Consider the following 114,732-nt stretch of genomic DNA (forward strand, 5'->3'; position numbering starts at 1 on the left):
TACACTCTAAAGTGAAACACTTACAGCTGAGACGGCTTTGGCAATGTAAACCAAACCATAATAATCAGGTTTGCCTTTGGGTGAATTATGTAGCTCATATGGTGAACACGTATAAGCAATTGAAGTTGGAAGGGCCTTGGTGTTACTAAGCTTTGTTGTTAGTCTTTGTTTAGTGTTTCCCAGTAGAAACACTAAACAAAGACCACTACGTGTTAATCAACTGTCTTTGTAAACAAGGTTTTCTTCATGAGCGATCATGTGGACTCTCCCATAAAAAGGAGGCGTTCTACCACACTAAAAGAACCAATCGCGTGCCAATCAAGAGGGTTGGGTCGTCAAAATTGAGAGCTGTGGGGAATTTAAGAAAACTATGACAGCAAACACTACACTGATGCTGCAAACAAGGCAAGAGGCAGAATATGCTGCAAGTTCATTTATATTTTACTACTTGATGCACTCTCAATCCCTTCCGGTTATTTTTAACGTGACAGACGCACATTCTGCAACCCTTACACTTTAAACCTGACGCTTTTAATCTACATGCTTTAATATTACATTTAGCTCTGAACGTGGAAATCACTTTAGTTCCTGGTCAAATATTGATCGATTATTATCAATGATGAGACAGACAGGAAGGGGGAGGGAAAATAAATAGTTTGAGAGCAGTGCAGAAGCTATAGTGACAAGAAAATTGTTCTGAGTGAATGCTCCAGATAAAACTGAGTGAATGCTCCAGATAAAACATAATCCTAAACACGTCGACAATGTTTGTACAATTCAAATTAAGAATCGAATCAAATCTATTCTTAATTACTCTCATCTCCAGCCTTGGGAGACAAAACTTTGCACTCTAGCTTTAATCTTTAGTCTCCCAGCTTTCAGATAATGTATACATCTTCTCTGTGGGTCTCTAAGGGTTAAAGAGTATAAGGGGATGTTCAATGCTGGAAAATCCAGAACAACCTGTGCTACGTTACTGCCCACATGTCCGGTTATGAACTGGCATTCAGAAGCCACGCGGTATGGACTGACCCTTTCCGCAGCATGGCGTTCCAGAACATCTGTTCAGACGGGTAAACCCAGTTCTTTTCCGTGTTGTGACGGGGAATGGTGGATTCCTCTCTTGCCAGGTGGAGGGAGAAGGGCTGGTCTGGAGCTGGTACTTGGTTAGGAGGAGGCATCTGCACACACAGGCAGGAGAGAGAGCTCAACGACAAAATACACACTCAGTCGTTTACCATCACAAATGTTATCCATAGCTTAGATCTCCATGTGGTTGCATCTTGTTTGCTTCTTGTTTTGTAAATTGCAGTACTGTCCAGATGATGCTTAAGTCAAAAGACAGTACCTTCCAGATCACACATTGATCCATTTCCGCTTGGCTTTTAATACCATCACTCCCTTCTTCATAAACTTAGCACCCACTTACCATGTTCGCTGGGTCAATGTCACTCTTCATGCCTTCTGCAGCTTTCATGGGACACTCCACAAAGTCGTAGGCCCGGTCCTGGTGAACTGGACCTGCTGCCGCTTGGTGCATCGGACACCCCGGAGGAGGAGACGCTACAGGAAACAAGAGCATGTGATTGAGGCATAACGGGTAAAAAATACCTGGCCAGCCATAGCCGAAAACCATCAACAATATGAACATTGAAATGTGACACAGTGCAGTCAAGAAAATAAAATGTAAACTTGCAAATACGCAAGTAAACGCGTGCAGCGTTGTTTGGTTCTGGTTCTGATCTTGACCACTATACTTAAATATCACTAATGCAACGAATATTTTAAAATGATTGATTTCAACATGCACATTTTGCTATCCCTACTTTTTATGTTTAAAGTGGTTGCAATCAGTGGAAACCAATGGCCAAGAATCGGTTGGCAATTTCTCAAACTGGTAAAATAAGCTAAAATAAGAGAATCCTATATTAGTCCCACAGTGGGGAAATTTGCAGGATTGCAGCAGCAGAGAGGATAGTGCAAACAAGAGACATAGTAAAAACAAGATCAAAACAGGTATTTTAAATAAGTAAATAAGTAATAACACAGTAAAGAATATTAAATAAGTAACCAATGGCAACCGTTACCGCTGAGCCCTGATTTGTATAATTTTTTACGAGGCAACATCAGGGAGCTGTGGCACCAGCTAATAAAACTGTGTGTAGGCCAACAAAATAAAATAATCTGCAATTTATCAGTGTTTCCAGTAAATGTATTTACCGATACAGGCAAGTCACAAATAATTCAGTAGGCCAGCATGGACTTTGAAATTGATACCTTGGACAGGCTGAGCTTGATGCATGGGACACTCCACAGGTGGAGACACTAAGAGAGGCAGATACAAAAAAAATGAAACATGTTAACACAACTTTATTGTTAAAAACGAAAACAAAACAACCATTGTTAAAAACAAAAAAACTAAACAAAACAACTATAGTTAGCACCTTTGACAGGCTGGGCTTCTTGGTGCATGGGACACTCCACAGGTGGAGACACTAAGAGAGGCAGATACAAAAAAATTGAACATGTTAACACAACTTTATTGTTAAAAACGAAAACAAAACAACCATTGTTAAAAACAAAAAACTAAACCAAACAACTATAGTTAGCACCTTTGACAGGCTGGGCTTCTTGGTGCATGGGGCAGCCCTGAGGAGGGGCGGCCATCATGGCCTCTGCCCGGACTGTAGGAGCAGCAGGTGTGGACAAGGAGGCTCCCATCCTGCCCTGTCACATGAGGAAAACACAACACATTAAGATCAACACACTTAGTGGTATGCTAATCCCAGGAGCTGGGTTACTGGATCTAGTCTGGGGCATCATGAATCAGAACCTGTTGCTGGCCTGGTTGCTATGACATCCTCCCAATGTCAAGCACTCACAACCTGTATTAAAACACATCGATGGAGGCAGATATGTAGCTACATAAGTATTTCACTTTACACACAGAACTTCCCTGACAGACAATAAGAGCCAAGTTATGTCTTTATTTACCAGGCCAGTTATCGGAATAAAGTTATGTTGAAGTGTATTTGCAAATAAGCTTATCATACATTATGAGAAACGTGACGTAATTCAGTCGAAGGGAATATTTTTGTAAGTGAATTCCACATAAAACATCCATGTTGACAGTCATAAGGGCTGAGTAGCCTTACATTTGATCCAACGAGAAGTTATCCTTGATTAACCTCTCTGTGAAACGTTAGCATCAAAAGCTAATGTAGGACCGCTAACGCTAGCTGACAGCCTGGTCCCAGGCCCCTGGGTCCTCCCCAACATCTCCAATGTATTCAAATACAGTGAAAACAATATGATGCGAGACGAAATAGCAAATCACGTTAACGGTTCTAGTACCAGCTAGCTTAGCTACTGTCATGGACCGTTAGCTACCTTGCAGCTATGCTAACGTTAGCCGACATGTCTTCTTGTTGTTTTTACTTTAACGTCCTTTAAACAAAGCACATTAACAATTCATAAGGGTTGCCTCTTTTACTCTCTGTTTATAAGCATTTACAGTATAGTGTGAACATAATACGAGCGAAGATAAATCTCTAACTTACCTGTTAGAGAAGTCAGCAGTGTGTTCTCCTGTAGGTTTGCTATCCCAATGTCAACGAGCAGGACACACTGCTGTAAGTTATGTGTGCGCTACGTAAAACACATACGTCATCACGCTGTATTCGACAACATGACGTCAACGTTTGGTAACATGTGGGTGATATAACTTGAGTTGCGTTATCAAACAGCTATACAGTTACAATGCAATCGTCTTCTTACTCAAATGTTATGAGCCCATAGTTGTTGATTTCAATATTGTGTTTGGGACTGTGGTGTGTCCGATATGTTGTCCATGTATTGGCCGACTTAATGGACCTGAAAATGAAATGATCTGGTGCATATCATACATACGGTTCAGTGGCTGCTGCAGGCCACCAGTCCCAGCTATTTAGACATTATAGTTGTCTTTTTGTAGGACACTGATTTGTATTTTATTTACACCATTATGTGTTATTGTGCTTTTGTCTCTAAATTATTCTATGTTATGTCTTGTCTTTTATCTCCCCCGCTGAGTCTGTTATAAAGTTTTGATTGATTACATTAATGTTGGAACAAAATACAAGACACTCTTTTGACTATACACCAGCCATAATAGGCCCAAAATGGTGATTTCTTTAGAGTCTAACAACCTGCTGGTATTATACAGTTATAATTATATAGCCTAATTTCTGGATTCAAATGTACAGTTATTTTAACTTCCCAGACCAAATCCATGTATAGTTCTATGACGTAACTCCTTGAGTTACAAAATGCGGTTCATCCTGTAGTAGCGATGGTTGTCCACTGGATGGCGCCAAAACACCGCCTTATTTTTACATTTAGTCATCCATCCACCCATCTTCCGTAACCTGCTTATCCAGTTAAGGGTCGCGGGGGTGCTGGAGCCGATCTCAGCTGTCAATGGGCGAAGGCAGGGTACACCCTGGACAGGTCGCCAGCCTATCACAGGGCAGACATATAGAGACAGACAACCATTCACACTCACATCCACACCTAAGGGCAATTTCAGAGTCATCAATGAACCTAACCTGCATGTCTTTGGACTGTGGGAGGAAGCCGGAGAACCCGGAGAGAACCCACGCTGACACGGGGAGAACATGCAAACTCCACACAGAAGGTTGTCCAGCCCGGGAATTGAACCCGGGCCCCTCTTGCTGTGAGGCTACACCACCGTGCAGCCATACATGCTGAGTCTGTTATAAAGTTTTGATTGATTACATTAATGTTGGAACAAAATATAAGACACTCTTTTGACTATACACCAGCCATAATAGGCCCAAAATGGTGATTTCTTTAGAGTCTAACAACCTGCTGGTATTATACAGTTATAATTATATAGCCTAATTACTCACTCTTGCTGTGAGGCTACACCACCGTGCAGCCATACATTTAGTCATGAATTACGGTATATTAAGATAGAATAACATAAGATAACCCTTTATAAACCTACAAATTGCAGTATGACAGCAGCAAAGGAGAGATTGTAACAACAAGATGCATCAGTAAAAAGCAGAAGGCACCAGTAAAAAACAAAAAAAGTATAAATAGAAATAAAAAGATATAAAATATAATCGTAGACTGACTGCATGGTTGAGTTTGCAATATTGCACATATTAAGACATAATAGTTGATATTGAATATACATTTTTTTATATTGCAGAGTGGTATACATTGATATTTATATTGCACATGAGTGAATTAATGAATAACTAGTCTGTTTTTGGTGAGGCCACCACACTGGGGGTGAAGCAGGTTGTCATTAAAGGAGCTGCACAGAGCTGTCAGAGGGTCCTGCATGGGGTGGGACTTGTTCCCCATCAGGGATGAAAGCTTAGCCATCATTCCCATTTGTCCCATCACTTCCACTGGTTCAGGGACCCAGCAGATCACTTCACAAAAGTGGGTTGATGCCACCACAGAGTCAAAAAAAAGGGTCCTCAGGAGGTTTCCCTGGTACAGGGGGGGAATGTTTTCACCTGCAGAAAATCCACCCATAGCTCTTTTATTTTCCTTGCATCTATCTGGCACCAGCCCACAAAGTCCTTGGTCAGTTCTCTGTATTCCCTCTCATCCTTTTCCTTGATGAAGCAGCAAATTGAACCATTGTTTACAGTTTACAGTACATTTTAGAGCTCAGTCTGTAACACAGTGGCAAAAAGGCATATCATGCGCAACGGTCACCATCTTCATTCCCATGCTCCTTTTCTTCTGCCTCTTAGATAGCCTAGTTCAATTCTATTCCCCAAGATGAGGCAACTTAATTAAAATAGAGAAAAAATTTGAAAAGATAGAAGACAATTTGACAATTGAAACAGAAGTAGTAATGCATTTTTTAAATACTTTTTCATACTAAACCTTATTTGATAATCCTGATAATCATTCCACATGATTGTTTTTCTTTCTTTTGTTGTTGTTGTTTGTGCAAAGCATTACAGTATTATTAAAATGAACAATATTTTTTTTTTTTACTTGATAAAACTATTAAAGGGTTGAAGGTCCCTATAGTTGGATTGAGCTCTATAGAGATGCACAATCCTAAACAAATTTACAATGAATCAATCAGGTGACCACAACTGATCATCACATTCCATGTCTTTTATCCCAGAGTTTACCACCTTGTTAAACCTTAATTGTTAGTTTTTGTACTTTTATGAGAACTTTCCACAAAGTTCAAAATGCTTGCGATTCATAGCTCTATTGTGCTTTTGTACCTTTGTTGTTGAGAACACCCACACCGACAACAGACTTCACATTGAGACATCACTTAGACGCCAGTGGACATTGCTTTGGGTTTGGCTCTCTTAGTTGTTTGTATGTGTATTTAATCTGAGTTACTGGTGCGCCTGGAATGCAACTCCAAACACAGCAACAGTCGCCTCCAAGGGTTTGGGTGGAAAGTGGTAAGGCGGTTTGATGCAGAGTTTTAATATTCAAGATAAATGTAACATTTAATATACGACGAGTTTTGATCAAACGTCAACTTTTTTCAATACTTAAGGACTGACTGAACATTTCAATCACAGACCAAATCCCTAAAAAACGCCCAGTCTGCAATTAATTAAAAGCATGTGAAACGTGATGGCATGCTCACTGATTAAAACCTGGCTTTTCACACAGGTCGCTTCATTCATGTTGAACATATTGAGTTTCCTAATTGATTCCGGAACCCCGACACATACACAAGACACACACAGCAGGACAGTGCCAGGAAAGAGACTAGTATCTAATGTTGCCACTTTGTCTAAGAGACCCCTCTCGAGATCTGAAGGAAAATCTACTAAACGTGTGTGTCCGGTGGTTGTAAAAGTGGAGGTGCCGCCCATTAAAATCTATTTGTGAATGTATATCCTCATGGTTCCATGTCTGATTGCAATTTCCCCACAGCTGTGATACATATTGCTGTGATGTTATTGTAGTCAAAGTTTTATAATTACCCTCAACCCACACACACTGTGTTCACTCGCACATACAGCCGCCATCTGCTTATGGGTCTCTCCATATGCTTTCATTCAGAGTGTTATGAAGCATTCTTTACCGGTCTTTAGACTAGCGCAACCCGAAGGAACATCAATGCACCTGTTACAGTACAGAACAATGTAAAGCAAGTCATGAGTGTGGTGACTATAAGTATCAGCTTTAATGATCATGAACATACATACATACATACATACATACATACATACATACATACATACATACATACATACATACATACATACATACATACATACATACATACATATACATGAAATTTCCCTTCAGCATTTAACCCATCCCTGAGGAGCAGTGGGCTGCTAAGAAATATCCGGGGAGCAACTTGGGATACACACTGTGTTGACTTAGGACTTGTTAGTCTTCACTTGGTACTTATCTTTGGTGACTTATGACTTGTTGGTCTTCACTTTGGACTTATCTTTGTTGACTTCGGACTTGTAAATCTTCACTTGGGACTTACCCATGTTGACTTAGGACTTGTTGCCTTCACTTGGGACATACTCATGATGACTTAGGACTTGTTGGTCTTCACTTGGGACTTTGACTTAGGACTTGACTTAGGACTTGTTGGTCTTCACTTGGGACTTAGGACTTGTTGGTCTTCACTTAGGACTTACCTGTGTTGACTAAGGACTTGTTAGTCTTCACTTGGGACTTACCTGTGTTGACTTAGGACTTGTAAGTCTTCACTTGGGACTTATCTTTGGTGATTTAGGACTTGTTGGTCTTCACTTGGGACTTACCCAGGTTTACTTAGGACTAGTTGGTCTTCACCTGTGACTTACTCATGTTGACTTAGGACTTGTTGGTCTTCACTCGGGAAGTACCCATGTTTACGTAGGACTTGTTGATCTTCACTTGGGACTTTCTCATGTTGACTTAGGACTTGTTGGCCTTTACTTGGGACTTACCCGTGTTGACTTAAGAGTGCATTGACACTGAACTTTGGCACTGAATATAAATCTTGTATTTTTTCGAATATGAACATAATTCCATGGGATAACTGGCTGGCAAGGTGCAATAAAGCACATTTACCGTATATCAGGATTTAATGTAAGGACAACAGCAGTTGTGATTAAACAACAAAAAACACTTGTGGAAAACTTTGCCCACTAATTCAAAGAGGTTGAAATGATCTTAGATCAACAATTCAGTAACATCCTCAAGTGTTGCAATGTTTTCAGTTTCGCAAAGTGGAAATACTTACGGAAAACACTCAAGTTTAATTGTTTAGGTACACACACACAAAGGGCATTCTTCGTTATCTCACATGTTGATGAGTGTATCTCCGTCATAGGCCATAAGTGTTCAAGTAATGAAGATGAAAAGAAAACAAATACAACAATTGTTTTACAAAATACATGGGAGCTACTAGCTGCCTACTGTAGGCTGCATAATGTCACCATATAGGTGTATATGGGAATATACATTATTTACCTGCATGGCAGACTTTGTTTCTGCATAGTTTTGTACTCCAGATTAATTCCAGTGAATCCACAGCTGGGACTGAAATGTAGACGAATGTGTTATTTTCAGCTCGCTGTTTTTGAGATGTTTCTTCACTCAGTTTGTATTTTCATCTGTTTTTGTTTCCCCACACTCTGGCTATGATCAGACACATGAGGGAACAAGCTTGTCTGTTTCTCCTGGAGAAAACTCAACTGGAGTCTGTATTTACACAAGGGCTCTTTAATACTGAAAGAGCACAATAGTGCGAGTAGATGAGTATTGGCCTGCATTATACTGTATGTACATTTTTTGGTAGAGTGAATGCCAGAAAGGCAAAACATATATAAGCTTACTGGCATGGGGAGCAAGTCCAAACAGTGCAAACAACCAGTAGTGTGGTGTTGGTGTTGGCTCCCAGCAGGGACCAGAGGAGCAGCGAGGAGAAGCTCTACTCCTGGAGGAGGAGACGCTGCTGCCGGGCGCTGAGCTTGCCTCCACCCACCTGATATACGACTGCAGGTCAAAGGCGGGAACAAAGCCGGCACCTGGTTAATCGGAACCAGGCGTTGCCATGTTTCTTTTTGTCGAGCTTGTCCGGCCTAGCAACAGTAACTGAGGGGGATTGAAGAATGGGTGAGCAGGTGAATGAAGGAGTGACTGGTACCTGTTGAAAAATCTGAGGGCATCTGGGAGATGGATGGAGAAGTGCCTAAGAAATGCATGGAGACAAGGACGGAGGAGCAGACCGACAGATGTGACATTAGTAAAGATACACAAGAAACATTATATAAAGTTGCAGGTTTCTTTTTTGTTTGCTGTTGTTTGACAATGGTTAGAATGGAAAGCACAACAACCATAAAGTGCCAATTGCTCAGTTTTTTTTTTTTTGTGGGGACAACCAGAGTGCACAAACCAGAGAAAGATAATTGCAGAAACAACAGCAAAGGACAAGACAAAGCAGATTGTGGAAGCACAAAGACGAGCTTCCTTGCTAGGGAGGCTCTGCAGCTGCCTGTTAGCTCAGCCTCAGAGGAGCAGCTGTTTGAGAGCGGACAGCTTGTCATGATGAGTGACAGATGATGAGATGGGAGGATGGCTCGAAGGACACCTCCTGCCACTGCCCAAATCACTTTCCCAGTTTGAGTTGATTTCCAGCTGTTAGCTTATTATTTATTTAGCAATTTATACAATTAAAATACAGTGTTGTCCTGTCCCCTGTGCTGATTCTAGCTGCTCCCCAATTTTGGTTATAGTTTATCAAAGTTTGTTGTTCTTATTTGCAAAATATAACTGTATAAATGCGTTTGCTGCATCATTAAATCCAGTGAACTGGGCTAAATGCTGAATTACAAAACGTTGGGTTTATGTGGCTATCTGATGTGACTGAAAAGACATTCCTGTTCATGTTGACAGCATGCTATTGATTTACCTCAAGTCCTACTCCCACCTCCCTTTTCCTAATCCACATGAACAAAAACATGGAAATATCAAAGCACAGTTTTCTATTGAAATACAAATGAAGCTCAGAATACATTTCACTGGAAAATGACGAGTTAAAGGTTGATGAAAGTCTCTCTGCTCATCCAAACTATGCATACCTCCCACTGACCTCCACTAAAACAAACAAATAAAAAAAAAACATTTGTCTATATCAAGTCTCTGGGTTATTTCAGGGTTAAGCTGTTCTGGCAAGGGCTTCACGCCACAAACTGAGAGTTTTTTTTGGATCATCCCAGTTTTAGCTGGAAATTACAGTTTCCGTGCTGTCCGTGGAGGGCAGCCCTGAGGACCGGGGTTTGGCGGAGGAGGAATGGTGCCGCATCACAGCAACTGTTGCAATGCAATGACAATATGGGTACAGCTGTTTACCATAATTATTGTTGATTTTAGAGAAAACCAAAAAGAAAAGAAGATGCCCACAAACCAAGAGAACAGTAGAAGACGCATCGGCTGATGCAAGTTAGCCTCTGGGGGAAACAAACAATATTTCTGGTATTCCGGTGTAGCCAGCGGATATCAAGATCAAGAGTTCCTTTTTAATGCACCGCCCATTGAGCCAATCCCTATGTCCAAGGGGGAAGCGGTTTGAAGCGAATTCGCGACAATAGTCTACAAGGGGTTAGAAAAACGGTAAGAACATGGGTGTTCAGCCTGTTGTATTAAATATACTCAGAAGGATTTAAGATGGTACATAGAAAAAAAAAGATAACAAGTTTCGGCTTTATTACACACCTGCTTTATTCATTAATCCTTTCTTTTAAGTTTGCTTCATCATGTTGTTTTGAGTAAATTGAATATTTGACAGTAAGGCCTACCTTTCATCTCATAAGACAAGAACCTGGAAGACTTCCAAATCAGGCATTTAAAGATGGAAATAAGAAACTACAGCTGTACATAAAAATATTTTTGGCCATGCCAAGATAACCTGATATGTTACCACAAAGTGCTAGTCTTATTTATACTGTACCATTTCAAGCCCTTACAGCCTCTCATACTCAACATTTGCAACACTTGGATTGGGTCATTGTTTACAGTGCGATTACATAATTGAGACATGAGAGAGAATGGAGTTGGGGTTGAGAGACATCTCCAACGTATAAACTCACAAGAAGCCGGTCTACACTTAGTAAACTACAATTTTGTTGCAAATAAAAAGCTTAATCATCTTTCGGTGGGTTCCCAGAATGCATTTGAGCCAATGCGTTCCACTTCTCTTGCTCTCCACACAGACTATTTACCTGTGTGCAACCAAAGCCTGCTCAAACCTGATTGGTGTCCAGCAGCAGTAGTTAGCTGCTTTCATCAAACAAGCTATGATAAAGCTCCTGCACACTACTGTACACTACACACAGACAGACAAAGCTAAGTTAATGAACATTAGTTTACGTTTGGCAGCTGAAGAGCCACGTATATTTTCCTCAGACCAAGACCAAGACCGCGATAAGTGAGAGTGAATGTTGGACTCACTCTGTTAGGTGAACACAAACACGACTCCAAATGAATGGCGATGTTACTCCGAGGCTTAAAGATGTACAAACAGACAAAATGTTACAAATGACTCTAAATGGCACAAAAAAATAAGTGGATTTTTTTGCAACAGGAGTTAGGACAGTCAAGTCGCAGTCGAAAGTGATCATGAAAGTCATCTCCTAAATTAGGCAACCATTCCAGAAGCAAGAAATAAATACTACGGATATTCATCTTGTACCATCTGCAATCTACACACTGCATTATTAGGTTAGATTGTTTTCCACTGAGACATGTAGCCAGCTGTGTCCACCATATTTATGCAGTAGCAGTGTAAATATAGCCACATCCAGAGCAGAGAACGGGTAATTGTGGCCTCAAAAGTGTCTTTTTATAGATGTTTTTCAAACAGAGGGTAACGACTCTGTGGCAAGATGTACTATTTGCTACACTGAATATGTCTAACAGACAGGCTGCTGATGTCATCTGCTATGGTAAAGCTGAACCCGTATTGTAGGTTGAGGGCTGCCACAAATCCATTTTAGACAGCTATCCGGAAAACACGTTACTTCTTATAAGCAATATCTAAAATATATCATATGTGGTTGTGGTAAATAATATGGAAATATAATATAAAAGTAACTGTTATTGTCTGTTTGTCAATGGTTGCAAAAAGAAGTCTGGTTGTATAGAAGTCTATAAGATGATTTATTCCCTCAGTATACATTGTAAATATGAGTTTTATGGTCTCAATCTCTAGTTTCAAGTCTTCTTCAATACAGCATGATGTTACTTTAATAAATGATGGTCCATTTAGAGTCAAATAGACCATAAAGCAGGGTATGCTTTAGGATGGGCTTACTGTGATTGACAGGTCACTACCAGGACAGTTGCCCGTGTTTTTGTCTTAAAACTTTAACCCTTTCACAGTGAGTTTTCAGTTCATCAAAGTTCATTGTAACGTTTTGGTCGCCTTAAAATGTTGAACCTAGCTCCACCATCTCTTATTACCTCTGTTTGCAAAAAAACAAGATCGGGCTGGCCTAAAACCAAGATGGCTCGTCAAGCTATGAAAGGGCATTAACCACCAAAAGATGGCGAATGTAACCTAAACAAATTGACTTCCCAGGTCTGTGTGCTGTTAATAGAGTGTAAAATACATTAGGTAGTGGCCAGATATATACATGTATTTGGTAGAGAAACCTAGTGTGTAACGTTACACCAGAGAGAAAACAAGAGCTTTAAGTCACTAGAGGATCCAACTCCGTTATCTGTGGTCATGTACAGAACGTCAAACACCATGAAACAGACTCAGAGGTTTGACTTTAAGTTTTGAAGTGGGCGCTAGAAATACAAGCTGTTTTGATCAGTCCAGTAGTAGTTAACTTGTATTATAGCATGCAGCTATAGAGGTGCTTCGGTTTAATGACTGACCGTGTTACCTGGTGACTCTCAGCCACATAAATCCATACTTTTACTTTTGGTACTTTAAGTATTTTTTGATGCTAATACTTTTTACTTGAGTTTGAATGCAGGACTTTCACTTGTAACAGAGTATTTTTAAACTGTAGTATTTTTACTTTTCCTGAGTACTTCTTCCACCACTGCTAGTTGCTAATGGTTTGAAACATGCATGTGCAAGATGCTGGTGCCAAAAAAAACCTCAGACTGCATTGAATTGAAAGGGGAAAACCACAACTTTACTTCAGAAAAAACAATGTGAAATACAATTTCACAAGACGTTAGTCGGCCAAAAGTCAGCGACATGGTCCACATCAGCTCTCTGCATACATGCATCAACTTATTGAATGAACGGGTTAACCACTTCCTCCAGATTTTGAAGCCATTGCTGCTGTATTGAGTAACAGTTGATAAGTACTTGCAGTTTGCTCTCTGAAAATAGAAGAAAAAGCAATGGACGGCCTCTGATCCCAGCAGTCTCCCCGGTACGAATGAAGGCCATGTGTATGTACATATGTGCAGCCCACATTGCTGTTTTGGAATGCTGCACGCACATGTAAGGAGGTATTTATTAAGCGTGCATACCACACACACACACTAGCAGATGTGGGCCTCAGAACGTTTAGTCCTTCCACATGATGGTCAGTATGTTAGGAGACTCTAGATGCTTTGAACCTGCAGTTTTTTTATTTGTTTGGCTTTGGGTTCGAAAACATCCATTAAACCCATTCTTTGAAACTATAAGCTGGGTCTTTGTTTGGTTGCATCATGGAGGCTATAAGTTTATCTTAACTAGTAGACCCTAAAGAGATGTTACAAGGGATAAACAAATGGGCCAACCCATTGGGATTACAGAGGTGACCTAAAAAGGAAAGAGTTCCAGCAGGGGGAGCCAAACCAAAGAAATTAATACAACAAACAAAACATCCTTTCAATTTAGAATTTGAACAAATGCATCGCTGGCTTTCCAAGCATAGTGATGTTAAAAACATAACCTGGGCTGCCTGGCTGCTGAGCTAAAACAATACACAAGGGAGGCAACCACCCCTGTAAAGTATATTATGCCTCTATAAATCACTCCCCAACCTACTGTACAAGTGTCAAAACTAACAACAAAATAACCAAAGGCACAAAGGCAGAGACTCTATTCCAGCAGTCTTTTTAGAGTTAATATAGAAATTATTTGGCATTTCTTTTTGATTTAAAAAGTCAATGTGTCAGGTTAATAATTGACCTAATATCAATGTCTTGATTTATTGACATCTTTGTTATTACAAAGTTAAAAGATTACTATCATGAATGCCTGGATTTACTGTGAAGAAAGACCATTTGTTATACTTACTTTCAAGTGTCATTATTGCTTTTAGATGTAATTTTACTCTGTACTGAATGCAATGTAAACACATATGTGTGAATACGCTTCACTCAGAGCGAGTGATGTAGTTTAAAAAGTGAGAAAGACTTCTTTATCTGGAGGGAGGTGAGTTAAACGGATCAAACAAACACAAGACTTTAACCAGGAGACCAGTGTTCGTGTCCCAAAGTGCTGTTGAGTTTTTTTAAAGATACGTTAGTGATGTTTGTGACGTGTTTTCTGTACTTATTTTACATTGTTTACGTTTTACTTTAGTATACATACTTTTCTAAGCCCAACCACTTAATCTTTCCCAAAACTAAGTGGTTTTGTTTCCTAAATATAACTGCGGTGATTTTACAGTAACAACGTGGCCAAAATGACACATGAAAAGCCTAAAATGCACGACAATGGTCACCATTGTCGTGCTATTTATATGCCTTCCTATGAGAACAGGTCAACCCGTGAGATGCTGTGTTTATTGTCTGCAGTGACCACTCACCAGTACAACCAGCAGTAATATGTGATATGATGTTCTATAACATTCTCTTTACAGTATAATATAGACATTCTCCTGCCACTGCCCCGACCAGAGTGTTGTCTCTTAACCTTTCATAGTTTCATCCTTTATGGAACACAGAGGCTGTGGTCAACATGAATTCATGTCAGTTACAATAGATTCTGCAGTGACCAGCTTTCATTGTGGAATAAAAGAACCAACACCAAACAACACTTGAACCACTGCTACAACACAATCCACATTTCACTCATTGTCATTGTTTTGCCAGAATATGGCTGAATAAATAGTTTTGGAAATATGGGTTTGAAAGGGTTTAATCTTGAACCATCCCTAGGAATACGACTCTTTTGGAAGACAGTTGCAAGATTAATGTATTGTGGAATCATCAGGCTGCTTTACACACAGACGAACACACACACACACACAGACACACACACACAAAAATAAATAAAGACAAAAACAAGTTGGCAAATTGAGCCAGACCCGTTTGTTTTTCTCTGGGATCAGCTAAATGTCAACTGACAGGGCCCACAAAGAGGAGAGGCCAGTTGAGTTTCTGTTCTCAGTTAATATAAAATGTGGTTTGAATTTTTTTTCATGGCTTTCATGAGGCTGTGGTGTTTTCAACCGAGCCTGGTAAAAACAGGAAGTGAAGAAAGAAAGACCTTTGACAGGCTTGATATTATAGTTGGGTACATAACAACCTAGTCAGGCATCCTGGTGTTAGATTAAGGTGTGAGCTCACCTCCAGTGATGTCACAGCAGGTGTTCAGCTAATGGAAACCACCTGCTGTGACATCGCTGATTGGCCTGTTGCCAAAAATGCAGCATGCTGGTTTTCCAGTGCCAGTGTTGTGCTCTTACTAATTCAGCTGTGATCAAAGTTAAACTGTCATTTGGGATCTGAGGGACTTTAAAAGTGATGTAATATGGTATTTGTTAGCAACATGTACTTTATTAATGTTTGATCAGATTGTTCCTTTGTTGAAAGTCTGATGCTAATGTGTGTTGAGATTCCAAGTACCATGAGCTGCAGTTCCTCTAATGACCACTAGATGCATACTCTCAGGTCCCTTTCACACATGCTCTGCAACCCTGAACTAATCTAGATGGATCGAGGATCTGTATGTGTAAACGGAAATGTCCCAATCATTTGGACTGAACAATTAAAGGAAATGCAAATCCATTGTGTCAATGCAGAAGCACGGAAGGCGCGCTTAAATCCAAGAGAAACATTTTTCAGGGCTCGATTGCTGCGCCCCCAAGTAAAAATAGTTAAACTTTTGGAACTCTGCAGCGGGGCCTGCATGTCATGTGAGGATGTCAGCCAAACTGACAGAAATAAATCGAACGGTAAAGCTTCTGTGAGGGATTTACGGTGCTGGAAATTAATTTATTTTTGTTTTGATTTGTATAGTATACTCTGAGGCCTTCTTCTAACCTACTGCAACTTGATCATTATCTTTATCGCAGCGTGCAGTTTTTGGTTGCTTGGTAACAGTAGGTGTACCAGGCCTAAAAAACTATAAAAGTGGCACGGCTGGTGTTTTCCACACGTTTTATACAAAACATGTGAACAGCTTAAAATGATTTATTTTTCCCCAAGAAACTTATTTTCTCTCTGTACTTTTTTGAAAATTATGGTTTCTTTAAAAAGGTATTGAGATGAAGTAAAAGTATGTAATGGGGTGCATCCTTTACCTTTACTTACAGGTGCCCCAGCCTTCACACACTGTAGTGATCGAAGACTCTATAGCTGACAAATGTGTTCCTTTGCCATGAGCCAAGTGAAAAAAAGATTGCCAGATATTATTCTGCCAGGAGAGACCTCCCAGACATCAAACTTTACATCAGGGAATGTAAAGACCTTCATCAGCAGCCAACAGCCTGTGGCAGAGCTTCTTAACCATGGGGATGGAATGCCATGCTGAGCTGCTTCAGATGAAGGTGAGCCAGCGGGAAGTTTACATATCAAAATTATTTCATACGTTTCTATATAAAAATGGATGAACAATTTGAAGATATCATCCATACTACGTAATCCATTTGGAGCCCCCTTAAGACAGACCTTCTGCCTTGAAGGGCTGAAGTTAATTTAAGAATGTAGGGCTTTAAGCAATGTGGGGGGAGTTTACATTGTCCAATTAACTAGTGGATAGTCTTCAGAAGAGGTCTCCAACCATTTTTTAAGTAAAGTAAAGGCCGTAGATTCAAATAAGCCAACGATGACTTTTGGTTACACACGGGACACAAACAGCTGTCTCCTGAGTGAGAACCCTGTGTTGTCCCTTCCGTTGGACATTGATTTCACATCTGTCAGGAAAAAAAATAAATGAGTCCAATTGCAGAATAAAATTGCTGCTTGTCTGCTGGATGTGCACATCCCAAAAAACACATTAGTCATGTGATTAGCCATCATCTGCCAACAGTTGCCGGCAATCACCACCTTATAAAGTTGTCTTAAATTAACTGTATATGTAATACAGATACATCAATTGAAATACCCCGGTGTGGGATCATTAAAATACTTATCTCATCTCTTGTCTTATTGCAGATAACAGATGTATCTGTAATAGAAAAGATAAGTTTAGAAATGCCGCCGTGTTTGTGTGGGGGTAGTAAGCAGAATGAAGAGCAACACACAATCAAAGTAGCGCATCAAGATGATACGGCCTTTGAAACGTGTCCTTATACATCTATGCCCACAGACTCATTGGGGTTTTCAATTCCAAAATGGCGGCAGTACCATTGTTGCGCCATTTAGTGGCGAGTCACAGAAAAGCATAAGAGTTTTGTCTTTTTGCTACAATATTCTGAGTGACTGCAACTATCTAGAAATGGCGAGTCCAATATTTACCCTCCAGCAAAAGTTTCACATTGCTGCAAAATTGGTTGATAATCCTCTGTGGGTTCGTAGTTAGGAGTGATACCTTTCACAATACACATTTGATTGATTGTTAACATGAAATATTAATTGAACTACATTCATTTTCTTCCATTTTGTAGCTTTCACTTGAGAATTTACCCATGTTTCTGTCTTTATGAAGACATTTGCTCTTCTTTAGAACACACACACACACAAACACACACACACACACACACACACACACACACACACACACACACACACACACACACACACACAGTGCTCCCAGCTCACAATCTTATTTTCATTCACCCTACATTCAGTGGCACTGTGAGTCAAACCCAGCGCCTGGAAACCAAGCAAACAACTCAATAGTAAAGGGGGATTTACTGGCTAACAATAGCAAACCATATGTTCCTGTTTCCCATCAATCATGGCCGACACCGAAACACTGACGGAGCCTCCTCCTTCTCTCCCTCTCTGTCACTCACACTTTCAAATGCACCCTGTAGATTTGACTGAGTGTCTATGTGTGTGTGCCACTTCAACCATGAAGCTAGTATGAACACATGCTGTACCTGAACAGCTAGTGCGAACTCGACAGGTGTTGTTTGCTTTGGTTTCCATTCAGACCTTCACTGTAACCCAGGCCTGAGTCTTTGTGGGTGTATGTGTGTGTCCACACATTGGCAGGTGGTGAAAGACCATGCAATGCTGCCTGTGGGACATACACGAAATCTTAGCGCTGAGGTTGTCTGCACACACACCTTGGATACTGCATAGGTGGGAATGGAAACCTCCCACACCAACACGTCACATGGGGTCCCTCTGTTCGAGAGGCAGAGAATATAAGTCCAACAAGCCTTTACTAGTCAGAATACAGTATGCAGTAGCATTGAAGTGTTGTAACCCATAACAATAAGTGCTAATAGAGGGCTTTCAGCTGGTGAACACACCCTTCTGGGCCGACGTAATGCGTCAGCTGGAGGTAAAACAAGCTGGAGGCTAACACAAGTCCCATCAGAGGGTCTTAAGTTACACATCAAAAATCAAATCTTGCTTTTGTTGGGTGCCAGAACATCAAATTTAATTTGAAACTTTTCTAACTACAATATAAGCAAAGTGTTCCAAAGATGGTGAGAAAATGTTGATGATTGTTTGGCTTAGCCCTCAGCCTTCACAGTTGCGGCACCTGCAGACACAGATGTGGCTAATAGTCTAAACTATTAGATAGATGGTGAGAAAATGTTGTTTATAGGCTAAACTATGCAAGAGATGGGTAGAAAAGTTTGCTAACAGTCTAAACTATTAGAGATAACAAGAGAAAATGTGGCTAATAGTCTAAAATATTAGATAGATGGAGAGAAAATGTTGTTTATAGGCTAAACTTTGCAAAGATGGGGAGAAAAGTTTGCTAACGGAAATAACAGGGTTTAATAATCCTAGAGGAACGATCGCCCCACACAAAACCAAATTGTGATTTTTTTTACGTCTTAACTGCTCCCTCAGCATCATAGATAGGGGTGGTGTGAGTGAGCAGATCCAGTCGACATCTTAAACTAGATTAACCTCCTCCATGTAATATATCATATTCCTCATTTCAACACTGGATCTACACGTTAATAAAAGGGTGATATTGGCTGTATACACACACACACACACAAACTCCTAGGCGGACATCTGTAAATCTGTGTAATGACTGAAATTAAACATCTGCTTGGCGGAGACATAGACGGACCTAATGGCAAACAACAACACTGAATTCATCATGGTGCATAACTACATCTGCCATGACAATGGAGCTTTATGCTGAAGCTGGAGCCATTTGGCCAATCTGTGACGGATGCAGCCTCAGGGTTTGCACTGTAGCTCTGACTGCAAACAAGAGACTCTCTCTTCAACAGACACTTTATTCTCACAGACTGCTGGTCAATGAGCTGCTGCCGTGGGCAGATGTAAGAGTGTAGGTGCTCGCATTTTGTTTCTAGTGATTTTTCAAATCAGATATTGGCAGATAAATACAGTGCTCCAGAATACAAATAATGTACTAAAGACTCCAATGCAAAGGAATTGAAATGTACTCTTCAAAGCAAAAACCAGTGGTGTGAAGTGGTGGTGGTGGTGGTGGCACAGCATCAACGGAGGGGAATCCCTGTTCGAATGACTTTCAAAACCCAAACGGTGTTGTGGTAGAATAGTCAAAAGATTACTGCAGACTTAAATGAGTCTCCACCCGACCTTAAAACCATCATGGACTTGAAGCTTTCATTGGAAACGGATTCAAAGGAGAGTGGAGTCTCCTCTAGGCCACTACGATACCACCATCAAGAACAAGACACTCCAGACAGGACTAGGAAGTTGAACCAAGGGCAGGCGGAAGTATAAAGTTGTTTAAATGTCTCATTTTACCAGTTGAATGGGGTGTCAAAACAGATCCAAATGGCCTGCTATCATTTAGAGGGCAAGACGCAATGAATCATACATATAGAGTTAAGGGAGCACAATTTTGCCCTCCTCCCTGGCACACAACATATTCTGATCCAACGATTCCTTTGATATTTTATGAAAAGTTATTCCTCATTTTCGTGCGATTTCCTACAGAAGTCTGGGGACACAATTTCCGCTCTTGCGTGCATACAGTCTTTTCAAAATAAACTTCTGTCTTCACAGGAAACAACCTGGCTAGGTTTAGGCAACAAGATCATGGTTGAAGTTGTAAAAAAATATATAGAATTGGCCATACTTAAGTACAGAAGTTACTTGACAACAAAGACTTCTGGGAAAGTAATTTGATTAATTTGTTTAATTTTTTAAATGACATCACCTCTATGTAAGAGAAAATACACATGGACATTATGCACTTACATAACTTTGGAATCAGAACTATTAACTCAGTATTTAATTAAGTTATTTGTTTTTATTAAAGATGTATTTAAAATAACTGAAAGGTCAAATTTGTCCTACAGTGAAACTGGACGACGACTTCGTTACAAGTGTTACAATGTCAAGTGGTGCATCACATCTACTTTACCAAGGCTTCACATGTCTCCCCGTCCTGTGACAGATGTCTTCAAGCCACTGCCAACCTCATACACATGCTGTGGCTCTGTCCATCCCTGTTTGACTTCTGGACAATGATTTTTAATACTTAGCCTGAAATACTCACCCACTCTTTTTGGGGTGTCCGCCTCTTTACCGTCTCTCTCGTTATCCCAAAATAATGTAATTGCGTTCACCACTTTACTGGCTAGGAGACACACGTATTAGGTTTGGGATGTTACTACATTTTCTTAGGTTGTAGAAAGATAGGAAGGTCCATTTTAAAGAATTGTGTATATTCCAACCAAATAAATGAATTGTGGAGCGGTAAGGTGGGGCAATTCGAGTCATTTCTTTTTTCTTTTTTTTCCTATTTATTTAGTTACATTTTTTATTTTATGTTTTGCTTTGAAGAGTAGCGGTACAACATTGATGTGCTGTTGAACAACCTCATGATATTATATAGGTTGTTTCTTTGTTGGTGTGTGCGTGTTTTATTTTTTCGGGGTCTAGAGAGGTCGGCACCAACTACTTTATAAAAATATGTCTTTGTTCCTTAATGACACATTATAAAAGGCAATTGTACTTGATTAAAAAAATAAAGCACTTGCTATATGTCTCATTACAATAGGTAAAGGAATATCATGTTATATTACAATGGCTAATGGAATAATACATTACATATGACAGTATATAAGATGTTAGGGGAAAGTAGATAATGTAATACTCCAGTGGGTAATATAATACTACCTTGTCATACACAGAGTACCATGTCATATGTTTTTAGCTCAAAGGACCCAGATGACCTCAGTACATCTGTATGAATACATGATTCATTCTCCTCTCTGCTGCCAGGGGGCCCCTCACTATTCATGCCTGTCGACGGCATGATGTAGCCACATGGGGGACAAAGCGCTGACTCCAGCCCCTGACATCCTCCTCACTCACGACCTTTGACCCGTTACAAAAGAGGATTGTCTCCCTGGACAGAGATTTCCCTGCTGTTTGACGGCCGGGTGGCACAAAAAGCCGCCTTGCGCTGTTGACATGGCATTGAGAGGGACAATGAGTGGGCAGACTGGGAGGCCCCCCCCCCCCCCCCCCCCTCCGGAAAAAACACTTCCTGTCACTGGATGGGTATATTGGCAAACCGCCATATCTGTCTTACCTGAATGGTTATCTCATTTCAACTCAAGGTCCACTTACCAACTTTTGTTTTCAGAGGATTCAACCACACCTCATGGTCCTCACCGGTGGATAGGGTGTGTTCAGTTGTCATGAGTGTTCCAGGATGGTTTTGTGGTAGGATGTGAATGGCTGTTATCAAGTTCCATACTCAGGTGTACTTATGTACTTAGTCGATGGCAGCTCCATCCAGGGATGAAGACTGTGAGATGCAGTCAAAAGCTCATGAACAAAGATAATACGTGGACCATGACAAACTATCAAGACATTACCTTGACAGTTAATTTTACTATATGATATTGAAGTTTAGGATTGAACTAGGGATGCACCGATCTGTCTTTTTCAGTCCTGATACCAATTGCCATAACTGGGCTTTCTGAAGTAGATGTGACTGGGATCATTCTTCTTTGTGTAAGGTAACATCAGGTTACATCATTACTTTCCGAACTTTGTAATACTAAATTTAACAAATATATTCATATTGATAAATATACTGAATTGTTCTTTGTTAAAGTAAAAGAATAATCACTCTATAGTTGACCTGGTCATAACTTAAGCCCCTATGCCATGCAACATAAAACATAAAAAAAGTTCACAGACTGCATTCATTCCCTCTAAAAATTACACTACAGTAGTCACAGGTATCAATCGGCTCCAGCTCTGGCCGGCAGTGATGGAAACATAACGCCCTGGGGGACAAGCTAATGTATGCCCCTTTTTTCAGTTGTGATGCTATGTGATGCATGTTGAATACTATACAACAGGGATTTGGATTTGTACAATTTACTAATGTACAAAACATAAAATGAATATGCTCTCCTCAAAGTCGCCAGACTCCGGTCAGACAAGTCATTTTACCTCGCTAATTGTTGTAAAACACACTTCATTCAAACTCGAAAGGAACAAAATAAAACTCATCAACACCGCCTTTGTTGCTCTTTCCACTGTTCCAACTATCACCCACTCTGGTTTGAGAGTTTGAAACAGAGACTGAAAAAGTAACAAATATAAAAAAATAAAAAGAAGAGGTAACCATCAGTGTAAAGTAACCCTGTTTCCAGTGTAGGTGACATTGAACCTGTGGGGGAAAAAACACAGAAAGGCAAAGGAGCCCATCGCCTATTGTTCCCGTGTTTAAGAAACCAACATATATATGTGCTCATGTTGGTGGGAAATTTCAATGTTTCATTTGTTTGGTGATTTAACTATTATTCATAATTACATATCATAAAACAATATAGATCTAATGTATAAAGATTTGAAAGATATTTTTTCATGTATTTGAAGTCTAGCAATCTTTATGGCTGCATACGTCCAGCCGGGCTGCAACCTCCAATACAGAAAAGTGAAGCCGATGCTGAAGCACCTTAAACCTATATTCTCTCTTCTGGTCAGCAGAGGGCGACTCCTCTGTTTGGAAAAAGAACGATGATTGTATAGACGTATATGAGAAAATGACTCTACTTCTCTCTTGATTTATTCCCTCAGTAAACATTGTAAACATGAGTTTATGGTCTCAATCTCTAGTTTCAAGTCTTCTTCAATACAGCATGATGTTCATTTAGTAAATTATGGTCCATTTAGAGTTAAATGGACCATAAAGCAGGGAATGCTTTAGGGCGGGGCTACTTTGTGATGACAAGTCACTACCATGCAGTTGTCCGGTATGGAAGTCGTCGGTGTTTTATAACTTTAACCCTTTTTACAGATTTTTTTCAATTCATAAAAGTTAATTGTATGCCCCCTCCTGTCACTTCTGGTTGTAAAAAAAACCAAGAAGGTCAAAAACCAAGAGAGCGACAGCCCAAAAAGTTAAACTCAAGGCTTCAAAACCGCAATCTTCAAACCAAGGGATGAAGTCATGGTGACCACTTCTTTATTCACGACGTGCACGTGTTAAGTGCTCTGTGTCTTATAGAAGCTCAGTGGACTAGCAACGTTGAACTTGACACTTTATTTGAAAAGTCACAACATTACATCCATGAAACCTGAATTCGACCCATCCTTAGCATTAGGAGCAGTGAGCTGCTGTGAAGTGGCCAGCTTTCAGTGTCTTAATCAAGGACACTTCATGCGGACAGGAGGAGCCGGGGTTCAATCAGCCATAACCGCTGAGCCACAACCACATTTCATCCACTGAATTCTGGGATAGATTCCAGCTACTGTGACTGTAGATGGGATTTATCGCATATGGAAAAATGAACGAATCACCGCTTAGGTTTTTTTTTTGTTGAATGCTCAAAATATTACGCGATGTCTATGAAACAAAGCTTTTTCTTAATTAATAAATCAATTAATAAGAATAACACTTTTTCTTTGTTTCTGAAAAAATAATTAAATAAACTTTCTTGCAAACCTTTTTTGGGGGTTTTATTAATTTATTTTTAAAATATTTTCACAGTCCTGATTTTAGTTCAGTCTGTTAAGAAAAACTCTCCTCCTCCTAAAACTTACAGGATGTGTTCTCTAAGTATTCATGGCCAGAATTTTATTCTTATTTATTTATATGTGTATTATTGGTTTGATATTTGGTCTGACTAAGCGCATGCTCTAATGATCCAAGAACGTGTATACTACTACTTTGTTTTGCCAAAGAGATTTTTAGGGAAGCATAATTACGGCCTTGGATTATGTCGAGTGGGAAGCATGTTTTGAGTGTTGGGGTGGATGGTGGATGTACAAATGCAGATATTTTTAAAAAATATCTATCCAAGACCATCATTTACAGAAACACAAAAAAGATTCATTATGGTTTTAGTTGCCCCGAGCGCAAGAGCAGATATTGCAGAAAAAAAATATATTAATATGCTTTTTAAAGTTGTTTGCGCCTTATCTTGGTGTGAGCTACAGAGACATTTTAAACTGGATTATTGTTTATAAGCAAGTTTTTAGAAACTGAATGCACTGGTGCAGACATTGGATGACAATTCTTTGGTTCTCCATTCTTCTAAGGTGCAATTTGCCGGTTTGTTTCACGTTTCCTGTCTCTTTTTTATGTTATTTTTTAACTATGTTTAGGTTGTTGTTTTTTTTAAGTTTGTTGAGTGTGTTTTCATGTGGTGAAACTTTTTTACCCTGCCATCTTGGACAGGACATTTTATAAAAAAGTAGTCTATTTATGGTGTTCTTATATTCTTCCATCTGTTTGAATGAGTAAAAAAAGAACAGTGTGGATCGGTATCATAAAGCCTGAAGGGTGGTGGTCACCGTTAACCGGTCTCCTTCCCCGTTCTGCGCATGTCCTCTGCGCTCCACACACTAAACTGGAAGCTGTGGGCAGAGATAGAGAGACAGACAGAGAGAGAGGGAGAGAGAGAGAGAGAGAGAGAGAGAGAGAGAGAGAGAGAGAGTTAGCAGGGGATTCATGGAGCATGTCACAGCACCAGTGTTTTCTATGTCTTCTTGTCCACGATGCACTTTAGGATTTCAATAAGATGCGTGTGTGTTTCCAGATAATCAGTGTTTTCCTCTCCGTCAACTTTTACTGCCAGCCGCTCCAAGCTCAGGGTGAGTCTGTCCGTGCGTTTGATTTCAACCGTATGTCATGTGTCCATTATAACGTCTGCATCTTTAATGCATCTGGTTAACTTGCTGAAAAATGACAGAACGATGTTTAATTCAAGCCTTAAGCCATCTGTTAGTTGCACACTGCAGGTCGGGACTAACTTGTTGATTCACTGACAGCTGCCATCCTGTGAGCCACGAGATTTTTTGCTCTTAATGTAGTAGTGAGAACTTCAAGCCAAACTCCATTCACAGATCTTACAATGCCATATTCCCTTGCTTATTACTGCAGTTGACCACTACGCAGACTTGTCGCTACTATGTATTCTGAATCCTAAAAGTCCTCTGGTAAATTCGGGCATATGTATTTTCCAGAAACCTGCACTTTTTTTCCCCAATTAAACCTTTACATTTTATCTGGAAGTACACAGCGGTAGCTACCGCCCACCACGGAGAGTCTAGGTGTGAATTGACTGTGGGAATAACAGGGGGAAAACAATTGTAAAAGTTGCAATTTTTTTATCATGTACAGTGTATTTATTGCACGCCGAATTAAAAAAGGTGCGTCTTTGGTAATATCTCAAAGGTTTTAGTTGTGAATTTCACCTTTGTACCTTTGCCGAAAAGCAAAGGGACGATATCTTGAATTATTCCGTTATTGTAATGAACGCAACGTATCGCCTTAGCATCCTGTGTAGCGTTTCTGAGAACAGGAACATCTATCGGACGAGCCTTTGAAGTTTTAGTACAACTATAGCGTAGTTATTACACGCTTTTCCCGATCTTAACAATTGTGTCTGCTGGTAGTTTGTACTAGTTCTGAAAGTACATTTACTCGGTTCCTTGTGTGGAAAATAGCCGGGGATAGGAAAGAAACAGAGCTGACATAGCGGCTCGGGGGGGGAAAGGGAAAAAGGGGACCGTTACCGCGATGGCAAACGCCATGAACAATTCGTCCCGTTTATTCCTTCCTGGTTATTAGCCGATGCACACAGCTTCTAGGGTTAAATGCTAAGACATTACGAATCAGAAGGACCCGTTCTTCTATTCGGCATCCATCACATACCCTCAAAACGCATTTACTTCCATAAAATACCTAATGTTTTAACTCTTTGGCGAGTTATTCTCATATCATTCTCACTCCCCCCAAAAAAACCCGTTACTTTCGTAAGCACTGGCACAATTGCAGCAGAAAGTTATTTTTTAATTAAAACCATGTATTGATATGATATGAAGCCAAGGATTTAGTTCTAAACTATGTTTTAGTAGTTTTCTAAAGGTGAGAAAGACAGGAGACTTCGACGAAAAACTGCCTGCAGCTTTAAGTGCGAGTCTGGCTGCTAAAAGTTGCAAAATGTGTCTCTGTTAGCTTCTCAAGGTGCTAATTAATTATCTGCGACTTGTTTATTAGCTAGTCGGGCAAACACAGAGGTGTGTGTCGGTGTTGTAGGACAACTGCCATTGAAAGTGCTTTCACTTGTTAATTGGCCGAGTCAACATGGAGCTGCCCCTTTGCACTTTGTTGCTACATTTCTTTTTTGTTGAGCCATTTGGCGAGACGTCTTCTCAAGAGACCTTCAGCTGTTGCCACTCTTTAATATCAGTTCGGCTAATGTGTATCTTAGACTCCGTTAGCGGGTGTTTTTCACGGGCAGGGTTATAAATTGGTCTAACATGCTGGTGGGTAGGTCTTTGATGTTTCAGTCCACATGGGTGCAGGATGTGGATTTGCTCTGGATAAATATCACTTTGTATCATTTTTTTTTTGGTTTCTTCTGACACATCTGCCAGGAACTTGAAAGCAACATAGCTCTTTAGATCCTCATTTGGGATGCACATTGTCTCCCAAAGGCTTGTGACAGAAATAAAGGTCTCCGAAAATCCCCCCCCCAAAAAAAGGGGTCTGCCCTTTGGAAAATAATGGCTTTTTTTTTCCCCCAAGGTCTTCCCCGCACTTATTTTTGTGTGTAAAAATGCCATACATTCCATACTTCTCTACCGAGTTTTGTGAAAACTTTGTTTCTTTCATGTTGTGATTCGGTTATGGAGGCTAGCCGTGAGAGAATGCATCTGGAACCAATTTTGCCTCCTCAAGAGCAGAAGGGGAAGAGAAGGGGAGGGAGGGAAGTGAAAGGCAACCCCCTTTTCGTTCCATGTCCACTGTGAGCAGGCACGGCCCTGAGTCCCCAAACCTAATTATAGTTATGTGAACGCAAGATTAAAGTGCAGCATACAGAGTTCAATTTCTTTGCCATCCTTTGGTATAAGCAATTCGAATTGAATATGAAATATAAGGGTTTTTTTCCCACTGGCAATCCATTGCTGGTGTTTTGTCAAGGCTAAATATAAATTAAGAGAACTAAAACCCAGTAAACATGTGACATAGGAGGAATTTCATGGGATATTTAATTGTCTCAAAGAAGAAAAAAAAAAGTATTCTTCATATATTCTTTCTTAAGAAATACATATAACATGGTAGCCAAACCAGAAGATATCTCCATGAATTATAAAAGAGGTTATTGGTTTGTCAGGCCCAATAACAAGTTGGTAGTCCATATAAATAGTATAGCCCATAATTAAGAAAACATTTAGCTCCTTGCATTTCGTTACGTATATGTATATTGTATTTTCTTTTCTTTTTTTGAGTGAATAAGGGTCTAAGTAAGAAATCAAATTCCATGATTTACTCCGCTTCAAATGCTAATCCACAAATCTCACACAGTAGTATGGTTGTCATCACAAGTAATATTTCATCCACATCTGCACAAACATGCATACTAATCAAACGCACCTGCCAACTCACAACAAAGTATTGATGATACAAAGTTGAGATGGAATAATGTAGGATTATATTGTGGATCGTGATAAAAGACACTCAAGTTTTAAGATAGTGCTTAGTTTCCGTTATTAGGATAATCGTGAATATCGTCAATTGGGGGACTTGTAATAAGCTGTCAAGCTTAGTCTGGTTCAAAAATACATGTAAGAAAAGAAAAGACTCAATGGTGTCCTTTTTAAAAAAAACAACTATTCTTATTTATACAGAGGGACCTTAATATTTCTGTTTACCTTATATAAGATTGATTGTTTTTCACTAAAAAAGGATATGCACAAAAAAATTTGTTTTAAGAAAATGTGATAAAAAAGTTATTCCAGCAGTTAGTGGCATTTAAGGAGTTTTAAGCATTTTGATTATTATTTGGATAATGTCATGAATTTCAATTTCTTTGGGTAGAATTGGCCATAATGTTCCTTAAATTGTATTGATGCTGGGTGATTTTGCAGCTCCAGTCAATCTAAAAAGCTTCATTAATTGAGCTCCATATTCTGTAAAATATTAATTCTTTGTTGCTGTCTTCCGACATTGTCCTTTCAATATTCAAGTAATATTTCATTAATGTTTTCCATTTTTGGAGAGTAGGTGATTCCTTGTTTTTGCAATTTGAGCTTCTTATAAAGTAATGATTAAAAAAATTGCCATCTACTTGGGTACCTTATTTTCCAGTCATTTTGAAAGAGTGAAGTCGTTGGTTAAGATTCTACTTTACGATTGCATTTTAAATCCACCTTTCAACATTCCCTTTTAAACTTTATCACAGTACCGAAAGGAACATATTAGTGAATGACATATCAAACATTTATCCAAGGAGCTGGTGTCAAACTTTTGAATCTTTTATTTACTATAGTATGTTCTTGTCATTCATTTCTACTTAATTAACATCCCTCTGGCATTTTGTTCAATAAAAATATTCAAGAGGGAAAATAAAGTTAGCAAAGTCGTTAGCTTAGCCTGGTTGCTAAAATAAACAAGTTCCCACAGTTTATTCAAAAGAACGTACCTCAAAGGAACAACTAACTTAATCAGACACTTATTATATTTTAATTAATTCCCATGTATGCTGCTCAGAGTAATCGCAGTGACCGGTTCTTCTGCCAGCAGCACCGAGCTAAACGGGTAACGTTAACAGAGGTTACATTGACTCCCTTTTGACGATTTCAAACTCTATTCAGTGAAAATTAATATTGGGCGAAGATGAATTATAACGCTATCATGTGTTTGAATGTCACTGAGACAGTTGAATTTAATTACAGTTGTTTGAGGGAGATGTTTTCACATCAATGTAAAAACAAATGTTTCACTTAGCATACAATATTTTATTTCATAATCATTTGAAATGTGTGTTGAATGCGAAAAAAACAATATTGATGACAATAAAAAAGTAAAAGGATAACATTTAGACATCTGGTGTTGTGCTATCAATTATAGTTCAAAGAAAATCGGAATTAGCAGGTCAGACTTTTGAAATATTGCATTTCGGAAAAAGCCAAGAAAATTACAGTCTGTATGTCTCTTGTCAATATGTTTAATGTTCTCTGAATTCTTGGCTCTAGAGCTATTTTTTGTATGAGAAATAAGTAGAGGGCTATCGCGGGATAATCACATTTTCTGCTCATTTCCGGAAAGTCTTCTTCCATTGTCTATCATGCTACGCATACTGTATTTGGGATATTTATCTCTTTGTTTTCCCCCAAAATGAATAACTCTGTAAACAAATGCTTTACCCGAAGCACTCCAGGAGGAAATGCAATTAAGCTGTAATTGCTAGCAGGAAAACTTTATTTTCCATTTAATTTTGTATGGGCTATAGTTGGCTTGACCGGGTTGTGACCACATAGGTATCATGGATATTAAACAAAACAAGATTTAATTAATTCTATATTGATTTAGTTGTACAGCTTTTCCCATAATGCCAAAAATAGAACTGTGTTTGCTCTAGTTATTGTGCACAGGTAAAATACCAGACCAGGTACCCACGTAGGTAGCCTGTCCAATCATTACAAACAGGCAAAATGATATTATTAAATTGGCTTATTACAGTCCTGCAACAGATACAGTATTTGTTTTAAGGATATAATTCATTGAGTGCTTTCAGGATGTGATTTGGAATTTCAGTGAATTTAAAAAAAATATATATCAAAAAAGTTTTTGAAGATTACCAATCCACCTTTAAAATCTGTGCTCTATTCCAATACACAGTAAGTAGACTGTTGCTCGTAATGCTTAACCAAATTTTCTAGGAGTCAGCTCCACCAAGTGAACTTTTAGCTGCACTTTGTTAACAACGTAGCAAACATTCATAATATAGAGAGGTTAAAACCCTCCGTTTCCGGTGGACCTCCATGGGACCTCATTCCGAAAAAATTCTGTACAGTAGTTAGCGGTGAGAGACGGCATATTTTTCTGATTCTGTTTGAATTGCGCAATGAAATACACATATGATGTTTGTCAGTTTAAAAGATAATTCTGCACATCAATGATGTTCTTTCTGGTAGAGACAGCAACCTGTCAATCACAGTAAGCCCACCCTAAAGCATACCCTGCTTTATGGTCTATTTGACTCTAAATGGACCATAATTTACTAAATGAACATCATGCAAGACTTGAAACTAGAGATTGAGACCATAAACACATGTTTGCAATGTTTACTGAGGGAATAAATCAAGAGAGAAGTAGAGTCATTTGGTCATAGAATTCTATACAACCAGAGGAGTCGCCCCCTGATGGACATTAGAGAGAATGCAAGTTGTAAGACCCATTGGCTTCATTTTGAAGAACCGGAGGTTGCTCCCCGATTAAAACACCTGACTGATTGTAGCTGAAAAACAGTTTCCCCTCTTTGCCTCTCTCTCCGTGGCCATATGCCCCTCATTATGTCATTTCCTATTACACACACAGGATACATTTGATCAGGTCTGCGTCCTCCTTTGATTCTGATAATTGAATATGAAATGAGGGGGCAGGATAGACTCTACCATCTGGAGGGGTGTGTGTGTGTGTGTGTTTGACATCTGCTCTCTCTGATAGGATTCAGGCTTTCCGGAGGTTTCCTGGATGTGTGGCTGTTGTGTGTATGTTACCTAGTTTGCATCTGGTCAGCATGTGATAGGCCACTCAGGCTCCTTACATAACCATATACACACACCAGAAAGTGGAAAAACTTAACTTATAAATATAAATGAATAAGTCTTCTTATTTTTTTATGGATGCGATAATCCATTTACATTTATGCTGCAGTCCACAGTGGAGCAAAAGCCAAATTCTGATGAAAATCACAGATTAAAAGACATTTACTAGGAATGTAAATACAATGACCAACATAAACATCATTTCAGACACACACACTTATTCAGATCCTCTGACAAGAGTAAAAGCCGAATTTAAGGCCATCACAGGTAGTATTGAAACCAAGCAGTGTTGCTCCTCTTCCTTAAGTCTGCTCACGTCTCCCTCACAGATGTCAGTCCGAGGCGTCTTGCGGACCATATTAGTGCTGTACAGACAGCAACCTCCAGGTCTGAAAGTGAAGCCAACGCTGAAGTGCATTCAACTTGCATTTTCTCTAATGGCCTATTAGGGGACGACTCTACTTCTCTCTTGATTTATTCCCTCAGTAAACATTGTAAACACGAGTTTCTGGTCTCAATCTCTGGTTTCCGTATACGGCTCTGGTAGTCGTGACGAATACGTCCACTTCTTATACACTTATATGATTCTGTATCAGGAACAAGTTAGTGTTCCACTCATCAGTGTCTCCCAGTGAACACTGTCAGAAAGGCTGAGTGATGTTTCTTTTAATGACTCACGTCACCAAAGGTTAGTTCACTCAAAGATTTTACACAAATGACGAACTTGTGTGAAAAGGCCCAGAAATATTAAAAGGATACCCTGGGTGGAGAAAAACAATGATGTAGTTTATCTTATTATCTTTTTACATGATAAATAAAAGTGCATAGAGAGGGGGAAAAGACAGTTTTTCACCAAATATGCCCCGTTGATCCATTAATGCTCAGCTCCTTATGGCAAATCTCAACGAATCAATGCACAGGAAGTGACCTTTGACCTCCATCCCTTAAACTCTCCCCCCACAGAGTCTGTAGCGGCTCCGAGGAATGCAGGAAGGAGGGCAGTAGCATACGAGGGGCTCCTCTGCTCTCAGTAGTGTGGCTGTGAGCTCGGTTTAAAGTGGCAGGTGGGGGAACCCTAGTGGCCAAATCCACATGGACGTGATTGACGACCGTCATTACATTACATTACATTACATTACAGTCATTTAGCAGACGCTTTTATCCAAAGCGACTTACAATCAGTAGTATATTACATATCATTCACCCATTCACACACTGATGACAGGCTACCATGCAAGGTGCCACCATCAGACTCTAACTAACATTCATGCAACATCCAGTCCACACCGATGGCAAGCCTTCGGGAGCAACTTCCTATCGCTTAAGCAGGACCCTAAATTCTGCTGCTGACATTGTTAAAATACTTTCCTTTATGGTTCTCCGAAACCAAGACTTCCAACATAGGACATATGGGGCAGGACGCCTATAATTTGGGTGTTAATTATGCTAATTTCGAGACTTCAGTAATCTGAAATCAGCAGTGTTTGCTCAATCTGAAGTGGCACATACTCTTACAAGCCCACTGTATGCAACACATTTTCTGTGTTTTGAAGTTTATTTCATCCACTGCCACACCCTCCAGCCCATTTATTCATTAACACCTCTGCTCTTCAAAAAGTTGAATGCACTGAATGAATGAATCGATAGAAAAGCCGTTTTCTTTTAGAAAAGCCTTAATTCAGGGCTTTCCAAAACCTGCAAATGCCCAGAAAAAAAGTGCCAAGCCACACCGGTATGTCCACTCCTTCCTTCCACTGAAACATGCACACACATACAGGAAACTGGCTGGCAGGAAACCCAGAGTAAAGTTACAGTTAAATAGAAGTGGGGGTGCAGTGAAATTCCTCTCCTCAGCTGGCTCACGGTATTTCCAGGTTGTTTGTCGTAGCTGAAACAGTGATTTTTTTTATCCAGGCAGCTATTTTTAAAAGTCTGCATGCTGTGATAAGTCTGACTGGTAACAACAGAAAAACAGACACTTTCCAAGATTTACCATATCCTCACTTGTTTGTGTTATTCTGCTCTGTTCTATTACAGTGGGAATCAACAGACAGGGAACGCCAAACTCCTCTTTTTTGGAATGTCAACGATGGGCCGTTCTGTATTCAGTTGACTAAATCAATTAGACTGCGGTTGACTATGAATGCGTGCCGTAAATCACAGTTGGCTGTCAAGTAGCAGTCATGTTTAATTTGTTCATGATGTGACTGAGTTTAAATTGTGTACAGCTTCTTTTGGATTTAACATGTCCATCAGTAAACTAATAATAATGGAACATGTTGGGAAACGGGTTCATCATGTCCATCAATGTTCCCTCTAGGCATTTAGAAGAATGTGTCTGTAGCCATGGACGACCCGTGGGAAAGAGTTTGTCATTTGTTAATCGCAGTTAAAATTAGTGTTATTTTTTAATTACAAGAGCCGTGGTTTAAAACTTATTATTAATGTCCTAACAGTTATTTAGTCAGTGACCTTTACCCGGAATTGTTGCTTCAAACTCAGCTAATTAACATTAATTCTTTAGGAATAAAACTAAGCAAGTAATCTGTGTAAATTTGTACAACTATTTGTGATTCTATATAATCTGTGAATGTGCGAGTCCTTCACATATCTCGAAAAGCTTTTTGTTGCATTTTGGAGATGAGACACATTCAATAGTAATAGACTTTGATTGGAGAAATGAACAGCGCTCTTTGTATTAACAGGGGCGGAGCTTCAGGGCTCAGCGGGCTGAGGCGAGCAGGTTTTCACTGACTGCAGTTCACTTTTGCTGCTGAACGGAATTATAATTATCTGTAAACTCATATCTCATATTCCTGGACTACTTTATTGCCTTTTTATTATTACATTTATTACAATTATTACATGCATAATAAATTGTAAACTATTTGATTTTGCTGCAAATTATTTACTCAAATGTAGATTTTTAAGACTTCCTGTTTTTAAAGCTTCTTATCACAAATTGGCCTTCTTTGTATAATCCCTCGACATGTAAACAGTGATTTTATCAGTGAACTATTTCTGACAGTGACGTGATGGCCTGTGCCAACTTACTAAATCCAGAGGTGTACGACCGAGTGGCGCGACCACTTCCACAAGCCTACACGCAGGAATCACATGCTGTGATTCTGTCATTTTCTGGTGCGCACGCATCCCGCCGGCTTCACTACGGCGAGTTTAAACTAAGCTTCAAAGAGCGAAGGGCGGTTCTTTAGCAGCGCTTCCTGGGAGTCGAGCAATCGGCCCGCTCTGAAGGGGACACTCGTTACAAACAGCCGCTGTGCTAGTATTTTTCAAAATGTGAGCTAAATTGGTACATTTTTGAAAACTAGCTACGGGTACTTAGAAGTAGCTCAAACCAGAAGTAGCTTATCATGGTAGCCAACTAGCCTGGAGTTCACTCGGTAGAAAGAGAGGCAATTTAATTCATAAATTGGGGAAAAACCAGAACAAGCATATTTTCCATATATTGTATAGTAATCTCATTATAACTTCAGCTCTAATTTCATTGTAGTTCACAGCGAGACCAAAAAAATAAACTGATACTGATACAATATGAAACAGTTATTATTGCCTGTAGAAGTTGCACAACGTTGCATTCCCAGCTTCTCTGATTGGTCCACTCCACATAAACCACAGTGGTTTCCACCACAGAGCAGATATTCCTCTAGACCCGCACACATCTAGTTCGGCTCATTGATGGCTGCCAGCTGGCTGCCATTGGTTGACCAATTTTTTACACCACATCCATGTCGCCACTGAGATTCCGATTTTGGAGATAATGTGGAATTCTCATGCACTGCTTTGATTGTTATTGCCGGTTTAAAAGATGGCTCTTCTTGCTGCTTGTTTTTCTCTCTTCTGTTGAATAGTTGGTTATGATTCACACACTAAGATCAGCCACGGATAACGGCGAGAATGCCACTGATGTTTGTGGTTTGACACAAACTCAATTTGGCGCTGAAAGAAAAACAGTGCTAATGTGATTTGCAGGTGGGACTTTGAACACAGGCACAAAAGACTCAATTTACCTCCTCAGTGTTTTGAGTAACCCCCCACCCCATGTTCCCCCTAGAGAGATCTCAGACCTCATGCTGACACCTCCCTTATCAGTGGGAATAAGGAGTGTGTGTGTGTGTGTGTGTGTGTGTGTGTGTGTGTGTGTGTGTGTGTGTGTGTGTGTGTGTGTGTGTGTGTGTGTGTGTGTGTTGTCATAGGTATGAGAGGTTTATTAAATCTTAGCAGTGTTGTTAATGGCTTTAGGTCTAAATCTTGACATTTTAGAGCAAAGTATTTGAAATCCACACAGGATACAAAATAACAATAAGAAAATTACAATCATTTAGTTCCTAATGATTTGAATTGTGTGTTTTCTGTAAATAACCACCATAGATCACAATAACAAAGTAAAAAGATGTTGGTTTACATTGACTTTGGGATGGTTGAATTTTTGCCATGCAGTTTCCATGCCAGGTCTCTACCCCTTCAGAAGCATTTGTATTGACATTTTAAAAAAAAAAGACAAATACACCATGATTTACACCGTTATGGCAAATGTCTCAATATTATACCTTGATAGATTTTAGGCCATACCAGCCCTATTGAACAGAATTTCCAGAAAAACTGACAAAAGAAAATGCAAATGAATGAGCTTTGATCTACTACTGTTATGTGATTATTTAAGATAAACCGTTGGTGGCACTTAAACCTTTTGAAGAAGAATATGAAAAATTCATTTTTATTTCATGTATTGATGTGAGGAGGTTTGCAGTCACGTTAAAGTCCCATGCCTCATGTTTCCTCATGTCAGTTTCCATTGCACTTTTGTCTTTATCAACAGACCAACCAAAGTGTAAAAACTTTTTTTTGTGGTTAAACAAGTGATTTATGAAGGATCAAGGTGTTGGATGCTATGAAACTGTAGGTGCTAACCTAAACTACCTGTTAACGTGAACAAAAGGATTAACTAAACAATCAAACCATACAAAACTTAACATCTTGTTTTTTTCCATAGGTTTGTCCATTTTTTCAATTAGTTTTTTCACCATAATAATTGCTGAACTCTAGGAGCATGGCCCAACCATAGACTGTATATAATAAGTGGACATAGTCATGGTGACGTCACCCATTGGTTTGTAGGCTGATGTTTTGAGGCATCTTTGAATTACTGCCGTTGCCATGTTGTTGTTTTTCACACCAATGAACGGAAGTCACCATTTTTGGAATGCAGAGGAGTGACGTAGAGACGGCGTATACGTCTCTGGTAAGCTACCTGTCAATCACAGTAGGACCGCCCTAAAGCATACCCTGCTTTATGGTCTAATTGCTTTAATGGACCATCATTTCCTAAATGAACATCATGCTGTATTGAAGAAGACTTGAAACTAGAGATTGAGACCATAAACCCATGTTTACAATGTTTACTGAGGTAATAAATCAAGAGAGAAGTAGAGTCATTTTGTTATAGACTTTTATACAATCAAACTTCTTTTTGTAACCAGAGGAGTTGCCCCCTGCTGGTCAGTAGAGAGATTGCAAGTTTTAAGACACTTTCGCCTTGGCTTCACTCGTCACAAGTGAAGGTTGCTGCCTGATTGCACCTCTGAACTGAAAGTGCTCCTGAAATGCAGGTTAACTACGGCAAGTACCGTAGCTCAAACCTGATTGTGCAGTAGGTATGTAACTTACGATGAAGGTCTACAACACGCCTTTTTTGTAGCTTTACTATTCGCCTTTAATTCCTCTTCCTTTGTTGTCCCACATTTTACAACACAAATTAATCCTGCATGTCCTCAGTGATGAGTAACACCCCGTGCTCTTAGTATCCACATGGCTCTTTGTATAGCAGTCTACAAGAAACTGTAAAGTGTAATTTGGATGTCTGAATGAAGTTCAACAATGTAGCAGAGGGGGTGACTCCACTGTGCTTCATTCCACAGATCACAGTGTAACAATGTAACTGGGGGGGGGATGAGATGGAATGGGGCCAGCACTCATTAGCAGCCAACCCGGGGGCCTCATACTGTACACGAGTGAATGGCCTCCATCATCCCTCCCCCCGTGCCTCCCTCAAATTATTATGTCACCTGCCATTGTTTGGGAAAGCGGTTTCTGTGAGTGTGAGTGTGTGTGTGTGTGTGTGTGTGTGTGTGAGAGAGATAGAAAGAGAGAGGGGTAGCGAGGGGGAGGAGGGAGAGTTCATTTGTTCTCTGTTCATTTAGGCCAGAAAAGTACACAGGGAGATGAACGAAATCTGCATAATCAGGTCAAGAAAACCACCAGACTTTAACTCCAGAGCCACCAGCAGGTTGACACCAACTATTTTGTGGGTTGTCATGACATTTTGCAAACATGCTCTGTCACACACGCACACATATACACACATATGCACACGCACACACACACTTGTGGAAGCCTTCTCCTCTTTCAAGCATCAAAGCTGAGTGCAACCCCAGTGATGGAATCCAGATCCTCCTGTGTCAGGCAGCTGAAGACACACCACCGGAGGGGTTACTCACACACACACACACACACACACACACACACACACACACACACACACACACAAACGTACTGATAAGCGGGTGCAATGTGCAGCAGCGACTAGAAGAGAGAGAGTTCCAAATAAGGACAAAGAGGATTTAAGGCCCCCACTCATTATTCTCTCGGCTGGATCATTTCAGACACAGTTTTTCCACTGGTGGATTAAAAAGCCACACATAGATATATAGTATATACGTATTTTTTATTTTAATTCCATTATTTTTGTCTCAGTGTTTTAGGGAGCTGATGTCATTTTACCTCAGACTGTATTTCAGTATTTTTGGAAATGTGCTTTTTTTGCTTTCTGTCCAAGGGTGATGTAGAGCATTTGTGCATATGGATGTGCTTCAGGTAAGAGATCACGCACAGCAAGTGGGTCATTATTGCAGTGACCTCACACTGAGCAGGAGTACATTCCACTCTAATGAATGGCTCGCTGTACATTTTCCAACTCATTACACGGCTACTAAGTAGAGAAATCAATAATTTGCCAAAAGAATATTGATTTAAAAAAAAATGACTATTGCCCCTGCTTAAACAAAGTAGTTTGCAAGCTGTGTACACATGTCAGAACTGCATCCACAGCAAAGATCTGTTATTAATTTACCAATTGGAATCCAGTAATCAAAAATGCGGTGTAATAATGATTGTTACGCTGTCGAAATGTGTGCGCTTGATGTATATAGCACGTTACAAAATCGAGAGCCAAACAGAATGTGACACAATAATGGTTTTATCTCGACTTTTGCTGGAAGCCAAAAATCGTTACTGAAATTAAAGTTTGATTAATGGTCCAGCCACAAAAAAAAAAATCTTTCCTTGTTTGTGCTTTCTCTGTCTGGTCAGAAGGTGACACGGTGAGTGAACGGTTTGGCAAACGGTATTGAATCCACACCAATGACATCAAGAGTCTGAATCACATCTTGAGATTCCCAAACATTCCCACCCTGGTTAACCATGTCCTGACTCATGTTTGAGAGCCGGTTTGTAATATTTGAGGTGAATAGCTTCTAAATAAATAAAAGACAGGAGGAGAGACAGAGATGGTGGGTGATGAAGAGCATCCTCTGTCCCACAGACTGTATCATTACTGAAAGAGTGCAGCTCTGCATCACCGTGGTTAAGTGTCACGTGAAGTCCACATTCTAAACCCTTACTTCAATCGTGGGCTGGTCTTTGGTCTGGAGCCCTGCTGCCAGCCAGCATCCCTGCCTGAGTGTGTTTGTTACTTCTGTTTAGCTGGGAGACGAGTGGATATTAACTATGTCTACACATCTTTGCCACGTCACCGAATCCTCCCACAGTTGGATGCAGTCAATGTCTGCAGGATGACTACAACTGTAAAAAGTGAATCTTCCCTTCCTGGTGTTCATCTCCCCAGAGGATGAACCCATATTGGACCTTTGCTTTAGCGCCATCCTCAGGACATAACATGTATCTCCAGCGATGATAACGCTCTAAACTAGAATGACCTAACAGCAGCATCACAACTAACTTAACTTATCTGTCTGCAGATCCCTCCTGTTGCCAACATGCTGCCGAGTTATCACCTTGCAAAGAAGCTTGTGACCAGGTATAAACACACACACACACACACACACACACACACACACACACACACACACACACACACACACACACACACAGCCCACTCCTCGGCCCATTATTGTCAGCCTATGAATAGAGGTTTTTGAAGGGGAGTGGGGGGCTCTTTGAAGTGAAGAAAAAAAGTCTCACCCTGTTTCAATTGGGAGCAGGTGACGCTCTTTCTCCTTCTCTCTCTCTCTCTCTCTCTCTCCCTCCCTCTTCACGTTCTTCTTTATGGTCGTTAAAGAAGCTTTTCTCTACGAGCAACAAACAGGCAGAGAGTTCAAACAAAACTCCTGCTTTTGAAGTGAAGAGGGAGGCCGAACAGAACTTGCTGCGCTCTTATTGGCTGGCATCACTGCTTTGCCAGCCAAGGAAAGAGAGAAATCTGAAGACATTAAATGAAAAGATGAAGATGGACGAAAAGTAGTGGAGAACCAGGAGGGACGTCACAAAAGAGAGGGAAAAGTGTGTGTGCGGGGTGGGGGGATAGGAAGAGTGATAAAGATGAAAGAGATGGAGAAGGAAAGATAATGGACTTTTAGAAGTGTAATGGCCTCAGAATCCCCCTCCGAGGTTGTGCTTAAGGAGTGTGTGGGTGTGTTTGGTGGTGGGGGTGGGTGTCGTTGTAACCACCAAGACCCATTTTTAACTCTAATGGAAGCTGCCTTGTGCCTGGTTACACCCAGAAAACGAGCGGTTCTTCAAAAGGTGCGGGTGGTTATATATAGAACCAGATGGGTTTTTAAGAAATAAAGATGTGGATCCAAGCTCTTTTGATACTGCTGGTTTGGTACATTATAAATAAAAGAAGGTAAACCTGAGTGTCTCAAATGTCAGCACCTGGCCAGCGAAATATTATTTGGAATATGATTTTAAAATGATCAAAGTGTTTTCAATATCTGGATGGTCCTTGTGCAAGTTCCAAGTGACCTAGATCAAGATCAATTTCTTCCTCAAATATACCTTAAGTAAAATAAATCCAACAAGTGAAATTACAATGTCAGACATCTCTGATTGACACTTCCTTTCCTTGGTGTGCTTGGCATTACCCACGATGCAACTCCAGAGTTGGCAGTTTAATCAGAGATTTGGCATGTGTTATGCTAGGAGCAGCTAACGTAGCCAGGAGGCTCTAGCCTGCAGCGGAGGTGCAGCACTGGGCTCTGGAGGTCTAGTAAGATCACTTCTTTATGACGGTCACACAGAACAGTAAGCGAACTTTCACCTTGCGTTGGTGCTTACGGTAGACCATTCACGTCACTCATGCGAAATGCACCTGAGAGGAGCAGGGTGTTACCTCCATCTAGATACTAACAACCGATGGACACAGCGTAACTCCACACCTCCAGATTTTTTCACCGTCAATCTTGTAACCAACCGACGCCACCTCAACCCTTTAAGGCTTTCATCATGGCATCCTCCTGCATCCCACTGCCTCCCCATAACTCCCATAACAATTAAAAGCCACTAATTGTACAAATGGGGATAATGACTCACATTCAGAAGGTTCTGCCTTGATGCTCGCTTGACATGGCAAAGTCTTAAAGGAGATTCAACATTTTGTTGGAATAAGAAAAAAACGCCAACACTTAGGCCTTGTTGACACATGATTGGAAACCGCTGCTTTTTTTCTTAGGCGCCCACCGCTCGATGAGAAAGAGCCCATCAGTCTGCCAGCCAGCACTTACTCACCTTTCATTCACGCTGAGGGAGACTTCCAATTGGCCTGCTCAGCCCTTCGCTTTTCAGAGTTGGTCTTTTTGTTGCATCAGAGAGAGAGTTCTTCTTTGATTATTTGCCAACAAATCACTGTCGCTCGGCTTGGCGTTGTGTTTCTCTGTCAGTTCAGCAGGGATGTGAAGGCTTTTGGAAAAGCAGTGGATGAAGTTACTGTTGGTCTGGATTTCTTTCCTCTGATTCAGTTTGTTCCAACAAAGACCAGTCCAAGAACACCTGATTACAAACACATTACAAGCACCTGGAGCCTGGCATGAAGGAACCGCTCCCATAAATGAATAAAATGAGCATTGCCGTACAAAGAGGGAACTCTGTGTTACAGCTGCTGGAATTAAACAGTTAAACTTCTTTTCACCCAAGTTAAAGATATGAAGGCACTTTAGTAATCCTGTGGGGACACAAATTTTAACAATTAACAGAAATACAGCAAATTGGGAATGTTAAACACATACCGCAACCAACACTTCCAATCTTCATAAAGATGATTTGTATAACTGGTCTCCACCAAATATCCGTCTCTTTAGCTGATAAAAGTACAGTGTTGCATCCCAGAAATGAGTCAGCATTTTAAAACTTCCAAATCCCTCTTTTGGAAGTCAATGGGTTCTTTAAATGTTTTTTAGTTTTATGCTTAAAATGAGGTCTGTGGTTCACACAAAGTTTTGAAGGTTTTGTTCTACAACATGGAACACTAGATGAGACTACGTTGGTCGTCGGGGACATTAAATGTCATCACGTCGAACGCATCAAGCTTAGGTTACATCCACGCTTCTGCGGTTTGATTTTAAATTGCACAACTTTGACAGCGTTTCTGCCTAGCGTCCAGACTACTGCAACATTTTCAAACCCCTTAAAACGGAGATGTTTGAAACCGCTGCTGACTCCTTTTTGTTTGAGAACGCTAGGGTTGCGTTTTAGTGTGGACAGGCAAAAACGGAGACCTTCGAAAACCAGGACGGACACCTGCGTTTGCTCCTTGATTAGGTCTCATCACTCGTCATGCCCCGATTACGTGATCATTTTCCAGAAGAAAACAAACAACTTCAGCCTCGACTACCGGTGGTAAATTTCAACATGGATAATGAATTAACGGTGTTGCTGACCTTTTGTTCATGCTAACAGCCGTTGTGCAGGTGAATTCTGCATTTTACAATGCTACTAATGCCCACATGTGCCAGAGGCAAGCTATTATTACAATTTGCGACCGGCACGCCCATGCCCAGTGTACGTTGATGGTCAAGTGATATGCGTTTTTATGCGTGCATGGACAGAGAATATCTTCTGAAAGGCTCATCTGGATGGAGATTGGCTTTGTTGTGACTGCAGACCATCAAGCATCTTTTGGCATTCTTTGCCTCTCAAATTTCCCACTCTTTGTTTGGAATCACTGTGATATCTCATAGCAGTGCAATGGGAAGAGACCTCCAGTCCTCCCAGCGGTCTGAGTGTGTGAAGCTGTAAATCTCACCCACTTGGTTTCATGACTTCACACTTCAGCCAGAGACTGCTGGCAGCGGCCGCGTTCTCCCAGGCTCTCGCCCTTGTATGTTCACACAATACTTGGATGTGTTATGACTGTGTGTGTGTGTGTGTGTATGTGTGGAGACAAACACCACAAACTTGGATGCTATATTGCTGTCTAAGAGTGTATATCTCAGAAGTGTTGCAACTGACTTCATAATTCAACACTTTCCCATGGCCCGGACACATTCCTGTGTCAGGAAACATATACATGGCCAAAGGTGCAACAAAGTACATTTTCACTGTCTCCTGGATCAAAGTGAGCATAATATACTGTGTGTCGGGATCTTGATCACTTCCAAGAACTCAGTCACAGAGTTGTGGAGTGTTCCAGTGGCGTGATTCACAAGTCCTCTTTAAGTAAAGGGACAGTGTGAAGCTTTTAGGGGATCTATTGGCAGAAATGGAATGTAATATGAATGAGTACATTATCTTGAGTGTATAATCACCTGAAAATAAGAATTGTTGTGTTTATGTTAGCTTAGAAGGAGCCATTTAAATCTACATATAAGGAGCGGGTCCTCTTTACAGAGCTAACGCTATGTTTTTAGAGTAGCCCAGAACGGACAAAACGTTAAACCAAACACTCGTTCCGGCCATACATGCTTTTGCGTTTTCGTGTTTTTGCATGCGCCACTCTATTTCTCCTTAAACGCATGTGACAAGGTAAAAGTTTCAGTCGGTTGCAATCTGCAAATTCACCACCAGATGGTGCCAGATCCAACACTCTCTCCGTGTGTAATTAACCAGGTTAGATGTAAAAATATTCCGTCTCTACACGCTGGTTGTTCCCTGCTGTGCCAGCTGCCCGCTGTGTTGCTGAGTTCATTTATTTATCTAAATAAATGACAAAAAACAGCTGGCGATTTCCTCAGCCAACTGCCGTGAGCCGATACTTCTCTCCAACCGCCCAGCCCGAGTTTGGGGGTTTTAGCACTTTGTGTATGTGAAAATAAATAGGCATGAAAAAACAAAATTTTAAATAAATCAAATATCTTCAGCTATATATGTTTGCTAAAAGAATAACCAAACTTACAGTACTTAACTTAACTTTTTGCTTTATGTCAGAATTTTGCAAACTTTTACTATACCAACTCAAAATATAACAGTATTGTTCAGGGGTTAAGACTGCTTAATCCTCAAAAGGAACAAATGCATGCGTATGTGTGTGTGCCATTACTTGTCCGGGGCACGGAATTCTGGAGCCGGGCATTAGTAGAGCCTTTTGAACCACATCTTCTGCTGCTTTTTTGTGATCTGGCTCTTGAGATGTTTTTTTCGGGACCTCATGGAGCTCTCAGTCATCTCCCTCTCCTGCTACTTGTCCTGCAGAGTCTGCTTGAGGCTTTCTATGGCCTGAAAGAGGGATGGCTTGTCCTCCTGCCAATGGAGATGTCCGATCTTTAGCGCAGAGCAGCCATGAGCTTAGTGTTGTTGCCCTTCTGTTTGTCCACCTGAGACAGGAAGCATGTTTCCTCTGTCTCTTCCTGGATGGTGTTTTTCTCCAGCTGAAAGCCGAGACACTCCAGCAGATCTTCTTCCTGATTTGGGGGAGCCCCCTCCAATTTGCTTGATTCATTCTGTAGCTTCTGAGCTCAATTTCCATCTCCAACTCCACATTGGTTTTAGCCGCTGCAAGCAACTTCCTTTCAGCACGGAGCTCTGTCCATTTACTTTCACTATGTTTTAGCAACAAGCATCATCTGTAAACACAGTCTGCCTCCTCTCGAACCCACCTGACTCCTGAGTCCAGCAGGCTGTGTAGGCTCTACAAGTGGTCGCCGCGCTTGGTCGGAACCTTTGAATCTTTGTAACTTGGAGCGCACGAGCACATGACTGTCACTGATATTAAACTGTCTAGGGATTACACAAAGAAGGCAGATTGTTTTTGAAATGCTTTAGAAACAGGAAGTCTTATAAAACTTAAACTGAGTCAAGATTTTTCAGCTGAATCAAATTGTTAACAGGATATTTAACCTTCCTTTTATTTTTGAATGTATGTAATACTTTTTTCTTTACAGGACTTGTACAAAGGCAATAAAGTATTCCATGAATATGAGAAATTAGTTTACAGATTATTACCAACCCTCCTCTGCAATGGGTTAGGGTTGCAGAGGTTGGTTTATGGCGTTTTGCCAGTTACACCTACAGTCTATGGGCATATCTTTGGGTTACACTCGTTTTTTTGAGTCTTCAAAGTTCATTTTGTTTGTAAGATCTCTGGCGTTTTAGAGAATGATGAGGAGGCTTGGGCTATGGCCCAAAGCACAAGTATAAACAAAGCTTTAGATAAGCCTCGACTCCGCCTTAAGTGTCAGTCGGGGTGGTGATCGTCTCAGTTCTACTCCCTACGAATTAATCCAATCCTCAAGCCTCCTTCTCCAATGTTGATGTGTGTATTCTGTTTTTAGGCCATAAGTGATCCAGTAATAAAGACGAAAAGACGACAAATTAAGACAAACACTAGTGAAATTCATGGGAGCTACCGGCCGCAGCGAGTACATGTAATGTAGTTGCATCGCAGACATTGACATTTTTTACTTACGTACAATTTGTCCAGAACCTTACTACTACTGTAGAGCTGTAGAGCGATAGCTTAACTAAAACACTGTTCACTTTCCCAACAGGACGAATTGTAATAACTTTGGCCATCCATACAACTTTTTTAACAAAAAAGACCAAATATTTGCATTCTTGAAAACAATACAATGATTGCCATATCATACCATTCTGCCTTGTTTTTGCGATATACTCTTTGTTGTGGTCTTCTAATGCATTTCTTGCCATAAAAACCTTGAATTGCTGTTGTGTTTGAAAGGTGCTGTGACACTTAATTAACCTGCCTCACCTTAAATTATTAAGCCACTTTTGAGTAAACCTGCAAAATGTCTTTGATGGACCAACAGGTAACTTCAGACAAGAAACACTACCAACATGTAAAATAAGCTGAATATTTCCAGGACTGTATACGATGTCAGTGTGTGTTGAGCTTTGACTCTCTGAGAAAACGGAGTGCTCATTTAGATGCAAATTGGTTTAACTAGTGAATGTTTGCTTTGGTCTCTACAAAGAACATGTACATGGATTTAGAAGGTGATTTATTAATTCTGTATTTTCTCCCATGTCGCAGCTCGCCACTATAAAGAGTGAGTCTCGTCTAAAGCATCTGCTCCAGAGGTTACCCAGTTACTGTCCGGAGTTGATGGTGAGTACACTTCCTCTACTACAACAACACTAACTGTATTTATGGATTAGCTTAGTTTATTGGTTGGGGTTGGATGTAATCATTCAGCCCTTATTCCAGCTCAGGGCTCAAGACTTCACTGGAATAAAACGTCTTACTTTTAAGTTTTGATGCAATGATGATAATGTTTACTAATTATTAGCAATGTTATAAGACAGAAAATCATATTCTGATTACAATAGTAAACTGTTAATACAAGTTTACTTTTGCACATATTATTACAATAAGTATTTTTTATGATTACCAAATAATTTGAGAAATTATCTCTGGGAAGTGAGATCCAAAACACACCTGCAATGACCGTTGATTGCCATAGTCCAAAGAGAGCTCAACAGAAGTCTTCTAGACCGTAACTTTAAACAGGAAGTGGGTTGGTGGTTGCGGTTACTAGACTACTAGAGCACCTGGTTAAGCCATGCAATCTCTCAGAAACACACACACACACTCACACACAGGTTCAAAGCTTCCTCCCGTCTTGGCTAATTACAAAGCAGAGAGGCTGGTTTGCTGCTAGTCCCCTCTCTCTCAATGGGCCTGTCAGAACCACACCAGTAATTAGGCCGAGGCAGTCTCAAATGAACATGTGTCCAGTTCTCATTTAGCCGAACCGATGCAAAAACAGTTATTGACAGAACAAACACGATGCACATGAAGGTGTTATTACAGCCGCTGCTACAGCTGTATTGGGATTGAAATGTTACTGCTAAACATGTAACTGATAACGTAAAGATTAAGGTCTTAATGATGTCATAGTACCAGAGATGTTGGTTTTCTTTGAGCCTGATTTAAACGTAGATTGAGACCCTAAAAATAGCTATTGACAAGCTCAGTTGCCATGGAGATGGTTCAGTTGTCATCATGTGACCTAATTCTGGGCTAACCAGGGAGAACATCATGTTCTGCCGAGTGAAGTCCATGCGGAAGTGTATTAAAACTTGCATTCTCTCTACTGACAACAGGTCGCAACTTCTCTGGTTGCAAAAAAATGTCTGATAGTATAGAAGTCTATGAGAAAATGACTCTACTTCTGTCTTGATTTATTCCCTCAGTAAACATTGTAAACATGAGTTTATGGTCTCAATCTCTAGTTTCAAGTCTTCTTCAATACAGCATGATGATATGTCCAAATATGTTGACTTCTGTTCATTAGCTGCAAAAAAACCAACATGGCGTCAGCTAAATCCAAGATGGCAATGGTGAAATCGCCAGCTCAAGGCTTCAAAACATCAGTTCACAAACCAATGGGTGACGTCACGATGACGAGGTTCACTTCTTATAAACAGTCTATGTAAAGTGTTTTGGGCTGAGCTGAAGATGGAGACTGTGAGAGAAACATTTCTTAGTTGGTCTAATGTGGGTCACATTAGACTGTATGAAAACAAACTTTTATTGGACACGTACACACAAAGGCTCTCCGGGTAGACTAGAGCGATCTCTGCTTTGGCTCATGTAAACTGCAGCATTATTCTTCCTGTCATGTTGTTGCCTCATTGGCCCCTGCTACATCACAAATCATGTTTATGCCTCATGTAAAGACCCCGTTACTCCCTGCACCGCCTCATATAAATGATGCTGACGCCCGCCGACGGGAACCTTTGTTCCCTGGCCAAGAGACACACGGAGAGAGTGTTAACGGTGACGTGGTAACTTCACACAAAATGACTGTCCTATGAAAGCGTAAGAGCATGAAAGAGCTTTTCTTTTTTTTTTCTCTACCACATTTCATTTTCCAAGTTTTGTCCGTGCTGCTGTCCCTATCTGTGTCTCTCTCTATGTCCCAGACGAGCTTGTTTGTGAGGATAAATCCCACAACATCTCACCACAAACCCAACGGATGGTTCATATGATTCATATGTTTTCCTGTTGTTCTACATTGTTTTGATCAAGGGGATTTAACGGTTGTTTCTCTGTGAAATCATAGAGAAACAAACCTTTCTTCGTCATCTTGGTCGATCGTTCTCTATTGGATTATGTTGTACATTAGACATCTATTTAACAGACTGTATATGAGAAGTGGACGTAGTCATTGTGACGTCACCCATTTGTTTGTGGACTGCTGTTTTGAAGCCTTCAGTTATGGGATTTTGATTGTGTGTTTTTTTTGCAACCAATGAACAGATTTTACCATATTTGGAATGCGGAGGAGTGTTGTAGAGACGCAGTATAAAGCTCTAGTTGCGGCAGTGACCTGTCAGTCACAGTAGAGCATACCTTGCTTTATGGTCTATTTGACTCTAATTGGACCATCATTTACTAAATGAACATCATGCTGTATTGAAGAAGACTTGAAACTAGAGATTGAGACCATAAACTCATGTTTACAATATTTACTGAGGGAATAAATCAAGAGAGAAGTAGAGTCATTTTCTCATAGACTTCTATACAATCAGAGGAGTCGCCCCCTGATGGACAGTAGAGAGAATGCAAGTTTAAAGACACTTCTGCATCGGTTTCACTCGACAGGTTGCCGCCTGGTTTTGTTAGAAGTCCTTCATATGGTGAAGCATTCATGTGACACCTGCATGATGAGGCTGAAGCCAAGGACCAGTACCAATCGGGGCCAATGCCGTTGCACTCCTGCAGTGTTGTCTGTGTTGTCTGTGCTGACAGTCTGTGTTGGTGTTGTTCAAACGCAGCGCTCAAACCGCTGTTGGCATCCTTCTCTGTGTATCAGTTCATTAAAGGGCCAGTGTGTCAAGTTACGTTGTATTCAGACATGTCTTATTAAACTTCAAGTCATCTGAAATTAACCTTTTCTTCTTTCTTTTTTTCTTTGTTTCTTAGAATGAACTTTGGACGTGCATCAACTCTTCACTCCCAGGTAAGAGGAGAGTGTTGATATTAAACCCTGTATGTGTGAGTTTTAAAAATGTTTCACTGGCCTGTCAGGGTAAACCCACGGAGATTTATCATCCACTGTGCACACACAGCTTCATGTCCCATGAGGGTACCACTACCCTTAAAGTTGTACTGGTATTGTAGTTTTTAAACCATACACAGCCCTAGTCACGTGTCACAACGTGTGAGTGATGTTCAGCTCGTTATAGGCTTCTGCTAAGTGGCAGGGAAAAGAAGATGAATGCTGCTTTAAAATACGTGACAATCAGATCATGATTCTACTCATACGTATTTAATTGTTTCAATATTGTAAGATATATTTTAGTTGTGTTTTTTATTTTGTGGTCATGGGAAAAAAAGACTTTCTTGAGTGTCCCAGATCACTCAAGAAATTTTGATATTTTGGTAAGGGGCTGGTTGAAAACCAATCCCAATGTCCACAAAAACTTACTCATGGACTTTGAGGCGTGTTCTCTCTCAGTCAGTGATGGGTTTAGGGCTGTCCCAATGTCAAACCCTTGAGCGTCTGACGGCTTTCCTGCAGACTTTTTGTGCCCTTTGTGCACACTTTCTCAAAGGTCGCATTTTTCATGCTTTGCCAGAGGGAATTACCCACATTCATAGTGTTAGGACAAAACGAGAGGAATGCAGGCCTAGGCTATATTACACATCTGGGATTATTCATCAACCATCTCTTTTGATTCTGCTTAATGATGCTGTTTTGAAAAAAACAAACAGGAGTTAATAGATTGCGTCTTGGAGCCAAAAACTTTCGCATCACTTCAGAGTGCCGTGTTATCGTGAAAATGTTTGTGTGATCCTATTGATCAGATGAGATGAAGATGAGCCTTCTACGTGTGGCCTCTTGACTTTTCTCCTTTGCTCCATTTTCCTCAATTCCATTTCATCTCTCATGCACCGCTTCTCTTAAACTGAAGAGCCAATCCGAGGGAATCGGCCCGAAAAGCCTCCGACAAGGGCCGACTAGTGCCAAAGGTGCGATACAAGCTGCAAAAAACTAGGGCCAAGTTGTTCGTTCTTTAGTTGGGACAAGGGAGTCTAAGACTGGAATCATTCCTGACTGAGTGCTAATCATATCTATGTGCCTAATCCGAACATGCTTGAAATAAATCAAAAGGAGCCACCTTTACTCTAGAATAACACAAAACCATATCATTTAAGCCGAGCTTTATCTACTGTGTGTATCTGGTTGCATGAGAAGTAATGGCAGCGGGTGAAGCTGTTACAGCTGTGAGTGGAGCTGGATCTGACCAGAGCAGAAAGCAGGCTGTGGATCAAAGGCCTAAATCCTGCTGCCTGTGCTCTGAAACAAATGTACCTGTCAGAAGCCTAATAGCCTCCAGATTGGGAGGTATTGTTATCCTTTTCTTTTTTTTGCACCAATTAAATTCTGGCGTCCAGACAGCCTCAGGGCTCTGTGAAGAAGGAGCCACCTCAGATCCTGTCAGATCCTCTGATGTGCACCGCATCCCTTCATTTCCCAGAATGCCTTGCTAAATGTGGTGGAACTTGCTGGATCGCAACTACTAACACGATAAATAGTAGGGGGTAAAACGTTGCCAGCGTATACTTTTGTTGCACCAGGGAAAACATTTTGAGACAAAACCATTATTATAATGTATCATTGCTGTTTCTCGTAACTTTTACGTTTCAAGACGCCAGTAAAGAATGTACATTTAGCATTTTGTAAAGTGCTAATGTGTCTTTTAAGTGCAATGTATTGGCACATCTTCAAGTGACGTTTCGAGCTTGATGAGTAGACTGATGTCTTTGTCGCTGTGTCTACTGAATGTATTCAGATGGTCCAGCACAAATACTGTGCATGATGCTGGGAGGAAATGCTTGTGAACAATATTCCATCACCCTAGTTTTTACATATTCATTATGTGCTGCCTCTTCTTTGCTGTTCATCTCCTCTAAAGTCTTTTGTTCATAGTCCTGTTTCTCATCAGTAAAATTGTGTGTCACGATTTATTTAAAAATCTTTTTTTTAATTCAAATAAAAAACAATAAATCTATTAATTTACATGGGTATATGTGGTCACTGTAGCAGCAGTTGACCAACCTAATCACTGTTATTGTTGCTGTGCTGTCAACTTTCGGTCACCAAGCGCAGTCTGAAATTACTAAACCTGCCTGACTAACTACAGGCAGGCTGAAGTGTAGAGGAGTGCTATATGGGTGCAATATATAGTAAATGTAAACCGACAGCAGTTTCACAAGAAGAAGCCATCTTTTAAACATCTTTTGATAATGCTAGTACTTTGAACACTAGCTATGGTGCTGATGCTGAGCTCACTGACAGAACTTCCCATTGACATTGAACTGAAAGACTTTTGGAATTGAGAGAGAAAACAACTCATCATTCAAACGCCTTTGTTGCTAAGAGCAGAAACGTAGGCATAAGGGAAGAAAGAACAATGAGACAATGGTTCGAGTGCAAAAGTGTTTAGTTTATACTTTTTGTTCAGTGTATATCAAGCTTTTGATAAAGGTCAGTGTTGACTGATGAATACAGCAGTCTTGACAAACCGAACAAGCTCCATAAAACAGATACACATGACATACGGTTGATTCCTCGGCGTTTGCTTTGTCTTCAGGAGTATCCAGGAAGTCGGACGGCTGGGTGGGACTGGGCTGCTGCGAGCTGTCCATCTCAGCAGAGTGTCGCAGGGAATGCAGACAGGTGAGATATCTAGAATACAGGGTGGCCAACTTTCTTTTTAAGAACAAGCGCCTGGACATTCTTCTTGTTCAGACCTGTAGCTCCACTTTACTGTGTTTTAATGATTCCATTTATTTTTCCCTTATAGGCATCATCTAAAAATGACATAACTAAAGTATGCAAAAAAGTCACAGAGGTGAGTCCAATGAAATTAATTGTGTATTCTTATCATGAATGAAAAAACAGATGGATGTATAAACTCAAGTTCCCAGAATTAATTAGGAATACTACCACTATTACTACTCTACTTGTACTGTACATTCCACCAGAGTATAACTGCTAAAACTGTACAACTGTATATCATACTAATAGTCACTTATAAGGTTTAAGTACTATTTTGAGTATTTGTTTTAAGTGAAAACTAAATTAACACCATTGTTTAAAAGAAAGTTGCATAGATTGGAGAAAAAAAGCATAAAAAAGGGATAAAGAAAATAAAAAATACAAAAATAAATTTCATTAAGATAAGAATATAGTCATCTAAATTAAAAGATAGAATCCCAAGATAGAGGAATCAGAGAGGATTTTGCAGTTGTTTACTGTATGGACAATATATTTTCACATCTTCAGCCCTCTTGGAATCTGAGGTAAAGAAACCACTCTTTGGTTTAACTGCTCGTGATTCACATCCATTCTGAGGTCTTTGATTTAGTGATTGTAAACAGTCATTCTGCCAAATCAGTTGGAAAGCACTGAGACCAGGCTTTAGAATGTTTGTTTTTGTTTTATACTATGTTGGGATGAATGACCACCAGCTTGCTTCTCTCTTCTCCTTTTAGAACTCCCTCTACAGCTGCATCACCAAAAATGAAAGTAAGTTGTCACTCACACAAATTTCCCCGCTGCGGGACTAATAAAGGATTATCTTATCTTATCTTATCTTACACACACGTAACCGAGATAAACAGTGAAGACGCCAACGGGTGCAAACCCTGATCTCACATCTCCCTCCAGCCAATAAACAAACAAACCCATCAAGACCACCGCTATCTTCTCACAACCAATAGAGGGCCTTGTTTGTGTTCTCTCTCTGTAGATACACAACATGCACAGACGCTCTCACACACACACACACACACACACACACACACACACACACACACACACACACACACAAAGAGCTTAGCTATGTTATTTGCCTCGCAGGATGTGAGGTCACTAACTTCCTGTTGATAGGTCTAATGTTTTTTTGTTTGTTTGTTAATGTCAGCTTTAGTCATTATAATCAAATTGTCCAGTTAGACTCAATGAAACAATATTAAAGGGACAAAAAAGTCAGTCAATAATTTATTACACATGCATAATGAGATGAAAAGTGAAGAAGCTTTGGCAATTTCCATCGTGACATAGTATAATAATAGGGGGTAGTGATGCTGTTGATAGATCAGGGATGTTCCCCCTAGGAGTGATAATGATGGGAGTCCCTAAAGATCCTATGATGGGATGAGGAGCCGGATTGGGCACTGAATGTGATGGAGACTGGATGGGAACGGGGATTGAGGAGGGTCGCATTGGTTCGTACCAATATGACAACTGAGAGAAGCAGAGAGGAGAAAACAGTTTTTGTTTTCTCTGACAGGGGCGATGTGATTGGCTTAGGGAGACTGGGGCAGAATCTGGTTGGTGAGCTTAAAATGTGATCACCCACAAACAAAATGAGCTGAACAGCAGACTGGTTGCCATTGGGATCCAAAGGACAAGCTGCCTAACTAACTAGCCAGGTGTATGCTAGCTAGCTAGATAGGCTGCTAATACCACCTTGATTTACCGCTACGCTGGTTACAGAAAATGAGCTGACCAGCAACTGTTGTCCAGTCGGATCTGAAAGACAAGCTACCTGGCTAACTAGCCAGCTGTATGCTAGCTAGCTAGGTAGTTTGCTAATTTCAACATGCTTTGTTACGCTGGTTACAGAATATGAGATGGGGCTATTGGCCAGGTGGATCTGAAGGACTAGCTGCCTAGCTAACTAGCCAGGAACTCCATCCTGCAACAATACTTTACGGCCCACCAACAACTAACAACTTTGACATTTTCTTTTATACTAGTCAAATGACCACAGACAAAAGCTCAATGTCCGTTCTACTCCTATTCTATTTCTATGGCGGTATAAATCTTCTCATCCCAAAATGTTGAACTATCCCTTTAAGAACCGTCAAATATGGTATTTGTAGTCCTTAACAGTTTTCTTTAAATAATACTTGACTACCCTGAGCCCACATGTGTATCTAAGTTTGTTATCGTGTGTGTGTGTGTGTGTGTGTGTGTTCCCGCAGTGGGCTCCACCTGCTGCAGCTATGCGGGGCGTCACACCACCTGCAGGGAGTACTGCCAGGCCATCTTCAGGACCGACTCCACCCCCACAGTGTCCCAGATCACCGCCGTCAAAGAATACTGCCAGAGCCACAGCCCCCAGTTGCTCAGCTGCGTCAGCAACTTTACCAAGTCCTACCCCATACGGAGCCCTATCGACAGTGAGTCCGCCCAAACTTTACACTGCACACATCCAGCCGACACTCCAGATCTGCTTTCTACAGGGGCACTGGATTCATATGTCCTCACAGAATACGTCTTCAACAGGTGTCATAGTGACTGTTTCTCCGATTGAAACCTTCTGATAGAGCAGCCTTCCTCAATACAATAGCATTAGTTGGGAACTCTCTTCCAGAAGCGCTCCAATGAGAATCTATCTTTGTAGGTTTGAAATGTGCAATGTGTAATATTTGGCCACATGCTCCAAAGAGATAGGATTAGGCAGCATTTCACCTATACTAGGTATATACAATTTAAATTAACAGACATCAGTTGTATTTAAAACATACACATTATTATTTATTCATTTTTACGCCTGTATGGTGTCGAAATTAAATAGACAAACTTGTATAGCAAATGCTTTTTATAAATGGTGAAAGTGCCGCAGAATAATTTGTCAATGTTGACAATACTTTATGAGTTTAGTTTATGAGCACTGTGTGTTCAGGAAGTTAAGATGCTCACACACACCGTTGTGCCAGCAGAGTTACAGGAGTCACGTAGCTTGTTTGACCAGCTGTCTGTTTTGCTTTATTGTCACTTGGGAGATTTTTTCGCAGGAAATAGCTGTCTGCCAAAAACCCACAGCACAGGATATACGACAGTCTGCTGCACGAAAGTCCACGTTTGCCAGCAGCAGACTAACTAAACAGTTTTGGAGAGGCAGCAAATAGAAAACATGCAGGTTGTGCTGGACACTAACACACAGAGACTGGAGCAGTTTAGAAGCAATTCAGAATGGCACTCAGAGAGCGCAGACAATGGTGCATTCAAGTGCTCCTTGGATTGTCCCATTTCCTGAGTTCTTCTAACTTTGGCGTGTGAATGAGCTTAATAGCCTCTTTGGCAGAGGTAACTTAACTCATGTTGATATAACGTTAGCAAATAAATGAAAGATGTTTTCTTGTTGAAATGCCATAATGACGGTTTGTTGTTTGTGGGGGGTTGGCCAGCAGCTCAATGGGTAATGGCCCTGAACCATTTAATGATCTTAATTACCAGACCGTACTGGCCCACAGTCACTATTGGGGGTAGACCTTAAGTTTACAGTAGCCATCTTTGTTTCTACTGTGCCACTACCTGGGGCCTTTACAGTCCGTGTATGTTCCATTTTCTATGGAGGGAGCCATATACATATCATGATATAGTACATGTTCCAACGCTCATTGATCCACCCCTACCTCACATCCAGGTCTGTACTGCTGTGACCGGGCGGAGGCCACCCACTGCCAGGTGGCGTGCCGGCGGATCCTTCGCACCATGAGCACGGAGCACGAGATCATGGAGGGTCTGATCGAGGAGTGCGGCTCTCAGCCACTCCCCCAGGACCCCATGTGGCAGTGCTTTCTTGGCAGCGCACACCCTCCTTCCCCGCCCGAAGAGGAGACCCCCCACCCTGCCAAGATGGACTGTGCCAAGTTGCATTGCTGCTCCAAGGCAAACACCTCCCTCTGCAGGTATGGCGTCACGCTTAGCGGAAGCCGCTGCACCATTGTTTAGCACAAGGTTGAGGTGATAATGTGTGTCTGTTTATTCCCCTCTGACAGGGACATGTGCCAGGAGATCAGCACCAACTGGGGCAGCCAGACGTGGCAGGACTTTGACCAGCTCTGTGAGTACAACCCGGTGGAGACGGAGCTCATCAACTGCCTCGCCGACGTTAGAGAGCCCTGTCAGCTGGGCTGCAAGGACCTCAGCTACTGCACCAACTTCAACAACAGGTCAGACTCCTGGATGCTCACCACGGTTACACTGACGGGAGATTTTCCATAGTTGTAGCTCCTCCCTTTTTCTGCGAGGACTATTTTACCCACAAATCATGTTTAGTTATCTAGTCATTCTCATGTCAGTGGAAACACCTATTTAATGTGTATTTTCACATAAGACATGGTGAACGCAACCTGCCCCAAAACAACTGGATATAAGGTGGATATGATACAAAGGGTCACACATTGTTTTTACATTTTCATAAGCAACAACTAAAGTAATCCTCCTCTTTTACCGGTTGCTTTAAGAAGCAAATGAAGCATATTTGCATCAGTGTTGTAATAAATGACATGAGTGTTTTGATGATTTATTCAGCACCTAAAAGTTGATTTACGCTACCACTTTACAATCACCTTTAACTTAAAAGCCACTATGAGGAACTTTCATTTTGTGTTGATTTTGGTGGTACCGGTTCTCCAGTGCCTACCTTCCCTCCAGCAATGCCCAGAAATACGGCCTGGGTCTCGGGCAGCGTGGTGCTGGTGTTTGTGGAGCTACCTACTGCATGTTAAAGGTGGCCGTGAAGCGGCAGTTCAACTGCTTTCAACTCCGACCCTCAACTACTTTCAGTACTTACTCTCACAGTGAAACAACAACTGACTTTTCCGAAGCTTTCAGCTCTTTGCTTTAACCTTCAATCGTTAGTTCAACTAATTTTAGTGCTGACATGGAAATGAACAACTCCACTGCCTGCCGGATTTGAACTTGAAAACAGACGCACTATTGATACAAACTCAGGTGATTTAATCTCTTAACCCTGCTTCAGCTCTGAAGCTTCAAGTCCTTTCAGTGCTTACATTTCAGTATTTCAACTAAACAATCTCCAAACAATATTTGACAAGCAAAGAATTAAAATTGTAATCTTTTAACGGGGTTTACATGCTACAGTTGCACATAACAGTTCCTTCAGAAAATGTTGTCTTTTCAATTTTTTATAGCAATTCTTTTTTTTTTTTATCATCACACCCATTTGGTTATCCTTCAGCTGTGTGGAAATGCTTCATTTAGAGCCTGAAGACGGAAAGAGGCAGAGAGGGGAAACAAGAGACATTGTTACCATGAACCCAGTGTGACCCTGGAGTTATCTGTACCACAGCATGTTTTACACACTGTCTACAGATGGGGCAAAGGCCAAATGGAACGGCTTCAAAGGCTGCACTGGGAAGTCACACGAACACACACACAAACACACACATAAAAACAAACTCAAACATACTTCACACATACACACAGCAGTCTGCCGGTCACCTGGTGAGGGAGTCAACCACAAGAGCTCACAGACATTTGAGACTGTAGGGCATTCTGGAAAGTCTAGGCCGTGTGAGATGTGAGATGTGATTCAATTAGATTGGAGTATCGAATCCTATTTAGAAAGGTGAGATTCAAAAATGTGAAATACTTGGTACTGTGTTGATAGGCTTCTACACACGGACATTATCAAGCAAGCGACAATTCTGACCAAACGTTATAGTTCCTGAATGAACATTTTTGAACAAGGCTGTCACTTAAAATATAACTTTGCACTTCAGCAATCTGAGTTGAGATTAAGGAATAAATTGGGTGGAATTGCTTTTGGACTCAAAACAATTGCCTAACTTGAAAATCCATTGGTTTGTGGATAACTGTTTTCAAGACTCGAGTCTGACAATTTTTGGAACCGGAAAGGACCATATTTGGAAGAGAGGGTGCAGCTGTGGAAAAGCAAGGCATTGCAGGGCCAGGTAATGTTAGCAGCAGCTATAGCTAGCACTAGTTTGATGCATCAGTTATTCAAACTAAATGTGATATTATTGGGATCCTTATTTTGGCAAGCACAAAAATGACTTGTTTAGATTGAACAGCTGAGTTCTTAAATTTTCTTTTACAACAACTGAATGCTGAACAACGCGTTGGTAGCGACCTGTCAATCACAAGGTAGCCCCGCCCTAAAGCATACCCTGCTTTATGGTCTATTTGACTCTAAATGGACCAGAGTGCAAGTTTAAGACAGCAGTACTTTGAGCTAAATGCTTCTAAATATTGACCTAATGATGAGGCGCTAGATGAAAGGTCAGAGGATCAACACATTTTTAGGATCCATCCACTTATGTCATAGCTTATGTCAGTCCTTCCAATATTTGTTGATGGACGGTATTTCAGTCTAATTTTGTCTGAATCTTCCAAACCATCAGAGATAAGTTAAGAACTTTCATTCGTGATCTAGGCACACAATTGTAAAAGCTTTATTCTATTAAATATCCAAAGGAAATAACAAATCAGAGTAGAGGTCCAAAACAGTGGATCAAGCTCAAACAACAGCCTTATCTCAAAGTGAACAGCATTAAGCTTTCTGTTATTACTCACAAAGACAATAATTTGATAAATTGTGGTATTTCAGATCATGATAGCATGGAGCTCACGCTGTGGCACTTTGGGACTTGAAGTTCAGGCAAACAAACTGTATGCAAGGCTCTGTGAGTCTCCTCTGATGGGCTCCAGGAGAGCCTTGGGGGAGTCATGCCTCCCCCGAGGGGTTCAAACCCCGGGCTGTGTAGCCGGGAGCAGCATGGAAGACTAACACTGGTCTGGAGCTGGTGGAGCATGGAGCTAATAACTGTGTGTTTACGCATGCCTGCCTGTCTGTCTGCGTCTGTCTGTCTGTTTGTTTGTAAGACAAACAAACCTTTTTTCAACCTTGAATTAGAAACATATCCATGCTAATCCTGATTTAGAGCACCGTGTCCAAAACTCACTCAATTCATTCATTCATTATTTCAGTTATTAAGACAGGGATTATTTACTTTACTAATGTATTCACACATGTAACAAATCACATCATGATGTAGATATTGTATGAACCTTTGATCTGTTTATAACAATGAAATCACAGCAGAATCTCTTTGACTTGGGTTCATACCGCTGTAGTTAACCAGGCTGATTAAGATGACTTGTGACTTGCTAGAAACGGTGAATATTTATTGTATTTGACACAGAAATGATTAGCTGTGTGCACGACGGCGTTTGGTTGGTATATATATATATATATATATATATATATATGTATATATATATATATGTGTGTGTGTGTGTGTGTGTGTACGCAAGTAGATGTAGGATAGAGTACAGGGCATGCATGTGTATGCATATATACTATGACCATACATCTACTGAATGTGTCTCTTTTATCTGTATGTGTTTCTGAACATGTGCACGCTGCCCGAGTGTGAAAACAAAGGCTATCTGTCTATCTAGAGAGTAATGCAGTGCAACAATAACACATCTTCATGTTATAAGCAGATGTGACATTCAGTATGATGTATTACCAAACAAACAAGTCTGGAGCGCAGAGTTTTGAAAAAAACAGTGCAGCCTGGAAGGAAAGAAGAACTCAACACGTTGGACCATGAGGCTGTGATGGATGGATTTGTTGCTCTAGCGCCTTAAGCTGAATTTTTGTTGAATAAGCCTGCCTGTGTGAGCTGCAGAATCCCTGGTTAAACTTCTGGGACTGAGCTCAGCTCAGGGAAGAGCTTTAGTGAGTAGCCCTTAACAAGAATCAGCTGATTGACGCACTTAGTTCTGGTTTGAGAAGAAAAACCATGGTTGACCATTTTTGGGGTTAATAAAGTTAAAGACCAAGGGCTTTACACACACACACACACACACACACACACACACACACACACACACACACACACACACACACACACACACACACACACACACACACACACACACACACACACAGGGAGGCTGCAAGATAAACAAGGCATCCACTCATCAGGAGCAAATGGAATGGTGGAACCACACCCAGAACTTCGGGCAAGAAACCTTCTCCCTTCAAACCACCAATTAGCTGAGTCACTTGAGACCGAACCCACCAATCAGACATCAAAACACTTCCTGGTGCGGTGGAAGAGGAAAACAGCCCCTTACACGGTGGACGATCTCCTTAAGACTTCCTCCAGTATGTTTCTGTCACACTAACATGAGTGAACGTCTTTGAGCGGGATTACGTGGTTGTTTGCTCCAGTCTTGCTGGACCGTGGCTTAGACAGCAGCAAACAGGGACGTTTATCCGTCAGCGCACCACTCTCTCCCTGTACTGTATGACTCACTCATGAGTCAGTGGCGACATCAGCGGATGTATTTGACGGCTGCAGGCCAAACAGCTGGTTACTCAATAAAGTCAAGCTGGCTACTTTATTGTATACATTTTTGATTCTAATAGAAAAATAAAAACAAAATAATTGTGGAGAAAACACGTCAAGAATATTACAGAGAGGTGACATCCTCATTAGGCAGCAATACGTTTAATCATTTCATCCATTGCGAAGGTGTCAATAGATAAATAATGAATATGGTCTAATGATTCTTAGTGACAAAGGTTCTGATCAGTGAGGAATCGGCTTTTAAATTACTAAAGCTATTTACAGCCTGTGTGGGCTAAAACTATAGACTGTATATAAGAAGTGGAAATGGTTATTGTGACGTATCCCATTGGTTTGTAGACTGACGTTTTGTTGCCTTGAGTTTGCAGATTTTTCGCCGTCACCATCTTGGATTACTGCTGTCGCCATGTTGTTTTTTTGTAGCCATTGAATGGATTTACCATATTTGGAATGCGGAGGAGTGCTGTAGAGACGCTACCTGTCAACCACAGTAAACCCGCCCTAAAGCATACCCTGCTTTATGGTCTGTTTGACTCTAAATGTATCATCATTTACTAAATGAACATCATGCTGTATTGAAGAAGACTTGAAACTAGAGATTGAGACCATAAACTCATGTTTACAATGTTTACTGAGGGAATAAATCAAGAGAGAAGTAGAGTCATTTTCTCATAGACTTCTATACAATCAGACTTCTTTTTTCAACCGTGGGAGTCGCCCCTGATCAGTAGAGAGAATTTTCTTAAAATGAAGGATCAGTGTGTATGCTTGAGTATCAGTTTTATAATGTGGCAGAGGAACCAAATTGGGGCTTTTTCCCCCATTACCTCCCTATGTTGGCAGCTCCATACTATTTATTTAAGCATATAGCACAGGCCCCATGGTTTTCTCATTCACTTTCTGCTCGATGCATTTGCATCCCTGGGATTATTTTCCACTCAGAGTTTTCCCTCCGTCCGTATCCGTCCTCAGGCCGACGGAGCTGTTCCGCAGCTGCAACGTCCAGTCGGACCAGGGCGCCATGAACGACATCAAGCTGTGGTCCAACGGGACGATCAAGATGCCGTTCATGAACATCCCGGTGCTGGACATCAGGAAGTGTCTGCCGGACATGTGGAAGGCCGTGGCCTGCTCCCTGCAGATCAAGCCCTGCCACAGCAAGGCCAGAGGGAGTGTCATATGCAAGTAAGTCCACTGCCATCCTGTTACTACCCAGCAGCTTATTTATACCCATTGGGAGGTTTGGCTTGCAGTAGAAAGAAAGTTGACGGTATTCATCCTGTAACACATTTTACAAACAACACAGACAATAGATGAAGTATGTAAATACTCAAGGCTCAACTAAATCAGTAAAAAACACACTTATTGTTCCGATGAAGCTGAAGTTACAGTGTCCTTACAACTTTTGCTTTGCAAAGTAGTTCACGGTAAAACAGAATGTTTGAGCGTTGTGAAGTTACAAGATGGATTTAAATCAAATCATAAAATGGGAGGGATTAGCACGATACAGAGCCACGGAGGACTGGTGGAGCTGAAGTGACACACGGACAGTTGAAAATAGATAAAGTTTCCCCTTGAATGAATTAGAACGCAGCCACATTGTTTTTGAAATTAAAATAAAAAAATCCTACTGATATCCAAACACATCTTTTCCCATATTGCTCCGGGCAGAGCCTCTCAATCTGACCCCAGTCTTTCCAATAAACCTCAGATCTGCTTTATGTTGATTTATTCTCATTGTTTGTTTCAAGCTTGCTCTTGTTTTTTTTTGTAGTTATGTCTTTATCTGTCCTCAGGTCAGATTGCCTGGACATCCTGACCCAGTGCGGGGACAGGAAGCGTTTACATGAAGGACAAACTCCAGAGAGGATCTGTGAGCTGCTGTCGCCCATCGATGACCCTGAACGCTGCATCCCCCTCCACAGATACCTCAGTGAGTCAGCAGGTCATTCTCTCCTCTACTAACATGTAGGGGGGCTCAGATACAGATGGAATTACCAACAAGATATAGCATTGCTACTGAAAAGGAACCTTTAAAAAAAAAATTGCCACCCAAGATTTTATAAACAAATAGCTGTCAGTCCCTCAAAAGCTCATGCAGGCCAAATGTGTGAATGAGTGAGTGAATTGCACATGTGGATTTAAGGCCACCAGGGGGCAGAATAATCTGAGAGACACATTACTGATATTATTCATCTCTTGACATAACATTTTAGCGAACAGTTGGCTAAAGAGTGCTGCAGGGATGACGTATTTTTGAAGGCCAAACCTGGAAGTTAGTATCGCACAAAAAAAAGAATCACATGGCTTACATCAAATTTTGGATTATTGCAGGGAACTTCATTTGTTTCTATGAGATCATCAGAGTAATGATGTTAACAAATAAATCAGACGATGCACAGGCAGTTTAGTGATGCTGTTGTGGTCTTGCTCGTCTTGGAACTTAAATCCAGAGTCCTCATCGTCTGAGACCGATTAAATCTTTATAACAACACAGTTGAAAACTGATTTCCCCAGGAACAGTTTTTTTCTAGGGCTGTTTGTCTTCTGATTGGGCTTTTATTTTGAAACCCAATTAATACACTAAGGGTTCACATTGTCACTAACATAAAAAGACTCCCCTTCCCACAGCCCCTAGTCCACTAGGCAACAGCATCGTGGAGGAGGTCATCCACCCATGCAACCCCAACCCCTGCCCCAGCAACCACTTATGCCAGGTCAACAGGAGGGGCTGCCTCGACGAACTCAACTGTCAGCCATTCCTCTGCGTGCCAGGTACGACCAACTACCACTACGGCTCAGCAGCTTGTGTGTCTGCTGCGTGGCGGTCATTCTGAGTGTGCGTGTGTGTTTCTGTGTGTGTGTGTCCTCAGGCTGTAAACTGGGCGAGGCCTCCGAGTTTCTGGTGCAGCAGGACGCCCGCATCCAGGTTCCAACCCGCACCGGTCCAACGGGGTGCCACGAGGTGTGCAGCTGCGGTCTTAGCGGGCGTCTGGAGAACTGCGCGGAGATGCCCTGCATTGACACTGACGAGCCCTGCATTGTGGGAGGACAGAGGAAGAGTGAGGCCTCCCGCATGTCCTTCTGCATGTCCAAAGAGTTTATAGATCTCCTGATTATTATGATTATGACACAGTTGGTGATCTGATTTCCCTGGACGACACTCATTAATGAAGTCATTACACTCCTCCTACATTTGGACACTTTTACCACATTTACAATACTTACTTAGAGATAAGTTGTTTGCATTTATTTACATCGACTTGCTTCCAGGTTTAACTGTTACGTAGGATGGAATCATCATGGAACCAACCGATAAAACCAACGTGTTAATATATGGAGCACATGAACTTTATGAGGGTTATAAAAGGGAACCCAGAATGCTGTTTAATAATCATTAAAACAGGAAGGTATCTAAACTTTATTTTTTTTAAATTGCTCAAATTACAAACAATGCTAATTACCCTACTTACTACACTTAATGACCAAATAATGTTGGTTAGGTTAGTTAGTTTAATTATTCCCACAGACTGTTTACAAGCTGTGGATGTAGTCACTGTGATGTCACTCACTGGTTTGTGGACAGCCTCTTTGAAGCCTCGAGTTCAGCGTGTTTGCCGTTGCCATCTCCTGAATCTGAATAAGACATTTTTAGGCCACCAAAATGTTACAATTCAACTTTCATGAAGTAAAAAAACACATTTAGAAAGGATTAAAGTTGTAAGACAAAACCACAGACAACTCTATTGGATAACAATGTGGTAGAGACCTGTCAATCACAAGGTAGCCCCGCCCTAAAGCATCCAACTTAGTTAGTTTGGTAGACAGCTCTAAACACATTACCCATGAGCCTTGGCAGCCATTGCTGGCACCGTACTGTATCTACCAAAGTCCTCCAAAATTTACCCTGAATCCCAAAACATGTATCATCAATCTTTTTAACAGTGATGTCTTTTATTCCACCCACGGAAGAAGTTCACACACAAACATTTACATTCTTATTTTTACGTTTACAGTGGATTACTTCTTCACTTCAGAATACTTTTTTTGAATATTTTTTATTCTTAATGTGATGTCTTAAATCTTACTCTCTTAACCATGCATATAACTCATCTACCCAGTCATAATTATTCCCAGACTTAGAGCCCATGTTATTTTGTAAACACATACTGAAGTAGCATAAAACATAATTCAAAACGATTATTAATGTCTGCAATTATCTGAATAATCCAGTCTCAGTCTGAGAGAAGGTCAGCCTCACATTATGTCATTATGTTATCACCACCTCTGCCCAACCAATTATAATGAGACACCACATCAATTCATTCACAGATGTAGCCGTCACATTCTAGTGAAGATGAATGAGTTGTGTCTGTGAACTCAAAATGTCCTCCAGGTTTAATGCTGCAGGTCGTGTTTATGACTGCTGGTGGCTTCACCTGGATCACAGTAGGGAGTCTGTGTAGTCCTATTTTTAAGAAGAAACGAGTTCCACTCAACCACTCATCACATTACGCTTCATAACTACTTCAACTAGCACTTGGACAACACCTGAAGTTTTTTCGCGCGTAGTATGAACGTGGCATTAGGAGTTCATATTCCACCAATATGCTTTTAAAACAAGTGTGTTGACTAATATTTGCTAATTTATTAGGGTGAGACACTACAGGCAAAAATTGGTTTTGGTCTATTTAACTTTACTATTCAGCATCGTCTCTCGGACTACCATAAAGAAAACACTCAAAATACACATTTAGGCGTTTATTGTTTTACTTTGTCTATTTGCATATGTAGATTTCGACTAAATTCACCAAAAGCTAGCATTAGATAATGCATCATTTGCAAAGTTAAAGGCGCTAAACGCAAAATGGGGAGCATATCGTTAGCTTCTAATCTGCTCTCAAAATGGCGACGGCTGAGCAGGCGGCTAGTAGCTAACGGTGGGAACAGCGCTAGCAGTGCAAACAGCGGCATCTCTGCTGGACTTTGTCATGTCTCATATAAACTGGGCTGGGTAAAGTGTGAAAAATTGTCCCTCTCTGAACAGAACAAGTCTTGTTTTCATAGAATAAAAAGTCAGTTACATGTCAGCTTTTTTCATGACTTCTGACTTCCCTCAACTGATTTTACGACATAACAAAATCATTTGTGGGTTGTTACCCTAAGAGTGAGCATTGCTGACTTATGGTCACACACAGGAGCTCATCATTAACAGGAGCTCATCATTAAGTATGCCATACTCATTATTTGCATTTATTAGTTTTCCTCTAATCACTTATTATTAAATCACACAAACCCAAAGGCTGAGTCATTTAAATGAGAAGTGAAGGTTTTTAAAAAGTTAACTTTCTCTGGTGGAACAGGAGAAATGGATGGAAGGTTGGTGCAGATATTCCTGAGGCTTACCCCGAATTTTTAATAGTTTCATATTAATGTTACAGAAATGGTAATGGTCGGTAATGGTGGTAATAAATCACTGCTATCAGATGGGAGCCAGTATAGCACCAGATGTGTCATATTCAAACTGATATCCTACCTCTTTTGACCCACACCTCACTCTTTAGCACTAAAAATCAGGCAAATCACAGTGTCTCACAATGACATCAACATGTTATACATCTGTTAACAATAGAATGAAAAATGTTCTAATGTTGATATGAAAGTGTTATTTTATTTTTTCATTTTTATAAATACATTATTACTGATAACTGCAAATATGAGAAGTGTTTTATTCACTGCACTGCCCAGTTGTGTCAGTTAGTCACACCAGCTAACGGCTACATTATTTGACCCATGTATTACCTGTACAATTTACTAACAGTGGTAGGGTTTGTAACTAAATGGCTTAAACCCATTTGTATCACAATGCTATTCATTTCCCATTTTCTTTATGATGAAATACACTTTATTGATTCCATGGAGGGGGAATCGAAGAGTCACAGACGGCAGAGTTGCAAGGACAGATGCATTGTATTGATACGTTACCAGACATCACAATTGCCATGAGAAAGCTTTGGCAATGTGTGGTTTTTCAGTCAGAGCAGGAAGGGTAAAAAAAACATAGGACTTTCACCCAGGAGGCTGCTGTTCATGTCCCCTGCAAAACCAAAATTAATCCTTGATTTTGCGCTTATTATGAAACCCCTTGTTACGATTGTCATAAAGTTGCGATAATGATATGAAGCATATTTATTAAACGTATTTTTGGGTCAGAAACGTTGACATTTAACGTATTCAATGGTTTGCAAAAGGTACAATGACAAAAAAATTCTGGTGACTGCGTTGAGCTAGAATACCATGTTCATATTAAGCATGAATCATGCATGAGAACAAAATGTAAAGGTACTAAATGTATACACATATAACACAATTTTTTATTTAGATGAGAAGTCACGGCTAAAGTTTGGAGACCAGGTATTTTGGAATGTAAATCATGGCATCGTCAGCATACAGTAACGTGGTGTTGTCATGTTCTTGTGTTGTTACCACCAGGCCATGGAGCGTCCTTCAGGATCGACTGCCATACCTGCTCCTGCTTCGCCGGTGAAACCATCTGCTCCACCAGAGAGTGTCTAGACTTCGACAGCTCCGATGAGGACCGCAGACACTTTACCGGTACGTCTGTGTGTGTGTTTGAAAGAAGCTTTAACGTTACAACCACAGTTCTTGACAGTGTTAGGTTAGTTTACCTTTTTGTAAAAGTCAGCTCGATGCATGTTTATATAGTCGGTCACAGCCGTCTTATTCTCAGTGGGTTGTGGGAGAATTAAGGCCATAAATCTGCTTCTTTCGGAGCTACTGTGTGTGTTTCTGCAGATACATGCAGGTCGTTGAATAAAACTTTCAGGTCATTTGTCCATTCGTCCGTCTTTCAATATTGTTGTTTCGTTTCCTCTTTTACACTAGTGGTCCTCTCCCCCTGTTCTCCTCCAGGCCTTCCCTGTAGCTGTCCGGACCGCTTTGTCCCAGTGTGTGCCTCTAACGGGCGGACGTATCCCAGTGCCTGTGTGGCTCGCTGTATGGGTTTCAGGGACCATCAGTTTGTCTTCGGCCGGTGCCGCCTCAGTAACCCCTGCGCCGACAAACCCTGCCAGAGGAACCAGAGGTAGGTGGAGCTGCTGCTGATGCTGAGCACCGCTGTTTTCCCTCCATTTTCTTCTCCACTCCTTCCATGTCTCTATCTGAGTTATTGTTTCAGTTTGCCTTGGTTAATGTTAGCCCCTGTGACGTCACCTTAGTGGACTGCAGTTTTGAAGCCTCGAGTTTGGCAATTTTTTTGCAAGCATGGAACAGAAGTGACCATATTTGGACTACACAGTAGTGACGTAGAGACGCCATATACTGCTCTGGTAATGACCTGTCAATCACAAGTTAGCCCCGCCCTAAAGGATACCCTGCTGTATGGTCTAATTGACTCTAAATGGACCATAATTTACTAAATGAACATCATGCTGTATTGAAGAAGACTTGAAACTAGAGATTGAGACCATAAACTCATGTTTAACAATATTTAATGAGGGAATAAATCAAGAGAGAAGTAGAGTCATTTTCTCATAGACTTCTATATAATCAGACTTATTTTTGCAACCAGAAGAGTTGCCTCCTGCTGGTCAGTAGAGAGAATACAAGTTTTAGCATTGGCTTCACTTGTCAGACCTTGAGGTTAACACCTGATACCAACACTCGCTCCCTGGTCCAGTTGTATTTTGAGACTTTAGTTAGCCATGCCTGGTGTCGTAAATCCTCATACATAAAACACAGCGCGAGCGATTGAGCATTAAGTGTTGGGAGAGTTACCAACTCCCAAGTTAACGTTCATTAGTTTCAAACTGATACATTCAGTTCAACGTCCACCAAAAACATGAGTGCGTTCAATGAGCTTCTTTAGCGTGTTCATGAACAACACTACCGTGGGTGATAAGCGGGGTTAACCGCCCCACAAGACCTTCATCAGTATGCTGTTTGTTACTCCATTACATTCACATCCTCATCATCCCTCATCCCCACTCTCCGCCGGCGAGCTTTGAACCTTCACTCATGGTCTAAATGCTGACAGGAATATAAATCTAAGGAAACACACACAAGCCTCAGACAAAAAGCATTTGTAATTATATTCAACATTTTACATCACGCAGCGTTGTCATCGTGATGTAAAATGTTGCAGCAATGAGCCGTCCCATTCATATTTACACCATTTCAAGCCTTTACAGCCTTGCACACTCAAAATGTACCAGGTGACGTCAGTGAAGTTCCTGAGGGTTCAGGGTTTAAGGCCTTATAAGGGGGGCATTGGGACTGGGCCTGGGAGAATGCAGATGGACCCTTCTCGGTTGCGGCGCACATGAAGGAAGGTGAGGGCCAGCCAGCCCCGGGGAGGAGATCCTCCCACAGCGAGCAGCCGTCTCTGACCTGCCGAGCGGAATCCTCCGCTCTAACACTAACCTACCCCCAGAGAAGTGAAAAGCTATACGGTTCATTAGGAAGCTTTGACAGGCCTACCCAGACCTAGGTCAGGGGAGTCCAACCTTGTTTCCTCCGGGAATTGATTTGACGAAATGAAAGTGAGCCACCGCAGTCATTGCCTCTATTACGAGCCCACCATAGGTGAAAGGCTCGTTCGTTAGGATGTTCTCCACTTAACTAGGCCCCTGTATCTGTATTTGCCTGTCATCCTCATTCCGGTGAACATAGACCCTTGACTGTTAAGGCTTGGATTTAGCTCCTTTTACCTTCTCAGTTCGTAGTCTGCTACCAGTTGTTAAGTCCCATTGAAAGTCGCCGTGGATTTTGGCGAGGTGGCACTCTACGTTGCACTTTCTTCCGACTGACTTGTTGTACCACAAATGAGACAAACGCATTTGTCTCTGTGACTGGTGTTATCAAATATATGTACATATTCTTTGAATGAGTAAAGAGTATGAGAGGACTCTGTTGTAGGTAGGTGTAGTACGTTGTTCCTTTTGTGTTTTCATTTGTTGGATACAGCTATATGTCTCAACAGCACTATCCTCATCATGTTGACTGTAAGATTGAAAAGCTTTGGGCGGCCATGATTACATGTTTCAGTGACAGTGATGCATTCTGGGAGACGTTTATCACCACCATCACTCTCACACCACCATGACGTGTGTCGTCCTCCAGCGTACAAGGTCCTAAACTCTTTTTTCTGCCCTCTGTTCAAAGACTGAACTCACACACGCTAATGAGCGGAGATGTGTGGAGACTCGCTGGTTGCCGTGGTGATAGAGCAGGGGGTGTCTTTGTGTGTATTTGAATAGAAACAGTTTGCTCTTTTATTGCAAAATATACTCCTGAGTGTGTGTTGTTTTCACTCCTCCACTGTGTGGATGTGGATTGTGGGCGGGGGGTCGTGACAGGTAAAGGTCAATTTAGATAGAAAACTTCCAGAGGACACATTCAGGTGTTTATTTTACTGCTTTGTCTGTTTACGTCTGTAGATTTCTCCCAAATTCACCAAAAGTTGCCGTTAGATAATGCCTCATTTGCATATTATACCTAACCTTTCAGAAAACTTGTTTCATGGCAGAATCTAGTAGATATTCTTTTCCCTATTTCACCTGTAGTGATTATTCATATCTTTAGACGCACTTTTTTTCCCCTCAGACTCTCCCCTTCAGTAGCACTTACACATAACAAGCTTTACAGTTTCATTCATATCTATATTCTGAAGGTTATTACTGAGAGGTTTGTTTAAATAGCATTCATAGCCTGATTTATACAACATTTAAGAACTAAAAACATGGCGAACATTTTTAAGCCATATAGCCATATTGTGTGTGTTTCCAGGTGCATCCCGAAGTATCGAGTGTGTCTCAGTGACTCGTCAGACTGCCCGCAGTACGAGTGCGTGGGCCGACCTGGAGCCTGTGATAAGAGCAGCGTGGAGCCGGCCTGTGACACCGACGGCCTGGTCCACCCCAGTCCATGTCAGCTGCAGCAGGCCGGGAAAACCCTGGCCTACATGGGTCACTGCCAGGTGGGTCACACCGGGACCGCTGCCTTCAGCCTCACAGACACTCACTGCTGACCATGCTGTTACTTTATTTTTTGTATGCCTCTGTGGAGTACAGACCTTGTGGCAAATTAATGCACAGCTTTCAGTGTTGATCAAATGTGTAGGTGTGTAATCTTGTTCGGAGTGGGACAGTGCAGAGGAAGGATGCTGGTCATTTTGCAGTTGAGCTCTTGTGTCTGGGTACCCTGACAACCACGCTGGCACTTAGCTCCCAAAGTGTTCAACTCTGTTTCATTAGTTCTTAATTATGTTTCCAGTCCAATCATGAATTATACATATAGTGAGGCCAACACAAAGTAACACATCTGTTCAGCACCGTGTCATGTCAGCCATTACATCTGTCCTATTCCTGGCCTTATCCGGATGACTACGACAACATTACCATGATGATTTACAATAGTAATCCAACACGGAAAAATTCAAATATTACAATATTCTTTAACCAAATACATCGATATCTTGACGATATTGTCGGGTTGACTGCTGGTGCTTTTACAAAATATTTACAGAGTGAGATTTTTGATAAATAAACAGTGATTTGGATATAGTGACTTAGTGAGTAAAGGCAAATGAAAGAGAAGCTAGAACAGTCTGGTTAGTTCAGAAAATGACTCTGTAATGCAACTGTAACTCACTTTGCTGTAATGCAGCTTTAAAACCAGGAAAAGTTCACAATTGTGCCATATTACACTGTTATGATATTTAAAATCCCAAACCATACATTGTCTCATACCATAGTATTGGTATAATATCGATATCTTGCCCATCCCTGGTAATCCAGCATTCTTAATACTAAACTTCCTTGAATTTGGGGGACTTGACTATAAAATGTAAGCAGCAGAGTCTTACATTTTGTGACATTCAATCCCTAGTATGGTTCAAATTATTTATACATACACATACATATAACAAATATTTACAAATATGTGGGGATGCAGATTTAAGATAAGTCTTCATAAATTCAAAAAAATATTCATCAGGTCTGATAGTGCTATGTTTTGTCTCTGATAAATATAAACACATAAATACATATTTGTTTATGTTGAAACAGTAGCCTGATGTTCTTATTTTAGTCTTTCTAAGGCTGCTCTGATGGATAGTGCAACTTAGTCTACATGATTTATTCACACACACTGAGAAGGATTGAAATCACATTTTTATTTACAGTTTATTAATAGGCTGATATTTAAGCCTAAATAGGCTTTAAATCATGATTTATTGGGAGAAACCACCCCCATATATATATATATATATATATATATATTATAGATGTGCTGTGTGTGCTCTGTTCTCAGGATGTCTGCAGGAAGCCTCAGCAAGTCTGCGGCCATAACGGAGAAACCTACAACACGGTGTGTGACGCCTTCTCCGACCGCGTGGCCGTGGACTACGAGGGCGCCTGCCACGCCGTAGGGGCCATGTCAGACGTGGCACCCGATTCTGCGTGCAGCGTGATTCCCTGTCCCCCCCTCTCCACTCCAGGCTGCCAGCCTGTCACCCCACCTGGTGAGCGCACAGCTGGCAGAGAATCACCATTTTAATAGGGTTCCTTATGACGTGTATACATCATCAGTATCTGGAGGTTGTATTTAATGAATCCGTGACCTCTGACCTCTTTCCAGGAGCCTGTTGTCCGATATGTGCCAGCATGCTGCAGATCCTCTGGAACAAAGAGCAGATGAACACTTTCTCTAAGGTACAAACAAACAGGTCCCAGTTCAGTTTTTCATGTGACAGAGCTGCCAGCTATTCACTGTTTACTTTAATAAATTAACAGAAAATTCATATGCATGTCTTGGTTGGGCTGAGGTTCAGCAGTGTATCTGGATACTGCTGGTGTTCTAAGATGTAATTACAGAAAGTGGCCACTTGGTGGAGCTATGAATCCAAAGAGTTCCCTTACTGCACAAAGAACACAGTACTGTTACCTTAACTATAGTAGCTTAAGGGACCAAATACTGTGAAGTAGAAGTAGTTTTTCACATCTCCGACACAAACAACAGCAGCAAGGGTTCTGGCTCATGACTTGGGAAGGATTTAAGAGTAGATGTGATCACGTTAAATCATATCTAAATAAAATCGGGATACTAACTAAGTAGATTCAAAATCCCCTTTTATATAGTATACATGTATACACACTATAAGTCAGTATACTGCTCCACAGGTGTACCCCCAAAAAAACATGACTTAACAAAATAATCAGAGATGTTTACCTCATCTCACATGCCTCCCTGTTTGTGTGTGTGTGTGTGTGTGTGTGTGTGTGTGTGTGTGTGTGTGTGTGTGTGTGTGTGTCCAGACCTGTTGAACAGCACTAAAAGCCTGAGGCCTGCCGATGTCTAAAAGCTGAAATGTTAGCTGCTAATAAGTCCCACCGGCATCTCATTCCGGTTAGCTTAATTACACAACAAAGCCCCTTTTGGCTGTCAGTCAACTTGGCTGTAATCCACTAGCACATCATATGAGGGCTCAGCATTAAGCCTGCTAATACCAAACAAAAGCACAGCTGATGTGATCTGCAGCTGTGAAGGTACATGAGAAAATAAATGTATCTGCACTAAAGTCGCAGCTTTACTCTGCGACAGGTTGCGTTTAAAACACCACTTCATTCATTTATCTCTTATTTATTCATTTTATTCACTTTATTCATTCATATATTGGTAAACGTCCTCAAGTGATGTCTCGTGAGTCAGCGCCATGTTTTTAGTTCTTAAATGTTGTATAAATCTGGGTCTGAGGCTACAAGGTTGACAATGAAAAAAATCTGGAGCAGAGAGATAAAAGTGATCTTACCTTTGTAGCCTTCTGCTCATCTCTGCTGCGGGCTACATTAGCCGCTACTAGCATAGCACATCCTAATCTCTGACCGAACTGTCTGCATGGCATTGTGGGTAATGTATGAGCCAGGTTTTGGCAAGGAAGAGGAATGTGTGAAATAAAAAATAAATAAAAACTATTCTAAGCTCTAAAAATTCTATTGACAGTGATATATTATTAGTTTTTAAGATCTTGATTTAAAGGGCCAGTGTGTAACATTTATTCAGACACCTTATGTACATTTTTAGCACACTCAGTCACCCACACCATCACATCACATGCATATTAAAGGATATATTATCCATAGTTTGGTTCATTTTTTTATTCAGCCCTTGCTCCTTGATTTGAATGTGCCTCCTACTCCTCATCAAGTCTTATTAGCCCTGGAAACGTCTGAGACGTGGGCAGAGATTGAGAGGTCTACCAGCCAGGCTAGTTATCGACTCTGAGGAGATGTACGCTCACGCTTGCGGCTCATTGGGATTCCAGCCTCCAGATATCAAAGTAATTTTCCAGTCTAAGGAGAAAATGTTTCATTTAGAGATTTTAGCCCCACCCACACTCTTATATGAACACTCCTGTCTGTCATTCTCAGTCCTTCTCGGTCTGCTTAACCTTTGTTTATAATTTTATGAATGCTTATGAAAAGAAGAAAAGCTATATTGTTTCTTTGGAGGATTTTTAAAATAAAGGAAGTACTCAAAAAAGTACAGAGACACATTTCTGAGGCAAATAGTAATACAGCTTAGTAAAATGCTACAGCCACTGAAACGGAAAATGATCATAATATAACATATATATGAATAATATTTTACTTTGTTCTCAACATATCACGATCTCATCTTCTTAAAAAAAAAAAATCTAAATACTATGATGAAATAATGTTATGAAAAGTCAAATATTCAAATTGTACTTTCATATTACTACTTTTCTCCTAAATTTAGGACATTTTCTTAAATGGCTGACTTTTTTTCTCTCAGTATTACAGCTTTTCCTCAAAAATTTGAAAGAATATTCTCAAAATGATTTGTTGCTGTGCCACAACACAAGTTTTATTTCTAAAGAATGAAATATCCTTGCTTCTCAGAAGTAATTTAATAGATTCCAAATTGTTGTCCTTGTTTTTGTCTATTGACTACAATACAACGTAGGGTTTCAGAGAGAGGGTGAGAAGAGGTGCTGCAGGACAGCCAGGATGAGAAAAACAAGGCTGATTATGAGCATTAACACATGTAAACATGTTGTAACTGTAACTTGAGATAAAAATATGCACCCGGAAAATAGCGTTATAGAGCCTGTTTAAAGGCTGTTTCCCTGGTTCTACGCTCAGAGAGCAGGTTTATGTGTTTTGACTGAAATGAACCCAACATGCAGTATTTTCTTTCCTGACATTTTAAAACTTTGTCTGATCCCTCCCCGTCTGTGTGACCTCTGACCCCTGGGTGCAGTTGAACAAGAACCAGCCGGTGACGGTCCACGACGTCCTGCAGATCCTGCGTCTTCATGTCTCGGTGCCGCAGTGCGACGTCTTCGGCTACCTGAGCATCGACCACGAGCTGGTGGTCCTCATCGCTCCGGTGGACCAGCAGCCCACACCGCTGCAGGTAGCACACACACACACACACACACACACACACACACACACACACACACACTGCAGAGACATTCATTTAGCTTATTATTTGAATGTCATGTCTATTTAGTTGCTTTTCACTGCAGTGTGTTAAACATTACTTTAACAAAAAAATATGCAGAGATTATGATGGCTCCTGCTGATAATAGCTGCTAATAGCCAATATTCTGTGTGTATTTGGCAGTTTCCTTTACAAAAAAACAACTCATATCTAATAATAATGACATTTATTAACGTAGGAATGTCTCATTGAGATGAATTAAAAGCAAACTGGAGTCACGAGAGGTAGAGTAACTGGCTGATTGTTTTAAAAAATATATTTTCATAAAAGTAAAAAAAAAGATGATGTATTGTCCCTTGCTATAAATATGGTCCACTTGCAACATTTTTGATGGACATTAGAGGACAAAGCTGGCAATATTTAATATTTTCTGTCAATACATGCCATATTCAGACCCAAACCACAGTGAATGTTTCTAATAACAAGTAGTGTGTGTCTCAAAGCCTCATAGATCATTTACCTCTGTGTGCAACAGTGAGGCTCACTGATGTGTTTTTAATGGAGCTCTTTGACACAGTGACATGTTCCTTCATGAGCAAGAACCCACACACTGTAGTTAATTTAAAGTTACACATACACCGTCCTAGAAGAGTCATTCCCAAAGACTGGATCGGGACACGCGGGTGGGTAGCAGGAGATTTTATTAGGGTCGCCAAATAAATTAGCAAAATATCTCCCAGAGTCTTATATTTGAGATTTGTATCTGCAGTACACTTTTAAGCCACATAAGGGAGCCTGAATGTTTGTATTGTTCTGATAATTGTAGCTCACTTATAACATTGAATGTAATATGAAAGGCTAATATACATTCTGCATTTATTCGGTTCCATTTATAAAGTATCTAACATGTGTATATGTTTTTAATAACCTATTCAAGATAATATATTTCCCATCTGTGGGACTAATAAAGGATTATCGCAGTAAAAATTGTCAGCATCTTAAATTATGCACACATTATAATTTTATGGATGAGGCCTGATGTGATAAGGGTCGTAATGGTTTGTCATTTTTTCAAAAGTGGCTCCCCAGTAAAAAAAAGTTTGGGAATCACTGCTCTAGAGCACCAAATGTTGGATTTAATCCGCCGCTGAAAATAGTCCCAACTAATGCACACTTTCCTCCTGTTTGAGTAACATTTGATGAAAAACTACATCAACAAGCTTTTTAAGGAAATAACTGAGCCTTTTTTTTAACATATTAAACTATATATTTGTGAGCAGTTTTAAAGATGTCTTCAGTAGGAACTAATATGCTGTAAGTTGAGAGCCCCAGACATGAAGTCAGAAAATATTGAGAGATGGAATAGTTTGGATCTTCTCATGGGATTTATTGATAAGAAAATTAAGAATAACACTTGTTCTTTTAAGTGCTGGATGCAGACAAACCCTTAACATGAGATCACATGACACTGATTTCTAAACTATAGCACTCATAGTAGTCATATGTTGTTGCATGGTGGACAGGTGTGAGATGACTGCAGCATGTCTTTGTACACATACACATTATAAACACACAGCTGTATTTAGCTCATCTGTCCCCTTCAGTGTCTCCTTCTCCCCTTCATTTGCCTCATTATTAACAAGTGATAGTTATGTTTGATACAAAATTGCAAAATGTCTCCCACTTTCTATGACTGATAGGTTGTTATTTCTGACACGATGGGAATCAAATGATCAATATCAATATGCTAAAATACTCATAATGCACCAAAGCACCAATTACCTTTTTAATGAGTGTTATCTATCACATCCAATTTTGTATTATTTTTGTGTTATATAGTGGCATTATAGTGGGAGTGTGTATGGAAGCATAGATATTAAAAACAAATAAATTCTGAAAAAGATAAGAATTAAATTATATTTTAAATATAACTGAATATTGTTTCTAGAGCAGCAACAGTAATCTTTACAAAAGCAAAATCACTTTATAAAGTCATTAATATCTCACTGGAAACAAATGTAAAATGTTTATAAAAGTATTAAGTCAGTCAGTATCAGTCATTCCTCCTGTCTTCTGTCCTCCTGTCCTCTGGATTCTATCCTCCTATCCTCGTGTATTCTGTCCTCTTCTGTCCTCCTGTCTTCTGTCATCTTGTCCTCCTGTCTTCTGTCCTCCTGTCCCCTGTTTTCCATCATCAAGTCTTCTGTCCTCCTGTCTTCTGTCATCTTGTCCTCTTTCCTCCTGTTTTCTTTCCTCCTGTCTCCTGTCCTCCTGTTTTCTGTCCTCCTGTCTCCTGTCCTCTTTCCTCCTGTTTTCTGTCCTCCTGTCCCCCTGTCCTATGTCTTCCTGTCTTCTGTCCTCCTGTCTTCTGTCCTCTTCCGTCCTCCTGTCTTCTGTCCTCATGTTCTCCTGTCTTCTGTCCTCCTTTCTTCTGTCCTCCTGTCTTCTGTCCTCATGTTCTCCTGTCTTCTGTCCTCCTTTCTTCTGTCCTCCTGTCTCCTGTCCTATGTCCTCTCGTTCACTGAAAATGCTGCTTTTTCACCTGCGATCCTGTATAATGTCTTCACCAAACCCTGTACACGCTATTGTTCTCTGTGCCAGTAAACAATCTCTGTATTCATTTAGTGAAAACTTGTAGACGTGACCTCCTGACTCTTAAGTCTGGAATACGTTTTATCAATAGTCAGTACTGAAGTAACATTATTTGCTTTAGTCATCTTAAATTACATATCCATTGCCGTGATTTACTTTACATTTCACACAATCCTTTCTTGACTGTAAAGTCCTAAATATAAGTCATATCTGTCATGGAAAATAGCAAAGTGTGATTATTATTATTATGGTTGTAAAGGTGAGAGGAGAAAACCTTTGTATAGACTGATGTGATCTCTGAATAACTTTAGAGATCATTTATGAGGCCAGTTCCATTTTCCTGGTGCATGGGAGGTGATAATGGCGTGATTCATTCATCAAAGTGCTCTTTGGAACCAGACATGCAATTATTCCTTCCATCTATGCATTTAACCTTGTGCTGCAGAAGCCTGAATGTTTATATGGCAGAATTCAACTTAGACTCGTGCGTGACTCATGAGGGAATTGTTACAGGTCCATTCTGGAGGTGTAGAATAAGCAATTTAGAATCAACAGTTTAGAATGCAGATTCAGTCACTGTCTTATTTCATATCGGCAAAACTTAGAAAACTATGTAAGTAGGACGGGAGGTAGTGCTGAAAACTACTGCCTGACTTGAAAGCATCGACAGTTTCTTTTTGAAATAAAGTTTATAAACTCAGAGCAATGTGCAGCTCACTCTCTCTCTTGTAAAGTCATTCTAGCTCACCCAGTGGTCGATCTCTCCCTCAATTAACTCAAACAAATAATAATTCTGATCATCCAAACAAGGTAGTATTTCCTTAAATGGAATTAAAATATCAGTGTTCTAAGTGAATGAATGTTCTCTTCCACACAATCCACAGGGAGAAATTCAAATTATAGACTATCTTTCATATTCACATGATTTGAGCCATATACAATACACCCACGAGTGTTGCTAGTTATAGATAGTCCACAAACTGTTGAGGGGTAAATAATGAGCTATCTTGGCATTGAAAATGTTTTAGAAATGATTTTAAAAGTTGCAACAGTTACCTTCCACAGCATGATATCGATCATTTGTGTTATAGCGACACAACCAGTTGGAAGCTGTCCAAGGAAGGCAAACAGCATAAAGTTCTGTAGTTAACAGGTCCAGCATAAACCTAATGTTGTGCCTGGTATAAATAATATCTCCATACCTTTAGGCTATGCTATGATATACAATATATATCCCAATATTTTATCTAAAATACCAGCACCTTCTGATTTAACCCTTTTATATCTATGATCATACACATGAGGGGGTGTACTGTTATTTAGATTTTTGATTTGTTATTACATTGGACTAATTACAAATTCCTTTTTTCTCTGAAAAACATTATATTTTAAATGATCACTCACTTTTTATTATTTGATATTTATCCGTTTTTTTTATTAATGTATTTTAATTCACGTATTTATTATTGAATGTATGTGAAATTGCCTATCACATTGGCAAAAAAGTCACTTTTATTTTCAAGTCCTTTCCTGGTGGCTTTTATTTTGAAGTCTTAGCATAAAGGCCAAAACAACGTACCACAAAACTGCGTGTGGGCTTGTTTGACCGTCTTTTTTCCAAAATCAATACGTATAAACTGTCTTTGGCACTTGGCGTCTGTCAATCCTGGCTCTTTCCCAGCTTCCCTCCAGAGATGACAGAGTAGCAGAGTTGCAGTCACCAGAAGCAAGGCTCAGAAACCTGAACACTGACAGCAGCTTGTTATTGTGTGCTCCATCTATCGCCTAAAGAAAATATTCATGAACACAATTGATTGTAATTGTAAATGACACAAAACTTCTATTGGGCCTTCGAGCCATGACAGGGAATCATGTGAGGAATCTTCTTATTGGAAGAGGTTTATGTGTGCCACCCGGTAAGTGGGTTAAAAACACAGTACGGCTGCTCTCGATCTGGAGCTCAGATGTCTTCAGGCTGGTGTTTAAATGCTGCTGTTCGTAGCGAGCTAATCTAATCTTAGACCAGAATCAGTCCATGCCCAAAAGCAACGAACACACTTCATTAAAAAATCTGCGGATAGACTGATACTGTGTGCTGGAAGAATTAAAGGAGGGAAAGGGAGAAAGAAGACATAATGAAAGGACATTAAACAGCAAGACAAAAAAACTCTGGTTTGATGGAGGGAATCATGAAGATTCACATTCACTGTCCGAAGACAAAATGTGAGAAGAATTCTAAGAATTCCGACATCAATTTCTCACATTCAAATTTTCTTTTATGTTTTTTTTTTTATTTTGAGTTGCAGAAGAAAATAATCAACATTTTGAACAGTTTTCACAAGTCAACAAGAAAATACACAAATAAACATAAGACTTCACCAGATCTGCTGGGCTTATTTTTGCTCTTTTCAGAATAACAACACTTACAGCCAGGTAGAAACGTCCAGGTCTAAAAAGTGAAGCCAATGCAGAAGTGCCTTAAATCTGCATTCTTTCTAAAGACCATCAGGTGGCGACTGCTCCGGTTGCAAAAAGAAGTCTGATTGTATAGAAGTCTATGAGAAAATGACTCTACTTCTCTCTTGATTTATTCCCTCAGTAAACATTGTAAACATGAGTTTATGGTCTCAATCTCTAGTTTAAAGTCTTCTTCAATACAGCATGATGTTCATTTAGTAAATGATGGTCCATTTAGAGTCAAATAGACCATAAAGCAGGGTATGCTTTAGGGCGGGCTACACAGTGATTGACAGTTACCTCGATGTTGTCTGCTCTGGCAGTTGTCCATGTTTTTGACTTACAACTTAACCCTTTCACAGTGTGTTTTTAGTTCATGAAAGTTCCATTGTAACATTTTGCTCGACTTAAAATATCTTATGCAGAGTTTGGTTGTACTTAGCCCCAGCTCGTCTCACCTCTGGTTGCAAAAAAACAAGATAGCAACGGCCGAAAACCAAGATTGAGACGGCCAAAACACAAGATGGCGACCGACAAAATGCCAAACTTGAGGCTTCAAAACATAAGTCCACAAACAAATGGGTAACGTCACGGTTACTATGTCCACTTCTTATATACAGTCTTCGTTTGCAGCAGGAACAACAGCACAATTCATGAATGTCATGTCGGTCGTGCAGATGAAATGTTTCATGTCTCATTTCTGAGAAGAATGTGAAATCAGCTAAGTATAGAAATTGATTCATCGCAGGAAGCAACATGGCCAGTGTCTCCAGGTAAACAAAGAGACACTGTGACCTCAAAGCAACAGTATTTCCGTAGAAGAAAGTAATGTTGAAAAGAGTTAGAGATAAACGGTAAAGAGCATTTTAAATAACCTCAGTGGGTCAGAATTGTTTGGCTGTGATTTTCTTCCTGTTCATTTCCTGCCTTTATCTCTCAGTTTCATTTCAAAGTGTCATTGAAATGCAAGCAAACTTCTTGACAAAACAAGCAGAGCAAATATAACCAGATCATTTTAGCACCCACGAATATGTGACATCATTTAGGGTCCAGAACTGTTTACTGTAGAAGGTGTTACGAAATGAAACCCTAAATAAGAGTATGAAAGTGATAATGATGTTCTGTATGCTTTTATGAACTTTAAACCCCATTTACACCCTGTATTAACAATAGACAGGATTTGAGAAGTAGACATAGTCACCCATTGGTTTGTGCACATCCATTTTGAAGCCTGAGTTTGTCATTTTGGGCCTAGGTCTGGACGTTCCTCACGATACCTAGGTCATTTCATGTTTTCTTGTTATTCAATAAATATCTAGTCTATATGTAATAACCACATGGTTACAGTATTGAGTATTTTTCTCATTTAATTAAGAACTTGAGTGTAATCAGAAGAAAATAATTTCATCAATGAAGGATGAATTTCTGAGTAATTTCAGTCAGTACTGTCTGGGATTCCTCTCAATTTAGACAGCTTAATTGTGTATTACGATATCTATCTATAAAATGTCATAACTATATGATTCCATTGGAAGAAGATAAATTATCATAGTGAACTGCGTCTGGTCATACCATCGCCATTTTGCTTTTTGGCCATCCCTAGCTTAGGTTTTTGCAACTAGAATTGACAACATAAGACATTTTTGGGCGATGAAAATGTTACATTTAACTTCCTTGAAGTGTAAACACTGTGAAAGAGTAAAAGTTCTCAGTAGAAAAACAAACCTGTCAATCACAGTTGCGCCGCCCTAAAGCATACCCTGCTTTATGGTCTATTTGACTCTAAATGGACCATCATTTACTAAATGAACATCATGCTGTATTGAAGAAGACTTGAAACTAGAGATTGAGACCATAAACTCATGTTTACAATGTTTACTGAGGGAATAAATCAAGAGAGAAGTAGAGTCATTTTCTCATAGACTTCTATACAACCAGAGGAGTCACCTCCTGATGGCCAGTAGAGAGAGTGCAAGTTTAAGACACTTCTGCATTGGCTTCACTTTTCAGGCCTGGAGGTTGCAGCCTGGTCTTAATATGTGATCTGTGTCTGGATATTATTATCTGAATATTGACATCTGATCCACAGACCTTTGCATTTACCATTGGTATAAATAAGCGTTCTTTTTTATCACGTCTCTGATTCCTTCCCCAGATAGGATCAACCGAAACAGATTGCATGTTTTTACCAAGGAGGGTTTGAAGATGAACAACACAGAACATGCATCAATGTTTAATGATAACTGAAGGTTGATAGAAATAGAAAGGTTGATGTACAGAAATAAAACTCCTACAACATTGCCTCAATCAGTGCGGTAATTTAGCAGAAGACATAACATTTGGGAGGAGATTTGCTCGGTTTTTCAATCTGCTTGAATTGCTTGTGCCTCCACAGGTTTGCCGCCTGAATATGAAACTCATCTGATACAATCTGTTTTTCACAGCTATATCGAAGTTTGATCCGTGAAAAATATCTCTCCATTCCCCTCCAGCAGCCTTCCCTTTTTTAACCTGCGGTTCTTCTATTGCTTCCCTCTTTAAAACCCATGGCAATAATGAACCCAACCTGTAGGACTGACAGCTTTACATTGAATAATTTATTCTCTCTTACTTTAAAATGTATGGTGCGTCAGACAGGCTTCCAGAAAGATCAGATTAAGAGTAAAAGTAACTGGTATGAACTGTATTAGCTGTTGTTTGCACAACGACCCCTCAATTCTGAAAAATATCTAATTTGAATCATGAAAAAAATAGCACACATTTCAACCTTTTTGGGAACTCGGGAATTCAATAAAAGCAGAAGAAATCTCTCAAATGGTGAAATGACACTGAATTTAGACAAAACAAACAGGATTTTCAGGGGTTAATGGAAGCTACTTCTGGTGGCTTTTAGTTTCAGCTGTTACTAGGCAACACCATCTCCAACTTGTTTGAAAAGTAAAGTAATTTTCCTCCCCAGGTTGACAGAGGTTGTTGCCAAAACAAAGTCTCACATCTGAGCACTGCACACTTTGCACTTGTATTGCGCTCCTTAAATAAAGCTCTGGAAATGAATAAAGCTTTCATGCAAAAGCACAGCTAACAATCCTGAAGCTGAATGACGAGGCACAGAAAGGCTTTCCATCCATTCGCCAGGCTCATAGATGTTACCTTTCACATTATAAGCCCTAGACATAAACACCTCCAGGCCTGAAAAGTGAAGCCGATGCTGAAGTGCCTTAAAGCTGCATACTCTCTAATGGCAATCAGGGGGCGACTCCTCTGGTTGTATAGAAGTCTATGAGAAAATGACTCTACTTCTCTCTTGATTTATTCCCTCAGTAAACATTGTAAACATGAGTTTATGGTCTCAATCTCTAGTTTCATGTCTTCTTCAATACAGCATGATGTTCATTTAGTAAATTATGCTCCATTTAGAGTCAAATAGACCATAAAGCAGGGTATGCGGGGCTACCTTGTGAGTGACAGGTCACTACCTCTGTTTGACTGTTGTCCTTGTTTGCGTCTTACAAGTTACCCCTTTCACGGTGTGTTTTCACCTCATGAAAGTGAAATGTAAGCTTTGTAATCTTAAATCCTGCTGGAATCAATGAGTCATATGGTCTGACAACAACATCGGGTATCTTTGCTGTCGCAGGACTGTAATAAGCCGGTCAAATCATTTCATTCTGCCCGAATGTAATGATTGGACGATCTACCTGCCTGTCTACCTGCACGTATTCTGCACTCATTGCTCCTCACTAGTTTTCCACAAGCTGATAGCTTGACAGCTGGGATATCTAACAGTAGCCATGTTGGTTGTTTACATTAATGATAATTAATGATAATTTGGGGGGAGTGGCTTTGGAGGGAGGCCTGACAGGACAGGCTGGCAGTGTTGCTGACATGGTGACTTTCTTGCTTTATTAAGCAACTTTTGGAGCTAGTTCTGTTTGAAAAGAGTTTGAACATTGAGCTGGATTTTGAGGTTGGATCATTTTAAAAATCTAGCATACCCTTGCCAGTTTCTAGTCAAGATTACCAACCCTAGCATTGTTTGTAACACTTGCCTTAAAATGTCTTAATCAGTTGTACTTAGTTCCATCCTCTCATGACACTTCTGGTTTAAAAAAAATAATAATTAAGAGGCGGCCAAAAACAGATGGCAACAGACAAAACGCCCAAATTGAGGCTTCATAACAGCAGTTCACAAACCAGTGGGTGACCTCAGGGTGACTACGTCTACTTCTTATATCCAGTCTATGCATTCATCTCTCGTCCAATGTAGACACATCGTCTACAACAAACATGCAACTGAACATATTCATAAACGTCATAAAAGGTAGATGACTGTAATTTATTAGCATCAAGTTTGTGAGGAAACCAGCGTGCCTTTAAAACCTGATATAAAGATGAACACAGAGAGAGAGAAGCTGGCAGTGCTGCTGTGCTGACTCAGGATGGAGGGGTGTTGAGTGAGCTCTCTTCTGTTTGCAGATCGAAGCCTGCAGCAAGGAGGCCGAGAAGATCGATTCCCTCATCAACTATGCCAGCCCCACGCTGGTCTCCCACGTCCCCCTCTCCGCGTTCCTCGCGTCCGAGATCAAGATCTCCTCCGTCCGCTCGTCCGGGGGTGCTCCGCCCTCACCCCTGCCCCCGGGCCTGTGCTTCCTCCTGGGGCTCCTCATCGCTGCAGCCCCTGATCTCCACCAGGTTTAAGTGCTTATTTTTTCCCACCTCAGCCCCTCCCTCACTAACTCTTGAGTGTTTTCCAAAGTACCCCACCCCCACCTCCAGCCCCTCTCTTCCTGGGATGACGGGGTTCCGTGGTCACGGAGCAGGAAGAAGCGCCAGCGACAATCATTCCTATTGACTCTCCTGCGTGTCAAACAATCAAGGCGTTGGGGAAAAGCTATTATTGTGGAAAGCTTTTGTATGAACAGTGTTATTCAGTGAATGAGTTACTCACTGGGTTTCCCCTCCAGTGAAGTGTGTGAGTGTGTGAGTGTGTTGTAGTGTGTGTGTGTGTGTGTGTGCGTGTGTGTGTGTGACCTTTAAGAAGCTTTTGACTTCATACCAGCAGTGTTTATCCATTAGTCCCAGCAGCAGGCTCCCCTCTGAAAGCTGTTAAGCATGGATGTAAATTTCATGACTCACTCTGTCTTGTTTCTTGTGTGTGTGTGTGTGTTTGTGTGTGTGTGTCCGATTGGGATTTCAGAGACAGACAAGGACAAAACTTCACATCTGTCTGACAAATTACCCAAATTCCCATCTGCCTCACACACTTTCACACACACTCACACACAACGATCGGTGTCAGTCAACCTGGACCAGGTATTAGATGGACTCTGATCAGCATCGATGTGAGGCTTGTCAAGCCTCGGGTAAAGGAGAATGCACCCCAGTGCAGTGTGTATGTATGTACATGGACCTAGTGTTTTCAAACCTCTAACCTCAGCAGTGTTAGTGCCATGCTCATGGACTGAGCCAGCCCTCCAAAGTCGGTCGTAACTAATGACCAAACAAAGTGCTGGAAAGTCAATCAATAAGTTGAGAATATTGAGGGAGCTGGTGATCTGGGATCAGTGTGGGTTACATGTCACAGTTTTACCCGATGACGTGAAGCTTTTCTCAGAAAACGAACCTGGCAACACTTTATCTGATGGGGTGTTCCCGAAGCATCGGCAGAACACGATGCATTATTCACAATGTGAAGAATGTGTCTCTGAAAATGTAAAAGGATGCATGCTAAATGAAGTACCTGTATAATTCAGCAGCCTAGCAGCATAAATGTGCAATTAATGCTGTGTTCTTAGTCTCTCCGAATAAGTGACCTTGTATAATAACAACTATAGCGAGAGAGAAATCTGCAAAGAGTGGTTGGAAGGGTCAAACAAACACAGGACTTTCCCTCAGGAGGCCACTGTTAAAGTCCTGTGTGAAACCAAAATAAGTTGTTGATCACCATTTTCCCCTTTGACAACTCTACAAGTTGTTTTATAGCAATCTGAAATGAACTGGAACCAGTCGCTGTCTCCATTTAAAATTTGACAGCATGCTTTGGAAAAATGGTCGACAGGAGTGCCTGATTTGTCTTTAAAGGGGTACTACACCAAAAAAATAAAAAGGAATAGTCAATATGAGACTTTAAGTGCCCTAGTATTGGTTCCTAGAATTTCCATTATTCAACTTGATAGAATTTTTGATTCAATTCTCTACTAAACACCAGCATCTTATTTTCATACTCTCCAAGCCCAAGCAGAGATAACTCTGATAACATCACTATGACATCATCGGGGTTATCCCCCAAGAGCCACAAAGCACATATGACTGTTTTCACAAACTTAGTAGTTCTCCCCCTGACTAGTAAATTAGAGTAAGGTCTCTTTAATGCACTGAGACGTGCCAAATCATTGTAAATCTTTGTATTTGTTGGAGGTTAGTAAGTAACAGTGACATCAGCTAACATGTCCCTGTGTGGTGAGTGTTGGAGGAACACTGTGGAGGATCTAATGAGCACCACCAGAGATAAAGTGCTACCAGGACGTTCCCCTACAGCGAAGCCTGGATCACCGCTCCCTTCTCATGAGGCCAGTAGCTCTGAACGCATTTAAAAGGGATGCATCCTCTCTGTACATATGAACTAGAAGCCATTTAATTACAAAAGGACAATCAGCTAGTCACTACCCACAACCCCCTTGGGTAGAGAAGATTTCCACAGTATGCCTTGAGTATAATGTCTTATATGAAGTAATAATGAAAAATGCAATAACTTTATATTTGTTAAGAAGTGTCTCTATATTTGATGTGTTTCTGATAACGGATGAGATGATGATCACCTATGTGCCATGTTTTTTTTTAAAGCAAATAGCTGTTATTCTTTATTGCATGATGACAATTATGAAGTGTTTTTTACTCCAGAATGTACTACAGTGTGTGTTCCGTCTCTATGTGTTTGTCTATCTGCCTGTACAGCACAATGTGTCCCCCTCTCTAACAGTATTACTGTGCTAGGCAGCTCTGTAGCGGAGAATTTGTATTATTTTATAATTATTGTTTTTTATTATTATTAATATGTTTATTGTAACGTTTTATGTCCCTTGGAGCCAACATGAATTTGGTTACTTTTCAAGATTTTGAGTCGCATTATAAAAACTTGGCTGAAGTTGTAAAAGTAATGTTTTCTGCTCCTGATTAATTATTTCTCAGATGAAGGAATAGTTCAGCATTTTGGGAAAAAATTGCTTTCTCTCTGAGTGTGAGATGATAAGATTAATAATAAATCTATTGTGTAAGCGTAAAGTGCAGAGCTTTTGTGTGAGGACGTGGTTAGCTAAGCTAAGCTTACACACTGGAAGCAGTGGGAAACAGTGAGCCTAGCTCTGTCCAAAGTTCAAAAGTACCCGTACAAACACTTCTAAAGCTCACTAATGAGGCTTTTGGGAGCTATAGCTTGACAAACAGCTAGCTAGCTAACTAACATTAGCTCCACTACTTGGTTTCATGTTTTCATGTCTGCAGCTAACTCGTATGAAGATGACAAAACTAAAATAGGGTCTTGAATATGAATCCAACGGTTACATACATGATATCATGGTAATGAGGGGCTCTGTAAAGCTTTGTTTATAATCGAGATTGGCGCCGTAGTGCGAGCCTCCGCAGATGGCACGCAAGCTCCGAGCATGAACCGAGGCATTTCTACTCTACGCGCTGGGTGCTGCATAAACCAACTTTAACAATGAGGAGGGATTAAAGTATCTGTAAACTCACATCTCATATTCATGTACTACTTTATTACCTTTGTACAAGCCCTGTAAAGAAAGAAGTCAGGTATTAAATGCATTATAAAGAAACAAACATTGAATACCTTGTAAACTATTTGATTTGGCTGAAAAATATTTACTCAAATTAAGATTTTTAAGACTTTTTTAAGCATTTAAAAGTGAATTGGCCTTCTGTGTATAATCCCTAGACATGTAAATAGTGTTTTATCAGTGAACTATTTGTGAAATTCAAGGGAGCACGCACGCCAAGTTACAAAATATCAGAGGTGCAGGACCAAGCGCCACACGCCGTCCATGATTACATAATTTTCTGGCGCTGGCTTCACTACAGCGAGAATAAACTACTCTTACTGATTCAAAAAAGACTAAGCTAAAGCTACATGTATCAGACAAACAGTCATGGAGACAACAAATACAGGAGCACAATGTTCTTGTATCACATGATATCAAAATAATAAGGATCTGTTCAGACCCTCCAAACTCTATAAATGGCTTAAGGTGAGCTTTAGAGGTATATTTTTGAAACTTTGGACAGAGCCAGGCTAGCGGTTTCCCCCTGCTTCCTGACTTTTTGCTAAACTAAACTATGCTACATGTGTCCTGTGTCCAGTTCCACATCTAACACACAGAGATCAGATTGATTCTATCTTCTCACGTCACCCTCAGAGAGAAATCTAATCAGCAAATTTACCCAAATGTTAAACTATTCATTAATTGTTGTTCATGTTTTGCAGCCAACATGGCAGCCCTCTGGAAGCAGAGGGGAACAGTTAGCGGGAAGATCAAGTCTCTTGTCTTTCCATATGATGTAAATGCAGTGTTGTGGAGTTCAACTAAACCAATCAGCCGTCCTGAGCACATGAACCTTCAGACAGGCTGCAAGATGTGGTTTCTATAGTGATAACAGCCAGGTTTGTTTTTCAATTATATCACATTACATTCCTCTTACCAAATTGTCTAAGACTCCCTGAGTTTTCTTTTTCTTTGCATCACCACTGTGATTGACTCTTGAGTGCCATGAATTTAAAAAAAGGAATTTGAATGTCAACAAGATGCATATTTCATGAAATATATATAAAAAAAAAGCAATACCACAACCAAGAGAGTGTTTTTACTGTGTGTTTCATCACAAACTGCTGTGAGACATTGTCAGACAGTCACACTTGCTCAGCATTCACCTCCTGGATAAAAAACACAAAAGATGGCATTTCTCTTTTTAATTCATTGTTGAAGCTTCTGGTGCAACAAAAAACAATATTAGTCAGTGTATTTCCAGAGAGGACTGCTCTGTTGTATCATTTTTTCAAGAAAAGTTTATCAGAACGTCTCAAAACTTTTCGAAATAAAGTGTGTGTGTGTGAACACAAAGTGTGCTCGAGGACCAAGCCATTAATCTTTAATTCACCGAGATACAAATACAACCTGGGAGTTATGTTCTCTTTCGCTCTCACACACACACACACACACACTTTCTCAGACAAGCAACTGGAAAGAATGATCAATGATGAACCAATCAGGTGTAAATCCAGTCTCTGCAGCACCTTGTTTCAAGTTATGTGTCGAAGTTATATAACAAGGAGGATACGGGGTAGTGGACACAAATGGATGGATTTTTCTATGATATTTTCTATCTCATACTGTGCTGTATTTTAACCTCATTTTACCTGACTTTAGGTTATCTTGTAGTTGTACCAGTGGACTGAGAGTCTGTTAACAGCATGCTGTCAACTAAAGGTAATCAAGTACGGGTAATTATGCACAGTAGGCTATATGTGGAGTCTTTCGAAGTTAGAGTTATGCAGCAGAGAATGAAGTCACTCTCTCTCTCTCTGTGTGGTAATCTGAGTTTCAATGTGCTTTGTTTATAAAGGCTTGCAGTGCATGTCAGCATTCCCCATTGGCTATCCTTGTGGCTGCCGCTCTGTACTGCGCTCATATGGCGGTGACCAGTGTGGTAAATACCCGGTGAAAATCGGGGGTCCCCGACTTTGTCTAGTTGCCGTCCCGGTACCCAAGTAGAGTAGAGACAATGTCCTGCTTTGATCCAGGTCCTCACGAAAGTCACTGGATCAAATTTTTCCAAAAGGGGGCCTATTTAAGTCCACAAACAGACGTGTAGACAGGCTTGTTCACCTAACTTGGCTGGCTGTGTCATTCATCTCTTGTACTCACTATTATTATTTGTGAATACATGTTTTGCAGTTTGTACTAATGAAAAAAGATGGGAATAAGTACACTTTTAGAAGACAATTTAGCTACAAATAATTGACTTATGATTTTAGAGAGTCCAAAAATGTTGCTATTGAGGCTTTCAGGGGTCTGAAGTGTCAATCAAGGAGTCTCGGATCCCCCTAGAAGTTACTTTCCCTTTGTGTCATTGTCAGTTCATTGTCTCTCTTTGTGGGAAGTGTTTCACCTGCTTTTTCTCCTGTGATAGTTTTTCTGTCAGTGAGCTTCTAGTTTATTTCTTGTGACTGACCTCTGTGGACTTGCTTTACTGTTACCTGCCTGCTGGACCAGCTGGGTTTTTGGACTCTGCTTTTCTGTTATTAAATCATTGAACCCTGGTTTGGCTCCAAACCTGTTATTACAGAAACCTGACATAGAGCAGGAATCTATCACTGAGACCAGCTGCTGAAGGGAAATCTGTCGGCACAGCTCTCTGTGACATAGTGCCGTATACGCCATTGGTACTATTCTACAAGCTAAATACTTAAAGAGGAGTTTATGCCTGGTCTTAAGTATATACATTTCTTCAACTGCTATCATGAGAAATGTTACAAAAGCACATGAACAGAGTGACAGCTCTTGAGACCATAGCTTATCTTCCAAAAGGAATTTTATAATTTAAATGAAATGCAACAGAAAACAGTACGACTAGTAACTACCAAAGGGCTAAACAAAGATTAGATTCACCAGGACGACAATGGATGTTGAAGGCCAAACTAAAATTTGTTGTACAACAAAAACTACAACAGTTGTGGGTTTGGCTCAGGTCCCTCACGATTGCTGCTAGTTAACAGGAAATTAATGCTACCCCCCCCCATGAATTCCCACACACAAGTCAGATTTCCAAACATTGTGGATGAAAACCGTTGAGTAAGACTAGCAAGTTTGAACTTTGGTTCTTTGCTAAATGGGGATTTTTTTTGTGTCCCATGACGTGTCACAAGTCCACGAGCACACAAATACAAACAAGAACACAGGAAGTTCAATCTTACCATGATACATATGGGCTGTGGTTGAAAAGTCCAAATATTACCTCTTGGTGTGTATTCCTGCCACTTTTCCTTGACCTCTATGGAAAACATCATGGAGTCAAGGAAAGAAGAATTCATGAGGATTTAGGAAAAGACAGTTGCTGTTTCTAAGGAATCCGACAATACTTTCACTAAACTAGGTAATTATGATGTGACAGTGGATGTTTCTGACGAAGGTCTGCCATGGCAAAACTACAACGAGGACTACAGAAATCGCAGCTAAAACGTGTTTCTCTCCAACATATCAATTCTTAGCACGCAGTCTTTATAAAGAGCTCTTGACAGGAACCGGAGCTCCTTCCTTTCTGCTGCTATTCACTCATGTAGAATATCAATGAAACTGTTCAATATCAACATTTCCTTTGTGCAATAATGTAGATTCAACGGTTCAGTAATATATATATTTTTTCAACAGTTTAATAGTTAATCAAAGGACCAAAGGATAAAATGAATCGAAATGGTTGTCAATGGCTATTCATATTCATCAAAATGAATTAAATAAGTTTATGACTGTGTGAATAAAATTGTTATATCTGTGTAAGATAGGCATATAGTTTGTTTTCATTGACGGCTGAATGATGCCTCACTTTGAATGTTGCCACTGCAAGGAATTGTGGGGCAGTATTATCTCCTTTCCTTTGGTAAGGACTATTTGACCTCAGCCCTGGTGTACCAGAAAGTCAGTAGTCTGTGGACATTAACATTCATCCAGGAAATATAAGACAGCTGTTACCTAGAAACCATGACAGAAAGAATCCTTTTGAAGACTTTAGTCAGCAGCACTAAACTGACCTTTTATTTTTTAATCTTATAATGTCAGATGGCAAAACTCAATCGTTAGAGTGAAAAAAGTGTGAACAGCCCAAAGGTCAAAATATTTCCCTTTGTTGCCATTAATCACATATGGGTTTTCTATATTTAGAGTTAACAATTATTTAGGTCAGGGTTTTGTCTTATTCTGACTGGGTTCAAGGTATAGATATAAGTTACCGAGTGATACTATATAGGAAATGGTTTACTCTCACTGCATAACTCCAAGTTCCAATGTGAATAAAATTGATTATACATTAAGAATAAATGTGCACTTAGTACTCACCCATTCAATGTCAGAAAATGCACTCATGTTGTTGACTGACCCTCCATTGGGTTCATATCAAACACGTTGCACTGATAAGAATTGCGCAAACCTCCAGAGAATCAAAGCAAAGATAAAGTTTGCAGTTTGGTAACATCACACTCATGTAAAACCAAGCATTTCTCATTTGCATTTAAGAAAAAAATCTAACCTTTTCAGGATAGTCCAATTGAGTTTTTAAAGGGAGTTCGGGCTAAGACGGCACCATAAAGGCTTTACATAAAGCACAAATAACAGAACGATATGAATTATTTATGAATGAAACACTCACTAAGAGGTAGGTAATTAAGTCCTTAAAGGATATTTCATGTTTATTACAACTCTGTCTTTGTGGTTTTGGCCATCATTATGTAACACAGTTTTGACCAAGTTACCTGCTGATCTGGGAATCCCTTTGGATTTTGATGTAGCAATATTGTTTTCCCAAATCTCAACAATTACTTTGAAGAATATGTTAACATAACCAATAGAATGTATGGTCCAAACTACAAAATAAGAAGTTGGAATAGACAAGAATGATCTTTTAAACTGTGTTCTTTAAATTATCATCAGCGTGTTATCACATCTGCAGGTTGTTTCTTTGGTGTGAACTATAGCATATTACAAGGACTCATATGAAGCTTGTTTATTGGACTGTCCAAACTGCATGTTCTTAGTTGGTCCAAATATATACAGTGTGATGAGTCACATGTCCCAAACAAAGCCAAGAAATGTTTATCTGTTTGAATTTGGCTTGACTGAGACAGGACTTCAATAGTGCAAACAGAGCATAGTCCATGTTTGCGGAGATAATCCACACACCTACAGTATTTGGTGAGTCCAGCTCTCTCACAGTCACTCTGACATCCTTGTTCAAAATCATTTTCAAAGTCCACTTTCGAATCCAGTTGGATGTTTCCACATTCTATTTTGCGCAAGTTTTGGGGAGAAAAATGTTAAACAGTGGAACTCGGACCGGAATAGAGTTGGAGAGCTGAACTGTATTATTAATGCATTTTCTTACTTTTTGCTCTGTAACCAATGCATCTAGCTAATAATCATGTTACGCGTTAGTCATTATGAGAGTGATAGAGACAGTTTACATACCTCTGAGCGTGGCTTGTGAATCAAAAGCTAGTACGTTCACACCCACACATTGTAGTTGCCTTTATTAATGTGGTTAATTTATAAACTGATGTTCAACAGACGTGTGGACTTAACATGCCGTTTTCCACCTCATAAACAATAGCCAAGGTCTACTGAATACCTCCACAATCAGGAGAAGACATTAAAGTGTTTTATTTTGTCTGTTCAATTTTTTTTAATTTCATTTTAGATTTTTGGGGGGATTTTTCGCTCAGACAAGGTCTTCTATTTTCAAAGTACACCTCCCACTCCCCAGCCAGGCCCTTCAACTCCTCCTGAGGGACTCAAAGGCATTCATAGGCCAGATGGTGTATATAATACCTCTAAAGTGCTTTCCTTCCATTTGGCTGTGCCCAGGAAACTTCCAGAGGGAGCCAGAACACATCCTTCGCAGATGCTCAAATCACCTCCACTGGCTCCTTTCAATGCCAAGGAAGCGGTGGTTGATGAAGGAGAGCCCAGTACCAATACATACATACACTTACCTGATTCACCTTACCCCAACTATTGAACAAGACTTACCTGATTCACCTTACCCCAACTATTGAACAAGACTTACCTGATTCACCTTACCCCAACTATTGAACAAGACTTACCTGATTCACCTTACCCCAACTATTGAACAAGACTTACCTGATTCACCTTACCCCAACTATTGAACAAGACTTACCTGATTCACCTTACCCCAACTATTGAACAAGACTTACCTGATTCACCTTACCCCAACTATTGAACAAGACTTACCTGATTCACCTTACCCCAACTATTGAACAAGACTTACCTGATTCACCTTACCCCAACTATTGAACAAGACTTACCTGATTCACCTTACCCCAACTATTGAACAAGACTTACCTAATTCCTCTTTCCCTGACTCGTAGACAAGGCTTACCCTATTCATCTTACCCTGAGCGTTTTCAGACTTTTCAGATTTTAGGACGCCCTAAAACTCTGTATAGTGTGGACGCTCGGTGCAAACGCAGCAAAAGATATTCGGATTCATTTGAAAACGGGTTAGTGTGGACATGGTGTCCACACTAAGAGTAAAACAGAGTTTTAGGGCACCGAAAACGGAGGAGCCTGAAAACGCTCACGAGGAAGGAGGAAGTTTGAAAACGTCGCGTTTTCCTGATAGCGTGGAAAACGAAGCAGTCCGAAAGCGATGACGTTGCTATTTGATTGGGTCTTAGGAGTTACGACATGTCCTTTCCTGATTCGTCACCCCCTTACCATGTGACCCTTTCCTGGAAGAGAACAACAACAACAGCCTTGATTACCGATCGACTACCAGGTTAATTCAACATGGATAATGTGGTATTTGTTACAAATGGTTGTACATAGATGTTCAAGCATGTAGGGACTTAGGACCCAGGGGAACATAGGTGATGCATGGCAACCTGGAGGGGATTCACTTTCTTTGGCTTCAGCTGGAATCAGTTGTTATTGGAGCGATTAGCGAGCGGCGTGTCCAGCGGCGTTATCAGCCCTACGGAACGGACTTCTATTTTCTTCTCCACAACTATTGTGAACTTCACAAATAACCAACAAACGAAACTGAGAGGAAACGAGTGAGAGACTTGTGTTGACCAAATGTATGGACCCATAATCTAGTAAACTTCGTTTAATAACTGTTCATTTAAAGTAAATTTGCTGTCTGTGTGGGAGACATAGAGTTAGACCTGCAGTGTTGTAACTAAGCTTGAAAAATAAAACTTCCAAAAACTTCCACGAAATGTGTCTGTTTGAGTTTATGGAGGAAGATTTTAGAGGAAGTTCTTAAGTATCAAGCACGACGAGTATCAAGAGTAGTGTAATCGTATTATCTGTAACCAAGCAACCAATGTACTTCCTGTTTACACCGGAACGCGCATGCCCAGTGTACGTGAATAGTCACGTGATATTCGTTTTCAGGGCAGCAAGTCTGGACGCAAATCATTTCGAAAACGATGCTGAAACGCATGTGTGGAAGGACATCGTTTTTGTTTTAAAACATGGACATGGCCTGAGTCATGGACAACACTTTAATGCCGCATTAGAAGGAGTCTTTGAAATGGGACAGCCTTGTTGCGACCGCTGTTACACAATCGGTCTACAAATGCAGCCTCCGAAGGACTCGGCCACTGGATTGGGACACAGTTTATGTGTTTTGTGGGAAAAATATAGTTTTAACAGCATATGCCAACAAGAAACTATTGGATTGTAAAGCATACAAATGGGTGTGGAGTTTTAAGTACATGCTCATCAAACTCCCTTGTCTGATTCAGTTCTCTACTGGCTCCCTGTCCCACCAGGATCCTGACCTGCCTCAGGTTCATCCATGCTAAACTCCAAATGACAAACCTGAGGCAGCTTTTGCAATTGTTTTCAATGAAAGAAAAGGCTTTTTTCTTGCTGCTTTTTTTTTTGCTGAGAGCTTCAAGTTTTCTACTCTATGCACCTCAAGTTTTCAAAGGAACGCCCCTGACCACCTCAAATTGAAGTTCAGCTCAAAGCAGAAAATCGGCAGACGTGTTTACTTATTTACTTTTTCAGGATACCCAGAGTTATATGAATCCCCCAACCTTGGTTACAATGAGCTCAACAGAACAAAGCAGGAGGCAAATTAGGGCGGTAGGCTTCTTAAGGTTTTGGCTAAATTATTTTAATTATTTAAACCGTATCATTAATTAGGTAGTGAACAGTTCATGGTTTTGAAAATTTGTATTCATTTGTTTGCAAAATTCTAAAGAGACCCCTGAAGAAATTGAAGAAAAAAAAATGAAAGTACAAAGAACAACATCAGAGGATTAATACTATATATATATATATTAATAATATAGTTCAGCTTAGCATATGGTCCATTTCATCTCTACTCAATACAATCAATGTCCTCAACATGATTAATCATCAGAATAGACATTTCATTTCAGTGCCACTCAATGCAAAACATGAAGGACACTGTGAGCACGTAGTTTGACAAATTCTTACAGGATAAGATAAAAAATAACTCTGTCTCTGAATGAATACAATGATGGGATTCAGGAAATGCTAGTCATTAAAAGTCTAATCGGTAGCTGGAGGACAGAGCTGTTCATGTACTAGCTCTGCGGCGGCCTCGGCTCTGGCCTTGGCTTTCACTCTGCTACAGCATCCACGAATAATCTGCTCTAACTTTCTTTCACTGTACGTATGCAGACATGGACTATCTGTGTCACGTCTATCTCTTTTTCATGTCAGGAAACAAAAAGCACAAAGATCAGTGGAGCCATGTAACAAAACAATCAATCTTTAACCTACTAGCTGATGAACTCTTTCACTTCTCTCAGCTGTTTGTGATTGCATTTTAAACCCTAACCTTACTATCGGTTGCAGTAAAAAAAAAAACTGGTGTTATTTTACTGTTTAATGGTCATGAGTGTTTTGAAGTTTAGAAAGGAGAAAATAACTTACTTCAATGCCACCAGGAGATCAACTCACCAGGAGGTTTGCAGCTGCTCTGGGAGCCAGCCTGCTGTGACTTCCATGGCTGGGGATTGCACTGGCTGAATGCTAGTTGTTACAGCTAACCGCTAGCCGAAGGTCCTCTCCCTGGCCCTAAATTAGTACTTCGGTGCTGCTGTTACAGCTGCTCTCTGCTGTGACTTCCATGGCTGGGGATTGCACTGGCTGAAATGTTACAGCTAACCGCTAGCCGAAGGTCCTCTCCCCTGACCCTAAATTAGTACTTGTCAAAACAAAGCATGCAATAAAGGAATTGCATAAAACTGTTGAGTCAGACAGGTCACAGAATATTGTCTACCACTTTTTCTCCTGATACATCCTTCTCTAAGTGCCGCCCCTTGAACACAGACTGGCTGATCAAAGCGTAGCATAGGCCAACTCTGACAACTAACTGGCTGTGCTCCATAGACTTTAATGCAATGGTTTTAGAGTTTCTTCATTTTCAGACTGGTTTTGTGGATTTGGAACTCGTCATGGTTAAATGTTGTGTAACGGTGATACTCTTTATTTACAGCTTTACAGGAACATTGTTGTTCCTTCATTTTATTGTCTTCTGTCTCGATCTTCAGGTGATGTGGTTCAGGAGTCGTAACTACAAGATTATGTCTCATATTTCTTTCCTTTGGTGAATGCAATGTGCTTCCATAAGATGTTAAATCTCCCGTAAAGTTGCAACACCTTCACCTGACCTTTGGTGGCATTAAACATGTCCTATGGGCTCTTCTAGGTTTTGTCAGACTGCAGTCTCGACTTAGTCTCGTTAGTCATCCAGGGCCGTGACACATAAGAACACATAGGTCCTGCTTTTGCTTTTCAATAAAGGACAATAAACTTTGACGACTCAATGCACCTTCAGTACCCCTTCTCCTCCCCCTATTAGCTGCCTCATTTCTCACATGTCATCTTTGCTGTATCAAATCTAGTCGCTGGCACGAATCTACTTCCCCGCGGAGCAACCAATCTTCATCATATGACTCTTCCTTCCATCATCTGTGATTCCCGTCTTTCCTACCTCCTCTACCCGCCGGTGTGCCGTCTATCCGTGCAGATGACTGGGCGAGGCGGTGGCATGCCCTTCTGTGAGTGTTAATGGGACCAGCAACTCCATCTGTCCGATCAGGAGCCGCTTGTTCCTCCTGGACGCCATCTGTTGACAATGCAGCCCTCACCATCACAGAGACGCTCAGGACGGAGGGGAGGATGGAGAGACGAGGTAGAGAGAGGAGAGAAAAGAAGGAAATGAAGAGAGGGAAGGTGGAAAAAAAGGGAATGAGCGAGAACAACAATTAACTAGACGTTTTTCACTCTATGGAGGACCAGGTAATCTATCCATCTATTTCTTATTACATTACTAATGTTTTCACGCTTCTCGTTTCATAGTGGTTCCACTCATTAAGGCCAATTTCATCTGTTTTTCATCAGTCAGATTACAGCTTTTTCTTCATATTCTAGTCTACCAAGAGAGCTCATAATAACAGACTGGATAAAGATGATTTCTAAGTCATAACCATGATGCCCTGCTAGAAGGACTGGATATTTGTTATGTTGTTAACTTCCAGGAAATTACATTTGAAATCTTGATTAGAAAAATTCTGAAAATACACTACACAGACAGTTGTTCATTTCAGCAGCAGAGATGTTGCTGACTGAATGTGGGCAGAGCAAACTTCCTGCAAAGCAGTGTTGAGCACATTTCCATTTTCATTTATTTATTTTAATGTTCCCTTGTAGCAAAAGAGCAGTGAACAAAAAGACAAGGAATACATTAAGTTAATAAAGACCTGGGAATAACAGTATTTCACCTTAATAAAAAAATCGGATTAATAATCGATTATTCATATTATTAGTCAACAGATTAGTGGCACAAGGAGTAATTGGTAAAATAAGAACCATGTTCTAAATTCAGGGCTGCACGGTGGTGTAGTGGTTAGCACTGTCGCCTCACAGCAAGAGGGGCCGGGGTTCAATTCCCGGGCCAGACAACCTTCTGTGTGGAGTTTGCATGTTCTCCCCGTGTCAGCGTGGGTTCTCTCCGGGTTCTCCGGCTTCCTCCCACAGTCCAAAGACATGCAGCTTAGGTGCATAGAAGACTCTAAATTGCCCGTAGGTGTGAATGTGAGTGTGAATGGTTGTTTGTCTCTATGTCAGCCCTGCGACAGACTGGTGACCTGTCCAGGGTGAACCCTGCCTTCGCCCATTGACAGCTGAGATCGGCTCCAGCACCACTGCGACCCTTAACTGGATAAGCAGGTTACGGAAAATGGATGGATGGATGTTCTAAATTCTTAATGAACGCAGGACTATAGCAACAAAAAAGACCTCTCACAAGAAATAACACCGCATCTATAGAGCACAAAGATATTATCAAAGAAAAAATATACACTGTATATATTTTTGTAAATGTTTTTCGATCACAGAGGGTGAACTCTCTGTGGCCCTTCTCTCCTTTCAAGCCTTTAAAAGCCCTGAATGGAATGTCAGATGAATTCTATCAAACCTTTCATCCCCACATTAAAGGTCAAAAGCTGGCATGTTTTAATAGTGTTTATATGGAAAAGAAAATATCAGAAAATTATAAAGAAGGGCCAACACAGTCTCATGGCAGTTTGTGAAATGATCCAAAAATTGCCATCTATTGGTTTCGTGTACGGGGACACAAATTGTTGAGCACCTGTCCTGTGTTTGGTAGGACCCATCGACCTCCCGCCCACCGTTAGGTGTCTTTTTGAATAATAAATACTATGTCACTAGCTCTGACAACAAGGGGACATGGATGCATTTCATTTGTGTTTCCGCACCAAAAAAGGATCCCAGTTGAGTTTCCATTGGCATCGTTTTCGTCCTGAGAGACACGAAAATTAATTTCAATGTACATGAAACCAATAGATGCATTTTGTGAATATGTCTGCCATGATACTGGGCATGAAGGGCTGACCCAACCAAAACTCAAAAACTGAAGGCTTATTACAATACCTATTATAACCTGAATTTAATTAAATTGTTCCCACATTTCTGGTTGATTGGTGAGCACGAGGTAAGTGTAACTAGAGCCAGCTGCAGTCTCCAACTGGAATGATGTTGCAAGCTGTCAATTAGGCACAGCAGATCTGCTGGTCCTAAACATCAAAATGTAATTTATTTTATGATACAGGTAGATCTGTGGCTGTGATGAGCACCTTGATGTGATAAAGATTGTTCCGGTTCAAAACTATAGTTTAAAGAATGTGTTCTATATTATTTGTCTCAATAAAAATTAAAAATAAACATCTGCCTGGACAAGTAAGAAGGAGGACAGGCTGGAGACAGGGACAGAGGGCTAACTGTGGAAGACGTTTTATCATCAGGTACCAAAATGAACACTGTATGGACAGTATGTGTGTATAGACAATATGTAATGATTCAGGGATCTTGAAATTGTATGCCATCATGGCCCAAACCTTCAGGTACTGCAACAGTCGATAGCATGAGGAGGAATCTACCACTGCAGTCAGCTGGGCTTTGGCTGGAAACTCGCTGACTCACATCTCTGCTTTGCGCATTGTTTGTGCATTCCACGTTCTCTAATAAACAGCCAAACAAGGGGGAACACATGATTACAGTAGTGGATACAGGGATGTGGGTGGAGGGCCTTCCTCTTATCAGCCTCCCACAGGGCTTGTCTCTGTGGGAAGCAAAATAAAACTTTGCCGCAAGATATTCTCATTACTGACAGTGATCCCATCCACTTTTGTTTAATTGCTTTTGGATTCAGAAGGAACACAGTGTACCGGCATTTTCCGGGCCAAGTTGACAAACTTTCAGATAACAGGGCCATGGCTCATGGCTGCTGATCTCTTCTGCTGGGTGTTTCCATGTGCTGTGTGCCATAGACCGGCCTCCAGGAGCTCTGTCTGTGTAATTATAAGCTGACGTTTGACTTACATTGAAAAAAACAACTGGCTCCATATGGCAGAGAAGCTGTCACCTTTAACTCTGATAGAGGCATTGTTATTGCTGAACGAAAATGAAAATGCTTTAGAGATGAAGTCGTCTACCGTCATGGCAACAGCGCCTCAATCCTTCTGTCTTTCCTTTTCTGCCTCTAGCTCATCTGATTAGAGCGTAACTTCACCCCCAGGTCTGAGCCTATGTCCACCAGCATAAAAAAATGCTTAAAAGTGGGCAAGCAGCTGAAAGATGAAACGTCTCCACGCAGCCAAAGCTGATGACTGCTAACTTTGCCGGCAGGTAAGAGGGCGCCAGCTATGTGTGTAGAGTAGCCGCTGTAGCCACTCTGATTCCGTTAGCCCTAACTGTAGCGCCTCCGTCATCGCTCCGAAGCAGCAGTCTGCTCTCCTCCCGGCTGGAGTCTCCTGGCGCCATGGAGCAAGGACCCAGCGGTGCCACAAGCCCTCATTTTTCTTGAACCAGTGTAAGGTGAGCCTGAAAACATCAGTGATTATTTTTTCTTCAAATTATTTTGTGTTTTTTCAGTTCTAACCTTTGTCAATGCTACCTTCCCGTCATAGTGGTCTTCAGGTCTTAGCATGTGATCCAGAGTTACAGAGCACAACATTTTGTTTCTTTGTAAATCTGCTGCGTATTGTGTTATTTATCTGAGTTTACAGGACAGACTGCTTGAGAAATACTCAACAGTTTAATTGTCTTGGCTCTCCAAATTTTAAAATTCATCCGTTTCTCATACCTGTTTGTCCTGTACAGGGAGGTGGGGGGTTGGGGTTCATCCCAGAACACACACTGAATGAGAGACAGGGTAGACCCTGGACCGGGCACCTGTGGATCACAGGACCGTCACAAATAGACACACATTCACACCTACAGGCAACTTGGAGTCTCCGATTCTCATAACATTTGGACTGTTGCGGGGGGGTCATTACGATATCAACTTAAAGAATCTTTGCCATTTTTCAACTAGCTTTGTATGCAGGTAGGAACTGCAAATGAACATTATGCCATGCTGCAGGCACCCAGAGTGTCCTGCTCTCTTGTGGCAAAAGTCAGCCGAAAGACAATCTATGACATTGGCGTAGTGATATAGCTTCATGTGACACGTCAATTTCCGGCCGTAGCCAAGGCACAGTAGCTAGGATGGGAACGTCACGGGGAGCCACTGTGATGAAATGAGTTTTCTGAGAATTGGTGTGTGTATCGACACTAGGAAATTGACAGTGGCAAATCCCAATATGATGACTCCTTTTGGTGTACGTCAAGATAGCTCAGACTAGCTGAGTTGTCATGGAGTTTGTTCAGGTGTCATCACGCAACCCTGTCTCACTTCCAACTGGTCAAACACCAACGGTTGGTCACTCCCCTCAACGTCTGATACTGACATACAGACACACCCTTTAGTGTTTGTATGCAACACACCAGGCTTTTTAGCTAACTCCAATGAAAAAAAACACTCACGTCATTATAAGTTGCTCAGAGAAACTGACGTAGCAACCTAAACCCCGTTCTTTTCCTAAACCTAACTGGTTTGATGCCTAAACTTAACTTCCTGTGAAGACGGGAGTTCATATTGAAAAGACACTAATAATGTAACGAGACTGACACTAGGTCCCTGCCACGTCCGAAACTGAAACTAGAGGGTTCCCTAGAGCATCATAATGTGAAACGTATGGCCACTGACCATGCATTGGTGTTGGACGAGTTGTGAGTGAGAATGTGTTGCATCACTTGACGTGAGGATGGACTTTTGGTCACATGATGGGTCGCAAGTTATGATTGAAAGCTCAGGAGAAGCTAGTAAGTGTATTTAGATTTATTTTAGATTCTCTCGTTTTAATCAGTGTTTCATCTTTCATTTTACTTTATTTTACTGGTACATGTTTCACTTTAAAGGACAATATGTGCACTCATTCATACATCTAGTTACATGTTGACCACACGTTTAGACATTGCTTTACCCTTTTACAAATCTACATTTACAAATTTAAATTTTAAAAGTCTCGAGGAGCAGTTCAGACACAGGTACACTAACCCTCCACACAACACATCTAATTAGGCAGAGGTATTAGTCTCATAATTTTCTAATCTTAAATTTATTGTATAATGTGAATTTCGATATCCTAGATACATCCACATTCTTTGAATGTTCACTTCCTCTGCCACTTGTTTCAACCATACATAGAGCGTACTTGTGATGAAACAGACCAGTATGCGATGAATGATTTCAAAGTAAGTGAGCCCATATTAAACTTTCATGGATGTACTCTGTAGCTCTGCACACTGAAGAGGAATGTTAATGTTAGGCCTGAGGCGTCAAAAACAAACTTTTTACATCAAAGGCAAATATTAAATATACTACTAACGAACATTTGGGAATTTAATGACCCACAACCCCCTCTTTATGGCCGATATCCTGCGTTATTCTGACGTGAAGTGCCAAACTGCAGCTCCTCAAACGGCCACGTTAGGCTGGATTCAATAGCAAGTCATTGATCTCAATCTTACTATGACTATCTTATAGCAGAAATACACGTTTACAGCCTGGTAAAATAAAACAGTTTTGGTCTTTATAGCTTATATCCCGGTTTATACAACTGTACAGGGGTGATTTTTTAAAATTACTTACCCGTTTAGATTATATCAGGCCTTAACGTTATGCATAATTAAAGGCGTGGCTGCTTTGGAGTGATAGGTGGGTGCACTGTCAACAATAAAGGCTTAATTATTATTATTATTATTATTAATTAAAGGCCTTTGGAGTGATAGGTGGGTGCACACTGTCAACAATCAGGGCTCACAGTCACAGTTTTGGGGGGGGGGGGCTGGGTTGTGGGCATGCCCTTTCAACACATACTTTCAACAATCCTTGTAGAACTCTTTTTTCCAAAAAAAAAGGGTTCTCTGGATGGAAAGGGTTCTTAATGGAAACACATAGTGACATAAAGAACCCTTGATGGTTCTGAGTAGAACCGAGGCCCTTGAAGAAGAACACGTTTGTCCCCATTTATGTGCACAATAATGCCTCTTCTATAGAAACCAGAACTAATCTAACAAAAATGACTTGGGACTGCTGATGCAACAAACATATATTCCTGCTGTTGATGGCTTCAGGTAGGAACATACACATTTGTGATGGACTGTGTTGGTAAGAATGTTTGTGCACCTCAGCCAAAAACAATAAAAACTGTGTGTTCTTAGCAGAGGTAAACACAATTTAACAATCTATTTACGGTACTGAGTGTACCTTTTTCTCTGCAATTTGCATTTATGTACAAGTTCCTAAAATTGCATGTTCATCATTATATAGATATATAAGACACTTCTTCATTGGGTTCACTTTTCAGAAACAAGAGGTTGTACTGCTCATAATGCTGCAACAGATCAATGTTGCTATAATCTTGAATGGAGAAGGTAAAGTGAACTACCAGTATCCTTCCGCAGACATTGATTGAGAATAGAGGAGAGGGGTTTGTCATGTAGTGACCTTGTGCGTCCACCATTAAAAAATGTTTTTATCATGCACCATAAAGGGAATGCAATGTGCATTGCATGTTCAACAGCATGTGTAATAAAAATTTAAAGGCTAACCATTTAAAGGGCCAGTGTGTATGACTTGATCATAAGAAGAAATGGAATATAATATTTAGAACACGTTTTCATAGGCGTATAATCACCTGAAACTAAGAATTGTTGTAATTTTTCGTTAGCTTAGAATGAGCTGTTGATATCTACATTGGGAGCGAGTTCGCCATGGTGCACCGCCATGTTTCTACAGTAGCCCAAAACGGACAAACTGAACACTGGCTCTAGTGAGAGCCTTTAACGTTTTTACCTTAGACGAAGGCCACCGTAGCTCTCAGACATGCTTCTTTCAAATGATTTATGTTGCTCTTATTTATCTGACTAATTCTTTTTGATGATTTGTTTTAACAAAGACTCATGTTCCTGCAGTATGTCGAGGATTTCCTTAACAACAAAGAAGAAATGCTTATTGCTCTCTTTTTTTATAGTGCAGAATTTACTTTATTTATGGACATTTGATACATTCAGAACATGTGTTTAGTTGCAAGAGTCCATGATGCGCCTCATGCTCATGAACCTTGTGCCGCTCATGCCCATGTCCCTGAAGCTCCTGTACTCTCCGGGCCTCACGTACATCATCTTGCCTCTGTAGTGGGCCTGCTCGTACATCAGCCAGTGGCCGTCCATCACGCTGCAGGACATGCAGTCGGACATGCGGTAGCGGTCCATGACGTTGTCGCAGTCGTCCATCAGCTCATGAGACTGGCCGCCGAAGTTCTCCCTCTCGTAGATCTTCATCCTGAACTGGCCCCTGTGCTGTTTTTTTTAAGAGAAAACAAAGAAACGAAGGCTTTAATATTGAGATTTTTGTGCGGTGTTGCCCAAGATGCACGCTGTTTTGATACCTACCATGGGGATCATACGGCAAGACCTGATGCACTCTCTCATCCCCATCATGCTCATGTAGTCGGCGTACTCTCCCCTCCTCATGAAGAACTGGTTCCCCATGTAGTTGGGCCTGTCGTAGATTATGAAGCAGCCGCTCTCCACCCTGCAGGAGTGGCACTTGCTCAGGTAGGAGGTCATGTCCGAGCAGTCATTCATGCACTCATAGGAGCGGCCCTGGAAGTTCTTCTCCTCGTAGAAGACGATCTTGCCCCTCATGTTCATGCCGGTGTTGCTCATGTTGCCTGTGGTTGTGCTGTAGCTCCTGAACTGCCTTCCCTCCTGGTTTAACCCTTTCCTTTTATACCCTCCCCGGCAGAGAACCCCCTGACTCAGCAAGTTGCTATTGAAGCCAAAAGAATACTTTTTTTTTTCAGGGACTGTGTACCTCGCAGTCTTTAGAAAGGTCTTTTCTCTCATAACAGTGCTTGTAACACGTGAGTAGGTTTGTTTTGTTCGAGGGAAACAAAACAGTGAATATGGGCACAATGAACAAAGCTTTTTTTCAGAGAACAAGGTGGTGGTAGTTGTCAGGTGTTTTGTTGACTTGATGCGGTGTATGTGTGAGTGCACACAATGCTGGGACAGCATGGCAAAAGAAGGAAATCAATAAAAAAAACATTAGTTACAATAAGGATTATCATCACTGCCATATTTCCAATATAACATATGATATGCTGATTTGTGTTTGATTATGTTTATTTTGACTTATGTCAGTTTGATTTGTTCTATTGGGTTTATTCAGATTCAACTGAAGTCTTCCCCAGCCTGCCTTGGCAGTTCCCATGTATGAAAATATAATACAAATATGGAAAATAATATATTGATGAATAATATATCTAAAATGAATAAAGAATTCAAATGAGTATAGAAATACAACACATTGAGATGATGGGAGGCTTTCGGTGTTATTTGAAGTTGTCGATTTTATTATGATATTGATTTTTAATGTTATACTATTTTATCAAAATCTTAATAATGACAGTACAAATATGAATAGTAATACTATTTTGTTTGAGGATTTTTTTTATGTGATGACATGGGAATCCCTTTTTTTAATGAAGTGAAGCGACAGATGACAGGGGAGACTCGACAGATAAAACTTAATACATAGACGTGATTAACACGACGGGGCAAAACAAAACTAAAAAACAAAGTTAGATCTTATGGTGTGGGGGGGTTTAGGGTTTTGAAGGATTCCTGTTAGAGTGTGTATGTGGAGTGGGACCATAGTACATCTCAGAGTCTCTCTGAGATTATTAATACAAAATAACAATAATGCAGGCACCTCTTTGACTGTCGCTGACAGACTGCCATACCCCTCAGCATTAGTCCCTCCTGAGCATTTAACCACCGAGTCATGCAATGATTTTGCTTTGTTATTCACGGAGATAAGACAAAATGTCTGTAAGTCCTACTAGGGCAAAACTACCACGTCATCCGTACCTCCGCAGAAGACTACTCTACTTAATTAGCACATTTTCATCCTCTGGATTATACTACTTGTAGGCTGCCATGGCATCCTGCCAACAAGCCTCTTTAGAGATGTTTTTAACTGCATAACGTCAGATGTACTATAGTCAATAGTTCTGTTCAATCAGCCATTTTTTCAAGTGCCCTGAAGATCCTTGTTATCAAACCTCTTTAGGAAATAGCTGATCTGGATGCTTCAGTAATAAATAGCTAACATACCGTTTAAAGGATAGCTCATTAAAAAGGTGGCATTTCAGCAACTCAATGCTTTCTGTGCAAAATGATTTCTTTAACGCTTTTCAGTTTGGATGTTAACCCAACCACAGAACTGAGACTGCACTTGCTAAAGTTTTAAACGACATCCATCTGATCAGTGACACATCCAAAAATAATAATTATTAATGTACATCATTTAAAATGTGTTTTTCTTTGGTTACTTGTATCTTTTATTTTTTGGCTGTTATTATTATTGTCATTATTTTCATGAAACACCTGTCACCTACGACCAGACATTGTATTTTCAGGTTCACTAATTCTGCCATGCATAATGCAAACATCTCCACGCTATTTTATTTCTTTATTTATCTATTTAATGAGCATGGTGATAACATTTGAAACATACATTTTCCATTTTATGAATTATTTATCAATAGCATATATCTAGTCTAGTTTGGCAGCAGCTGATGTGCAAGCCCTGTCTAGGGACTGGCAGATGTTGGGTAAATTGGGTCAATCTTGAATTCTGATATTCATATTTACATTTTTATACTTTAATATATTTAATATTTTGAAGATCAGAAATGCCAAAGGAAAGATTAAGGTGTCAAAAGCATTACAGTGGAGACCATGAATCAGCTTAACTTCTAATTTATTTCTTCTTGCCACTGTTGACCGTAAGATACTGCTCCTCAGACCAGAAAAGTGTCTGTGTTCAATTAGTTAAAATCATGTTTACAAGATTGGGACTACTTTCTGAAGATTGTAAATTATGAATCTGAGGGAATAACAATAACATGTGGAGTTCCTCAAGGGTCCATTCTCTGGCCTCTTCTATTCAATATCATGCTCTCCCTAGCTCAGATTATGGAATATTATAACATCTGCTACCATACTTATGCAGATGACATCCAACTCTACCGAACAGTGACACCACATCACTGCAGTCCTTTGGATTTGCTGCATGAGTGCATTAAACAAATCAATGAGTGGATGTGCTCAGATTCTCTACAACTGAACGCAGAAAAAAAAACTAAACAGTTGTTTTTGGCATCATGGAAAAAAGATTAAAAGTAACACACTGAGCACACCTCGAATCCATGTCACAAAAATGTACAAGTCAAGCCGGAAATCCTGGTGTTGTTATGGTCTCTGACCTAAGCTGTTGAAATATTGCAGAAATTTTCTTAAACACAAAATCAGCCTACCACCTTAATGACATGACTTGATACGACATTAAAACACGATAAAGAAAAACTTGTTTTTTTACTCTACTCTACTAAACCAAGCAGCTTTTAATTTCCATCCTCCCCCTGTAGAACAAGTCTCTTAAATACATGAGGTCTGCTGAAACTGTCAGCTCATTTAAATAGGAGCTTAAATCATTATTGTTTACTGTTGCTTTAAAATAATTTAGAGACATAACTTACTCTTAATCTGTAATTATTTATTTGCTTGCTTTTTGTGTTTATGTTTTATAAAAAAATGAAATATCTTTTTAATTTTGAACTACATATCTGCTGGTTCTCCCTTTCAGTTTTCGTTTTCATTGTCTTTTAATTTGTTCTTAAAGTTTTATATATTTGTATAGCACTTTGAATTTCCTTGAGTCTGAATAGTGCTCTGTAAATAGGATTGCCTTCCTTGGAAGTTATTCAGTGAGGATGGGTTCCTGGAACTGATGTATTTTATGGTCAATGGATGTGGTCTGTTTCTCCATTGTTATGTGTTCTGTAAAGAGCGATGTTCTGTGGTTTACCTTGTACTGTAACTTTTATGAGTTGTGCCCTGAAGACCCCAGTATCAAACCTCTTTAGAAAATATCTGATCTGGATTCCTCAGTAATAAATAGCTACAGGCCCATCTCAAACATACCGTTTAAAGCAGGGGTCTCAAACTCAATTTGGCTTGGGGCCACTGCTGGTATTGTCGTCTCATAGGAGGGCCACTTCAACGTTCAAGCACTACAAGAAAGCGCAATATTTTTGAAAATTTACTTTTTTATTTCCATGTTTTTAATAACTTATTGAAACATTGCACTGAACCAACACATACAATCCCTGAATACATTTGTGCTTTATTCTATTTCTTGCCAGAGACCTGGCAGCGCTTCTGCTCACACAGCTGAGCAACATTTGCCCTGATCAAGGTTACAGTAGAAACTCTGAGTACAGCTTCAACATGGGCATCACTAAGTACTTGCATTTATTAAAGTTCATAGTCAAGAAAAGTTTTTCACACAGATACGTGCTTCCAAAAAGGCACATTACCCGACTGAACATTTTTGACAGCTCAGGGAAGGATGGAAGTAATTCTCTCATGAATTGTCCAGTCATGTCTGCTTTTCCCTGTGCCTCTCTGAATTTAGCTTTTAGATCGCTGTTGCACTGCAAGTCAATAAGTTCCATTTGCAACATACTTGGGACACTCTCCACATCAGCTGAGAAGGGGTCAGCAAACAGCTGGAAAGTGTCACAGCATGCCTTGAAGTCAGCAAAACGCTGATCAAACTCCTGCAGAAGGTTTTCACTAGCACAGGCATATTCACCACCACTGAAGGCTGTGCCCTCCTCCACAAGAGACCTGCATGTTGTGAAATGGCTGAGATATTTTACAGAAAGCTGAGTTTTCCACAATTTCAGTTTAGCGGAGAAGGCTTTCACATTTTCATAAGCTGCAGTGATAAGCTGACCAGGGCCCTGGAGCTTCAGGTTAAGGATGTTCAGCTCCTGTGTTAAGTCCACTAGGAATGCAAGGTCCATAACCCACCCTGGATCATCAGGTTCAGGAACATCCATTCTGTCATCTTCCATGAATTTCTTCACTTCTGCTCTTAAGTCAAAAAATCTCTTCAGGACACTACTAAATGATGTACTTTTACTAAAGTAAAGTACATCACCATATGTTGTAAAAAGGCCCTGAACTGGCGGTGCTGTAAACTCCTGGACCTGATGTAACTGATACATCTCAGGACAACAGACATGACATGCTGCACAGTGCCTGTTGGTGTACGATGCAGTGCAGAACGACTGCTGGATCTGCATTTTCCTCTAACTTTCTTTGAACCAGCGCTACCAGTCGGTCATAGACGGGCTCCATCCGTGGTAATGCCCACCAGTCTGTTCGCACAGCTCCTGACATACATCCTTGGCTGTGGTGCGGCCGTGCATTGGACACAAACTCAGCAGCTCTTCTGCTTTATCGGGGACTGTTATTGCCGACGGACAGGTGTCGGTATGTGACTGCAGACCACATTAGGCTACATTATTTTCTTACTTTTCTTTTATCTCGCCGCGTACGCATCACTTTGATTTATTTTGTCAGAGAGAGACATATATACGTATAATGTCCCGCTGGGCAGCAACTTAAAAAACTTTTTTGGAGGTGTTGTGAACGCAGCGCTGGGACGAATGTCCGCGTTTAATAGAAACGAGGCAGCCAGCCAGGCACGGAGGAGAACTCTCCATGGCAACGCTGCTGTAACTCTCCATGGCAACGCTGCTGTCACTGTCACTCATTGAGAATGTTTCTCTGCTTGCATCAAGCCCGGTCGATGTCCCGCCCCCGAGAGCCATATACCCCACCGTGATTGGTAGGTTCGTTCAGCTCCGCACACAACACTGTAAAGTGCCATTCATATAAAACTTGCGGGCCGCACTAACATTAAACTTTCATATTAAGGTGGGGGCCACAAAATATCGTCTAGCGGGCCGCAATTGGCCCGCGGGCCGCGAGTTTGAGACCCCTGGTTTAAAGGATAGCTCATTAAAAAGGTGGTATATCAGCAACTCAATGCTTTCTTTTTGCAAAATAATTTCTTTAACACTTTTCAGTTTGGATGTTAACCCAACCACAGAACTGAGACTGCACTTGCTAAAGTTTTAAAAGACATCCATCTGATCAGTGACACATCAAAAAATAATAACTTTGTATAGCACTTTGAATTACCTTGTGTCTGAATAGTGCTCTGTAAATAGGATGGCCTTCCTTGGTTCCCATACTTTCTGGAACTGATGTATTTTACGGTCAATGGATGTGGTCTGTTTCTCCATTGTTATGTGTTCTGTAAAAGCTATGTTCTGTTGATTACCTTGTATTGTACCTTTTATGAGTTGAAGGTTGGGTTTTTGTGGTCATTGAGAATATGTTTGTACAGATTTTGAGCCCAGATTTCATTCATTCAATGTCCGTAACCACTTATCTTGTTAAGGGTTAAGGGGGGGTGGAGCCGATCCCAGCTGTCATTGGGCGAAGGCAGGGTTCACCCTGGACAGGTCTCCTCAGCTATAAAAATTAATAGAATACTTTAAAGTAAGTTATGTAGTTTAGTCTAGCTGGTTCCCAATGTAGGGGTCGGGCTCCAACAAAGGCTCACAGATAAATCCAGGGTGCTCATGTCATGATTAATGATTGAGATTTATACCTTTGCGTTTGTTTTGGACATTTCTATAATCCAGGCTTTTTTGTGTGTATTATTTGGCCTCTTTAGGCCTTAAATGGTTCTTTTAAAGAAACCACAGGAGATGTTCAGAGGGGAAATGTCTCTTTAGAGGAGCTCTGCAAGTGAAAAAATGTTTACCTACACTGGCTTCCTCTCTAACAGCGTGTTGTGTTTAATAATCTTTTTTTTTTTTTTTTTTTTAAAGAAAGATCTGAAAACTAACTGGTAACTAAAGCTGGCATATGCAGCTACATGTAGAGAAGTCAAAAGTACAATATTGTCCTTTTAATTTTAGTGGGGTAAAAAAAAAGGTATAAAAAATAAGCTGATTATTGAAATCCAAAAAGCAGCATTAGTGACATAAAATGGCCATCAGCTAACATGCTTATGATATCTCTTACAGCAGCCTTCCTTCATATCATTCCACTGCCTCAATATAGCGAAAAAGCCTTCAAATGTTTTCTAGACTCAAGTATTCCAAACGTATAACAAGCCACAGTGTGAATATAAATATTCATGCCCTACCATGTTATTCACTAAACAGCTGCGAGTTGGAAATCAAAGCGTCACTCTTTAGCTGGCATATTTCCCCCCTGCCCCACTCACTGTTAAATACTTTTTTCCACTTCAGCGTCTGAGAGCCATGCATAATGTAAATGGCTATATCCTCCACTGTAGGCAGACTGATCACTGATTACCCCCACTGCAGACCCATCCGCTAAAAAAGAGGTGTTAGGCATAATATGCCACTTTTAGCTTCAGACGAGAAATGACATCTGGGGAATATCAAGGTGCATTTTGGTCTGCCCCCCCCCCTCGTTTGCCCATCCATCCACAGACACTTAATATTCCTCTCCACAATCAGCACAGAGATCCCTCGGTGTGTCATTTAGCAGCAGCAAGGATTTTAAAGCTCCCACCTCCCAGCGAGGTTATTAGTCATGAGGAGAGGTATGGAAGATGATTCCATATATCAGTTTCTCTTGAAAGCCAGTAAGTGCAAAAGCATCATACAAGGAACATGATTCCCTGGCAAGGGTCGTGCCAGGGAATTAATGCGGTGCCATAAAAAGGTGTTAAATGCTCCGCCTGTAGGCTACTTTGGTACAGGACCGCTTTGCTGCCCGGTGGAATATTACACAACACTGTTAGTGTGAATGTAATGTTGATAAAATACTGCAAGAGCCACCGTGTCTGATCAGAGCTGTGGTTAAAAAAGCAAGACAACAAGTCCTGCAACAAGTCCTGCAAGCAGCTTATCATTATCATTATTCTGAGGGCTGCAATAAGGTTTTAAGCTGTAAAGGTTTATCCTCTGGTGTTCATGATTGTCCTCCAGAAATCGTGTCAATCTTGAATTTTTGAAATGTATATATACTTACATTTTATATATTTGATATTGTCTACTTGTGTAAGATCGGGACAAAAAATGCTAAAGGGAAGATCAAAGGGTCAGAAATCATTGCAATTCATCCTGTGGGGACCATGAATCGGCCAATTGAAGGTTGTCTTTGTTCTCATGGTATTTTGAATCAATTTTGCTAAATGTTTTGACAGACTAAGCAAAGCCAATGGAAGATAAAAGACAATGTAACAACAGAAAGGCTAAAAAGAGGATGAGAAAACAGAACAATACATATAAACAATTTAGAAAATAGCAATGGAATAAATGTAAAAAAAGAGAAAAGGAAATATAAGCAATAAAATGATAAAACAATAAAAGACGATAAAAGCAAGTCTATAAAATGAGTTTTAGGGGTTATTTGAAATGGATTACTAATAATGCAAGCCTGATCTCCTCAGACAAGTCGTTCCCCTTTGGTTTTAAGCCTCGACTTTGGAACAGCCAGAAAGGCCCCGCCTGAGGATCTAAGGCTGCGAGCTGGCTCATTAGGGGGCCAACATTTCTGCTAAATGCCTTTGGGCCATACCCATACGTGCTCTAAAAATGATCAGTAAAATCTTAAAATCAATTGAGCCAATGGAAAGAAGCTAGTTGAAGAAAAGAGAGTGACTCTTAAATTCATGCCAGACAAGAAAGAGTTAAATTAGTTGATTATATTTTATGTATATTTGATTTTGGAGATGATTCTTATTTGAGGGAAGCCAGACTGGTATTGGCAAAACTAAAAGGTATACTAACTATACTAATACTAAAGAAAAGCAGCTGGTTGGCTGTAGGGGTTTTACTGTTTCTGAAAATTGATTGACAGTTAGAATAAAGTTTGATGATTCAGATATCTGAAATCATCTGTTGTAAATATCAGATTTTGGTGTCAGTGGCGCAGAATATACAGGACCAAATATTTAGAGCCTCCATTTTTCCACTGACTATTACCACCCATCCATCTCATTCATCCATCCATCCCTCCATCCATCCTACACCCATCAACCCATCGTTCCATGCATCCCTTCCTCCATCCATCCATCATCCAACTATTCATCTATCTATCAATCCATCCATCGACACATCCACCAAACCATCCATCTTACAGCCCTACACCCATCCATCCATCCATCCATTGCTTCCTCCATCCATCCACCCATCCACCCATCCATTCATCCATTCATCCATTCATCCATCCATCTATCCACCCATCCATCCACCCATCCATCATCCATCCATCCATCTATCCATCCATCCATCCACCCATCCATTTATCCATCCATCCACCCATCCATCCATCAATCATCCATCCTCCCATCCACCTATCCATCCACTTATCTGCTTATACAGTGCTGAGTCACGGGGGCAGAAGGCTTATTAGGATATTCCAGATGTTCCTCTCCCCAGACACGTTTCCACCTCTTCCTAGAGAACCTCAGGTTGCTCCCAGGCCAGACAAGGCATGTACTCCCTCCAGCATGTTCTCGGCCTACCCTGAGGCCTCCAACCCCCTAAGGGGGAGAGGTGAGGCAGAGGAACCTGATTTTTTCCACAGATTATTTGTCTCATGTACTAATGTCAGTATAAAGTGACGTTTGTGAAAATATGTTTAAAAGCTATTTTTATAAATGTCAACAACTCCAGAATCAACCACAGTGCGCTGGAGGGCCTAATGACCTCAGTATTCCTAAAATCTTGCTTATGTCGTGGCAATAACAGTTATCTCAACACATGCTATAATTATCATTGATCATTTATATTTCTATTGTGGGAGTAATTACTAATCAATGTACATTATGTTGTAAAATATTTCAGATATGTTTGAAAACATTTCATGTATGATTGAAGGAAATAATGAATGAATAGTGTGAGAAGTTCAGGTTCTTTAGTCCTATCACTTGTGCAACAATTACAGAGAAGCAGTCCTTGGCAATAAAAATCTTAAGCCTCAGGCACCTCCAACAATGCTCATTAAATATGTATGAAGGGAAAATCCTGCAAGTACAAGCAAAATCTGAATCCCAGACATACAAAATAGTGAGCAAAAATATAAACAATCGAATATAAATCAATTAATATAAATTAGTTTGGACAAAATTGTGTAGGCAGAGTGCAGCAATCTTCTGGCCTGCAGGATGAGGCTCTCCCTGAGCCTGGTGGTTTGGGACCGGATGCTGCGGTACGGTCTGCCGGACAGTAGTCCCATTGATGGAGATGGGGGACGTGTCCTTCTCCCTGTCTCTTTCTGTCATCTACAATCAGCTCCTTAGTTTTGCTGACATTGAGATGGAGGTTGTTGTCCTGACAACAAGAAGTATGACCAGCTCTCTTGTTTTTACCAGGCTGTAAACATGTTTGATTCTGCTGAAAATGTGGACATTTTAACATGTTCATCTATGGGGTTTGACTAGTTTTGGGGGCCAGCCTCCAGTGGCGGTTTATGGAACTGCAGTTTTTGGCACTTCCA

At 40.5% G+C, this 114,732-nt stretch overlaps 3 protein-coding genes across 5 annotated transcripts in view; 1 reads left to right on the plus strand and 2 right to left on the minus strand.

Annotated features, from left to right (window-relative positions):
• LOC129110606 (holocytochrome c-type synthase) overlaps nt 1–3,644 on the minus strand; it is a 5,746-nt gene extending 2,102 nt beyond the window's left edge. Inside the window, exons 1-6 of one of the 2 annotated variants that reach the window (XM_054622733.1) lie at nt 3,561–3,644; nt 2,613–2,727; nt 2,445–2,495; nt 2,278–2,325; nt 1,430–1,563; nt 1,033–1,181 (exon numbers count right to left, since the gene is read on the minus strand). In XM_054622733.1, the coding sequence (XP_054478708.1) occupies nt 1,033–1,181; nt 1,430–1,563; nt 2,278–2,325; nt 2,445–2,495; nt 2,613–2,721 (491 nt within the window). In that variant the 5' untranslated portion in view covers nt 2,722–2,727; nt 3,561–3,644. The remainder of the gene's footprint in view (nt 1–1,032; nt 1,182–1,429; nt 1,564–2,277; nt 2,326–2,444; nt 2,496–2,612; nt 2,728–3,560) is intronic. The other variant, XM_054622734.1, reaches the window with a different exon arrangement.
• Nucleotides 3,645–25,219: 21,575 nt separating this feature from the next.
• reck (reversion-inducing-cysteine-rich protein with kazal motifs) lies at nt 25,220–84,541 on the plus strand. 2 transcript variants are annotated; one of them, XM_054623167.1, is made up of 21 exons: nt 25,220–25,401; nt 39,423–39,481; nt 45,887–45,961; nt 48,785–48,821; nt 51,460–51,545; nt 51,673–51,720; nt 52,364–52,397; nt 53,861–54,058; nt 55,309–55,573; nt 55,664–55,837; nt 61,007–61,219; nt 61,831–61,967; nt 62,666–62,809; nt 62,908–63,096; nt 66,527–66,649; nt 66,968–67,139; nt 69,842–70,031; nt 71,366–71,576; nt 71,693–71,766; nt 74,336–74,491; nt 84,047–84,541. In XM_054623167.1, the coding sequence occupies exons 1-21, from the start codon at nt 25,329–25,331 to the stop codon at nt 84,266–84,268; spliced, it is 2,880 nt and encodes a 959-aa protein (XP_054479142.1). In that variant the 5' UTR covers nt 25,220–25,328; the 3' UTR covers nt 84,269–84,541. The 2 variants fall into 2 exon arrangements, with proteins under 2 accessions (XP_054479142.1, XP_054479143.1); XM_054623168.1 differs by lacking the exon at nt 84,047–84,541 and adding an exon at nt 81,726–81,790.
• Nucleotides 84,542–104,340: 19,799 nt separating this feature from the next.
• On the minus strand, nt 104,341–104,997 carry LOC129110684 (gamma-crystallin M3-like). The gene is made up of 2 exons (XM_054622850.1): nt 104,713–104,997; nt 104,341–104,619 (listed from the first exon to the last, which is right to left on the minus strand). Exons 1-2 carry the CDS (start codon nt 104,986–104,988, stop codon nt 104,341–104,343), a joined length of 555 nt encoding a protein of 184 aa, XP_054478825.1. The 5' UTR covers nt 104,989–104,997.
• Between the last annotated feature and the right edge of the window lie 9,735 nt (nt 104,998–114,732).

Source organism: Anoplopoma fimbria, chromosome 21 (assembly GCF_027596085.1).
Source record: "Anoplopoma fimbria isolate UVic2021 breed Golden Eagle Sablefish chromosome 21, Afim_UVic_2022, whole genome shotgun sequence".
NCBI lineage: Eukaryota > Metazoa > Chordata > Actinopteri > Perciformes > Anoplopomatidae > Anoplopoma > Anoplopoma fimbria.

Coding starts and splice junctions, on each gene's coding strand:
- reck (XM_054623167.1), top strand. CDS start 25,329: ATGCGTGTGTGTTTCCAGATAATCAGTGTTTTCCTCTCCGTCAACTTT. Junction 51,721..52,363: donor TATGCAAAAAAGTCACAGAG/GTGAGTCCAATG, acceptor TTCTCCTTTTAG/AACTCCCTCTACAGCTGCAT. Junction 71,577..71,692: donor CCAGCCTGTCACCCCACCTG/GTGAGCGCACAG, acceptor ACCTCTTTCCAG/GAGCCTGTTGTCCGATATGT.
- LOC129110684 (XM_054622850.1), bottom strand. CDS start 104,988: ATGAGCAACACCGGCATGAACATGAGGGGCAAGATCGTCTTCTACGAG. Junction 104,620..104,712: donor CTTGCCGTATGATCCCCATG/GTAGGTATCAAA, acceptor TAAAAAAAACAG/CACAGGGGCCAGTTCAGGAT.